Source organism: Zeus faber (assembly GCF_960531495.2).
Source record: "Zeus faber genome assembly, chromosome: 20".
Classification (NCBI taxonomy): domain Eukaryota; kingdom Metazoa; phylum Chordata; class Actinopteri; order Zeiformes; family Zeidae; genus Zeus; species Zeus faber.
Genome location: NC_137207.1, coordinates 5949132 through 6093310, shown reverse-complemented (window position 1 = coordinate 6093310; position 144179 = coordinate 5949132). Strand labels below are relative to the sequence as shown.

Below are 144179 nucleotides of genomic sequence, written 5' to 3'. Positions count from 1 at the left end.
TGCCGTTATTTGTGTTTGACTCCGCCTCCCTCCAGTGGATTCTATTGCCGATGTGTACACGGTGAACCAGCTGAGGCTGAAGGCCCAGGACTGTCCAGAGGTCTTCTTTTGCATCACTTACAGCTTCATCTCCAAGCTGGACCTGGTCTCTTCCATCTCCAAACTAATTAGAACCAGATGGTAAAGGGCACCGATCAGTGCACTCATTCCATCGTATGGCAGTGTTTAGGGGTTCTATTTGAATATTATGCAGTCATTCACCAGTCAGCTCTGGAAGCGGAGTCAACACATGAGGAAAGGTCTTCTGACAGCAAAGTAAACCTTGCTTAAAGAATCGTCTGTGACCACTGTTTATTACCCGACATCCGGGTTTACTCTCATCTTCATCATTTTGTTTTTGAAAGTGTGCTTCACATTCTTTACATTCTTGCCGGGAAATGCGGACCCCGCCACCAATGATGGAAACAGCATGTAGAGGTGCACGTGCTTAGTGCAAATACATGGCTGTTTCCTCTTAAGTGCCGACTAAAAAAACATGAGATCAATATTAAGTATGGCATATTTTATTGGGAATCTTTCTTTTAGACAAAACTAGTAAATGCAAATAGTCAGGTTATATCAATATGACTTGTGAATAGAGAATTAATGGGAAGTGATGGGAGAATAGCAAATTAATGTCATGTTATATTAGGTAATTGGGGAACCGGACAAACAGAAAGTAAAAAACATAAAACGCAGTTTGTTAAACTACCCACCTTTTCGGGGTAGATTCTGTCGTGATCAATCCCTTTCTCTTTTGCTTCCTCAGTGCAAAGTGCAGTTACCAGGTGAACGATGATCTGCAGTGTTGCCCTAACCCGCTCTGCACGGGCCAGGGCCAGGCCCTGTCGGTGACCAAGGGACTTGACTTGCTGGTGGACATCACAGACCACACCGGCACGCTGCACACCTGCGCCCTGAAGAGCCCCATTGCCGAAAACACCCTTGGTTGCACCGTCAGTACACCAGGAGATGCCTCATTCCCTAAACGCTAGCTGACATCAAGGCAAAGTTGTCAGTCGAGTAGCAGAAAAATAGTTGTGATTGTGATGATCCAGTACAGTGGCTGTGATGGGTTATTTATTTATTTGAAAATCCAGTATATACAATAACAAAACATACATTATATTAAACATATACATATTATGGTTCTGCTCATTTGTAATGAGACCTTGGCTAGAATACCAATGTCTGGGCTTCTTGGTTTGTTAGGAAAGTACAAAAAGGGGGTCTGCATTTCAGCTTTTAGAAGTAGACCAGTAATGTTATTTAACAAGATACATTGTCATATCAAATACATTAACCTTGAAACAATTCTAAAGATTAGGAACTGTAATTATATTAAGATATGCAATACATGTCTAGTGAGCAAACGTTCTTTGCATATTTTCATCATTTAGGGTATGATAAAGTTTACATGATGCACACAAGCACATCATTTCCATGCCATCATTTGCAGATAGACAAGTTTGTATCTTTTACGGACGATGAGCGCACTTCACTGAAGTGGGAGTTTCTTTTGGAGAGATGCAAAATCTATTTGAAGGTAGGTGAATAAAAACCTGACCAGCATGGTAAACTATTCTTTACTGCAAGGTATTATTAGATTAGATAAATGGGTTTCTGAAAATGCCATTTATGATTGATGTAAAAGTCAATTTGAATTCCCAGGTTCTCCCTTGCACCAAGATGAGGACAGTGGTCAGAGGGACAGTGCTTGGCTGCGTTCTGACGGAGGCACTAGAAGGGAAACAACACATGCCTGGTCTGTAAATGCAGGAGGATATGAGAAAAAGCAGGACAGATGTACCTACAGATGCTCTCTTCATCTGCTGCCATGGGGAGACCTCCCCAGGGCTGTTTAAAAGGCTCTTATTGTTGTTGTGTTTATGATAACGTGTTCATTTATGTGTGTTACTTATGACCATTGGAGGTGAGTTATTTGGGTATTTGAGGACATATTTAGATTGGGTTATATTGTTCGCATGGCCTCCCCTGATAATTTAACTTAAATTGATAATAAAATAAAACTTAAAAAATAATTTGTTTCATTTTTTTACAAATTTATTATCATAGATAATGTTATTTTTATAAGTACCGTTTTTACTGTTTAATCCAATAAACCCATCAGTCCAGAAAAATGCTATAACAAAGTAAGACCGCTAGGTGGCGGTAGTGTGCCATTTATTGTAGCGGAACGAATGACAGCCGTGTTGCAGTGGGGACGTATTACAGAAGCGCACCACCTATTTGTCGTCAACAAGCTTGCAGGTAGCGCTGTTTAAAACTTTCTTTGTAACCTTCTGCTTGTTCTCTAAGTCAACTCTTATGTAAAATCGAATTTATTGTTATGTATAGTTCATTCTACTTGCCATGCCTACTTGTGATTTGCATGTTGACTTCAACTGCTAGCCAGTTAGCTTATTAGCACTAGCTATATTGATATAACCTTGTTGACATAAGTCACCCTATCCTTGTGACGATACAATCTATACAATTCATTTTAATACAAGACAGTATTTGATAGTAAATGCAACTACAGTCTGTGATAGTAAATACAACTACAGTCTGCACATTTACCATCACATTATATCATCAGTGTATTTTCTCAATCTGTCCAGTGAAGCCAGCAGGAAACATGAATGTGAATCAGGGCACAGTGGGAAGTGACCCTGTCATCCTTGCCACGGCTGGATATGACCACACGGTTCGCTTCTGGCAGGCCCACAGTGGGATCTGCACCAGGACCGTCCAGCACCAGGACTCTGTATCCTCTTTGCTTCCATACCCACTGGATGCACCCAATGAGTTACTTTTGTCTCTATGCATGTTAAGTGGACTCGTATCTCAAGCCTATTGTAAAAGCAGCGAGTTCATACACTGTATTCATTGAGATGATTGAGGAGTTATCCATCAAAACTCTTCTGTAATATAGTCTTGAAAGGCTCCTTCCTTAACAACATGTTTCAGCAAGTTAACTCGCTTGAGGTGACACCTGACAGGAGCATGATCGCAGCTGCAGGTGGGTGGATGACATTTTCGTCTCCAAACTCTTTTTCTGATAATGGTTTCTGGTATTATTCTGCTATTACTGTGTTCTCTTGAAAATGCTTCAATACGTGAACCCAATGCCAATCTAACGAGCTAAAACTTCAAATATGTGTATATGTATTGGCGGGGTTAATCCAAGTGAAATTCAAGATTCAAGATTTTTATTCGTCACTTACATATACATACTTTCATACATATATGCAGTGAAATGTAATGCAACACACCCGGTGATAACACACAATATGTCCTAGGAAAAATTTATTTCTATTAGCCAAACTAACTGACTCCTAAAACGTAATACAGTAGTCGAATACTTATAGAATAAAATAAAAATATATAGAATAAAATAAAATACAATAAAAATAAAATGGAATAGATAGAGGGAATATGAAATCCCCAAGAGTGAATAATTCAGTGCTTGTACTCCATCCAAAAAAAAAGGGTATCGGTCCATCCCTGCCTATAACATTAATCTGTTACAACGAACCCGTTCTTGCTTGTGTTTCAGGCTACCAGCACATTCGTATGTACGACCTGAACTCAAACAACCCCAACCCGGTGATCACTTACGATGGCGTCAGCAAAAACATCACATCTGTGGGCTTCCACGAAGACGGCCGCTGGATGTACACAGGAGGTGAAGACTGCATGGCTCGCATCTGGGACCTAAGGTACATCAAATCCAGCGATTAATCTACCGGCCACTTATTCCCGTTCGTAGTGAAAATTATTTCATTAATTAATGTCTATCTACACAAGTTAACATGAAGTAGCACTATGCTAACTAGTAGCGCTGGCTAACTAGTGAGTCCAATGTGGGCAAGTGTCAGTTGGTCTACAGTAAGTAAAATATATTGTAATGCGGCATTACTAAATAAAGTGAAATCCAGTATTAACAACAGTCAAAGAGTGGCATACAATGATAATAGTAGTCCATAGTAACAGACGTAATAAGAGTAAAAGTACTAATGATTCTAACATAACAGCAGTCCTAATAAATAACAATGGTCTTAATGCTAATACTCACATTGTGAAAAAGAGAATACAGAGTTACAGTCACAGCTGAACTGAATAATCTGTAGCTCCCAAATTGTTAGTCATTTTGTCAATGACATGCAATTTGAGCGGCTTATAACACAGATGAAGCTGATGAATTCTTTACACAAGATGCAGCTGTAAGAGAGTGTGCCGAGAGAGTCCCCATTACGCACAGTGCTCGGAGCCCGGTGGGAGCCATGGGGGTTCTCTGCTGCGGTCCCCACACTCAAAACATTTTGTGGTCCCGCATGCGGGGGGAAAAAAGTCAATAACTTCTTTTGAAGATTTTGATTTTGGATTCTAAATCGGATATGAAATGATCGAAGGCTACCCGGATATTCCTGTCTATTTACGGGGCAACATTCAGAACTTCAACGCGAGTCGCATAGAGCCGGTAAAGAGGCGAAAATTAGCACGTCTACCTGAGTGTCATGTCATGTCATGTTTCCATCACTGCTGATCAGAGCTCGAGCTGATAAATACCCATGCCTTTTGCAGAGTCATTTGTCCCAGGAATGAAACCCGGGTGTAACTTTTCCCACTATTGGCAAATGCCAGATGTTAGCGAGGGTTACCAGGTTTCTGGTGCAGTTGAAAAGGGTCATCATTGACAAAATAATTTTCAATCGTTTCAATTATTTTAAAGGAGACATGCTCATAATTACTGCAGTGAAACTGACTACTTGAAAGGTCTTGCACTAAGGACTTGTAAATCTCTGTCATGTTTTTTTGGACTATCCCCGTACCAACAACAATTCTCGCACCTCCCCTTCCCGCAAGTGTTAAATTTTGGGGTAATCACTGGTATCGACAAAAACATGTCTCTTTTAATGTATAGGGTCCTCGATATACATTTTTGTATTGGGGATATTCTCTTATATAGTGACCTTATTTTGGCCTGGTATTAAACAATATCTTGTATCTGTATCAGTCCAACCTGATTTTCTGTCTGCTCTCTCTTGTTTGCTTTAAATCAATTCCTCACTCTCTGGTGGAATCTCTCTGACATATGTTTGGAATTTAGAACTTTCATTTGGGTTCTGTTCTCCCACCTCCAGGTCGAGAAATCTGCAGTGTCAGAGGATCTTCCAGGTCAATGCTCCCATCAACTGCGTCTGTCTGCACCCCAACCAGGTCAGGCCGTCGCTCACTAACTTAACTCTAGTGTCTGATTCTGCCCAGGCGTCTGCTTTTATTGATGTCTTGTCTATTTTCCTTCAGGCCGAGCTGATTGTGGGCGACCAGAGCGGGGTGATTCACATCTGGGATCTGAAGACGGACCACAATGAGCAGCTGATTCCGGAGCCGGAGGTCTCCATCAACTCGGTCCACATTGATCCAGACGCCAGCTACATGGCGGCAGTTAACAGCTCGGTCAGTCCAAGGCGTGAATGGAGATGCTCTAAACTTGTTGCAGTTCTTTCCATTCCTCGTTTCCTGTGAATTTGATCCTTTGTTCAAATGCGCGTATGACCGGCGGGGCTTTTCAGGCTTCCCCGCCTCCTCAGAAATCACAGGAGACGGATAAAGGTGGAGAGGTGTGTCAGTGGGAGTCGGGTGGCCCTCCGTCCCTTCCGGTTTGAGTATATATTACACATCTTTGGCCCAACTCGCAGCCTTTACAGTATCTCAGTGATGCTCGTAAACACACCTGGCAGGAAGAAAATAAAGAAACTTTAACAGAGAGGAAGATGGAAGCAATTTTGTGGATTACCATGTTTCACTTTCACACAGTCCAGGATTGAAAGTCAGCAGATTTTGTCTGACTTATTGAAGTTGATGTGTTGGAAGAAGGAAAAATGGTCAAGCGTAAGGATCTAAGCGACTTTGACAAGGGACGAATTGTGATGGCTAGACTGGGTCAGAGCATCTCCAAAACTACAGGTCTTGTGGATTGTTCCCAGTATGTAGTGGTTAGTACCTACTAAAGTGATCCAGGGAAGAAAAACCAATGACAGGGTCATGGGCCCCTAAGGCTCATTGATGTGCGTGGGGAGCACAGTCTAGCCCGTCTGGTCCGATCCCACAGAAGAGCTACTGTAGCACAAATTGCTGAAAAAGTTAATGCTGGTTATGATGGAAAGGTGTCAGAACACACAGTGCATCACAATTTGCTGTGTATGGGGCTGTGTAGCTGCAGACCGGTCAGAGTGTCCATGCTGAATTTCAGATCCTTACGCTTTCCCATTTTTCCTGCTTCCAACACATCAACTTCAACAACTGATTGTTCATTCGCTGCCTATTATATCCCACCCCTTGACAGGTGCCATTGGATCCAGATGAGCAATGTTATTCACTTCACCTGTGGTTTTAATTTTGTGGTTGATCAGTGTATATATATAATGGATATACAAACATAAATAATAGACAGCGAGACTAATATAATATTTTAATTAACTAGTGCTGTCCCAGTTCAAAACATGGCTGTTTGTGAAAGTCGCAGTGACTCGCGGTGAAAAACACCGGGGAAATGCACTCTTTCTCACGGGAAAAAACACACACAAGTCGCGTTTTTGGATAAACTTGCCTTTCGCTTGTTTATTTAAAGTTTATTAATACTACACGTGTCGCGTGTCCACAACAAACATGCCTGTTCGGAACGGGGCAATTGCTTTCACGGGAAGACCCCCCCCCCCCCCCCCCCCCCTTGGCTGTTGATTGAAAGTTTATTACTATTACACATGTTGCAGGTCCAAATTGCACCAAATCCCCAGCAAAACACCCGCCAAGTGTGAAGTAGATTGGATGAACAGTTGTCGAGATAATAAGGGACATAAATACATCCAGAGATTCCTTCCTTTAGAGTGAGATAAAGATCACATTGTAAATTGATTATATTTGTGTGGCGTGAAGTCCTTGAAAATGGAAAAAATATAGTACTTAAACATGTACTCAAAAGGTCTTGAATTTCATTTTGTAATCCTAGAATGAACCCTGTATAAAAATAAACTTGACTTGCCAAGAACAAAAGAAAAAAAAAAAAAGAACCCGTTTTTGGGGGCGTCGCTTGTTTGCTCACTTGAAATAAAGGTTGAGTAAGTACTGAACCTGCCTTCTGTTTCCCCCCCAGGGGAACTGTTACGTGTGGAACCTGGCTGGAGGCATTGGAGACGAGGTGACGCAGCTCATCCCCAAGACCAAAATCCCCGCCCACAAACGCTACTCTTTGCGCTGCAAGTTCAGCCCCGATTCTACGTGAGCGACCCCCTAAACACACATACACACACAAACACACACACACAAACACACACACTAGGGCTGCTCCGACGAAAGATTTTCCTCGTCGACTATTAGTCGTCAGTTCAAGCTATGGATGTTAGGGATGTTAGCTAGGGATCGACTTTCAATTAATTGCAAAATAATTTAATCGATCAAGATTTTGACGATTATGTTATCGATAACAACGAAAAAATCTGCGGTCTTGTTGTTATTGTGTCAACTGGAGCCTTTTTGGTGCACTGGGTGTTTCGAGAATAGAAATACCCAGCCAGGAAGTAGTCGTACTCACCGAAATGACAAGGGGCAGTGGAGAAAAAAATTCCCAATGGAGCAAGAAGTAGAAGTAGACGGAGGCTTCCGGAAGAACGACGAACAACAAATATGGCTGCATGCATCTATGCCGAGGAGGAAACTATGTTTATTGTTGCTCAACAACTAATGCTGTGTTAAAATGGAACACGGTAGACGGGAACGGGATAACAGCACTTTCTGAACAGTAAGGGGGAGGAAAAAAAGACCATGAGCGAGGGAGAGGTACCAGTCGGTAAAACCAAACAAGGGATATGTTGCTATGGCGATGACTCCAATAAAATATATTAAACTACATTAATAACAATATCAATAACAAGTTGGACTGGACCAGAAACACAGAGGCAGTCTACAAAAAGGGCCAAAGCCGACTATTTCCTACGGAGGCTGAGATCCTTTAACATCTGCCGGACGATGCTGAGGATGTTCTATGAGTCTGTTGTGGCCAGTACGATCTTCTTCGTGTCACATGCTGGGGCAGTGGGCTGAGGGTCGCAGACAACAACAGACTAAACAAACTAATCAGGAGGGCCGGTGATGTCGTAGGAGAGGATCTGGACACCCTGACGACTGTGGCAGAGAGGAGGATGCTGTCCAGGCTTCAGTCCATCTTGGACAATGTCTCACACCCTCTCTACGACACACTGGCCCAGCAGAGGAGCACCTTCAGCAGAAGACTCCTCTTACCCAGATGCACCACAGAGCACCACAGGAAATCATTCCTGCCTGTGGTCATCAATCTCTACAACGCCTCCCTCAGAGAGTCAGACACCCCCCCCTCTGTAACCTGACCTCAAAACACGGACTTCCACTTCTGCACCTTCTTCTTTTTGCATTTTTAACTGTACATTTTACACTTTATATAGATATGTTCATAACATATAGATATGTTTATATATATATATATGTTTCTTAATAATTATTATGTGTTGTATGTAAATATGTTGTATGTAGATTTGGAGCTGTAACAAAAGTAATTTCCCCCTGGGATTATTAAAGTATTTAAGATTCTGATTCTGATTATTTCTTGTCTGTTTATGTACAAGAATTTTAGGAATGTTTAATACTTTTATTAGCATCTGGTTGTCCATATCTGTACCAGACTCTTCTTGTGGACAATTTGGGGGCAGCTACACACACACATACACACAAGCACACACACACACACACACACACACACACACACACACACACACACACACACACACACACACACACACACACACACACACACACACACACACACACACACCTTCTTTCTGTACTGTGACTCCTAATCTGTGAGTCATTTGTTCAATACTTTATTTGTTCACTTTTAACCGTGTGTCACAGAGCAGCTTCACCTTTTTTTTGTTAATTATTCTGATGAGGCTGTGTTTGATTGAGCGTTGTTTGTTTCTTTGTTTCTTTGTTAGCCTCCTGGCCACCTGCTCCGCGGACCAGACCTGCAAGATCTGGAGAACGTCAAACTTCTCTCTGATGACGGAGCTGAGCATCAAGAGCAACAACCCTGGGGAGACCTCTAGAGGCTGGATGTGGGACTGTGCCTTCTCCGGAGACTCCCAGTACATCGTGACCGGTCAGTGTGGTGTTCTGATAATATGCAAAGTCACTCTCCTTCTATGTTTTAATCGGTGAAATGGTCTGAACAGCCGTTTGAGCAAGCAGGCTTGTGGCTGGAATGTTCCCATTTGTATCCTTGACAGCTTCCGGGAAACTCTGGGAGGCTCCCGTGGGTTAAAAGCTAAAGTGCCCTTGAGCAAGACAAAAAAAGCAAAGTTGCCTGATTCATTGAACCGTGGTTACTCGCTGCATTTATTTTTGTAAAAATGAGTTTCAAATTATAAGCCCATTAGCGTTTCATACACCGGTCTAGTCATATATGTTTTAAGGTTCATTTTGACAAGGCGCAGCTCCCGAATGGAGTTTTTCGACGACCGCCTACCGGTTGAGACCAGGGGGTCCAACCTCAGAGACCTCAGAAGATGTGATACTATTGTCGTTTTTGTCTAAATTGGTTCTGTTTTCATGGGAGAGAGAGCAATGTTTTTACAACATATAGTCATGGATTCTGTGACAATGTCCTTTTAAACTAACATTGAACCAGTATTTGACTATTATTAAAAATATGCCTCAAATTGCCCCCCCCCCGTAATCTCTATGCCCCCTGATTCATCCTAAAACCCAATTATGTGGTCGCTAAAATTGAATAAACCATGCTCTCGGTGAGTTGGTTCGTCAATCAATGATTTGATGAGACGTAACCCTGCTTGTCCCTTCTGTGCCCCCAGCCTCCTCTGACAACCTGGCCCGCCTGTGGTGCGTAGAGACCGGGGAGATCAAGCGGGAATACAGTGGCCATCAAAAGGCCGTCGTGTGCCTGGCCTTCAATGACAGCGTGCTGGGCTGAGGAGGAGGTGGAAGTGGAGCGCTGAAACGAAGGCAAGAAAAAGAAGAAGGACAGAGAGGAGTTCACACAGGACAAAAGGAGTAAGGAGGAAAAAAAAGTGACTTGAGTCAGAACCTGAATCTGAACTCCCGAAAAGGAACGCGTCTGGCGTCTCTTTTCTTCTTTATCGCTCAGTGGTTAGTACTTGGACTTTTGGCTCTTTATTGAGTCATAGTGAGCACGTTCAGGGATCACCATGGGGGTATGGTGGTGATGATGATGATGATGATGATGATGATGATGATGATGATGATGCTGGGCCTTATTACTGTTTGGTCATTGATCCTGTTCGTGGGCGTCACGTCTGGATAATTGTCTCTATCATAGTTTAACAGCTCTCAGGCGGAAAGTTTGAGTCCCAGAATCGGTGCATGAGAGTCTCGCATGGAGCATTCAGTGACTAAGTTGTAAATGTTTAACTGTCCCTGTCAGGTACGAGGGGGTTTCTCGGACACAAAGGGAGATTGATTAAAGCTTTTGTGTATAAACCAACACCACAATTATCAAAAAAGACCACCTTATTGGATCTGGGATGATGTAGCTTGTATGTGCCATGAGATTATTTCTTGGGATCTACACGTGTTGCTGTTCATTTCAAAGGGCCATGCAGAAATCCATTCCTCCCCAGATAAAGACTCCTTTCTGATACAGTTGCGAAAATTCAACCCAAATCTACAGAGTGCCACAGTCAAAACAGCCACACACAATTAGACAACAATCATTTATTCAAAAGGAAAAAAAAAACAAAAAACAACCTCTGCCTAATTATTAATAATAATTATGTGTAACCATTCCTCCTATCGCAGGAGGAATGGTTACACATAATTATTCTTCAGCGATGCCACACAGGAACCACAATAAGAGTCAAATCCAAAAAAAAACACACAAAACAGGATCTTTTCTTTTCGTAATCTCCATAATTCCGCCACCAGGGAGAAGGTTATTACACATGAAGAGGGTGTTGAAGGGACTTTGGAGATAACCGTGACAGTCTGTCGCCGTCCCATTATATCTCGGAAGCCAAGAAGGAAGGGAAGTAGAGTGGAGGGGGAGCAGACGGTGGGGAGGGGGGCAGGATGTTAGCTGGTTCATTGACTAACTGGTTGGCAACAAACACTACATTGCCCCTGGGTGAACTGTCAAAGCAGACTACTGTTCCCTCTCCTCAAGGTGTGTGTGTGTGTGTGTGTGTGTGTGTGTGTGCGTGTGCGTGTGCGTGCGTGCGTGCGCGTGTGCGTGTGCGTGCACTCCCTCCCACACTCTCTCCCTCTTGAAAGGGGGTGGCAATGATGACTCTTGTTTTCCTGATGCTGGGTGAGTTGTCATGTCACTCCGGCAGGTAGTAGAAGCACACCGACACGCAGATGTTGCTGGGAAAGCAGATGTCAATGCAGAAGTACACCAGACGCTGTTGACCCGGGCCTGAGAGGAAAACGGACAGGGCAGACTTATGGATTATGTGTCCAATAATCTGCGTCTGTGATTTAGGCGCCTAAATATAGAGTTAATATGCCTTTGACTTTCAGTGCTTCCGGACGAGCTTGGATAAGAATAAGCAGAGGAGGAAGAGATCGCTACAAACAAGCTGTCAGTAAGAAATGGGTTGATTAATTAGTTCCTCTGATATATTTTCCCAGTCTTTATACCTTCTTTATCAGTTTTCTATGTTCACAGTCGACCCTGCAACAGCGTTATGCGACCAGTGCTGCTGGAGTCACCTTTTTACGGGGCTCTGGAAAGGTCACAAACTCATAGTTGGGGATTGAGTTTCGGTATCACATGTTGCTGTTTCTCAGGACTGCCTTCAGACCCTGCGTCTCACCCTGAGATGGCACTTAAAATGTGTCCACATTTTCACAGGGATTAATTAAACTGTGGTAACACAATTATTTTTTTTAAGGGCATCAGTCGTGCAATTTATGGTACGGTTTTTTGGCACTTACAGTTGCAATTAATTGCCCAAAGTAAAGTAAGCCATGTTGGTTGAAAGCTACTTAAGGATGCAGCCCACTTTGTACCGAGACATTTCCCAAATTAGGGTGGTAACATTTCTAAGAAGTGAGAGAGAAATCCAAATATTTGGAATCTAGTTTTCGATGTTGCTGTAAAGCTGATATATAAGGGCTGGGTAAACAAGGCTCATGGTGCATGTTTTCATGGGCATTAATCTTGTTCCAAAGATCGGATGCCCTTCATTTGCTTTGCTTTCGTGAATAGCTGTAATGATCACGGCAAGGAAATTAGTACATTTCTCCGAGACTTGTGGCACCCTGTAAATGGAGAGCCATTGACCCGAAAGGCTCTACTGTATATGAGGAGTCAGTCGGTTCGGCTGTGGTCTCACCTTCGGCCCTCCTGGTCCAGTGCACGGAGCTGTCCTGACACAGAGCCTGAAACGGCTCCTCTAGGGCGGACACGTTGACGCGCCTCCCTCCCAGCACCCCCAGGAACTCAGTCTGCCTCTGGGTTTCGTTCCCGGACAACTTGAACTCTCTATCCTGGGAGACAAAGAGGCGGGGAGTCATTTCTCATTCTGTGCCTTAGTTACCGTGGCATCCACCCATCCGTCCAGAAGATGCATGAAGAGTTTTGTTTGTCGTGGATCATTGTAAAAAGAGCGGAAAGTCTTTCATAAAGGGTACAATATCAGTCCAAACCGAATGGAGAGTTTGTGACTCCGTTGAAACCTAAGCTGCTATTAGCAGGATATCTCGGCCTCCTAGGTCAACAGGGTCGCGTATTTGCTCTCATTTGACACAAAGGCTTTGTGTAATTGCAGCACTTACACCGGCGATGTTCCCTGATAGGAAACCACTTAAAGTGCTGTTGTGGTTGGGCGGGTCAGGTAGCAATCTTTACTCTCAAAGACTATTGAATAACGGAGCTGGACCGCTCCAAGACTCAAAACAGACCCCCCTGCCCCCTGTCAAAGATTAAATGACAATTGATCTGTTAGTTTGAAATGCGTGGACGGATGAGTGGTCTCATCGGTGTTTGCGAAACAGTGTTCGATTGTTTCCTCTTGTCGCCATGCGGCCCAAACAGTTGAAAGGGTGGAGAAATGGACCACCCTCTGAGCTGCTCTTCGCCTCCTCGCGCCGCGCGGGTCCTGTGACGTTGAAACATGCTTGTGAGCAGCCATCCGGTCATTCGGGGGGGGGGGGGGGGGGGGACGTGAGAAATGCTCTGACCGAAAGTCCCCAGGATGAATTCAGAACTGACGGAGCCCTTGTTTTAGCTCCTGTGAAGGGCTTTATGTGAAAGCGACGTCCTCTGCCACAGCGCCGCCACGTTTACCTGCTGTCAAGCGTGCGAGCACCTTCTCTGGCCATCTCACCAGCGGGCCAGGCTGGATTTGAGTCAAACAGAGGACTCTTAAAAAGCCACAAAGCCCAGAGACAGAGTGACCATTGTGCAGGGTCCCAGGGTTTAGGACCGCCACTGTGCCCTCCTGTAAGAAGATCCAGAGACAGAGACACAGAGACACAGAGAGAGAGAGAGAGAGAGAGAGAGAGAGAGAGAGAGAGAGAGAGAGAGAGAGAGCGAGAGCGAGAGCGAGCCCTAATGGACCTGCTAGTCTTTCTCTTTACGCGGTGTGGCAGGGCGGTGAGCAAAGCCGGACGAACAGCTTTGAATTCAGCTGCCTGAGGTCATGCTTCTTTGATGAACTACGAGTTAAACTCAGAAGCTGCCAAAGCCGGTTCACGGATCAGGAGGAGCGTGACAATGGTGGACTTGGAATTAGAAAAACCCCTCAACTGCATTTTGCTGTGAGACACTGGCGTCTTCTATGTTATTTTTCCAACCGGTTGGACAACTCATCAGGTGTGGGTTGAAATGGAAATGAGGTCTTCAAAATGACATGGCTGTACTAATTCATCAGTTCCAGCCAGAAAACAGAACTATCAGTTCTACTAATAGTTCTAATAATACTACTACTAATAATTCATAGGTGTAAGCACAGTTATATGTGTTTGTTTGTGGCTGAAAAAGGAGGGATGTGTTGTGTGACGTTGTGTAACATTTATTACATGTTGTAAATGTCCAGTCGTTACCTGGTGTGTAGATTCCAGGAGAATGGAGCGCATGTGTTCGTGATCAGACTCCTCCATCTTTTGCAGGAAGCAGCTCTCCTGGCCCACGGGTTTATAACATATCAAACCCTGCGTGAAAGAAGGGCACAACGTTTTTTGTTGGGGTTTTTTTTTGGCATTTCAAGCGGCATATCCGCAACTCTGAGGATATCTGTCCTCACGTGTTTTATGTCGAAGAGCACGGTGGATGTGTGGTTGGCCGGCGAGGTGACGGAGAAGGTCACCAGGTCGTTCTTCTTGTCCACGAGGGCCGATTGGTGGATCAGAGTTCCGGTCTGATCTGGACCGGTGATGCGGACAATGTGTAAAGACTACAACATAGGTGGGAGATTATTAATATTTATGTATACGTATTCAGAAGATTGAGAAGATCACTCTCCTACCTGAGGATGGTGTTTGAGCAGCCCCAGGTTCCCGGTCAGACCCAGACTGATAAAGAGCAGGAGCAGACAGGCAGAAGCGCTGACCCAGAATGCCTTGTGGGGGAACTGGGGCGATGCAGCAGGAACCCCCTCCTGACATAAAAATATAACAAGATTTTTTTTTTATATTTTTTGAAATTCAAAGCGATGCACATGTATGTTATACTTGTATGCACCACACAGGTATACATACAGAGCAGAGGCTCTCAAACATTTTTCAACCAAGAACCCCTTCACATACAGTATGTGCCAAAAGATAATGAGATATTATTCGACATGAAATATATTTCTTATACTACCACATGTGGAAAAACATTAAAGGGAAATATATTAGACATATTTGTATTGCACCATTTCAAAATACCGAGTATAAAAACAACGTATTCAATGAACAAGTAACTGTTTTGATCAAAGAGTCTGCTATATCCCTGACTATAGTATGGACAGGTATGGACGTTTGGACTTACAATATCTAATATATCCAACAATAAAATTCCCAAATCTCAGATTGGGGTCCCGGAGACAAAATTGTATCTGTGGACCAAAAGTTCAGTCTGGTCAACACTACCAGCCACTTGGTAACTGATTAGTAACTCAAGCATCATATTGGTGTTTCATCCTAATGTCAAATCTAGTTGTCTAAGGCCTGCCGCTATCGAGAAGGGTATCAGAAGCATCATCCCTCAACGGGTCGGTATCCTGAACAAAGCAAAAATAAAGTCCCCAAATCCCCCTTGTTTCTTACCGTGCATTGTGCCTCCTCCGCACTGTGCTCTAACTGTTTCCCACACCTCACCATCCTGTGTCCCTCGATGGCTCCTTATCGGCATGGAGCTGCAGTCGTGACCAGCGCCGCCGCTGACTGAGACCCTGCGCCGCGACCTATTCCAGTTGTCTTTCTTCCTCCACGGATCCCGGACCACCCCCTCCCAACCCTCCCTCCATCAGCACCCCCGCCTCCACCCCCCCAAAAAAGAGAAATTCCCCAGATTGAGTTTGCAAATCTCGGGTCCCCTCCTCCTCACATCCCCAGTTTATTAAGTCAGCTTCTTCCCTGAACCTGCTTTTTTTTCTAAACACACACACACACACACACACACACACACACCCCAATTGGCCAACAGTGCCAGGCCACACAATGGACAAAGGGGGCGAGACAGGAGCGCCTGGGATGTCTTCTGTCATCACAAGAAGAGAGGTAATTTGAGGTTCCACCCGCTTGCCGCATCCAGCCGCTGACAACTCAAGGTGACTTCCAAACACCGGAATTAAATGGGAAAGGTGCCACGTTCGACCAAGCACTCACTTCCAAAAGAGAGCACGGGTGGATTTACGTAAAAGAATTAGATTTTATTTTGGTTTTATACGTTCAACCAGAGATTTCAGATCACAAAAAGTGGCAGGCTTGTGTCATCCAAACAGTGGATGATAGATATGACATTCAATAATCTTAGCATTGTGTGCGTTATAAATTCTGAAATAATAGTTGGTGTTACACAAAACATATACAACATAAGTACATATTAACCACCAATTCATACAACCAAATATAACAGAGATTCATATCAGGATTTCCCGTGTGATAAGCTTGATTGTTTGCCAGAGGCCACAGAGGTGCTCACAGAGCAATCAGGTATAATCTCACTCTGTCTTTCCAGAATGTCGACACATACAAAAAGAAAGAAACGCAACCCTGAGCCACAGCATACATTGAGAAATCGCCACCGCTTTTGTATCTTATCACTTCCTCTGTGTTGGGAGACCATCCATTGCTTAAGGAGAACAGTAACGGTCCGATCACGGGGTAAGAATAAGGGCACGGAGAACGCCCAAACCTTCCCTCTTTCATTTAAAATGACACGTACACTCAAACTAAAGTAAATCTGTAACACACTGTGAATCACGCCTACGTATAACAAATACCGCACACTATTGTTCTCGCGTCGGACAGTAAATCGTTAACTCAATACTGACACAATAATGGTTTATTGACACAATGACGAGACCGTTTGTTTTCTGAGCTCTGCAACTGATGTAAAATCTAAGGTTAAATGACAAAGTCGAGGATCAGGATGGACTAGGGTCCCTTAAAATTCAAAGTGACTGTACTGCATCAGACTGCTGGGGTGAGGGGGACAAAGACAGCACTGATGTACAGAAGTGACAATGGTAAAAAATATTAATTTAATTTTGTTAAATAACCCCTTCTGAAGGGGATTGTCCCCCATTGGGGGTTCAGCCGCGCCTCCCTCGTTTCGTGGCGGAGCCGATCCCCCCCCGTTTCCACCGACGCTCATCCCTGCAGAGCCGGCAGCAGGTCGGCGATGCTCTCCACGTAGTAGTCGGGAACCATCTTCTTCCGGTCCGGACAGCCGCTCCTCTCGTGGGCCTCGGCATCCGCCACCTTGTTGACCCCGGTGAGCGCCAGAAGGGTTTTCAGGCCGCAGTTGGAGCCGAGCAGGATGTCCGTGTCCAGGCGGTCGCCGACCATCAAGCAGCGCGTGCGGTCCAGGCCGAACTGGGACGCCACACAGTCATACATGAAGTGGTTGGGCTTGCCGACCTTCTCCGCTTGCCGATGGGCGGCGATCTCCACCGCCCTCACCAGACAGCCGGTACCTTGGGGGTGGGAGAGAAAACACAGGAATGTCGGAGAGAGGCCGCATAGACCAGGGGGTCATCGTCCATCCCATGGGGGTGGGGGTCACCAGGCCTTGGCATATGTTTTGTAATAGTCAAACATTGGTTCCAAAATCCAGTGAAATGTAGTGTACCAAAGTCGAATGACTATGTCCTAATGTATTGTATGCCCTAAAAACCTGACTCTCTCTACCATGAAAATAGAACCAATGCAGACAAAAATGACCGCTGACTGCCAATAAATACACAAAAACAATCACATTTTAAGTAGAACGTCTGAAGATTAAATCAGGCATGATTTGCAGTAGGAGGTTTCTGAGGAACAAAGGTTGGGAACCCCTGGTATAAACTTTGATGTTGTGCCTAATAGCTATGTTCATAACTTGCAAATAAGTAATCCAGGGGTTATATCCACACGACTAAATGCATGACGAGCATTGCGACATTTGACTAGGTCATTTCGGTTGAAACCGAATATTCATCTTGTTAGTTGAAACTGAACGTTCTTGTATGAGATTCTGTCCATTAAAATGAATTTGCAAATTATATGACATTTACATGCGTGGCCGTAGAGTAACTCCTGGCCTGAGTTAAAGCATCACTTTTCTTTTCTTTCTCCAAAAAGCTTTTAAAATAACCCTTCCACGCAGGAGTCTGAACCCCAGAAGTGGTCGTGCGCACAGTCACCTTAAAGCCGAGCAAGGGGTGTGTTGCAGGGGGTCCTACCTGGGACAGCCTTGCCCCCCTCCAGAGGCAGCCTGGTGTCTGTGTTGGTTCCCACGAACAGGCAGCCCGGGTCGGTGAGGTACTGCATGGCCCTGTTCAGCTTCATGTAGCTGAAGTGCTCGTCGAAGCCCACCAGCACGGCCTTGACCTCCGGGTCCAGGGGCACGTGGGCCCAGTCGCACTGCGACCCGGAGACGTGATCGGGCCCGACGCCGGTCGCCTGGATGCCCACCGCCTCCAGCTCCTGCCTCAGCGCGTCGCTCCCGACCAGGTAGACCTTCCCCTTCAGACCGGCCACCTTCTTCAGGTACATCGCGGAGCAGTACGCGGTGCCGAAGATCTCGTCCGGTGTGACCTTAAACCCCATCCGTGCCATCTTGTCGGCGTACATCCTCCGGGTCTTGCTGCTGTTGTTGGTGACGAAGAACACCCGCTTCCCGTGTTCCTTGAGCAGGTTGACCACCTCGGGCGCCCCCGGGACGGCCTGGTCCCCGCGCCAGATCACCCCGTCGCAGTCGAACAGGACGCTGTCCACGCCGTCCAGGAGCTGTTGGATCAGAGCCCCGCTCAGCCTGGTGCACTTTGACCCGGCCATCGGCGCCGTCGCCCGGGTTGCCCTACTCCTCAAAATAGACCCCGACCCCAAAAAAAAACACCCGAGACCAGTGCACCGATCAGCGGCCAGTCGATTTGTGCGGAGGCCGGAGTGATCATAGGTTGTCCCGTCACTAAAAAACAAAAAACGCGTGACAACCGCCGCCTCGCAGAGATCCGCGTGTGTGCGGGCGTCGGATCCGAGCCGATGTGGTTCCTCTCCGGCTGAGGTGCCGCGATCGAGCGAGGCAGAGCTCGACCTTGCACGATTGCGTCAATTCAAAACACCCAACGCTACTTCCGCACCGGCTCGCGCTGCGTTCCGATCGAGTCCGAACTCGGAAAGCCCGGCGTCTCGCTTGGGAGAGGCCATTTCTAGCCGAAACACAACGTCCCCGTGCGAAAGCCAAGCGCGCACGCGTTCATTTTCGACTCGATTTGATTTGATTTGTGTCAATATTTGGTCAGAGTTTCCTTTGCGGTTGACGTTTCGTACACAGCAGGTTGACCACCTCCGCCGAGCAAGCTACGCTCCGCCTCAGCGTGTCCATGGTTACGTTTCAGCACACGGTTGCGCGTTGCATCGGAATGAAAACCAAATGAGTGATTCGCGACCCAATGCAAAGGAACGGCCACAAATCGGAATTCCACGTCGGAATTTTCGGGTGGATCGCGGTCCAAGATTGCCGAGACGACAGGCCTGACGTCACAGCAACATTACGGCACACGTGTATAATTCACATGTTTCGTCAAACAAGCACATTGGGAAGGGTTCCATTTCCGAGGTTCGACGGAACGCAGCATTAAAGGGACAGAGACATGATTTTCTGTTCACTTCCGGGCCACTAGTTGTTGTTTTTTTTTAAGAAACATTCTCTACTAGTATTGTATATATTTTCTAAACCACATATTATTCACATAAATTACTTGTTATTTCTTATTGGAACCATTTTATTAGTGATATAAACAGGTATAACATTTGGTTGTGGCCCAATAAGTATGTCATTACCACACACGCACGCGCACACACACACACACACACACACACACACACACACACACACACACACACACACACACACACACACACACTTGCACACACCTAACATTGTGTAGTCCCCCTCATGCCGCCAAAACAGCTGTGACCCGTGGAGGCATGGACTCCACAAGACCTCTGAAGGTGTCCTGTGGTATCTGGCACCAAGACGTTAGCAGCAGATCCTTTAAGTCCTCTAAGTTGTGAGGTGGGTCCCCCATGGATCAGGATTGTTGTTCCAGCACATCCCACAGATGCTGGATCAGATTGAGATCTGGGGAATGTGGAGGCCAAGTCAACACCTTGAACTCTTTGTCATGTTCCTCAAACCATTACTGAGCAATTTTTGCAGTGTGGCAGGGTGCATTATCCTGCTGATAGAGGCCACTGCCATCATGGAATACTGCTGCCATGAAGGGGTGTACTTGGTCTGCAATTTCAGCCCACAGTTTAGGTAGGTGGTACGTGTCAAAGTAACATCCACATGAAAACCAGGGCCCAAGTTTTCCCCACAGAACATTGCCCAGAGCATCACACTGCCTCTACCAGCTTGTCTTCTTCACATAATGCATCCTGGTGTCATCTCTTTCCTAGGTAAACGATACACACGCACCCGCCCATCCACATGATGTAGAATAAAATGTGGTTCATCAGACCAGGCCACCTTCTTCCATTGCTTCATGGTCCAGTTCTGATGCTCACGTGCCCATTGTAGGTGCTTTCAGAGGTGGACAGGGGTCAGCATGGACACTCTGACCAGTCTGTGGCTACACAGCTCCATACACAGCAAGCTGTGATGCACTGTGTGTTCTGACACCTTTCTATCAAAGCAGCATTAACTTTTTCAGAAATTGGTGCTACAGTAGCTCTTCTGTCGGGTCGAACCAGGCAGGCTAGACTTTGCTCCCCATGTGCATCAATGATCCATTGGCGCCCATGACCCTGCCGCCGCTAGTTCACCAGTTGTCCTTGCTTGGACCACTTTTGGTCGATCCAAGTGTCACATGACTCATTTGCAGCCTTCAGTTCTCACATCAGGTCCAGACAGCCCTTCATGCTGGAATACATTGAGATACCCCTGGACATCTGCATTCAGACACCATGAAGTTGGTAAAAATGAACTCATCAATAAAAAAACATTGTTGACACCTGCATACTTGGAACTCCCCACAAGACCTGTTGTTTTGGAGATGCTCTGACCCAGTCGTCTAACCATCACAATTAGGTCCTTGTCAAAGTGGCTCAGATCCTTAACTTGCCCATTTTTCCTGCTTCCAACACATCAACTTCAAGAACTGACTGTTCACTTGCTGCCTAATATATCCCACCCCTTGACAGGTGCCATTGGAACAAGATGAGCAATGTTATTCACTTCACCTGTCAGTGGTTTTAATGTTGTGGTTGATCCGTGTGTGTGTGTATACATACTGTGTGTGTGTGTGTGTGTGTGTATGTGTATATATATATATATATATATATATATATATTTTTTTTTTTTTTTTTTTTTTTTTTGGAACTTATGCCAGGTGGACCAAATTGATTAAATTCATCTGATATCGCTTCTGACGAAGTCATTTTAACATAAATGTAAATATATAAAAAGGAAACCTCCATTTAAAAAAAATCACCAAAATATATCTGGAGTTATGGAAACTATTTCTAATTCTAATAATAATAATAATAATAATAATAAAATAAGGCTCTTTCTGTAATATACTCCTAGCTGTTCAGTTTGTGAATTTTTTGTCTTCTGGTGAAATTGTTTTGTTGTTTTTTTTAATCTATGTCTGCCTGTAATTTCTAGGCTCTGATTTCCAATCACAATGTGTTGACAGATATAGTACAAAAAACAAGGAGCAACTGTATTTATTAAAAAAAAAAATCCAAAATTTATTCCAATCTGTAAGCCCCCAAACCGACAGTACAAAAATATAAAATAAAACCCACTCTGTATCGTTCAATTGTCCTTCTTAAGGACAGGGCGCAGCGGGAAGAAGATCTCTCCCAGGTTTCTGAACCAGCCTCTGCTGTAGAAGTGTCTTTTGGGGTGGTGTGTGGTGTCCGGGCCAGAGGGGTGGTCCGCCGCTGCCGAAGCATCGGGGTGGCAATGGCGGCAGACGTAACCCCTGCTCTTGTACCACTCGTTGGAGGTCTGGTTGACCAGCGCCAGGTAGGAATGGAAGGTGGCGTAGCCGGCCAGCAGGAAGAAGACGAAGATCAGGAAGCCCAGCATAAAGACGATCCGCGGGAAGGTCAGGAACAAATGCTGATAGGAGAGAGATAAAAAAAATATATATATATTCTCTAAATATTGAAATAAAATAAAAATATTTCTATTAGAAATACATTTTACATATGTGTATATATATATACAAATTGCAAATGCAGAAAATAGCCCAAATCTTAAATGGGTCAAGTGCTGAACAGTTCTTCCATTTGGATACAGTCTTCTTTTAAAATTTGAGGATATAAAAAATGAAAATCATCATCAGTTGTTTGAATAATCAACTTCAGGGGATTTTCACCTCTCAAATAAAATCCAGTATGGAAATCTGAGATTAATGAGTTTATTATTGGTTAATTCATAATTTCTCCATAAATTTGTATTTTATTAAAGCACCGATGAAAGAAAAAAATACACATATAGTTCATTACATGAATTATTATTTGATTGTTTTATAATTAATATTATGAAATACACCTGTGATTACCCTGCTATAAACACCTCTGTGGAAAAGTCCATTAAACAAGTTACATCAGTGGTTTATGCTAGATCGCATCATTTTATACATACATTTTTTTTTTACCAAATTATTACAATTATTATTTTAAGTGTCATTTGGGCAAATACCTTATGAAAGAAAAGAGAAAAAACGTCTTACCTGGATGACAAAAAGTGGCCCCGCCTGCTGCTGCTGACCCCGCTCGTCCATATAGCTGGCCCTCAGGAGCCCGGAGCGCAGCACAGCGTGGAGCAGCATGTCCGCCGTCAGCAGGGCCACGTCCCCCGCCATGGCGCACACGCTCACCAGGTACAGCAGGAAGTAGCGGGTGTTACGGGCACCGATGCAGTTGTTGACCCAGACGCAGTGGTGGTCGAAACGGTGAACGCACCTATCGCAGACCCCTAGGGGACAGCATACGGGGGGGGGGGTTCAGTTTGGGTGCTTAGACAAGGGAAATTTCTCATTTCCCATTGGGTGTGTTTCACTACAGACAATTATCATTAAATAAATGAAATAACAGTCTGAAAAAATGGAGAACAATAAAATAGAACAAAACATTTTATAAAGTAAAATATTTTTAATTGACAAATATAAACAAATAGCCAAAAAATACAAAAAAATCTAAATAGAAATAGCCAGATAAATAAAAAAATATATGGAATATACAAAACGAGGTACTATGCACTGGATAAATTACTGTTACGAGCGTAAATATAAAATATAGCTGCAGGCAGCAATACAATGGATCTCGTTGGGTCTTGTTAGGTAGGTATTAGCTTCTGAGTTCTCTGAAACGCAGCACGATTTTCAGAGTTTACATTGAATATGTATTAACATATGTACTAACTAGCTTATCACAGTATGTACAGTGTAATACCAGTTTTATTGCACATGGATTATTGCACAAGCTCATTTCTGAAACAAAAACCTGAGTACATTTATTTTGAAATGTCAACACCACTGCTTGCATTTTTGTGAATTTCAACACCAGAAACCATCACCATTGTTCCTGTTACTCCTAAACCCCTCACCCATACAGTGACACTTGTATTTTCACTTCAAAAAAAAGACACTCACTACAGTGTTTGGAGCGAGCCGGTTTGACCAGCTGACAGGTTGGACAGGAGACGCCAGGATGGAACAGCTTCCTGTCGTAGGGATAGATCTGCAGCTGAGCTGAGACCCTCTTCTTTGTTAATGTGCCTGCGAGAGGGAGAGGAGGTTAAAGACATGAAACTGGACTTATGATTGGTACTCAAAACAAATATTATTTGACTCAAAACACATTATTAGACCCCCCCATGATCACCAGTTCTCGAGAATAAAGTTTTGTACGGCTTTTGATCCTTACATAGTTTAAAATAGTCTATTATTGCATCCCTATATTCATCTTGCAAGAAGGGTTCATTTCACAATGGAGCCCTGAAAGACCAAGTTACACTTTACCTGTTACCAAGAACACGTGTCTTGAGTGTAATAGCAATTGGGTGAAGGGGCGTGTCCACATTGAGAGCGCATACAAAGACCCTTGTCGCCCATTCTCATTGGTTGCGGTGACAATTCCAACTTTACCCGGATCTTTCTTGATGCAGAGGTAAAAGAAGCAGGACTTGACGGCCAGCAGGACGTATGGCACGGACAGGCTGGTGAGGGCGGTGTCCATTTCTCGGCAGAAGCCAAACACCTCGTAGGTGAACTCTGCATAAACGGCAGCCTCCAGTAGCAGATGCAGGCAGATAAACATGCTATTCCTGAAACGACCCACAAAGGACACATTGATTTAGAAATGCTGTTTCTCTGTTTTTGTTTTTGTTTTGTCCTAATGTTACGTTAATGACTTGCCTTTGATGAAAAAGCGTGTGCAGGCTCCTCTGCAGGAGCCTCTGAAGCCATTGTGGCGTAAACGGTCCAGCTAACTGGGAATTAATGAAGAGAAAGGAGCTGGATCACTCTCCAGACGATGCTGTGTTAGTGCTACAGCACCACATGGTGTCACTTCATAGAAGTACACTTTGGAGAACATTCATTCTCACCCTCGATATACAGTTGAAGAGTAAACTAAAAGGTGTTTGCTGCTGGCCAGAGTATTTGCAGACCAGGGCTATGCAGGTCAGCACCACCACAACATAGATGGCGAAGAGGGTGAGGAAATCCATGGTCCATCTACCAATCTGGGATCAGAAAGAGAATCAGAATTAAATACAATATAATATACACAAAATGTGTTCTGTGTACAGGATCAATTAAATTAAAAGGCTATGACAGGGGCTGCGCTGTAGTACGGTTGCTAGTATTGGTTTTGGGTATAAATATAGATGGGATATTTCTGTACGGGTGGTGGATAAATATGTATACAATACTTTGAGCATGGGTAGCAATGGGTGAGTAGGTCTAAAGGATTACGATGTTAGTACTAAAATATTGAATTATTATTTATTAATTATTATTACAGTAACCGCAACGATCGAGAATCAACGGGTGTTAATGGTGAAAAGCCAAGTGTTTCAGATCCGACCAGATGTGATTTCCAGGATCAGGGTTGCTAACGTCAACGAACGTTAGCAAAGCAACATAAATATGTACCCTACCCGGCTTTCTTTACGGTCACTCCATTCGCCCCTGCCTTGTTTTATGGATGGATGGTAGTTCAGCTCCCCCGTCTGATCTCAAGTCAGCATAGTTGACGTTCGCGCCAGCGCGCCGGACCCGATCCTCTGCGCTCCCGTCCTGCACGGCCCACACGCCGGGAGTTTACTTCCGTAGCACACAGGTGGCTAACCGCCAAGCTAACAGCTGACCGCACGCCCGACGGCGTTGGCGGCGGAGCAGCGCTGCAGCGGGCGACACGGTGGCGCTGGTACCGTGGAATGAAAGAAAGTATGACGAAAGTATGACGAAAGTATGACGAAAGTAAGACATTAAAACGTGATCAGTCAATAAGTGTTGAATCGAATTAAAAAGGAATCCCCGCATCTATGCACAACGGCTCTTGGCGCGACTGCCGGGCGACCTGTCGGTTGTAATATAGATGTCGCGATGAGGTTATCGTGTTTTCGCGATAGGGTTGAATAGTATTATTTATGTTTTCATTATCACATCCTCTGCTCTTATAGGCTGCGTTACAGTAACGAAATACAACTTTCCGAACTTCGCGAACCGACTTCTAGCTTCCACCTGCTTAGTCATAACATCCACACGATTGTCGTTACTTTCTCCAGTAAGTAACAATTAAACATTATTAACAGTAAATATTTTTAAAACGAACAGTTTAAAAAAAATAAATAAAGGAATGACCCCTTTCCAGTAAATAATGAATAACTACTAATAATTCCAATGAACGCACAATAGTCATCCCCAAAACATTGTCAGATGATCAATGTCATGTTCCTCATCCAAAATCGTGCAGTATTCCATTTTTAACAATATCGCCCAAACGTGTGGAAGGTCTCAGGTGAAAGCCCATCACGGACCGCGTAGCGAATATTAAAATGAGTGGCGCAGCTACGGCGTATTTATGTAGGCCAGGTTGGATTTTGGATTATTGCAGAAAACAAGCTCTGTGGCGAACAAAACAAAACAAACAACAAAAAAAAAAGATATTTACACGTTTTCTTCAGCAAGACAATCTTCACGAAGTTGAAGCGTAAATGCGGCCAGAAGTAAAAAGGTGACGTTGGACTGTATGAGACACTCACACAGGCCCCACTGCCAAACTGTACTGTACGTAGCTTACTGTGCTGCATACTGTACCACTGTGCTGGGTTACTGCATTCTGTGTTGCATTGCTCTTCTGGTCGGTGTTACTGTATTGTCGTGTCGTACTGTTGTATACTGTACTGATAATCTCCATACAGAAATGAAATGAAATGAAATGGATGGATATATACCGGCTGGCAGCCGGTTGGGGGCAGCAATTGAGTGGATGGTACTGAACCAGAGTTTCCGTTAGAAAAAAAAAAAAGGTGCCGGTCAACGTTAAAATAAATGGGAGAGATTCCCTTCAAGTAATATCTGTGTTTATTGAGCTTAAAAACAATTGATAAGCAGGCTATCAAGTAAATGACATCATCAAGGCATGTATGTAGGCATGTATAATATTTTTTTATTGAATATTCAAAATAAAATAAGTCCCGTCAGTTAACGCCATTTAAAAATAAAAATAAAAATAAAAAATACAATTATTACGAAAATTGCTATTTGAAATAAAATAATTTTCATTCGTGAACATTAAGTAACAAGTGCAGCCGCTTTAATGAACATTTTGCTCAAATAAAACTTTCATTCCTGCTTCTCTTCGGTTCTGGACGCGCAACCTGTTCGCAAGGGAGGGGGCGGCGCGTAGTTCTGTGTCGACAAGCGGGATTGGTCAGAGGTGAAAGGTCAGCCTTAGATCGTCCAAACGGATTGGCTCTCCGTCGCAACCTGCCGAGCGTGGAAATGAATAGATCTGCGGATTTTTTTTTTTTATCGAAATGATCGAGTCTATTTTATTTCGACATGGAGGGGAAAACAATGGTGATGAATATCATTATACCTTTATTTCCCAGCACTAATTTAAATTGTGCTTGGAGGGAATCATTTTCACCGGACATTATGGCTGGAGAGATTTAAATTTGTCGGGCTAAAACGGATTTTCCCGGTAAATTAGCGGCAATTACCGGATAAGGGAAATGCTGTACTGTACATAGGGAGTGGGTCTCCGTCCACTGATGTTTCTACGGTAGCCGTAGCCGTAGAACGGACAAACCAAACACTGGCTCTAGAGAGGGACTTTCATGTTTTTTGCATTTTTTCCCGGCACCTGAAGGCCCCTGTAGCTTCTCCAAGGTCATTGGAAAGGGAGGGGTGAGGAGAGGTGGGGGGGGGGGGGGGGATTCAGTTTGTTGCAATCTGCAACCTCATTGCTAGATGCCACTAAAGGGTACACACGGCACCTTTAATTTTGTACGTAAAAGACCGTAATGACATGTAAATGTAAACGCAGTACACTGGGCGCGCTGTTTCGCTTATTGTATTTGAATATTCTCCACTGCACGGCAGGTTAAGTGTTTGAACATTAAATTTCAAATGCTGTTTTCTTCCCCATTTTCAGATTATGTGAAAATCCAAATGCTAAATGAATTATTGCATTTTCATTTTATTTGTAAATGAAATAACACATAAATATATGGAAAATTATAATGCTATTGTGGAATTACATTTTCATTTTAATAACGTTCCCTATAGGCTTCCATTGACTTCTGTTTTTACCTGATTGGTGTGTCAGGTTAATAAAAAAAAGAATATTTTGACCATTGACATTATTGACAGCATTTTCTTCTTCCTCAGATGATGTTCTGTACGACAACAGCAAGGCGTCACCAGACACCTGTTGGATGTGGTGGCACTCAGGTTACAGGGCACGGTGACTGAGAGAGGAGCAGGAGCTCTAGTGGGGTCCTGCGTGTCTCCGGAGGCTGTTAGGTAAGGGGCATGGAGATGATAGCATGGGACTTTTTATAACCATCTGCAAGCTGTGATCACTTTGAATATATGCTTTGTTCAACATGGCAATGAATAAAAAAAAATGGGTATTTACTATTTTAGTTGTTCTGGATTAATAACGTAATTACTTTCCATGATTTGTGATAGGTTCAAGTTAATTTCTAGTGCTACACAGATACCTGTAGGAATAAGGGCTTTAAAATATTTCTCTAATTAAGTGATGATTACAATTTTACTGAAAGCGGGTAAAGCTGCACTCCTTTCCCAAAGATTCAATTGCCTGTGAAATAGCAGTTTTCTCTTGCTCTCCCCGAGTCACTTGGTGGAATAACGAACCTGGCTAAGGTGTAAGATGAGAGTTTAACTGAAGGGAATGGTATGTTTGGAAATACAACCACTTATGCTCAATTATTCAGTTTGCGGTACCAGACCAGCTAAACATCCCGTATTGTGTGCTGTGCTGCCATAGTGTCTATTATTAAACAGAGTGGACAGATCACTCTCAAGTACTCCTATCTGAGTCCTGTTGCCCTTTAGCTGAGACTGATGCTCGGTCATTGGAATCGACTGTCCCTTTTCCCTAACGTAATAACCGTTACCTGGATTCTCTTTCATCTGATCCGTCTTTCCAATTCTACCTCCTTTCCTTGTTCTTATAAGATCGTATTGTGAATTCACAAAAGGAAGAACACTTATACTTCTCTTGTTACCTGATATGATAATTTTCCTTATGTATGATCATTGAACGGTTATAGGAATAATGTACTGAGACTCTGGGTCTGAGCCTTGCAGACATTATAAGTTGCTGTGTATCGTTGATGGTCTTTTTCTTGACTATAATGTTTTTAAACTTGCCGTTGCATTTTCACACATACTTGCCATCATCATAATGGCCTGTGTGTCCTGAACATTACACTTGTTACTCAAAATGGAGTCAGTGCACTGCTTAACAAAAACCTGGATCACCGGATTGCATCAACGTGTGTGTGCGAGTGTGGATATCCACAAGTCTCTGCGCACTCGAGTGAGGGGGGCTCTGTATCCGAGGGGCGGAGGAGATCTGAAGATTCAGCCAATAATCCTACTAATCCTATAGGCCAAAGTCTTAAACTACCCCCTGCGCCTTCTCAATGGACTAAACATTCAGGTACGTGCAAACGCACACTCTCTCACACACGCACACACACACACACACACACACACACACACACACACACACACACACACACATGTCCGGGTCAGCAGACATTCCAATTAGTCCTCATCAAGCTCCCGTGCATCGGCACTGAGTGATTCTGGGCCAGCAGCAGTCCCTTGGAGAGCCACCTTGCCGAGAGAGGAGGAGAAAAGAAAAGGAGGCGTGCGTGTATTAATAGAAAAATGAGGCCTCACAACACCCTTTTTGGAGAGAATGATTAAGGAACGAAGTGGAGCGGGTGCACGTGTCCCAGTTTTTCCTGCTTTAACACTGCTAGCGGGCCGGCCCTGGTATGAATCAAGGATGAGACACACAGACTTCACCAGCTAGTCATGCACAGTCACCCTGAGCCCATGTGCAGGCGGCGATGCTTCCTCCGCAGAGGTCTCTCAAGTGGGAAGATGGGGCTGTGTTTTGAGTCCATTTCCGCTCCAGTTTGTCCGAGTGCCCCATAGCCACTGTTCTGCGGAGCTTTCGTCCATATTTTTCCACGGCAGTATCCGAGAAGACAGATTGGATATTATCTCTGTACCTTTGATACGCACCTCTATTCAGGATGAAGAAGTTTTTGCAGAACAAAAAGTGCAGATACTCTTTTCGTCAGAGCAAGCGGGGCTCCCGGTATCCGCCGAAAGATTTTTGTGAGTCTCTTATCAGCTTTGTCCGGTTTGTGAAAAATACACTGTGTTGCCAGGGTTTAAAGACTGTGAATCTCTTCTTTAACCCATTCTGTAGCTAGACTGTAGGGTTCCTGGAAGATTAGGTTTAGCTATAGTGAAAATAACTTTAAATTCTAATTCTGCGTTTGGCAGAAGCAGCATTTATTGACCAGAAAGCTTGGAAACTGGAAACTTGGAAATTGGGGTTCATTCATTCTCACTATTTGATCATTGATAGCTTTGATTTCTGTTGCATTATATTCTAAAAACTCAGTCACTATATTTATTTGCATTTGAGACCATCTGTGTTCTCTTTAAAAGTCCTTGAGCTGTCCCACGGCGAGGGGTTTTATACAGAGTAAATTACAGACCTGAAGGAGGAACTTGTGCTCCCAGAGCTCCCAGAGCTCATCGAGATCAAGACATTCACAACGCCTAAATTTGATTGGCTGTTGTGGAGCAAGGGAACCAGGTCAGCGGCCTCAGAGGCTGTCATAGTTCAGGGTAGAGTCACCGAGCCGCAGATGACAGTGCGACTTCACACAGGAGAGGAGGCACAAGGAGATGGAGATTAAGCTTCATAGCCAGTGTATTACGTCTTCTAAAAAGAGGTTTAACTGTCCGGGTTTGACACCAGTGCCAGCAGCAGGTATGCCTTGTATGTGTGTCTGTGCTTGAATGCTTGCTTGTACTGTATGTATGTATGTAAGTGCGTATGTGTGGTGTGAGAAGGTCACTCGCTGCTGAAAAAATACCCTGTGACTCAACCAATGTTGCTTGTTCTCATTGAAGTCTTTGCTGATGAAGACTGTGGTTGTTGGCTGAACTACTGATGACAAATGTACTTATAAGTTGTAATATAAATGTATTGTAATTTGTGTGGATGTGTGCCTGTGAATATGTATTTCTATGCACTTCATCTGTTCTGGGACTCCCCAACCTTTGTCGTTGACTCATTGTGATTGTGAGCAGATGCAGATAATTAACTGTGCTTCTTCTCAGGCCATTCCTTTAATTTATTTTGTACAAATCCGGCATCCTATGTTCTCCTTCATAGTTCCAAACATGCCAACATCCAATCACGGCTGGCCCGAGGACTTTGGCTTCAAGCTTGGAGGAAGTGGCCCCAGCTACATCCTGTCCGTGGAGGAAGGCAGCAGCGCCCACCTGGCAGGATTGCAGGCTGGGGACCAGGTGCTGGAGATTGAGGGTCAGAATGTGTCGACTCTCGGCGCCCAAGCCGTCCTCGCCATCGCCCAGACCCAGAAAAACATCCCACCAAGTATCGGAGTGGTATCACGTATACAACAGGTCCGAAGCAGTGCTTGAATCCATCACTTCCAAATGCAAACGTAACATATGTTTGTATTTGAATGCAATTATCATTTATCTAGGGTGGGTTTCATTTTTGACCACTTGTTTTGTGTTTCGCCTCATAGATGGATATCATACCCGGTCCGGACGGTCGTTTTGGCTTCACCATCGTGGGAGACTGTCCCCTTCTGGTGGAGGACTGCTCGCCCTGCTCTCCGGCCGGGCGGAGCGGCCTGCGAGCGGGCGACTATGTCATGGAGGTTAACGGGATCCCCGTCCGGCAGCATGAGATGGCTGCGGCGCTCATCAAGGCCTCCCAGGGAAGGACCCTCCGCCTCGGGGTGCTGTGCCTGGGTTCCAGGCAGAAACGCAACAGCAGTATAGAGGACAGTCAGCTGGGGGGAGACGGGATGAGGCTGGACCGCAAGCACAAGGCTCTGGAGTTCAACAGGAGGGTGAGTGTACTGCAGTGCTGCCACTCTTGTGGGTCACGACCGTGACGCGGCCCTGTGGTGCGGACTGCGGCGTTGTCCCTCTCCGACTGTACCGAAGGTGCGCACGCCAGCGATGGGCTGCCCGTGATCAGTGCACCAGAACAGAGGTTGACTGTATCCAATGCTGTTTTGGTCATACTATAGACATTTTTTTTTGCTTGTGTTTAGTGAATAATACAGAAGATAAGGAACTTAACAAAAAATCGCATACTAAATCGCATTCGCAGTATTGGTCTAAAAAAAAATCTCAATTTGATTATCAAGGTCAGCGGCCCAAATTGTTCAGCCCTAGAGACCACTGATTTAAAGAACCAGGGGGATTGCCTGTATGTTTTGGCGTTTTATGTTGTGAAAATGTGCACGAGCAGCATTTTCTGTTAGACATGTAAGGAAACACAAAAATCACTTATTTTAGTTGAAAACAAACATATTTTGGGAAGGGATAGAGCTAGCAATTGATCTACACTCACTGAGCACTTCATTAGGAACTCTATTCTAATACTGGGTAGGGCCTCCCTTTGCTCTTAAAACAGCCTCAATTCTTCTTGGCATGGATTCCACAAGATGTTGGAAACAATCCTTTGAGATTCTAGTCCACAGTCCATGATTGTATCACACAGTTCCTGCAGATTTGTTAGCTGCATATTCATGCTGCGAATCTCCCGTTCTATCACACCCCAAAGGTGTTTGTTCTATTTGATTCAGATGCAGTGACTGGTGAGGCCACTGAAAAACATTGAACTCATTGTCATTTTTCATAAAACCAGGTGACATGGTGAATTATCACACTGGAAGTAGCCATTAGAAAATGGGTAAATTGTGGCCATGATGGATGCACATGGTCAGCAACAATACTCAAATAGGCTGTGGCATACAAGCAAGGATTGATTTATATTAACGGGCCCAAGGTATGCCAAAAAACATTCTCCACACAATTACACCACCACCACCAGCCTGGACTCTTGACACAAGGCAGGTTGGGTCCATGGATTCATGCTGTTGGCGCCAAATTGTGACCCTACCATCTGTGTGCCTCAGCAGAAATCAAGATTCATCAGACCAGGCTACGTTTTTCCAGTCTTCAACTGTCCAGTTTTGGTGAGCCACCGCAGTGTGTCCACCCATTCTCCATTGACCTCACTCATCATCACTCATTATCTCTGGATATTCTTTTTTAGGGGTTCCTAATAAAGTGTTCAGTGAGTGATCCTATATTGTTTTACAGCAAATGCTTTGTTTCAACCCGTTCTGCTGAGAAACCATGGGGACAGCACCGTCTACAGGCCTAAAACGTTTTACTCCAATTTCTGTAGTTGATCGACTCAAATTAAGTGATAACTGGGACAATCTTTTGCAAAGCAGATGGGCAGCTTACCAAGTGTTGGTAAATGTTCTGTGTTGGTGTTGGTTGTACTTTAAGCCATTCCAAAGCTGAATCGTTATTGCTCCGTCAGATCGAACAGATCTTGGGGGAAGAGCCGGAGGTGAGAGAGAAGCTGTTTGCTGTGCTGAAGCAGTATGCAGCAGAGAAGAAGGTCGATTGGCTGGCGTCCGTCCTCCCAGACGTCCTAACCACCGACGAGCAGAGACAGCTCATCTCCAGCATCAGGTAACACTCTCAGCATCCTGCTGTAGTTACACTTTACAAAAGTGAAGGGGAACGACATGCTTCCTGTGCCAGCTAGAAGACGAATGATGGACAGTTAAGTGAAAGTCCAGCAATCAAATTTGAAAGCCATCAACCACAAGATAAGGTGATCAAGGCCAGAAGCAACAGTTGATGCCATCCTATGGCTGTGGACTGTGTCGTACAGTCACTGTTAGCTGTTTTTATTTAGAATGTAATCCAGCTGGCCCTTTATCCTCACTTTGATGTCCCGATGAAAAGTAATGTTAATCTACAGGGATCAAATCATAAACAGGCTTTTTATTTTGCTCGTCCTGTCGGGGGACAGATTAGGGGAGAAGGGGGCTGGGTCTGACTCCATCTGCCAGCCTGGGTAAATCCCCCCCCTCCAACATACACACGTGAATGTGCATCAGTGCCAGTGAAACCTTTGGGCTTCAGAGGAAAGAAATGCATGTGAATGAGCCTAAGTCCGCTGTGCTTAGTGGTGGATCCTTGTGTCCATTAAGCTTGGCAGAATCTGCAGTCATGTGTTGGAGCTAATGATGAAGCAATTGTCATTCCATCAACCCAGGTTGTGTTGTAAATGGAAATATCTTCCAAGGCTCCCAGGAATGCAGCATTCGTCTTGATATACACTTTTTTATCAATTATTTTTTTAAGACAAATTCAATTCTGCGGCAGTCGGTCTCCTGCCGATCTAGATGACTTTTAGTAGTTTAGTAGACTTTAGTTTGCTTGGTCATCCCATTGGAACCTCATTAGAAATGACAATGAAATGAGTTTAAGAACAGCCAGTCGGTGATTGGAAATTCTCGGGCGGCGGTGGCTTCTCTTCTCCAACTGGCTGGTGTAAAAATGGTTCACAACATGGATTCCGGCTGTATTGCGGTTTCTGAGTTGATTTTTCTTTTTGAAGCTACGCTAAGCTAAATGAAGAGGAGGTTGTTACTAGTAATGGGCATGATTAGTCGACTAATCGATTCGTCGATTCGGGTAGTGACGTCGACTTCCGAGAAACTATTCACGATTAATAAGTGTAGCACACACTTTACGAGAAACTCCGCCCTTACTCTAATAATTCTACCTTACGCTTCGTGAGAAACTCCGCCCGGACTCAGTACAGTGTGCACAAAGAAAAACATGCTTGTATGAAAGAATGATGGCGTTAAGGTGCGAAGTGTGGCCTTATTTTACCCAATTTGAGAAAAAAGGAGAGTGTTCGCCGAGTGGGATGAAGCTGTCTTCTACACAGTAGAAGCTGTGTTCTACTCCCGTGATGCGGAGTCATTTGCAATTTTCAAAATTTTTGTTTTGTCATCTCTGGTAAGACTGTTTTTAGTTTGGTCACTGTAGCACTTGGCCTATTTGGAAAAATAAAAGAATCAATTTAAATAGCACCTATTGTAGTTATATTATTTATGTACTGTAACTGTTTTTTTGTGCGGCTAGTCGACTTATCGACTGAAATTTTTGTTAGTTGTCGGCCACTAAAAATATTGATAATGCCCATCCCTAGTTATTACTCTAAATGGCATGTGCTCTGTGTAATGGCACCCCTCAGGTGGGAGTAGCCGTTACGCTGAATAAATCCGAGTTTTGTTGTCACAGAGGGGCAATAAATAATTCAAACGCCGTCGATCCTCTGCTCCCAATGGTATCGTCATTGTATCATTGTGAGAGATTCTCCTGCTTGAACAAGCCTCACAGCAACTTTATGAACGCTGTTTCCCTGTGTCCTTCACTCCTCCCTTTTACAACACAATCTCTCACTCTTTGGATTCCCTCTCTAATTTGTCTCTCTCTGCATCTGCATCTGTGTGTGTGTGTGTGTGTGTGTGTGTGTGTGTGTGTGTGTGTGTGTGTGTGTGTGTGTGTGTGTGTGTGTGTGTGTGTGTGTGTGTGTGTGTGTGTGTGTGTGTGTGTGTGTGTGTGTGTGTGTGTGTGTGTTTATCCGTGAAAGATTTTCGGGTCGTTATTCCGCCGTGAGCTCTTGCAGTTCATTCCCCTGCTCTGTGTTTGGTGGCAGTGGCTTTCCCCTGACACTTGGTGAAGCCAGCCTTCCTCTAGCACAGAGCTCCCTTCGTTTCTCCCATCACCCCTCTGCGACGAGCGCAGGGGAAGGCGTGCAGAATGCTAAATATCTGGCATTCTTCACGCAGAATAGATTTTACCCAATTTTACAGCACCTCAGTTTTGATGGACGCAGGAACTCTCCCACTGAGGAGAAAGCATGAGCTGCTTGGGGTAAGTGTGGATTAAAGGCTATCCCCCTCAGTTTGTATGCAGTCTCATTTAACGGGGCGCTCGCTTTGAGAATTCCCTGGGAATTATGGTTAAAAAAGTGCGGTATCTACGTTTCCGTTGCTTAGTTTTTGAGTTGTGGTTCTAATGTTTAAACCGCAGAGTGTTGATTCATACAGAAATGACTGAGCAGACGTTGTGGAATGAGATGACCGATTGGAATAAAAGTGCAATTCAAGGATGGTGATTGTAGACTGAGAAAGTCAGTAAATGGGGAGAGTACAAACGCTTCCAGGGTTAGAGATTGGACTCCTTCAGGGTTTCTGTGGCGCGTTCAAGACACTTGCGAAAGTATCCCATTTTTGCTGGGTTTTTTTTCTAGATTCCGGCTCTAATTCTGGATGACTCTGAAATTGTGATTCATTCATTTGAACTGCATCAACATGGCAGTTAATCGATTTAACTGGATTCATTATAACTGGATGGACTTCTCACAGCAACAAAGTAAAGATTATTGTGTCCTAAATAAATGATATATTACATTTGATCAGGATGAGTGATGCACCCCTTTTCACCCTGTAGTGTGTGTGTGTGTGTGCGTGTGTGCGTGCGTGCGTGCGTGCGTGCGTGCGTGCGTGCGTGCGTGCGTGCACAACTGAACAACACAAACATCAAACCAAACTTAATTCTTCTCATATGTCATATAAATCAAGAAGTCTTCTGGCACAGAATCATTTAAAATACAACTTTCACCAGCGTTTTAATCTTGTTGTCACCCTGAACAACATAGAGTCTTGTGTATTCCAGATATTTCATCTCACAATAGAGGAAAAGTCTTTTTGTTGTGGGTTCTCTTGCTGTTGGCTGTATCACTGAAATTAGATGTGTCACTGGTTGCTGTTTTCTGATATAAAAGTTCAAATGCATCTATTCAACCATCCAAGGGTGACATTCAAAGCTGACATCACCCTCCTAGATATTTTTCCATCTTTGGATTCCATTTAATTTAGCTACATACGAATATTAAAGGCAAAGGTCGTCTTATAACTGGATGTTATGTCTCGATCTGGTCATGCTGCATATTCTTCATTTTCAACATTACTTTTCCACATAACTGCAGTCAGCCTGGGCTGATATGCGAAATCCAGCTCTATACCTGATTGTTTCTCTTGCTTTTTTTTTTTTTTCTCATTCTGACTGATCTCATTCTTAGCGATCACTCAGCGTGGCTTTTACCGACTGCATCTGACCCCATTGTGTTCACAGTGGAAGATAAGTGAGATGAGTCCGACCTTGTTTTTCACGGACACCCCGTGCAAAATGTCTGCTTTTGACCAAATCCTGGACACTGGCCAGTGACAAAGTGACCTTAAATAGCACATATTTAATCATACAGTTATTCCCTAATTCCACTGCCCTTATCCTTCAGAGTCCCACTGAGGTACTTAATATAGCTGTGTAACAGTATAATATGCATGCGTTTTACACCACTCCCAGTATGCAGTGCAAACTAGCAACCGTGTCCTACGCCCACACCTGGACAGTGAAACCGAAATGAGGTCTCCCATATATAGATTGCTGCCTGTCATTCCTCCCTTTTGAGAAATCTTATCTCTCTCTTTCTCTCTGTCTCTCTTCCCCTTCATGCTCTTACCCGCCCACAGATAAATATAGATTGCCAGTCTTTACAAATGAGGCCAAATCGGAGCACTCAAATTAGTAAGAAAACTTTATTTTGTGATGAAGCGGCAGTTCCAACAGATGGGTTTTGCCGTCGTCAAAAACAATGATGCGAGGCGTCCTTGCCCAACGCAAACGGCACATGGACACGTGTGAAGATAAAGGCCGATATCGACGGACAAGATGCGTTTTTAATAAAGTTAAATGCCGTCGAATAAGAATAGATAAAACGTGGAGCCGCAGGAGTGTTGGCTGTCTCACACACATCTCTGCAGCGAGTCCAAATTTATGCAGCTCCACCGACTTCCTTATTGAACTGAAAGGCACGGTACATTCTCTGAGTGCGCAGCATGTGCCTCCGTCCAACGCCCGCTCATCCCACTATGCATGTACATTGTGTATGTAAATCAGAGACACTCTGGGACAAGCCGGAGACAGCCGCAGCATCCAAAAATGTTGCAATGTTTTAAAAAGGTGAGGCCTGCTCTCTTAAACTAATTGGAGGCACAAAAGTTGTTGGATTGTCTTTTGTTTCTTGTTTTCATTTGCATGCATATTGCACAATTAATATGAATCTCCAGTGACGCTGAGTGTCTGCACCATGAAATTATAGCCACTTTGCTCGAGGCTGGATGCTGCTATGGTGGGGGTGGGGGTGGAGGGGGGTGGGGGTGGAATCAAATTTGTGTAAAGCACACTCTGTCATCTTTTGAAAGCACCCAGGAGTATCGTTTGCAAGAACCTCCCCGTAAAGACCACGGCACAGAGATTTGTTCTAAAACAAGAAAAAAGCTCAAGAGAGCTCATTAATTAATAATTAAGTTTAAAGCGATGTCTGGATTATTTATGTATCTTGACTTATTTTTCCTATGTGCGTGTGCCTCAGATTCATTCATTAATTTATTTATTTTTATCTCTGCCACTTACAGAAATGTTAAACTCATTTTGTCCTCGAAATTAAACTAAATTGTCAGCAAACGAGAGCAGCTGAACAGGGACTCTTGTGTAGCATCGTCAAGCGGCGCTGGATAATTAGAAGAGCATTTGTCGCACGTTGCACAGAACTTATCCTTGCTTCATAAAGTCTCCTCGTTCTCTCCACAGCTCTCAAAACCCGTTTCTCAAAATCCCTGTGTAATACCTGTCTGCTATTTAGTCTTGTTTAGTTGTCCTCCACCCCTTGTAATTTGCCTCTGACAACAGCAGTATTTTAGCAGCTTGTTTTTATTTCTCTCTCTCCTCCTTCTCCATTCTCCCGTTATTCTCTCCTTGTTGCTACCTGACCGCCGTTGCTTTTCACGCCAGGCGCTCTGGAACACTCTTGCCTCGTCTGTTGAGGGCTGATTCATCCGAATCGCCAGCAGAGCCGCTCGGAGGATGGAAACACCGACCAGTCAGAACAGACTGCTTGTGGGAGGGAACCAGAAAAAAAACAAACAAAAAACAAAACAAAAACATTCTTGAGTTTAGGTGCTGTTCACAGGTGGATATAAAACCTCTTTCTCATAATCAATGAATCTACCTAGCCTAGCTGTGCTTTAATTGGATGTTTGATTTTGTTTACACCTATGAACCGACGAAGCAACAACCTGTTGGTTTTTTGTTTTTTCAACTTTGATGAAGCGAGATGGCGGGCGGTTCTATTATTGTTTTACCAAGCTGGCCCTGTGTTCCTGTGCATACACCTTTTTTAGTTTGTTGGTGGTTTGTGTGCATATCTGCCCCCATACACTTGTTATATATGTGCGGTGTGTATCTTTCTGTGCGTGTGTACCTGCGCTTTGTACGCCTGCTTTTGAGTGGGTGTATTGTACTCTTGGCAATGGCTCTTGAATGAGGTGTTTTTTGTTTCAGTTTTTTTAAATTCTGTGTTATGAGCCATTGCATTGAGCAGCGTGGCTCGAGGGAGAGATGGCACATTATGTTTTATGCCCGCACTCACCACCGGGAGCCACAAACAGACATTTAGGAATCAAACTTCATCTCATACTTTTACCCAATTAATTTTGTTGCCGGTAATGGCAGACTTGGACATAGCGTTCTTGTATGTCATATACAGTATAACCTTGTTATACATAATTTTTCTCCATGTGGCTTGATACATTAAATATCCGATCTGCTCTCTTATCCAAACAGATGTATGACGATATGAATCAGTCGTAAGAATGAGTCTTAATGGAAATGACTCACCAATATCAACAACCTTCAATCAGTGTTTTCTCATGAATGAACTGCCATCAGATTACTATTTTAGCATTGGTTTCTGGTCTCAGTTACGAATCGCGCGTCTTTTAATGTATCTTCTCACATTTGTGGGTAATCTTATTCAAAGAGTGCCATACAGTAGTACTATGACTGCAGATAGCAGGGATACACCAAAAGACTTTCAAAAGACAGACACATTCAGACTTTTTAAGACTTGTTTTTCCATTACAGTAAAGGATTTCACGGGGAATCACACATTGTGGGATTCTAGCACTCACTGTAGGATCCAAAACTGTTTTTTTCTTTATTTATTCTTACTGTTGCTGTTGTCGGCTTCCTGTAGCGTCGTTAAAATATTTCACATTTTTAAAGGTCAAAATCGTTAAGGGCAAAAAGTACGACGACAACCTTACTTTGCGCTTTTCGGAATGATCGGAAATGACATTTACATCAAGTGAGGACGTGTGTGTGTGTGTGTGTGTGTGTGTGTGTGTGTGTGTGTGTGTGTGTGTGTGTGTGTGTGTGTGCGAGTTGGAGAGAGAGAGAGAGAGAGAGAAAGAGAAAGAGAAATGAACAGATTGACAGATAAGAGAGAAAATGAGAAAACAACAAGAGAAGGAGCGACGAGATGAGAGAGAGATCCAGGCGACAGACACAAGGAATAGAACAGACGTAAACAGATGCGGAGCAAAATGGACGCATCAGCGCAGAGATACATAGAGAGATATAAAGAATAAAATGGAGAGAGAGAGGGATGAAGGATAGCGGAGGAGCAATCCCGCTCTCGCTCTCTCACTGACTCCCACACCTTTTGCTGTTGCTGTGTTCACACACTCGCACCTCACGCTGCAGCAACCAGACTCTCCGCAGAGCAGCCAGTGCTGCCGGACCGAAGCTCCATCTCTCTCTCTCACCATCTCACCGTACAAGTTCTCTCCTTCATTTTCTTCATTTTCTCCTCCCTTTACACTTGCTGGGTGACACCTCTGTATTCCGTCGGATGCGGTTGGCTTTCAGATGAAGCCTGTCGGTTACAAATAAGGTTTTTCTTTGGGTTTTTTTTTTCCTGCATCCCGGATGTTCGATTTCGTCCACCGCTCAAGCAGGTTCCTCGGACCCTCTGACCCAAGTTCCCTTGCTGGCCGATCTCATTATCGTGTCGAGGAGCAGAATTTTCTCTGACTCAGAGACTGACAAAGAGGGGAAAAAAACGAAAACAAACACCTTTATTTCCTTCTTTCCTCCTCACATGCCGGATCCTTCTCGCCATGTTTGCCAGGATCTTCATTCCGAAAAAGCACCGGCAGCGCTTCGACCAGGCCGTCTCCCAGAATCTGATCAACCGCATCTGCCGTAGTAAGAGCATCAGCGAGCCGCAGGGCCGCCTGCGTCGCAGCCGCAGCGAGGACCACCCTGAGCGCCACCACGCCTCCAAGCGGGCCAGCTCCGTGCCCCGGGACGGCGAGGCAGGAGGCAGAGGGGAGGGCGACAGGGACAGGGACAGAGACAGAGACAGAGACAGAGGAGCCAGGAAGTCCATTTCAGGTGTCTCCCAGCATCCTGCCACCGGAGCCAATCAGAGGTGAGCAGTTAGTCAGCCTCCTGACTTGTGGTTTGTTTCAACTTTTCAGATGTTCTCTTATTTCTGTTATGTAATTCATATGGAGGGATCACTTCTACATTGCTGATATGGCTATCTCTACTTTGAGCCCTAAACTTCTAAAAATGCTTCTATGTGTCAAAAAAACAGAACGTCAAGTTGATTTTCTAAAATATGTTAGATTTTTGAATGTGAGATGAGATGAGATGAGATGTTGTTGCAGCCTGATATTTTATTGATATTCTCCTGATGTCAGTATCAGTACATCCTTGGTATCAGTCCGAGATAGTCCAGAAAGTGTAATATTTTTGCAAAAATGTTTCACTATATAGCCTTATGTTGGTTAGAAGCAACATATACAGTCATAGCCCTGCATGTGGCTTCAGTTTAAATTAATTGTCATTGCACAAGTACTGAGGCAACAATTCTCTGCATTTTACCCTTCCTAGTAATTGATGGATCTAGGAGCATTGGGCTGCCATATAGTGGCACCTGGGGAGCGGTAAGGGGGTTAAGTGTCTTACTCAAGGACACATCAGCACGCTACCAGGAGGAGCCGGGGAACAAACCGACAATCTTCCAATTTCTAGACGACCCGCTCTACCTCCTGAGCCACTGCCCCCATGACGTAGTCATTCAACAGTCTCAGAGCCACCGACCCTAAACACGTCTTTGATCCGGTTTGTCATTTTTAAAAACCGTAAGACACCCTTTTTACCATCCACTTGAAACAGACGCGACAGTGGGTTTGCACTGTCGCGTCTGTTTGTGGATCATTAACTATTCATCATGGTAATCTGGCTTTGTGCTATCGGCTGAACTGTTCAACCCCCTCTCTAATCCCCCACACACTATAACACTGATTACGTGTCGGTCCAATGAAAACTTGGAGTTGGAATCCACTCCCGCTCCGCTGAACACCCGCACTTCGACATGCGCGGTACACTCGGACAACGCCTAATCTGCCGCCTTAATCATAGTGGTCATTACATCCATTTGTGATCCAGTCCAGGTTTTCCGTGCCATCTCCTAGCCCCCACTTGCTTACTCAGTTATCCCCATTGATGCATATCTGGATCTCTAGCTGGATATGTCAAGTGTTATCCTTTTAGGTAGGTGACAGCTCATTGTACTTTAAGAGATTACCTCACTGCTACAAGTGGCCAATCATAATGAGGGGGGCTGGCAGCGCTGCCACATGGGCGCAAAAACATTGTGTAACATTGTGTTTCCTTAGTTACTGATAGGTAGGTAGATAGATCAATAGATGGATGCGTTGTGCTAATTTTCTCAAACATACAAAGGATGTCCACTTAAGGAAAGGCGTATATATTTATAGCACATTTCTGACGCAAAGGCAATTCAAGGTGCTTCACATAAGGAATAAAAGACATCATATAAAAGCGTAGACGAATAGAAATAAGAAAACATAAATGGATACGTCGTTGACGTGCCATTCAAAACAGGCCTGCACAGTTAAACATGGCAGGACCCGCACACACTTTGGTCGACTCAAACACAAGTATCAACCCAATTGGACTGTTACTTATCACCTAGGGGGGGAAAAAACCTGGATGAAAAAAACAACATAGATCAAAGAATGTGAGGATTGGATTTAAGAGTAGTAAGCAAAAACAGTATCAAATGATATTACCAACTCACATAACTATAGTGCGAGTGACGTATGAAGTCAGCTGGAAGTCGATCAGTTGACGGGAATAAATAATGAAGTCCTTTTAAGTGTGTTATCATTATTATTTACCCGATTACCAAGCAAAGTGTCCTTATTATGACCCCCCCTCCCCCACTGCCATCGCTGAGTTTCATAGCTTTGATATTTAGTGCTACTAGCCCCCCCCCCACACACACACACACACACGGCCCCCCCAACTGTGTTCAGTGCTTCTTACATAACAACCAGTAGGGCTATCAAGGAACACGTTACTTGCATGCTCCCCCCTGTTTCTGTGGCCCTCTCGTGTTTACATCTCACGCTGGCGTTCCCTTGAGTAGTTTCCATGGCAACGTCGACATGTTGAGTCTTCTCTCTCTCTCTTTCTCCCTCTCTTGGTCACTCGCTCTCTTGCCTTTGATGCGCGGTAGAAGGTTCCAGGGTGCACCCCTCCTCCAGAGAAATAGAGCAGAGCCATCGCTGTTCCCCTAAAATCTCTACGGCGCCTGGTTTTTCCAAGTTGAGGGTTTCCTCTATCTATCTATCTATCTATCTATCTATCTATCTATCTATCTATCTATCTATCTATCTATCTATCTATCTATCTATCTATCTATCTATCTATCTATCTATCTATCTATCTATCTATCTATCTATCTATCTATCTATCTATCTATCTATCTATCTATCTATCTATCTATCTATCTATCTATCTATCTATCTATCTATCTATCTATCTATCTATCTATCTATTTATTTAATCAGCCTTTTTTTGTCGATGGTTGAATACGCTTCTACATACAAGGTCCTTTCAAATTTTCTTTTTACATTTAGAAACCATGATGAAACCAGTGTACCTATAAGACGCTTGCCAAATCCTAGAATTCACTTTTGCGTATACGTAATAAAACATAGGTAAACATGCTGCATTCTTTAATTAATTCTTTAATTCTCTTGGGTTTTTTTTAATGCTGAAATACCTTTTCACTGTCGCAAAACCAAAACCAAAGACCTCTCAACATCGATTATCCCAATGACAGTAAAGCATTTTTTTTTACGTGTGTGAAATGGTGGGAGCCATTGTCTACAAATTAAAATTAAATGAATATAAATTTAGAAAAAAATATGAGGTTAATGGTAGGTAAATCGATCTTATACATATTTATTCTCCTTGTGTCTGTGTCTCTCCCCCAGGACTGTCCGTGTCTATAGGGGCAAGAAGAGCTTTGGCTTCACCCTGCGTGGCCACGCTCCTGTCTGCATCGACTCTGTCATCCCAGGTACACAACATGCACCTCTGTATACTAACTCCTCGGCCTAGACAGGGCACCTGGGTGCTCTGCACTGTGGGCGAAGCCAGTGTATTTTGGTGTGTGTGTGTGGGGGGGGGGCGTGTTTGGAAGGTGTGTTCCACGTCCACATTAGGAAGTGGATGTTAGCTGACTCATTGATTTGAAGTCGATGTCAGGACAATGCCTTAAAAACAAACAAACAAAAAACATTCTGTTGGTGAATGTGGTAAGGATGCTGTTGCATAATGACTAACTCATAAAGTGAGTTTTGTATGAAAAACGTTTTCAATGTTTTGGCGACAAACAATTCCAATTTCATGAAGGATTAAGGTTTGCAGCAATGAAGCATAGCCTCTCTATTTGTATTCTCTGTCTAGCTTTTGGTCAGAAATACCTGTTGTTCATAACTGTCCCTTGTCCCTAGTTGTCCAAAATTACTGATTGCACCTTTTTAAATATAAGGGGTGTAGGTTTAAAATAATAAAAAAACTAAATTTCATTGGAAAGATTTAATTTTTAATTTTCTAGCCCTCGTTAGAGAAATGTCACAGCAAGGTGGTTCTGTGTTGCCATGTTCTTAATTCTTATCCCTTACTTGACTTGCACTGTTATTTTGCTGCTGTGACACCTGAAATTCTCCACAGGTATTAATAAAGTTGTTTTTTTAATCTTATCTCTCCATCGGTCATCAGAGAAGTTAGCTCTGGTCATATTTTCAATGGCTTTGTCTTGTACCATGTTACACAGCAGGGCAAGATAAAAACAAAATGGGGTGTAATTGGCGACTCATATTATGGCTCAAAAATACTGACCAAGCAGTTAATTGCTACGTCTTCCACCTCAGAAAATGGTCTGAAAAAGACTTTGTCAGCAAATTTTTCCAATTGCATTTTAGATAGCAGTCAACTTCTGCCGACAGAAGTTGCCAGGGAGTTTGTCTCAGGGAGTTTGTCAGCCGGAAACGCCGGGATGAAATCATTTCTTAGTGGTGTCTCTGTAGTTGTTCTGCTTTGACCGTGGTATTACCGCCAGTGGTATAAGAATGGCACAGCTGGCAAATTGCCGCTTTAATTGACATTTTTTGTGTCACATACTCTTGACTGGTAAACCAAGCTACTGCCAAGCTGGTGACTTTAACGGAGACGGGATCTGCATCCAGCCACAGATGTATTCACTTATAATAATAAAAGTGGCGTGTGTGTAAAAGGTAGAATGAGGCAGTGAAAGAGATGAGAATTGTCGCAAAATTATGTTCTCGAAATTACTTTTCTTCGCTGAGCTTTATGAATCCTGTGACTGACGCCCTATTAACAATCAAGAGGACCCATAAATAATAGAGCCGTGAAATATTGAGCGCCGAGCTTGTCGCAGAGAACTTCCGTCAGGGGACGCACAGACGCCCCCGTTGTTTTGGTGCTGAGAGGAGGGAAATGTGATGCGAGCGTTCGCGCGTGTGTGAGGGTGTGTGTGCGAGGGTGTGTGTGCGAGGGAGTGTTTGCTGACGACGGCGTTGTGCCCACGGCCCTCCCTGTGCCATTGCGGGCCTGCGCTGACTCACCCCCGGCAGGCCGCGTGGGGCCCGATATGGAAATGATGTGGGCGTATGTCACGGTCTGCATCGTGATTCGCCCCGGCATGCTTTATTGATGAGCAGGAAGCAGGCAGTAAAGAGGTCGGTGAATGTGCCTCCACGGATCCATAGCCGCGACAATCAAACAAATAGATCGTTATACAATATCCCTGTGTCAGAAGGACGGGGGGGTGTTGAAATGTTTTTGTACTAGATGAATTCACAGGGGTTCAGGTTGTTACGTAACCTTGTGGACTTGTGGTGGAGCTCATCTCTTTTCAGTATCAGACACTCTTGGCCCATGGTCTTCGAAAATTGTCCTTTTTTCCATTCATTAGTGATGGTAGGGGTCTGAATTCAGTCAGAGGGGTATGTGTTTTTCCCCCCAATACCACTGTCAACTATATTTTATGCAATAACTATATTCTCTTTATTAGTCTTTTTAGTGTCTTTATTGTCTCTTTATTGTCCATCCAATTACTAGAAATGTACCCCTCTCAAGCTTGTTATTAAAATTACACATTCCATAGTGGAATAAAGAATTTGGGAAGTAAACATAATGCGAGTTGTATCTTCAGAAAGGAAGTTTCAACATTTAATAGTTAAAACATATTGTGTATTGGAAAACAAAATATAAAATATAGTTATATATTTAGTAAATATATTATTGTTGCCAAGAATGTGAAAGATGCATATGATGAATTCAATAGGTTTAACCAGTCCAAGCGTCTTTGTCAGCTCTCTCTCTTTATTCTTTACTTAATTCCATTTTTTTTTAATCCTTTATTTATTAATTTACAATTTTTTTTTGTGCTTGTACCATTGGAATCACAGTTTAATACTACATGACTTAAATAAAAAGGTTTTTAAAAACGCTCTCTCTCTCTCTCTCTCTCTCTCTCTCTCTCGCTCTCTCTCTCTCTCTCTCCCTCTCTTTCTCTCCCTCTCTTTCTCTCCCTCTTTCAGATAGCCCTGCTGAGGACTGTGGTCTGAAACCAGGCGATCGCATCCTCTTCCTCAATGGACTGGACATGAGGTTTGTCTGTGCCGATCCACATGTGAAACTCAATTCACAAACAGGACTTTTGTAAAGGAAAACAAGTCTGATTCATCTATTTGATGGTTATAAAAGTAGAAAATAATTCATTTTCCATAATTAATTTCCCATCCGTATGTATTTCATTTCATACATATTTTAGAATTTCCTGTTGTATGTATTTGGCATGACGTAGGTGTGAATGTGAGCGTGCATGGTTGTTTGTCTCTGTATGTCGGCCCTGTGATAGACCTGTCCAGGGTGTACCCTGCCTCTCGCCCAATGACAGCTGGGATTGGCTCCAGCCCCCCCGCGACCCCATGAGGATAAGCGGTATAGATAATGGATGGATGTACAGTATTTGGCATGTGCGCTGGGTGCGTGGGCACTGGGTGCGTGGGCACTGGGAGGGGATTGTGTTTTCACATGTGCGCACACGCTATGGTGAAGTGCATTGTGTCCACAGGAGGAGAATATAAAATATTGTTTTAGGAATCGCAAGGTGAGACCTAAAGAACTGCTTCACCTTCCAACACCGATGATGGAGAACACGTGTAGGAGGGCTGGGCAAATAATAAGTAAAAGAAATAGATGTAAAACTTTGATTAAAAAAAAAAAAATTCAATATTAGCTACCTGGGACTGGGTCAGAAGGGGGCCGATGAAGAGTCACGGAGCAGGTTATGACCGCAGGAAGACCCGCGAGGTGATCTGAAATCCAAACCCACTGTCGTGAACACCTCCCACTGACAGCAGTGGGAGGTGTTCAATGGAGAAAATGGAAAACAAACCAGGCGGTGTAGGAGCGTGGGGTTGGATATCGTACCGGCGAGTGAAGCGTCCAGCGATGAGTCACAAGCGCGGACGGGGCTCTTCGCACTTGGCCTGAGAAGACTCGGCTCCGAGTGTGAAGAGCCTGACTGTTACTAGCTACAATACCCATCAGCCCGGTTGGACTCAGGCCGGTTTCGCCCTCTGCGTTTCACAGCCTTCGCTTGTTTTGTTTCTTTATAAAGGTCTTTGTAATTCCGTGCAATCTAGAATGCACGGAATTGCTTCTGTATCCCTCTGAATGTCTCCACCTCTTCCTTGTGCGTTTCGCAGGAACTGCTCCCATGAGAAGGTGGTGTCGATGTTGCAGGGCAGCGGGGCCGTGCCTACGCTGGTGGTGGAGGATGGCCCGTCCGACTGGTCCTACTCCGACAACAGCGACCCCGAGGACTCCCCCCTGCTGGTCCCTGCCACCCTGCCGCGCTCCAGGTCCTTATTTCAGAACACCAACAGTGTCAAGTTATCAGATTGCTTGGAAATGTAGTCAGTAATTAGTGAGTATTTGTAATTCGCCCTGTAATCCATCTTGTCAAAATTCGTGATTTAATCAGGATGCTTTTGGATTGCCTAGCAATTCTAAATGTCTCAATTTACAATAAATGTGGAAATTCATATGAAAATATGACATGTAGTATAAAAGGTAATAAATATAATATTACATTAAGTAATAATGCTTATGAATAATAAATTATAATAAAAATGATGAATAATAATGTAAATGTAAATACCATAATAAATATCACCAATAAATAGTAAATCAACAAAGTAAATAAAGTAATTCTAAGCTTTAAAAATGTAACTAATCTTTTTTTTTTCTTTTTTTTTCCTAGTAATCTTGGCTAATCAGTGTTGCTTTCAAAATGGGATTTCATAATCCTGTCAACATGTAATCAGTTACTTCCCAGCTCTATAGGGGAGTAACAATAGTGTTTTCTTCAGTGAAGTCAGCCAGCATAAAGGCTGGCTTACGCCTCTCTGTCTGCAAGTGCATGGGCATCGTTCGGAGACATTTGCGTGGCTACTTGTACGATTTTGTTTATAATGTTACATGTCCACTGGGAGCAGTGTCACATTAAGTAAACCACAATCTACAGAAAATGTAGAAGAAATCAGTTTTTTTCTCCCCCAAACTTGATTTGAAAACTTTATAACTCAAAAAACACTTATATGCCAGTCGTGCTCCCTTCTGCCATATTTTCTTTTCCCTTTCAAACCCGCCTCCCGAAAGGAAGTTGGGCTATTCAACCAATCAGTGTGCTTTTTGCGCGTTGTTGAGATTTGGGAGGTGTGGCCCACCCTTGCCTATAACCAGCTTTGCTTGGCTTGTGCTTTACAATGCTTTACCCCCTGAATTCCCTGTCCAGCTCCCCGGCGCTGAGCTCCCTCCAGTGGGTGGCCGAGATCCTCCCCCCCAGCATCAAGGTCCACGGGCGCACCTTCAGCCAGCAGCTGGACCACCTGTTAACCGTGCAGGAGAGATACACTGTCTGCAAGGCCCTGGAAACCTTCTTCCAGCACAGGTAGATAGCTAGAGGAGAGAATGTGACCACAGAGCGTTGGGGTCCAGGTAGAAGATGAGGGGCCAGGAGATGGTAGATGATGGAAGATAAAGACCCTACGACAGATGGTGGAGGTCAAGGATGAGGGTTCTGTAGACGAGGTATAGCATAGATCTACTAGAGGGAACTGAAATGTATCCCTGAGACAGATGAGATAAAGGAGCTTAAAGGGGACCTTTTATGCTCATTTCCACTCTCTATATTATTGTTCTGGGACTCAGCTAGAGTGCCTTTGCATGATTAACAGTTTAAAAAATACTATATTTATCTTATACTGGCCCTTTACGCAGCCCCTAAATTCAGCTTAAATGAGCTGTTTAGCTCCTGTCTCTTTAAGGCCCCTCTCCCTAAAAGCCCCCTTTCTTCTGATTGGCCAACCTTTGGAAGCAGGCCGAGGGACGTACCTTCTGTAAACTTTCACTGATTTCACTTTATCAGTTTTCCAAAGTCTGTTTCTGAACACATTTGAGGCGATAAATAAGCAACCCAGTTGCTGAATCTTCACTCATAGTAGATCTACAATGCCTTATTTAAAAGTTTGCTCCGTCTTTCACCGCGGTGCCCGGACCAGCGGGGAGCTTGGAGCAGCATGGAATACGGCCGGGCTTGGGGCTTTTTAGTTTTATTCAATTACAGAAACTTTTTATAAATACATTTAAAATAAATACATTTACGGTTTTATTTGGAGAATCCAGCCTACAGTACCCTAACGTGGACACACACAGAACCACACAGGAAATCCTTTTCCCTTGTCTGCAGTTTTGTCACAGGGAGATGGTATTAATTCCTCTTTCTTTTAAAAGACTTGTGCAGGTCTGTTCTAGTGTGTTTCCGACTTTCGTTGCTTTTCTCCAGGTTTGTCGGAGACACGGACACAGCACCGGGACTCCAGTCACCGGCATTCTAAAACGCTGTTTTTTTTTTGTTTCATGTAAACGTTGGGAAACAAAATAAACAAGAAATAAATAAATAAAATACATCTACATATTTTTTTACATCTACATAGAAATAAATAAAAATGTGAATTTTTTATTGGTTTTGTTAAGAGAAATGCACAGTGGATCAGATGGAGCAGATGACCATAGGAAATGCCAAAAGTAGAAAAAGTCTTCAGAGCGTAGAAAACCGAGTGGTTTTCAGAGCGGTCTGAAGCCTGAGCGTTTGGTTCACAGTGTACTTTGTCATTATTTTACCTCATTATTGGATACTTTTGCCACGTCTAATATGAACATCTAACATTGTAACATTATACACCGATCAGCCATAACATTAAAACCACCTCTAATAACCACTAATATTGTGTAGCTCCCCCTCATGCCGCCAAAACAGCTGTGACCCGTGGAGGCATGGACTCCACAAGACCTCTGAAGGTGTCCTGTGGTATCTGGCACCAAGACGTTAGCAGTAGATCCTTTAAGTCCTGTAAGTTGTGAGGGGCCCCCATGGATCAGGCTTGTTGATCCAGCACATCCCACAGATGCTGGATCGGATCGGACCCCAACCCCGGCCATCCACATGATGCAGAAGAAAATGTTATTCATCAGACCAGGCCACCTTCTTCCATTGCTCCATGGTCCAGGTCTGACGCTCACGTGCCCATTGTAGGTGCTTTCAGGGGTGGACAGGGGTCAGCATGGGAACTCCTACGCAGCAAGCTGTGATGCACTGTGTGTTCTGACACCTTTCTATCATAGCCAGTGTGGGAGTCCCTGCCCACAGGTAGGGGTTTAGGGAGGGAGACGGAGTCCTTTCTTCTGTGGTTTGCCAACATGGCGAGAGTTTTTATTACATCATGAACAAAAGGCTTGCTGGCCACAAGTATAAATAATAATGATGATGATAATAATAATAATAATAATAATAATAATTTAGTGTGCAGGAGGAATGGCGTTCCAGACTCTGGCTTCTGGTCGGCTGGCGAGCCTGTGCGCCGATCCCATCTGCAAGACAGACAAACATTAAGAAAGCTCCCAGCCGAATTGGACCAATCAGCACCATACGGCGCTGATTCGGCCGATTCGAGGCAGCTTGGCGCCGCGGGAAAGTGAGCCGTGCTCTCGTCTGCAGCCAGTGCTTGACCACACCCCTTGGTCCGCCACAGCCAGCATTAACTTTTTCTGTAGCTACAGTACTAACTACAGTAGCTCTTCTGTGGGATCAGACCAGGACCAGACGGGCTAGACTTTGCTCCCCACAGGCATCAGTGAGCCTTGGGCGCCCAGGACCCTGTTGTTGGTTCACCGGTTGTCCTTCCCTGGAGCACTTTTGGTAGGTTCTCACCACTGCATACTGGTAACACCCCACAAGACCTGCCGTTTTGGAGATGCTCTGACCCAGTCATCTAACCATCATAATTTGGTCCTTTTCAAAGTCGCTTTAACGCTTGCCAATTTTTTCTGCTTCCAACACATCAACTTCAAGAACTGACTGTTCACTTGCTGCCTAATATATCCCACCCCTTGGCAGGTGCATTGGAACGAGATGAGCAATGTTATTCACTTCACCTGTCAGTGGCTTTATTGTTGTGGCTGATCGGTGAATAGATGACAGAAAATAAGAATAATGTCCCCTTTACTGAAATCGGAGAACGCGGGCTGCCTTGACTTCAGTCCAAATGTGTTGATTCTTAGAATGTGGATTAAAGCCTCAATATAATCTCAGTTACATGAGTTCCATGTTCATTGCTTCAAGCACATTCGAGAGACTCCCAAATTACATTGTTTTTTATCTTGCTGTATCCGTCTGTCTCATTAGAGATGCAGACGATTTACTTTACATCCACATCACAGTGAATGGCACTGTAATACTGAGCCGTGGAAAGAGAGGGGCACTTTACATGATGTGTGTGTGGGTCCTCACGTGTTTATAAATGTGTGTGTGTGTGTATGTGTGTGTGTGTGTGTGTGTGTGTGTGTTGCGTGCGTGCGCGCCTGTGTGGGCTTTTCCAGGAACGTGGACACGCTGATAGTGGATGTGTTTCCCGTGTTGGACACTCCAGCCAAGCAGCTCATCTGGCAATTTATCTACCAGCTCCTGACGTACGACGAACAGGAACGCTGCCGGAGTAAGATCTCTCGTTTCCTGGGTTTCAAGAGTGCGGGTGAGCCCCCTGCCCATCCCTCACCCCCCTCACCTTTCACACGGTACATTTGTGCCCTAAGGTGTTCCCGAGTTTTGATCCTGTTAAACTGTAGATGTTCTGATGAAAAAACTGTTGAATAAGGAATGCAAATAAGGCCGCCGTAAATGAAGTAGGCCCCAGTCTTTTCTTGTGGGGAAATGTTGAAGCGATGTGTTTTTTACGAACCAATTGGTGTGGAACATACCCACATCATGACCATGTAAACACTCTTGTAAGTGATCCTATAAACACCTGCACAGGAGTGGGGGGAGGGGGATGGTTGTGTGTACTAATAGAATAATTACCTTACCTATGAAGACAAATTTTATCAAAAAGATTTTTTTGCTAAACAGATTATCAGATCAGTCAAATTGGCTTCGCATTTTGGTAATTTAAATGGTATAATAAATTATCTTCGCACAGGCTCGTCAGCCGACCAGAAGCCAGAGTGTGGAACGCCATTCTTCCCTGCTCTTCGTCTGAGGTTTTAACAGTCTGATTCGTATCTTCTATGGAGCTGGGATGAAATTACTTAAAGAGGGGGGTTGCGAGTTAATGCAAACGTTTTCAGCCCTGTGACTTGCTCAACCTCCAGGCTGGCAACCGCTGCCCTATCATTGACTCCACAGAGAAGACAACAAATTTGGAAGAAGGGAAACCACTGTATAACGCAACAAACATGAATCACGTATGAGAGCCTTAAAATGGCTTTCATGCACATCTCTAAATGTGGACCGCTTTCAAAAAGCATTTTTAATAATGGCTCTTCCTCGTGTATCGATGACACAGAGTTACTCAAAGGATATGGACATGCTACTCTGTAATCTCACCAAAGTTTGTGTTTGTGTCATTGCACTTGCATTTTGTGTGTCTGATTATAGGGGCGTTTGCATGTATATGTATATATACTATGTGTATATACTGTATATACACCGATCAGCCACAACATTAAAATCACCACTAAAAACCACCAATATGTTAGCTCCCCCTCATGCCACCAAAACAGCTCTGACCCGTCAAGGAATGGACTCCACTAGACCTCAGAAGGTGTCCGGTAATATCTCGCACCAAGACGTTAGCAGCAGATCCTTTAAGTCCTGTAAGTTGTGAGGTGGGTCCTCATGTATCTGGCTTGATGTTCCAGCACATCCTACAGATGCTTGATCGGATTTAGATCTGGGGAATGTGGAGGAAGTCAACACCTTCAACTCTTTGTCATGTTTCTGAAACCATTAACTGAACAGTTTTTGCAGTGTAGTAGGGCTCAGTATCCTGCTGAAAGAGGCCATTGCCATCAAGGAATATGGTTGCCATGATGTTAGCAGCAGATCCTTTCAGTCCTGTAGGTTCCAAGGTGGGGCCCCCATGGATCAGGCTTGTTGTTCCAGCACATCCCACAGATGCTCCATCAGACCAGGCCACCTTCTTCCATTGCTCCGTGGTCCAGTTCTGACGCCCACCTTCCAATTGTAGGCGCTTTTGGCAGTGGACAGGCATCAGCATGGGCACTCTGACCGGTCTGTGGCTACACAGCTCCATACACAGCAAGCTGTGATGCACTGTGTGTTCTGACACCTTTTTATCATAACCAGCATTAACTTTTTCAGCAATTTTTGCATCAGTAGCCCTTCTATAGGATTAGACCAGACATTCTAGCCTTCGCTCCCTACACACATCGATAAGCCTTGGGCCCCTTTGACCCTGTTGCTGGTTCACTGGTTGTCCTTCCTTGGGCCACTTTTGGTAGGTACTAACCACTGCATACTGGGAACACCCCACAAGACCTGCCGTTTTGGAGATGCTCTGACCCAGTGTGTCTGTGTGTCTGTGTGTGTGTGTGTGTGTGTGTGTGTGTGTGTGTGTGTGTGTGTGTGTGTGTGTGTGTGTGTGTGTGTGTGTGTGTGTGTGTGTGTGTGTGTCGGAGCAGCACTGGAGGCTGAGGCCGGCCCGGAGTACCACCACCACCACCGGCGGAGCAGCTCCGTACGCGTTACAGGAACGTCGTACCGCGGCAGCGTGCGTGAGAGGAGCTCCGACGACTGCATCATTGGAACCCACCTGGGAATGGGTAGGAACCTGAGATATCTGAACTGGTTGTCACAGTTTGCTTTTGAAGGGTCCATCAGATTGATCCAGCGGCGACGTGATTCAAAACAACAAGAATGTTGAGAAGGAGTTTGTTGAGGCAGTGTTAATTGCCCTCCGACGCTGTAGAAGGTTGAAGTGAAGGAGCATCGCAGCAAACCGTGCTAGCGCAGACAAAGTTCTGATGGCAGGAGACGTTCATTATGCATTCTTTCCCTCGTCATGCCCAAAAAACAGCGTCTTCAAAGCTTTGTGGTTGGGTAGTGTTTAGCCAGCAAATAAAACACAGTTGTGCTTTTTTTCTTCTTTTTTTTTATTTTTTTCATTTCAGCGTGGTTACTTAGCTTTTTAAAGGCAAAGGCATTCGTCACTTTATCGAGCTTCATTTTGACAAGTGAGTGGTCCAGTGACGGGTTTTGAGAATATAGAGGGGCGTTTTCCGATATTCCGATATACACTTAATCACCCCTTTCGTGGATGGAAAAAAATAATATATAGTTTTTATATATATATATATATATATCCCTAATATATAAATAATATATTAGGGATATTAGGGCTGCAATGGTACAGTGGGCCCATGGTTTGGTATGCATCACATTTTTTGGCTACCAGTAATGGTACAGTTTCGATATCTTTATATTTAAGAAGAAAATTGAATATATATACTGTATATATATTTATATATAATTGATTTAAGATATTTGATATTTTGATGATGATATCTATAATATATTTAAGATATTTATGACAGACTACTTTAACATTCAATATGAAATAAACATTTTTTACACATATGTATACATACACACATATATACATATATATATATGTGTGTGTATGTATACATATGTGTAAAAAATGTTTATATTGTATTGTACAGTATGTTATAGTAGTCCTTCATAAATAACTAGTGTAACACTCTGTGTGCATGACTGTGGGGGGAGGGGGGAGACAGGGGTTCAAGTTCATTGGTGGTTTGTAAAATTTGGCAAAAAGAAAACAACAGCTCACTGGCGAGACTCTTCTTACCTACCCTTCGTTCCTCCAAAAGAGCCGTTCCAAAGAACCAGATCGTTCGTGAATGACCCAACACTAGTGCGCCTGGAAGCGCACCAGTGTTGGGAGAGTGTCTGAAGAGAATTCCTTACTAAAAAGGGACACAGCCATCCCAGGGGGTGATTTTCCGACTGGACACCTCAACCCCGGGGTAGTTGTAATATACTGTATGTTTGTTCTTTGAATTTAAAAAGGGTCTTAATCAATAAGCAAATCCGACAGCAGGTCTCCGGTACAATGTAGATATAAAACACATTCAAATTGATTGCACTCTTTACAAAATTATTTCTATGTAGTTTAACTTGTGTTTCTAAAAAGGTTTTGTGTGGCTGCGCGCAGTTGAAAAAAAAATAGAGCTTGCACAAAAATCGAGAAATGCCGCGCGGACGCGTGGCTGACATGGCCAGTGGAGCTCATCAGTGGATTCAATAGGAAGCGTGCACCTACAGAACACAACGCTTCCGGTGGACTTCTACCGTGATATCATAATACCGCGGTTCACATGTGCCTGTTGAACCGTAGGGGGTGTACTGAAAGGTTCGATAACATACCGTGTACCGTTGCATCCATAATATACATAAACAAAAGCTTCATCACACATGTTACGTAATTTCATAAAAAAGTTCTCTCCGTGTGGGTCCTCAAATCCCCTAAAATCAGAAGTGAATGTCATTCATTTCAACAGTGAAGCTTTTTTCAGCGGTTTCAAAGGAAACCATTTCCTGTTGGCTTTGCTAGCTCCCCTCAAATGAGCTAGCAACGCCAATGGCAACGACAATGGGTCTCGACCATTGCTTTTCGTTGCTGGTTTTTTTTCCTGCTCCATCCTCCCGTCTTCCTCGCTCTCTCTCTCTCTCTGTCTCTCTCTCTCTCCCTCTCTCTCTCTCTCGCTCTCTCTGTTGGGGGGGGGGGGGTGATGGAACAGGGAGGCTTGTGTCCACTTGTCTGCGCTCATGCCCCTGTTGTGCTTTAGGGATTCATGTCGATGCTTCGGGGAGCCCGGAGGAGCGACAGTGTGGAGATGGGACCTCGTTCCCCGAGTCCCCCGACCTGAAAAACGTGGGTATTACCTCCCAGCTGTTCACCGCCTCGCCAGCACCAAACATCCAGGGCCATGTTTTCTTATGCCGCTTACGTTCTTTCTTGTTTTCACGCCTCACAACATATTGCAGCAAGTTTCCACATGTGCTGGCTGTTTGGTGCTGATTTGCTGACAGACAATTTGAGTCAATTTTCAACTTTCAGCACAGAATTGAGGTCTACCAAAAAATGCCGTCAGCAAATCGCTGCCAAGCAGTTTGAAAGCAGTCTACATGTGGAGCTGCCAGGGGACTTCTGGCACCGCTTTGCTAACTGGCTGACCACGCCTCCACCCGTAGATGTCAGGTGTGTACACGGAGCTGGAGAACGTGTACGCAGGGAAGAGTGTATCACCGCTGAATGGTCCCTCCTCACCAGCCCCTGAGGGGCCCGGCCAGACCAAGGCCTACGGCCGCCCTCTCTCCCCCCTCACACTGCCCCCTCTCGCAGGTACTCTCTCTCTGTCTCACACACACACACTGAGGATATGAAAAAAGACAGTATGTGCAGTGGGTGCTGCTTCTTGCCATGGTGACACCGTCAAGAAAATGGGTGCAGCACGACTGAACATCACCGTGAAGCCATGAAGGTCAAAGGTCAGCCAGCCGCATCAAAGGCCGAGTTCCACTTAAGCCCCTCCTTCCTCCTTCTCCGCAGGGAGCCGCAAGACGGGCCTGTCCCTCTCCTGGAAGGAGCCCCTCCCAACCCCTGTGTATGAGATCTACCACCAGAGCAGCGTGGACTCCAATCCCTACGTGAGCCTGGAGAGCCCACCTGCTTCCCCCCGGCCACTGGATGGCGCGGCCAGTCCGCTCAGCCGCCGCAAGAAGCTCTTCACCTTCTCGCGGCCGCCACGCAGCCGGGACACGGATAAGTTCCTGGACGCACTGAGCGAGCAGCTGGGCCACCGGGTCACGCTGGTGGACGATTTTGTGCCCGGAGAGAATGACTACGAGGAGGTGAAGGAAGACCATGTTCATTATTCACCCCAATTATTCTGGTGTGGTCATGTTATCATAAGGTGTTCTAGAGGCAAACCCGTTAGATTTATTCACTTAAGTCATCCAAGTTTTTCTGCTTCATATTGATTTATTCACTTAAGTCATCCAAGTTTTTCTGCTACATAGAAATATGAAAACAAATTAGAGTTTGTTATTTGACATTTTCTTTCACATTTCTTTGAACTGGCATTGTGAAACATCAAATGAGCATCATTTTGGTTTACCTTTGCCAACCAAATACACTCCGCCTCAGGTGTACCAAGTCAAATTCAAAAAAACAATCCAACAAATTCTGCCTGGGGGGCACCAGTCGAGATACATTTTGCCTCGGAGGCAGAGTTAGAGATGAACATGTCAACATCTGGGGATATTCTTATGGCTGTGGTTAAAATTTTCCACGGAGGCCCAAGCGGACAAGCCCCTCTCGCTGGTGTGTTGTGTTTGTTGAAGCAGCGATGTAATCCTCAGCCTGTGTGTGTGTGTGTGTGTGTGTGTGTGTGTGTGTGTGTGTGTGTGTGTGTGTGTGTGTGTGTGTGTGTGTGTGTGTGTGTGTGTGTGTCGCTCTCTCCCTGCAGATGAGTTTCCAGGACGACCAGGAGCAGAGCTTCCTGCCTCGTCAGCTCAGCAGCGCCAGCAGCGAGGACCGCAGCAGCAGTGACGACGCCACCTCACTCTCATACTCCTCGGGCTCGGAGCACATCCCCCCGCCCCCCGAGCAGAGCCCCCCACCTCCGCCGCCCTTCCAGACACCCATCCCACCCCCCTTCCAGTTCACCGACCCGCTGCCCCCCGTGCGCTTCTCCCCCGAGCGCGTCCCCCGGCCGCGGGTGGCTTTCCACCCGCAGCACCCTATCATCCCCCCGCCGCCGCCCCCGCCCAGGCTGCTCCTCCTGGCGGCCCGCCCCCCGCTGCACAAGGAGGAGGGCGAGCGGGACCGCCAGCGCTACCAGAGTGGCGGCGGCCAGGCTGCTCCCTGCCTCGCCCACTCAACGGCCCCCCGCCGCTCCCCACAGCTCCCCCGCCCGGGCCACCTCCCCCGGCAAATCAGCCAGCCCCAGCCGCTCCACCCACCCCCCTTGCAGCTCCACCCATCCCCCCAGCTGCTGAGGCCCAGCCAGCTGGTTCTTCAGCGCCACCACCAGCTCCACCACCAGCACAGCTACCAGGGCCCGCTACCACCCTCCATCCAGGACCACACGCACACCCAGGGCTTGTCCCACACCTGGGGGGCCCCGGCCCCCTCCATCCTCACCCATTCTCAGAGTTCCACCCTCCCAGCTCACACCAAGACCTACGAGACCGTGCAAGTGGAGCTCCAGTCCCAAAAGGTTATCCATATATATATATATATATATATATATATATATATATATATATATATATATATATATATATATATATATATATATATATACACACCGTATATATATATATAAATATAATATATATACCTGTATATGAATATGTGTGTGTGTATGTGTATATATATATATATACACAGTATAATTTACAGTATAAGATATATTACTTAACTTATATACTGTATCTGCAATCATACTGTACTTAAGTACTCCTGTAATTGCAGGATCAGCCACAACATTAAAACCACTGACAGGTGAAGTGAATAACATTGCATATGAGGCAGCAAGTGAACAGTTCTTGAAGTCAATGTGTGGGCAAGCATAAGGATCTGAGCGACTTTGACAAGGACCTAATTTAAATGGCTAAATGGCTGGGTCAGAGTATCTCCAAAACAACAGGTCTTGTGGGGTGTTCTCGATATGCAGTAGTTAGTACCTATCAAAAGTGGTCCAAGGAAGGAAAACCGGTGAACCTTTGACAGGGTCATGGGCGCCCATTGATCCGATCCCACAGAAGAGCTATTGTAGCACATATTGCTGAAAAAGTTAATGCTGCTATGATAGAAAGGTGTCAGAACACACAGTGCGTCACAGCTTGCTGTGTATGGGGCTGCGTAGCCGCAGACCGGTCAGAGTGCCCATGCTGATGCCTGTCCACTGCCAAAAGCACCTACAATGGGAACGTGAGCGTCAGAACTGAACCATGCATGATTCTATGTTCACCGCACAACCAAAAAAGCCAGAAAATGTTGAAAATGAACAATAGATCTTTTGAGTTGAGATGAATTGACTGGCCATGGACTGTTAGTGTTGGATTGTTCAGCTGAATTGGTACTGTAGTATTGTTTAGATATTTGTTTGTTTTAATTAATTAGTTATTAGTATTGTTTCAATGAAATAAGTGAATTTTCAAGTCTACAACAGACTTTGGATGCCCTTCACTCTAATAGAAGAAACGTCATGTTTTATAAGACTGCAAGATCCTTTCTTTCACAACATAACTAAACATATTTTAAGACATCTTCTTGTCTATATTGCCTTATAATTTAGCTTGATTCAAGTATTTTATTCTTTTGACCGATACTGTGCAGGATAATGTTAAATTTAGTTGAGTTCATTTAGGTAAAAACAAACAAATATTTATTTTTTCATTTACTTTCCAAGGTACCCCCACCTCCGCCTCCACCCTTGCCCCCACCCTGTGAGCCTCCGCCGCTGCCCAAGCCCAGTCCTAGTGCCTCAGATACAAGCCACATGAGTGTTAAGAGGCTGCGCTGGGAGCAAGTGGAGAACTCTGAAGGAACCATATGGGGACAGGTGCGTACGGCGGTCGAGCTGTCATGTCATAGAGCTCAGGTTCAACACCTGGGGCTGATTTGCGAAAAAAATCATCATCAGGTTTCAAGTTTAAAAATTGTTTTGCTCAAATGCTCTACAGCAGGGTTAGGGTTAGGTGGTTCTCAACCACCGGGCAGCAGAACATATGGTACCAGGCTGCGAGGATGACGAAAGAAAGTTCAAAATGACCAGGTCAAAATTATCTACCTGCATTTAAAAATGCTAAATATATTTATTTATATATATACTGAGTATACTTTATATATACAAAATATGTTGGCATACCTTGCATCACAGCATGAACCCTTATGGCACAATACAATTAAATACATTTATGTGGGAAAAGGCTGACTCGCATAAATAAGTAGAGCCCAATAATGCAGTCCAGGAGGTAGCACATTTCCTCATGTCTGGGTACTTTTGCTCTGTGAGTGAGTTCCAAAACTGTCCATGAGCCCTGGACCTCAGCTGAATGTCAGCCTGTAGTGTCAACATCTCATCCTCCACTGCAGACTAGTTCAGGTGAAAGAGTGTTGCAATTTCTGATGCATGTGAATCAACCTCAACATCTCCCCTAAATGGGTAGCACATAAATGTAGCGATTGGCTCAAGTAGAGCAAAGTCTTGAAACAGTCTGGCAGACAATTTTCAATCTGCTCTGTGTAGCGCACACTGTCAAGTTGCACACACGCCTTCCCTTGGGTCTCCAGCTCTGATGCGAGGTTTTGAAAGTTCCCCAAATCATGCGCTGCAGCTTTGAGGACAGAAGTTACCTTTTTCGTTCAAAAGCATTAACTGATCATGTTGACCACAGTTTTGTCTTTTCCTTGCAGCTCTAAATTAAGCTCGTTCAACATGTTGGTCAGACCTGTTTTTTGTTTTTTTTGAATGGTGCGTGATCTACCCACACTACCTTTGCGATCTACTGGTTGATTGCGATCGATGTATTGGGCACCCCTGCTTTGGATAGTGGGCATCTGTGTTTGCACGTCACAACTTTTTGATGGAAACAAGGTTCCACTCATTATCTGTTCCACCAGTTGTGTTCCATCATGGGTAATGGCTGCAGCCCACACTCTGGTTCAGGTGGATTACAAACTCCCAAGTTTGTATCAGGTCAAAAGGCAGCAGGAAATGCTACTGTGTTCCATAGGAACTCAGAAAACGTAATTAGAGTCGGTAGTCCCCATGTTAACATGACATAAAACAATTAGTTCAAAAGAATGTTATAGGTGTTTTTAAATATAAATCATTGCGCAGGTGTACAGCCACTCTGATCCTGGGCCCCAATTACCTAGACCCAGGACAGGTATGGCTGCTCAAACCATACCATCCCCACACCACACGTGTGTGTGTGTGTGTGTGTGTGTGTGTGTGTGTGTGTGTGTGTGTGTGTGTGTGTGTGTGTGTGTGTGTGTGTGTGAATATATATATGTGTGTGTATATATATGTATATACTGTATATGTACTGTATATGTACTGTATATATGGTATGTAAGTAATATTTATTAAATTATAAATATATTAGGGATGTCACGATTCTCCAAATCCTCGATTCAATTTGACTTTCGATTTGAAGGTCACAATTCACTTTTCACTTTAAACATATGTATTTTTTTCCAGCACTGACGGCTATGCCACTTTTTGTCTATCGAGTCTACACTCATTTCTCAAGTAACTTTAATTTGAATATTAAAAAATTATAAATAATAACAAAGATATGACAATATTTAAACAACCTAAACAGTTAAGAGCTTTGGCAAAACTAGACTTTAGAATAATACACAATAAGTTACTTACTACGCTGCTTTTAAATTACTCACCAAAATAAGTGCAGAAAAACAGATGCTATTTTTGCCAGAGGGGAACGCTGGTAGTAAAAGGAAAATTACAACCTGCAGCTCCGATCAGAGCAATATTTTCTCCAAACAAAGCAAATAAAAACTCTACATGTATTTAATTTACTCTGTTTCCTGCTGCTGCTCTGTTGTGGAGCAGATCGCAAATCCCTCCTGAAAAAATCACGGCAAATACCCCGCAGCCCGGCCACGACTCTCCAAACTCGTCGGTTCTTCAAAGTCGGTTTGAAACTGGGACTCCAGTCGACTCCACAGACTGCTACACACTGCATTTCCCTATATACCGACTATGTCGGACAGTTTCACCCACAAAAATGCAGTGAGAATTGTGAACCTGATTGTGATTTTTCAGTTGGAAATCAAACACTCATTTCGATCGGAATCGTAACACCCCTAAAATATACAGTATATATATGTATATATATATAGTATATTGTAAATATAAGTATAATTTAGTCCTATTTACAACTAAAACCACCTAAACTCTGCACATACAATTTTCACCTTTATTTTTTTTTTATTTTAATTCAAGAAAACCAAAATATTATAGGTGTTACAGATTAAAGCGTTTTTTAAAGTTGGTCCGATGACTCACTTTTGTCATTGTAGAGAGACTTGTGAAGAATTTACATATTTACAATCACAACCGGTACAATCCAATCGCTTTCTCACAGAATCAGTCTTCACGCACCACGGACGCACTAAAGTTAAAACCAGAAATAGCAACAGTTTTAAAAACCGAATGAATATCTGTTACACACTATGTGTAGAATGCCGTAAGAATCAATGGATGCAAGGGTTTTGATCATTGTATACTTAAATGGTTTCTGTACCCATTTTACAAGCCACCATAGCTCCACATGGATTGTTTTAATTTGACAAAAACAATGTTGTGTTTACAGCTCGGAGAAGAATCTGATTATGACAAGTTGAGCGACATGGTGAAGTACCTGGACCTGGAGCTGCATTTCGGAACCCAGCGCAGATCGAGTATGTATTTTCTTTTACAAATTTTTCAATCACACATCAAAAAATCACACATCAATCATCACCTCCACGTGTTAACTGTCACCTGTTCAAAATGGTCCGTCTCATATCTGATACTGTTTGAAGTACTGTAAATTGCATGCATTTTTTGGCTGACTCCTTTCTGTTTTGTGCATCCAGAGTTTACAGTCACCGTGTTCACCATTAACCAGCCTCGGAAACTCCCCATTACGCTCCTCTTCATATCCATTCTCCAAAAGGCACCACCTCTTCCCTGCTCTCTTATCCTCCTCTGGGTCACTAAATGCAGTAGCTCTGTCACTGAGGAAAAGGGCAATTTGCCTCCACTTTTTCTTCCTGTAGAATTTGATACAGATGCATTTTCATTGACGCAGCTTTAATAGTGAGATTTTTATGTTCCATTATCAGCCCATTAATCCTCCATTACCCTCTGTGTGTGTGTGTGTGTGTGTGTGTGTGTGTGTGTGTGTGTGTGTGTGTGTGTGTGTGTGTGTGTGTGTGTGTGTGTGTGTGTGTGTGTGTGTGTGTGTGTGTGTGTGTGTGTGTGTGTGTGTGTGTTTAGTGCCCACTCCCGGTGCCTGGAGAACATGTCCTTACACTGTTATTGAACGTTCAGTCTCTCCTCCAGAGCCCACCTTCCTACCCGAAAACTTTAAAAAGAAAGACGTGGTGGAGATCCTGTCTCACAAGAAGGCCTACAACGCTTGTGAGTATGAGTCTGACCCTCATCTGAAAGCGAAGATGAGGTTAATGCTGGATGTTGGAAAAAGAACTTCTGAAGGATGACTCCTGGATTGACTTTAAACCAATCTTTATTTACTTTTGCATTGTGTTAGTTTGGCATCTGGGCTCTACTACCCATCACTCCCGGCGGGGTGTACAGCAAGCATAGGCATACATGGTGAGCTAGAAATTTGGGAGGGATGAGCTCGAGTCCCCCCATGGATAGGTGGATGCAGGGGAGGTGAAAACAAGCAGGCAGCAAAGCAGGTAGGGAGGAGGCATTGGCTGCCTAAATAGGCCGTCCCATTATGGGCATGGAAGCATGTGGCGCCGTCAGGTTGTCTGACAGAACTAGCTCCACAAGCTTCGCATCATTTGGAGTTTTGAATGGAAATCTGAGACCTGGGACTTGTAGTGTAATCTCCCCCTAACACATTTTATCGATTAGTCACTACAAATCAAAATCCTTTTCTTTGAAGTAATTAACCCCAGATTCATGCCTTAATTCATGCATTCAAAGTGAGGTTTACATATTTTCACTTTTTTTCCACGTACTGGCACAAACGTGGATTGTGCCAAAGTACAACATACACCTCAGCATCAAAGAAATGATGTGGGCGCAAAGTGTGAAAGACACTTCCTGTGACGGTTCCTTTTTCCCGTCCAACCCCTCTACCCCCTCCCCCACCCGCCCAGCCATCCTGATCGCCCACCTGAAGCTCTCCCCGGGCGAGCTGCGACAGGTGCTGATGAACATGACGACCGAGCGCCTGGAGCCGGCTCACATCAAGCAGCTGCTGCTCTACGCCCCCGATGAGGAGGAGGTCAAGCAGTACGAGCGGTTCGACCTGGACCCGGCCAAACTCAGCGAGCCCGACCAGTTCATCTTCCAGGTGCATACCGCAAAGCGGAAATCGCTTGAATGAGGGAAATTTCAGAAATTCCGGCCCTTCAGGAAGTCAGCCGGTAGAAAGACGGCGTTTTCTTTTTGTCTTTTACCGGCAGATGTTGACGGTGCCCGAATACAAAACGCGGCTGCGGAGCCTCCATTTCAAGACCACACTGCCAGAGAGGATGGAGGAGATGAAGGTGGCGTACGAGTACATCTATAAGGCCTCTGCCGACCTGAGGAGCAGCAAGAAGCTGGCCAAGATCCTCGAGGTAGGATCCCGAGCGGGGAAGCAATCACAGGGAAGTAGTTATACGAAACGGACAGTCCTATAAATGTAGCGTTTGGGATGTTCACGTGAGTACTTAAAGGCAGGTTCTCCCACATATTGAGAACATTTTCGTTGTGAATACTCCGCCGGGGGAGAACAGATCAAGGTCTGTTATTCTTTCAAAGTTGTGGATCTGTCCACAGTTTGTGCTGGCGATGGGGAATTACCTGAACAACGGCCAGCCCAAGAACAACAGAACCACCGGGTTCAAGATCAACTTCCTGACGGAGGTAGGGATGTCTGTCATTACAAAATACTTTACTGTCAAAATCATAGCAGCGGACACGTACTCAAATCACTGATGTTGGGTAGGTGAACCGTTTTGTTTCAGTATTTAATCACACCTGAGGAAGGGAGTTTAATAGTTTCACTTTCTCTACGCACAAAAAGGCCGGCGTCTCAGCGCCAACTGTGGTTATACTGTATATTATATACAGAACATACAGATACTGTATGTAATACTTGTTTTTTTCTTACACCACATTTTATCCGTCCCCTCCCCCCCTGCCTGCCTGACAGCTGAGCACGACCAAGACGGTGGACGGGAAATCAACCTTCCTCCACATTCTGGCCAAGTCCTTATGCCAACATTTCCCAGAGCTGCTCAACTTTGCCAGAGACCTGACGATGGTGCCGCTGGCAGCCAAGGGTAATACTAATATAATACAATACAATACAATTCCATCCTCAGAGATGGGTGTGGTCCCCTGTGAGAAATGTTTGTGAAATGATTTGCGTCACACCCGGGTTTGGGACTTTCACCAGTGGGTTAGAGGTTAGGGTTTAGGGTTTGTTTTGGGGTTTAGGCATTACAGATTAGGGTTATAGAAGGTAGGGGTCAGGGTTAAGGGTTAGGGGTTAGGCCTTACAGGTAAGGGTTTAGGTGTTACAGATTAAGGTTAGGGTTAAGGGTTAGGGGTCAGGCCTTACAGGTTAGGGGTTAGGGTTAGGGGTTAGGCATTACAGATTAGGGTTATGGAAGGTAGGCGTTAGGGTTAAGGGTTAGGGGTTAGGCATTTCAAGTTAGGGTTAAGTGTTAGGAGTAGGGTAGGCTACAATATTTCAAAGTTCTTACCCTGCCTTTGTATTGGGTTAAACTCAATAACTGGTTTGGGTAATTAAACCTTGTTCCATCCAGTGAACCAGAGGGTCATTACCTCGGAGCTGAGTGACCTTCACTCCACCATCCAGGACATCAGGACGGCCTGTCTGAAGATCCCCGCCACCTCGGAGGACCACTTCGCCTCTGTCATGAGCGTATCCTTCCACCTGAAAGTAGTACCCGTTAAAGCAGACACTTTGATAAAACCAAAATGCTATAAAGATTCTCTGTGGCCGCAGCATGATCTGAGGGTCCGACCCTTGACCTTTAGCGCCACAGAGCTTCCTGGAGAACAGCCACCCTGCCATCCAGTCTCTGGAGTCTCTGCAGGGCAGGGCCATGGAAGAGTTCTCCAAGGTGGCCTCCTATTTCGGTGAGGACATCAAGGCCACCAGCACAGAGGCTTTCTTTGGCATCTTTGCAGAGTTCATGTCCAAGTTTGAGGTGAGGTGGTCTAGTGCCTAGTACCTCATCCGTCCTTAGAAATGACCATATTTAACAAAATATTGGGCCTTAACAGTGTGGGGACGCATATAACGCATGGAGAGGGGGCGATCCAGGAGAGTCACAGTTCCCACGCACAGTTTCGTTCCATACTTTTTCATATGCACCTATCTCGTTCCATAAGGAGACGTAAAATAAAATAACCTCCATCTAAAATAAAAACTAAAATAACCTCCATCTAAAATAAAAACTAAAATAACCTACATCTAAAATAAAAACGATTGGCACGCCAGTCGTGGGCACCCCATCGCTGGCGTGCGTCGTCGGAACCAGACAGGCGCACAAAATGCGCCGCAATCGTTTCTCCAAACAAAACAAATAGAAATTGTGTGTTTTTATTTTAGATTATTATTTTTTTAATTCCGTTTCCTAATTGAAAGAAAATAAATAAAACATGTGTCCCGTGCCGCTTTGCGTATGGCAGCTTTAACGCTTAATGTTAACCTCTATGGAATAACTAATTATAAATCTAATCTACAATCATACTTGAGTCTGATCAGACAAATTGTTTTGTGTTTTCCAGAGAGCCCTCAGCGAAACCCAGGCGTCTGACAACCCCAGGAGTCCCCGGCTGTCTTCCCCCCTGGTTTGGTAGCCTGGAAGCAGCCCCCCCCCCCCCCGGTCGTCGGCCTGCTTTCCCTTTCACTTTGCTCTCCTCAACCCAAAGTGCCAACAGTACACTTCAGAGAGACACTTCAAACTTCCAGGGACGGAGCCGGAAACACCAGCCATTCAGAAGGTCCACGGTTAAAATGTGGAAAACGTCCTTCTGTTGCTGGATGGGGCCTCGTTGAGAAACATTTAGAAGCTACAGTACACGGTGCTACTACAGTACACGGTGCTGCTACAGTACACGGTGCTGCTACAGTACACGGTGCTGCATCGTATCACTAGAGACAAATAGTGTTGGCAACAACTGGTCAGATTATCAATTACCTTGTTTAGGGTTTGACTATATAAAGTATATATATATATATATATATATATATATATATATATATATATATATATATATATATATATATATATATATATTCTATCTCACCATATTTGACAGCTGTAAAGACTGAGTGTAGATACAGACTGATGCCTGGTGATTGTACTCGTTGCTACGAGGGCAAGACGCACTGATTGCCACAAATGTATTTGAAGTCAAGAAGTGTCAGTTCACTGAGAAATATTTGGGGTTTTCCTCCCTTCGGTGCATTTAGTTTCACAATATAGCACATTCACAGCTTCCCATAGACAATTACTTGACAATACAATATATCATAATGATCCATAACATCTGTGTGTATGTTTATATATATATATATCTGTGTGTGTGTGTGTGTGTGTGTGTGTGTGTGTGTGTGTGTGTGTGTGTGTGTGTGTGTGCGTGTGTGTGTGTGTGTGTATGTGTTTATGTGTGTGTGTGTATGTATGTATATATATATATATATATACCATCTTTAAACACAAGAGCCCGAGTGTGAATGTCTGAGAACACCGCCGAGTTAACCACTACAGGATTATTAGTTTGAAAATAAATAACTAGGTTGCTGATGAATGAAACATGTGAAAACTGTGCAGGAGGAGCTTATCAAAAAAAACAACAAGTGCTACCACTGTAAATTTTATTTTATTTTTTATTTTTTGACTTTGTGAATAATTCACACTGTAGCCGTAGCTATGCTGTGTTTTATTTTGATGTCGGTCAGACTGAACATTCCCTGTTTCGCTATGCACTTTTCAATGTTGTTGTTTTGTTGTTTTTGTTTTTGGGTCGTTTCTCCTGTCAACCTGTTTTTTGGGACTTTCAAAGGAATGCGAGTTAAAGTATTTTGTTTGTGCACAGCTACAGTATAATCAGGCTTTAGAGGTAACTGTGATCTTGTTCATTCTGGCTGCTACTGGCTGTGCAGTAGAGTGTTTTTTTTTTTTTTGTTTTCTTTGCATTTAGTTTTTTGTCGAATCATTTGCATGTCGGCGTAGGTGATGCGTTGTATTTAATGTTCACGAAACGCAGATCTGCTTTTGTTTCGTTTCATCGGATAGTATGGGTTTTAAATTGAAAAAGCAGTCTCTCAAGCTTTCCTTTGTTTGTTGCCTGAAAAAAAAAATCCTTTTATAACTGTTTTATATGTTCCCATTGAAAGCTGTTTGTTTTATTGATTCTATGTATGTGTTTAGTTGACGTGTTTGATCAAATGCTTTCAACTGAAATCTGTTTTTAAAAACATGCTTGACAATAAAACTGCCCGAAAAACCATTGCCTCCTCTCTGATACAGGATGCAGTTACCATAGCAACCATAAGAAAGTGGCTACCAGTGGTGGAAAGTAATAATGTACTTTCCACCACTGAATTCATTTGTTACTTAAGTACATTTTTCATCTACCTTACTTAAGTACGTTGATTTGGAGACTCTTACTTCATTACATTTCAAAGCAAACATATACGTTTTACTCTACCACCTTTTAACACAGTCGTGTTACTTTAGTTAAAAAAAAAAATCTGGAGAGACGAGTTGAGGGGAACAGACATTTATTTGACAGTGATTTGGCAGGACTCCGTGATGCTGCGGGGTTTGCACAGAGATGATTATAAATATACGAACGGCGGCGGCATCTCAGAGGGCCGCTGGAGAGATCCCCACCCTGCTGTTGCTGACATCCTGGTGGATCCAACGAGGCTGCTACTGGGTGGAGAAGGGGTGGAGGTGGGACGAGAGAGACAGGGAGGGGAAAGCAGCTGTACAAATACTGGCGGGGAGCCCGGTGATTGGTTCCCCGGGGGGGTGTGGCTGTCTCTGGTTGATTGGCTGCGTGACGGAGCCGATGAACGCCACCCGGTGTAGATCAGTAACCTTCCTGACTGAATTTGTGCTAAAAAAAACCAACCTTGTAGGCATCAAAAGCAACAACCTCAAGTGTTATTTTGTTCTGTTACTTGGGTAAAACGTGATCTCAAGGAGATCCTCCAAACATGCAACATGTCCAGTGGGCGCTACAGCCCCGTCAGCCATCTCCCAAGGAATTCCTTCCAATTTTACATTTTCATTCAACTCTCTAACTCAAAATAACTACTGTTTCGACAAGTTTTTTTAATTTTTACATTTATTTCAGAATTATAATTCGTAAGAGCGGTGGTGCAGTGCGGCATTTACGCTCCGCTGCGTGTGTGTTTCTATTATTTATGACGTATTTGTTTTACTGCTTTTCATCATGGAACGGAATAAAACAGAGAAAGACCTTCGTATCCCGCGTCAGCCTCCGTGGAGCCATTGACACGTGGGGCACGTTCACACTTCACACAGCCAATCAGAGTGGAGTAGTCACAACGTAATCGTAACTGTCAGCCTCTGCCGCGCCCACCTCAGTCTGCCACGCCCACTCCACAAAGCTGCAGTGAGTTCCCATCCCTTGCTACTGTTCATCTAGTTTTATTGGACTTTTGCCTGTTTGATTCAACGGAAGAATGCAACACAGGACTATTTATTTGAGAATATTTGTTGGAAAAACATCCTTATAAATGTGGTCGCAGCTATTTTTATGCACTGGGTACAGCGTAGCAAGTGGCACTTTTGTTTTGCATGGCTTAAAATGTGCCTTTGTTTTATCTCATTGGTTTATTTTGCAGTGTGTTAACCCTATGCCACTTAAGGTGTCTCCCAGTTCCACAGTTGGCTACACACACACACATTAAAACTTGACATATGTATGTTATTTGAAATAACATTGCTCATCTCTGCCTAAAATAAGGGGTGGGGTATATTAGGCAGCAAGTGAACAGTCAGTTCTTGAAGTTGATGTGTTGGAAGCAGGAAAAATGGGCAAGCGTAAGGATCTGAGCCACTTTGACAAGGACCCAATTGTGATGGTTAGACGACTGGGTCAGAGCATCTCCAAAACGGCAGGGCTTGTGGGGTGTTCCCGATATGCAGGTGTCAACAATTTTTTTTTTATTGATAAGTACATTTTTACCAACTTACTTCATGGTGTCTGAATGCAGATGTCCAGGGGTATCGTAGTGTATTCCAACATGAAGGGGTGTCCGGACCTGATGTGAGAACTGAAGGCTGCAACTGAGTCACGTGACACTTGGATCGACCAAAAGTTGTCCAAGGAAGGACAACTGGTGAACCGGCGGCAGGGTCATGGGCGCCAATGGGCTCATTGATGCTCTTGGGAAACGAAGTCTAGCCCGTCTGGTCCGATCCCGCAGAAGAGCTAATGCTGCCATGATAGAAAGTTGTCAGAACACACAGTGCATCACAACTTGCTGTGTATGGAGCTGTGTAGCCACAGACAGGTCAGAGTGCCCATGTTCAAGATTCAAGGGGTTTATTCGTCACATACACATACATACTTTCATACATATATGCAGTGAAATGTCAACCCTAACCCCTGTCCACCGCTGAAAGTACCAACAATGGGCACGTGAGCATCAGAACTGGACCATGGTCTGATGAATCACGTTTTCTTCTACATCATGTGGATGGCTGAGTGCGTGTGCATCATTTGGAGAAGAGATGACACCTGGATGCACTATGTGAAGATGTGTGTTGTGTGTGATGCTCTGGGAAATGTTCTGCTGGGAAACCTTGGGTCCTGGCTTTCATGTGGATGTTACTTTGACACGTACCACCTACCTAAACATTGTTGCAGACCAAGTACACCTCTTCATGGTAACAGTATTCCCTGATGGCAGTGGCCTCTATCAGCAGGATAATGCACCCTGCCACACTGCAAGGATTGTTCAGTAATAGTTTGAGGAACATGACAAAGAGTTCAAGGTGTTGACTTGGCCTCCACATTCCCCAGATCTCAATCTGATCCAGCATCTGTGGGATGTGCTGGAACAACAAGCCTGATCCATGAGGGCCCCACCTCACAACTTACAGGACTTAAAGGATCTGCTGCTAACGTCTTGGTGCCAGATACCACAGGACACCTTTCAGAGGTCTTGTGGAGCCCATGCCTCCACGGGTCACAGCTGTTTTGGCGGCATGAGGGGAAGCCACACAATGTTAGGCAGGGGTTTTAATGTTGTGGTTGATCTGTGTGTGTGTATATATATATATACATACACACACACATACATATACATACATAAAGTGGGGCAAAAAAGTATTTAGTCAGCCACCAATTCTGCAAGTTCTCCTACTTAAAAAGATGAGAGAGGTCTGTTATTTTCATGATAGGTAAACCTCAACTATGAGAGACAAAATGAGAAAAAAAAAATCCAGAAAATCACATTGTCTGATTTTTAAAGAATTTATTTGCAAATTATGGTGGAAAATAAGTATTTGGTCAATAACAAAAGTTCATCTCAATACTTTGTTATATACCCTTTGTTTGCAATGACAGAGGTCAAACGTTTTCTGTAAGTCTTCACAAGGTTTTCACACACTGTTGCTGGTATTTTGGCCCATTCCTCCATGCAGATCTCCTCTAGAGCAGTGATGTTTTGGGGCTGTCGCTGGGCAACACGGACTTTCAACTCCCTCCAAAGATTTTCTATGGGGTTGAGATCTGGAGACTGGATAGGCCACTCCAGGACCTTGAAATGCTTCTTACGAAGCCACTCCTTCGTTGCCCAGGCGGTGTGTTTGGGATCATTGTCATGCTGAAAGACCCAGCCACGTTTCATCTTCAATGCCCTTGCTGATGGAAGGAGGTTTTCACTCAAAATCTCACGATACATGGCCCCATTCATTCTTTCCTTTACACGGATCAGTCGTCCTGGTCCCTTTGCAGAAAACCAGCCCCAAAGCATGATGTTTCCACCCCCATGCTTCACAGTAGGTATGGTGTTCTTTGGATGCAACTCAGCTTTCTTTCTCCTCCAAACACGACAAGTTGAGTTTTTACCAAAAGTTCTATTTTGGTTTCATCTGACCATATGACATTCTCCCAATCCTCTTCTGGATCATCCAAATGCTCTGTAGCAAACTTCAGACGGGCCTGGACATGTACTGGCTTAAGCAGGGGGACACGTCTGGCACTGCAGGATTTGAGTCCCTGGCGGCGTAGTGTGTTACTGATGGTAGCCTTTGTTACTTTGGTCCCAGCTCTCTGCAGGTCATTCACTAGGTCCCCCCGTGTGTTTCTAGGATGTTTGCTCACAGTTCTTGTGATCATTTTGACCCCACGGGGTGAGATCTTGCGTGGAGCCCCAGATGGAGGGAGATTATCAGTGGTCTTGTATGTCTTCCATTTTCTAATAATTGCTCCCACAGTTGATTTCTTCACAACAAGCTGCTTACCTATTGCAGATTCAGTCTTCCCAGCCTGGTGCAGGTCTACAATTTTGTTTCTGGTGTCCTTTGACAGCTCTTTGGTCTTGGCCATAGTGGAGTTTGGAGTGTGACTGTTTGAGGTTGTGGACAGGTGTCTTTTATACTGATAACGAGTTCAAACAGATGCCATTAATACAGGTAATGAGTGGAGGACAGAGGAGCCTCTTAAAGAAAAAGTTACAGGTCTGTGAAAGCCAGAAATCTTGCTTGTTTGTAGGTGACTAAATACTTATTTTACTGAGGAATTTACCAATTAATTCATTAAAAATCCTACAATGTGATTTCCTGGATTCTTTCCCCCCATTCTGTCTCTCATAGTCGAAGTGTAGCTATGATGAAAATTACAGGCCTCTCTCATCTTTTTAAGTGGGAGAACTTGCACAATTGGTGGCTGACTAAATACTTTTTTGCCCCACTGTATATATACAGAATATACATATATACACATATACACATATATATATACACACACACACACATATATATATATATATACACACACACAATATATATATAGACACACATATATATACATATATATACAGACACACACACACACACTTTTTTTCCCCCTATTAGCCGGGGGACAGCGCACACTCACACAAATCCACGAGCGGCAGTTACGTTTTCATATACTTTATTTTTCTTTGGAAATGGACTATAACCAAGCATTCATATGACATAAGGTTTATTTTATGTTTAAGCTCACCAGGTAGCATACATACATACATACATCATACATACATACATACAAAAACAAACAAAAAAAAGAAACAAAGAAAAGAGAACAATGCAGCATCGCCATTCCTAGTTTAATGGCATGGGTTCATTGGGGGGGTAAGGCAGCGAGGTGCGGGGGCGAAGGGAGGGAGGGAGACTCAGTCCCAGAGTTCTCAAGGACATCTTCCCCCCCACTCCCCCCCGCCCGGTACCATAATGGCTTCAGTTCTTTGGGAACCGAATCCGTAATCATATTCAAGGCAAAGAAAATAAAGCAGAAACATAAAATAATAGTAAAAAATAGCTGGACCGTGTGGAGTCTTGACACCACCTCACTACCGAGTCGCGTGTGAACTCAGCTCAGCGGGGAAAAGACCGAACAGGTCGTCCTTCTCCGTCTCTCGCAGATTTCCAGGTTCACTGGAAAGCAGTTTGGGGGGACGGGGACGCACTTGAGGGCAATGTAATATCGTCCGTTTAAAGTGATTCGACTGCTCAGGATAAGGAAGTAATAATGACAAAGCGCTTGGAAAGTGTCCTTTTCCCGTACATTCATTTTATTTCATTTTTTTTCGGGCGAGGTGGGCGGGGCTGCTGCCTGGAATGGCCCCAGAAACGCCAGCGTACAGAGAGAAACCAGATAACAGAAAAGGCAGAATACTGATTGCGTTATGCGTTGCCCCCTGTGCACAGATTTGGTCAGAACTGGCAACTGTAAATGCAGTAATCCATTAAGGAGCCAATTCCACTCTCCAAAAAAAACAAAAACAAACAAAAACAACCGCCCCCCGCCCAACCACCCAACGAGACACTTGAGGAGATATTTGTTAAGGCATGACGCCGGGCATCACAGGGAATGTGGCATTTTTTACTTCTTAAATAAATACGACAGAGAAAGCAAAAAAAAAAAAAGGGGGGGGGGTTTACACTCACAAACAAACAAACAAACAGGTAAACCAAGTGTCTCTGACCACCGGACGCCCGCAGTCCCCAGGTACAATTTCGATTTCAGCAACAGTTTTGGTTTTAGAAATACTTGGATTCTTCCTCTCGTTCTTGATCTAAAGGCCCATTTAAAATTTTTTTTTTTATTAAATTTTTTTAAACGACATACCTGTAACAAAAATGCAAAACAGCCCACGTCAAATAATCAAAAGTACGTGTGTCAACCCTTCAAGTGTGACCCCCGGCGCGCCCCCCCCCCCCCCCCCCCGAACGCTTCCAAGCGTGGTATTGCTGCTGTGGAACAGATGAAAGCTCACGATGAAGATGCAGCTAAGTTGTGATATTTATAGTGCGTCGGCGAGTTAATGAAAGCCGCGTATTGTAGCGGTTATTGGTCGGCCCAAGCGGTGGACGAGGTGGAGTATTGATGATGCAAATATGGACACACCCTTCATCCTCCTTCCACCCTCCTCCTCCTCTTCATAGGACCGTGCTCTCCGAGTCCAGGTCGGAGTCTTTGAGGAGGAGGAGGGGGGCGGCGGCGGAGGACGAGGCCTGGTGCTGCTCCGCGGCCAGCTCGGGCACCAGCGCTCGACTTAACCCTTTGAAAGACATGGCCGGGTCTGGAAGAGGACAAACAGGGCCGTGAGATGGACAGAATACCAGCCAGAAAACAAGAGAAGGTATTATTTAGCAGATTTAAAAAAATAACACACACATATATATACACACACATTTTTACGACTAAAATAATTAATCACAATTAATCGTAAGATATTTTTCTGGTTAATCGTGATTACTATTATTTATTACTTATTTACGTATTACTTATTATTTACTCAAATTTGACCCTCAATAAAGATTTTTTCTCCCCTCTCTTTATATATATCTTTCTGTGTATATATATATATTAGGGCTGTCAAGTGATTAACCGCAATTAACCGCATATTTGTGGGGACGGGAGATTTGAAATTTTCACTCAAATTTTCCCCTTACAAAAGGTTTTTCTACTTCAAAAAGAAGTGCCATGAACGAGAGGTCATTGTTCTCCTATTTGTTTGCACCGAACCAGTTGCTGAGACAGACAACCCTGTTTGCACAGAAAAAAACACAACCTAACTATTATGAAACAAAAATAATTTTGCTGCAATTCTTGGGGGGGGGGCCACAGGGAGTGTGGCCGCGGACCCTGAACACATGTGCGTTTTGACAGCCCTAATAATTATCTTCATGAAACAATATATGTTGTTGGGTCGATTGTGATAATTACTAAAAGTTACACTTAATTCCTATCGACAAGTAAGGTCATTAGTATTAGATACATATAAACATGCACACAGACACAAAGCCAAGATGCTTTTATAATAATAATAACTGGTTAGTAGAAACAGCTCAATGTGCTCTCATGCATGTGGGGTTCAGTGATGACAACAAGACATGCCACACATAAAAATGAAAAATAACTTTTATTCATAGAAGGATGAAATATTTTAAAATGTCCCATCCAAAGCATACGGCATAATAAACTTCTGTCCAGGCGGTAAGGCCCCGAGCGTGCACTTTTTGGACAGTAGATGGGGGTGTTTGGCCACAGCAAAGAGTGATGGCTTGCAGTTGAGCGGAGAGAGCGAATGAAAAATGAAAGTGATAAACGGGATGAAGGGCTGAATTGGAAATAAGCGAGTCCAAGGAGAAAGGGGATCGATGCTCATGAAACACACGGCCGGCCGCCTTGCTCAAACACTGAGAAGGAAAATAATGTCTCACTAAATTATTAAAAGGAAAAACATACACAGTTAGTGGAAGAACAATTTTTACGATGATAATCAAAAGAGGCCTACAATTGAACAAACACAAACCTATAACCTAAACCAGTGTTTCTGGACCCTTTGTCTGCCACAGCACACTTTTGAAAATGAAATAGTCCCACAACACACCACTGTCTTGTTAACCATTCAAAGACCATCGCAAACACACAGAACTGTGCTTATTATTATGGCCTACTAATAGTTGGCGTTGCAAGACTCGCAAACGATTTGTGCGTGAGCGAACAACTTTTTGAAATGACTGCTCACTCCAACAAAGCTCATCACCCCGAGAAAAGAGTGGGCCGGGGACGCAATCTTCAACTCAAACTCAACTCCCCTTCGCGCTCATGGTGCGTTAACCGAGCGAGTCAAATGTGCAAAAAAATTCGAATAACTCGTTTTACCGAGTGACTCCTCAAGAACCGACTCTCAAAAAAAAGAGTCAAACCTTTCGTCGCTGCAAATGGTCGTTCCTTTCAGGGTGAAGGAAAAAGGAAAGGATGAGCTGCTATTCCGGTTGGGACTGATGAATTAGTGCAGCTCTGCAATTTTGATATTGCAACACACAAGCTAATTTCCATAACTTCCATCGTGCCGCGGCACAGCGGTTGAAAAACACGGACCTACACTAGAACATACCGGACCCAGCTCATTCACATGACGCTCGATATTAGGGAACCGGTCAAGTTTCATAATATTAAACCTACTACAAGGATGTGAAAATGACACTGTGACTACTGTGCGTCAATTCTCCAAATTCTCCAGAAATCAGTTATGTTTGCATTTGGTTCCTCACCAAAATATCTGCTTCAATTAAAAAAAACCCCGCCCACTCATTCTGAAAGTGCTTCTACAGACTTTGACCTTGAATACCACATAAACTCACTTTAACATTTAAGACACAGAAAGTTAGTCATCAAGATCCAGGGTCAAGGCAGCTTCAAACCCTGACGCAAATGTTAACGATGGGGGATCCTTGATGGAGGTTAATGATTTTACGATCGGTGACTGCAGCAAAAACGAAACGGTCGCGGCGATAAAGGTGGTGTGGCGAAAAAGGAAGGGAAAAAAATAAAAACAATAAGAACGGCCGGGGCTGCAAATGGAAAGGGAGGGAGTTTGGATTCAGCTTCAACAAACCTCTCGCAAGCTTGGTCTTCAACCTGCGGGGGCACGGCAACGCCACACCGTTAGAGGGGGTGCAAAGATCACGCTTTCGGTTTGAAGGGTTCTGTACCATGTCGGGTGTTTATCAGATATATATATATATATATATATTATAATGACATTACTACTATCAGTTCTATACTGCTATCTCACTACTATCATACTATCAATGTATCCCTGAGAACAAAACAAAGGTGAAATGATAAACAATCAAGCTATGTATCTATCTATATAGTATAAACATATACATTTTAGAAATATGATACCAGATTATTATTATAATTATTATTATCATCATCATTATTATTATTATTAATAATAATAAAAACAATAATAATACTTAATAATAATTAGTAACTTAATAATACTTGTTATTATCATTATTACTTATATTATTGCTACGTACCATTACTATATACTTACGTGACATACTTGTCAGCTATATAAGTGCTACTTCCTGTTCTTTCTTTATACATTCAACATGTATTTGATTTCATTTTTTATTTCACTTTTTTGACTTGGGCAGCTCTGTCAACTTCCGCTGCTGTAACACCTGAATCCCCCCCCCCCCCCCCCGGGGATTAATGAAGTTGTTTATCTTATTTTGAAAAACGCCACAGTATCGTTTGAAACTTTATCATGGAAGCAATTCACTACACACCACAGTCAATATCCTAAAATCAGGTTATCTGAGAGGAGGTGATGCTTACCCATGATCTTGTAGGCGGAGGCACAGATCCCGTTGGCGTCACCGGTGGGCGCGGGCGGCTGCGGCGGAGGGGGGATGCTGGGCCTGTTTCGGGGGCGGGGGACAGGCCGCGGGCGGGGCAGGGAGCCGGACTGGAAGGGGGTTGGGGAGTGCGGGGGATGAGGCGGGGCGGCACCAGGGCTGTCCTGGGGCTGAGCGGCGGAGGCGGCTGAGGGGGGAGGCGTGTCGGGCGGGGAGGGGGTGCCCGGGGGCGAGAGCTGCTGCTCCCCGCCCGGCCGCTCCAGCGACCGGGGCTGGCTGGGCGGGCTGACCTGAGTGGGGGGCTGCGGGGGCGGGTGGCTGGGCGCCTGGATGAGCGCCTGATTGCTGGAGTGGCGGCGGGGCGTGGCGCACGGCAGCGGGGTGGGGGAGGAGGGCGAGGTGGAGGTGGAGGTGGAGGACAGGGGTCTGCCCGTGGGGCTGAGCGACTGGGACGAGGGCTGGTGGTTCCCGGGATGGGGGTTGGCAGGTTTGGGAGGGGCAGGAGCCGGCTTCTTGGTTGCTGAAAGGGGGCAAAGATGTATTATAGTGATAAGATAACTCATAATGAATAAAACCGACTCATTTAAGGACCGGCTCTCTATTTCTCAACCCAAATTGTTGGTTCCCATCAGTTACTATTGTGAAACTTTACTATCAAGAAGAAATAAACTGCTCTGCAGGAGCTTCTCACTCAGGTCCTCACTGCTTAAATGCAGTCCAATGGGGCACACGTTTAAGCCAAAAGAAAAAGAAAAAGGATGCAAACCCTCTATCAGATTTTATTCAGACTCTTTTGCCCTTCCGCAAATCAGCTCTTTTGGCTGAATCCGTACTAAAATAAGCGACTACAACCGGGAAGTTGTGCGGCCTCATACTGGCAACCTACTGTAGGCAAGAACTTACTGCAACTTAAAGCCTGTTTAAAAATACACTAAGACGTGGGACAATAATGTGAGTTTCCCGTTTTCAAAAAGGAGATCGAAGGTTGTTTTTGATTAAGGTTTAAACGTTTGCCCCATTGGACTGCATTGAACCACAGTGCGAAGCTGCGGCAGAGTGGTAAGTTTAGCAATACTTACAGTGAACAGTTATAAATGATGGGAACCAACATGTAACTGTCCTTGTACAAAACTCGACAGCGATCTTAATCATTTCATGAGTAGGTTTTATATATATATATATATATTTTTTTTTTAATGTTTTGAAACTAAAAAAAGCTGTAAACAAAGCCTGACCTCTGCGCATCATGTGCGGACTGGGCCCCGTGGGTCCGGCCCCGGGGTTTCCCATGCTCAGCTGCGCCACCCCACCGGCATGGCCCCCACTGGAGCCGTTCCTCTGGTGCAGCGTGGTGGGGTTGGAGGCGGTGTCCCGGAGCTTCGGGTTGCTGGGTGGAGAGGAACGGCCCGTTAAGAATGGATTTCCACCACAGTCCAACGTGGAGCTTAAAAACAAAAGCATATCTTGATCCACCTCACTGACAGCATGTGGGATCAATAGAATGCCGAATCTAATTATCTGTCTGGAATCAGCGGCGGCTATGAATGCCGTCCTTTCAAGCACTGTCTCAAGTCCTGACATAAGGCAGGCCGGCGTGAGTGGTCGCTTTTAGGAGGGTTTTTTTTTTTTTAACAGAGGCGAACGCGGAGGCCCCCAGAGGTGAGAATGTGAGCAAGACAGCGGACATTGTTGTGCCGTCTCGGTGGGCTGCATTGCAGCGATAGCTCAAATTGTTTCAGAGAACGGTGTGACTTTACTGGGAGAAGCGGGAATTCAATGACGCCCGCTGCCACATGGAGAGGTTTTTTCTGATGAATTTCATGCTAGTAGCTACGCTTCCTGTAAGAGACATTAGATTTTCTAACATTTTTATTGTGTTATTTATATTTTTTAATCACAATTTTATTTCTTATCCTCATCTTGACTTGCACTGTTTTTTGCTGCTGTGAAATGTGAATTTCCCCACAGGGATAAATAATGTCGTTTTTTTTACTTATCCTCATTATGTATAAAATATCAATATATCTTGGGTAGAATCAATAATGTGTTGAATCCTCCCATAATGTACAGCGGTGTCCCATCCCTACCGGCAGAGGGCAGTGTGTGTGTGGGGGGGAGAGGGGGGGCGCTCTTACCCGAAGTATTTTTTAAATTTTGTATCTTCTATCTTAATCCTCATTATGTATAAAATGTCAATATTCGTATTGGGAGCCATCTCGGGTAGAATCAATATTGGGTTGAATCATTGAATCGTGTGTGTGTGCACCAGAGAGACTTTCTGTGTCCCGTCCCTGAGGGTGGTGTGGGGGGGCGGGGCAGCCCTACCTGATGTCCTCGGTGGTCTGGGCTAGAAGCTGCTGTGCCGCTGCTAGAGCAGCCATGCCCTGTGCCAAGCTGGGCTGGCAGGGCTCGGGCCCCGAGACCCCCGAGACCCCCACCGGAGCTTGCGTTTGGGGCTGAGGCTGGGGCTCGGGGTGGGGAGCCTGCCCTCCCACGTGCCCCTGCCCCGGAGCCTCCACAGGGGGCAAGGGAGGCTGGAAGGCGGGCGAAGCGTGCTGCTTTCTACCTAACGTGTTGCTGCCTCTACGGAGCGTGTGGTCCAAGTGCTTGTTAGCAGAGCTACGGAGGGAGGGTGGGAGGCGGCGGAGAGAACAGGACACCACAGCTTGAGACAAAACACCCACAGATTTAGCCCAGAATCACCAAAAGCAAACACAGACAGATGGTTATTTCATAACCGCAACAGGGATTGTTAAGAGATTCTAGGAAATGTCAAATAAATGTAAAAAAAACAAACAAACGAAAAAAAACCACCATGAAAGAGGAAACGTAAATTCCCCAAATCAGTTGTATGAGTCACATAGAAAATGTAAATGAAAGGTATCATTCTAAAATACGAGACATTGGCTGAGGAAGTGTGTATATGTATGTGTCTAAGAAAGTTTTCTTCAAACTGTGGGTTGAGCTCAATTTAAGACAATTTTTGTACCAAAAAAACGTGCTTTGGAATGTATTTTTCATTAGAAACCAATTTAAAAGCCTTAAAAATAGAATTCCGGGATCTAATTAGACGTTTTAACCCCCTTCATCTTCAGCCAACTGACTACTTTTGCCAGGGAAAGGCCTTTTGGTCTTACATTTTTAGAATGACACCCTTTTGAAAGTATTGATTTGGTTAGAATAATTTTTTTTTTCTTCAAACCCACAATCACACATGAAGAAATGCCAAAAGAGTGAGGAACATGGAGGGCGGGACTACTGCACGCTAACCTGTCTTTGCGGGAGGCGTCGTTCTCCGGTCCCACCATGCTGCCTGGCCTCTTCCGCTCCAAGGTGCCGCAGTCGTAGTCCAGGTGGTTGTTGTGGTTGGAGGCGGGCACGGGCATCACAAACATGCCCGACACGTTGAACTCCACGTCTGCAAAAATAGAGAGAGATACGAGAGGCAGGAGTCGGTAAAACCCAACGACACAAGGTAAATACACAGTGGGGCTACGAATGACATGCATATATGAAAGCACAAACTATAGGATTCAGTCACAGGTTACACCTGATACAGATGCACTGGGTGAAACAATCACAGGGGTCTTTAAAGTGGTAATCTGTCAGTTCTGAACAACCAAAAACTGTGCTCTTGTCATCCTGCAGGTCGTCCACAGAACAGAGTTATTGCAGCAGTTCTTAATGATTTAAGAATAAATAAAGAGTTGCATTGCAGGTTGAGAACTTGAACTCCACTTGCAGACTAACTCTGTCCTAGATGCAATGGAATACAAATACTCGGTGTTGTATGCCCAGCATGCTGACAGCACAGGTTAAAAAAAATATATATATATATATATATTTTTTTTTAATATATAAGTAGTAATCCATCTAATTATTTTCTAAAAAAGATTCCCATATTTTAGTTTTACTTAGCTGGCACTCTATCAGAAACAGCAATTCCCTGTATTTGCGCTATGCATGTCCATCTGACATATATACATATATATATATATATATATACTGTACACACACACACGCACGCACGCACACGCACACACACACACACACACACACACACACACACACACACACACACACACACACGTACCTCGACTTATGACTGTAATTCGTTCTATAAGAACAGTCGTATGTTAAAACAGTCGTCTGTTAAAGCCATTTTTCCCATATGAATTATGAAATCATGAATGGTGAAAATAAACAAAATACACAGCACAAACACAGTAAATATGAAAAAAATATCGATAAGCCACGAACTACGTCCACACACGATGTAGGTCGCCCACTGACTTACTGCTGACTGACTGACTGCTGACTGACTGACTGCTGACTGACTGGCTGCTGACTGACTGCTGACTGACTGCTGACTGACTGACTGCTGACTGACTGCTGACTGACTGCTGACTGACTGACTGCTGACTGGCTGCCGACGCGCCAACTAGAAATTTCCACGGTCGTATCTTGGAGCAGTCGGTCGCAAGTCGATACAAATTTTCGTAACTATCGCTACTTGTATCTTGGATTAGTCGTAAGTAGATGCAGTCGTAAGTCGAGGTACCACTGTGTGTGTGTGTGTGTGTGTGTGTGTGTATACACACACACACACACACACACACACACACATATATATATAAACACACACACATACACGTTAAAATAATTAGTTACAAAAACCAACAATATAGCATATATATATATAAATATATGCTATATTGTTGGTTTTTGTAACAAATTATTTTAACACACACACACACACACACACACACACACACACACACACACACACCACTTTTTTTTTTTTTTTTTTTAACTGAAGTTACTATTTTAGGAGGTAAGTATATATAACAAACAAATGAAGGCTTGTACACAACCTACACTCCACACAATGTCCCCTGAATCAGCATGAGGTTTTATTTTTTGCCAAGCAGTCAGACCCTTCTGACCTCCAGGTCGCCCTGCACAGTATGACACAGAAGCAACAAAACAAGGGCGTACCCTCCGGGAAGAACCAGTCGGCGTGCTGAATGACGGGCTCTATGATGGTGACCACGTGCACAGAGGTAGCTGCAGCCATCTCCGCCAGGCTCCTGGGGGGGGCAACAAAAATGAATAATCAGATGGTTTTCTAACATAAAGAGGCACACAGGAATTTTTATAGATAGATAGGCGGATAGATGGATGGATGGATGGATGGATGGATGGATGGATGGATGGATAGATTTCAGAGTTTGATTTTAAGTTGAATGTTGATTTTATCTCATGTTTTCTACCCATAAAGCATCCTAATAAAAGAGCTATACAAAATAAATGTATTATTATTATTATTATTATTATTATTATTATACATTGCATTGAAACAGCAGCTCCCGTAAAAAATAGGCAATAATTATAAAGCAATAGAATAATAAGAATAGCAAAAAAGAAAATGGCAATATACAAATAACCCCAAAGTTAACTAGATTGAAAAATGTGAAAATAATAAACCTACAAATGAATAATGGACAACAAAAAATATGAAAATATATAAAACAACTAATAAGGCTAAAGAAAGATATATAATATAGCCTTTTTTTATAAACCTCAAATTTTGACAAGAAAGAAATACCTTTAATCTTCTAGTTAACCGAGAAGCTACTAGAAGATATATACCAATTATGTACAATAAACCGAGCCATACCAATAAACCAGAAAGATAACCCTGAAAAGAATCAGTGAATAATAAGGATTTGGCAACATGGAATGATGAGGATATATAATAACAAATAAAAATAAGCCAAGAAATTAACAGTGAACAATAATAATAAACAATAGACAAGAAAATGACAAAAATCAACAGTTAACATAAGCCGCTATATTACACACGCCAGGCTTCTTTATTTCATTTTACTGTAACCCCCTCTCACCCTTCGGTCTTGGCCCACAGCAGATTTGGTCCCAGCACGATGGCGATGTTGCTCGCCGTCATCTTGTTGACGTCGCTGTCCTGGGCCAGCTTGGCAAGGAACTTCACCAGATACCTGGAGAAATGTCATAGAAAAATAATTAAAAGACAAAGTCACTTATCAAAAGAGCTCCTTTTTAATTCCTGTAGCTTATTTCATATGACTTACAAAGTCATATGAGAGCATGTAAACATAATGAATTTTTTTTAAGAATTTATTTAACAGATTAACAGACAGTTAGGCAACTAACTTTCACTATTTGCCTGTGTACATGTCTAAAAGTAAGTCGCTTGCATTTGAAAAAAGTATTCTGAATTATTAATTAAACCCTCATGGTTCTGTCTCTATTTTCTTCTTGCGACTTTTTCTGTCATTCATTTCCTCTCAGTAAACCAGGAGAAAATTCTGCCTTTCCGGCACACTGATTTAAAAGCAATGTTTTTTCATTGTCCCCCAATATTTTCCACTTGAAATGTCTAACTAACTCATGTAAAGCCCTCTGAACAGAGCGCTAGGTTTTCAAATAATCAGCATTTCCAAAATTTTCACTTGAACACAGAGCGCCAGGTTTGTAAATTATCAGTGCAATCTTGTTGCGACAAACTAAACAACTTTATTTATTGTTAGAGGCCGTTATTTCCAGGTGTGTTTCCAGGAATTTGACATTTTACCCCCTTTGCAATGGGTTTTCCATGACTGTCTCTGTTAATGTCTTTGTTAAATTCCTAGGTTTTCCAGGACGCATGGCAACCCTGATAGTACACAGTACATGCAACGCACTATCTCACAGCAGGAGAATTTCAGCGACAGCTTACCGCAGGTTGGCTTTGTTGTTCTTTGGTAGTTGATCACACACCACCCAGAGGGCCTGAAGACGCTTGTCTGGATCTGAAACGCTAGAGAGAGAGAGAGAGGGGAAGGAAAGTTGAATATTTAGAGCCGATTGGGCGAGTGAAGTCATGGTAAAAGAGACCTTTAATTTTCTGTTACAGTATACATAGAGGGCTGACATATAATAGACTCTCATATACTCATCGTATTTGATATCCTACTCACTTTCGCATTTCACTGAAACTACACTGTATATCTGTGGGCAGTTTATTATTATGTTTTTACTTATTTTATCTTACTTTGTATAACTGTATACTTATTTTCTTTATATTTGAATGTATATATTGTAAATTCATTTTTAAATTTTTTGCTTATCTTCTCACGCTGTACCTCATGTTCCCCATTGAGAGCTGCTGCAACAGCTGAATTTTCCCAGCGGTGGATCAATAAAGTACTATTTTATCTTACCTTGACTTATAAGGGTGTCTGGAGGAGTCAGAAAGTTCAATTCAATATTTTTTGAGACTTTTTTTTATTTTTTATTTACGACAGACTCCTCTCCCTCTCTTATTCCTAAAATTATAGGCCGTATTTCCTCAAATATAAAGTGGTAGTCAAATAAAAACCGGGCCTCTAATAAGTGCCACGGGCGTGGTCCATACGAACAAATAAAAGCCTGCCTCAAATAGAGACTGGGGGAAAAACTAATCGGAGATGTGCTCCCAAACCAAGCAAATAAAAACAGTGTGTTTTTATTGTAGATGGATTTCATTTACTTTATTTTCTACTGCTGCGTAGCAGATCACAGCTCGCTTCTTGGCCCGCTCTGAGCACTCTCCGGCACTCTAAGTAGGAAGCGGTGCACTCAAGGGGAACTTGGAAAACTGTAATTCCCCTTTCGGCTACCACAAGTCTGACTTTTAGGGTAGCTACTAGCTCTCTCTTTTTTCACCATACATGTGTTCGCATGGCATGGCACCCAGACAGAACTTTGATTTAAAATTCATACTAAAATCTGATCAAATATACTTATTAAACTGAGGGAAATTAATATAAAAGCTTTCCTCTAATAAAAGCCTGCTTCCAATAAAGGCCTGGTACCCTCTGCAGTGGAGGTAAATAAAAGCCGTGGTCACTACTTAAGGAAATATGGTATATGGAATGAATATATGGATTAAAAAAAAAAATTAAATCTGATCAAATATGTTAGGACTATTTAATGACTCTCAAGGCCTAATATTTGTAAAAACTGAATTTAAGACTTTTTAAAAAGGACCTTCAGATACCACAGGATCCCAAAGAGATCAATGTTTATTTTCTCCATTCTGTTTATTATTATTATTATTATTATTATTATTCATCAATCATTGTCATACATTTTACTCCCACTGTATTTAATAAATAATTAAAAAAAAACTGCTCGATTATCTTTTGGGAGTGGGAAGAATGACATTTTACCTGGAAGCCTGAATCCACTCATCATAGAGCTGGTAGGTCATCAGAGGTTCCGGAAGCTCCCTCAGGTAGGACTTCAACGCTCCTGTTAAAAATATTTGCAAAAAAAGTTAGAATTAGGTAAAACGTCTGAGACGTCCCTGTTCTAACGAGACTTCAACCATGTCCATAGGTTCAGCGGTTGTTGTGGGCCAGACACTTTTAGCCCATAAAATGGCAAGGAGAAAAAAATATATATATATATTATTAATAATAATAATAATAATAATAATAACATTATTAATAATAATAATAATAATAACATTAATAATAATAGCTCAAAGTTTATCAAATTTGATCATTTTGCAGTGCTATTTACTTCAGAGTTAAAAACATTCAAAGTGGCATACGAGTTTAGCAATGCAGCAGCTGATTGGCTTGGAGATAAATTCATATTGAGCCGTGTTGTTTTGTAAAATTCTGGGTTCAATAGTGAGAAAACTGGTAAACTTTGAGACAAACCATCAATTAATTACAGAAAAAAAATAAGAACTCTCTACACTGTTTACATATACACAGTATTAGCGGCACTTGGTGGTGATATAAGATTGGATGAAATTTGCTCTTGAATATGCATTGTTGAATGAGACAGATGCTGATCTATCCAATCATATTTATGAAGATCTGAATCAATTAAAGCCGTTTTACGGCGTGCATTTCCTGTCAAGAGGCACTTGCATTTTATGTCATTTTTCAAGACAAATTAGAGAGTCAATTGATGGTGTCAAAGGGAATGTACCCGCTACGGCATGGGGGTCAGAGTAGAACTCCTCCAGTTGAGAAGTGGAGCAGTCCAATGCAGCCTTGAGCTTCTTCAATTTGGAAGCGCCTGCAGCGATCCGGAACAAACCCTGAAACACACACGCACGTTAAGCTACTAAATAAACTAACAAACGAGGACATTCAGTGTACACACTGAAGGCTCTCACAAACACACACTTTGCTTTCTCTAGTGACACTTCCTCATGGCCGGACTGAGTTAAATACAGTGGATTCACTCTTAACATCCCCCTGCTGAACACACACACACACACACACACACACACACACACACACACACACACACACACACACACACACACACACACACACTGAAACCTTAAAAGCTACATCGACTTGGAAACAAAACACACCCAGCGCTCACAGCACAAGCGAGCCCTTTTCCACAGCAAAACAAAAGCTGGTTCTCACACCACACTAACAGGGAATGAAGGGCAAATAACGTGGAGTAAATCTCACACACACACACACACACACACACACACACACACACACACACACACACACACACACACACACACACACACACACACACACACACACACACACACACACACACACACACGCGTCTGATTTATAGACACACACACACATGTGATTTATAGACACACACACACACATCTGATTTATAGACAGGAGACACTTAGATTCCATTGTACTCTATATTTGTTGCAAGGGTGGGGACATCACATAAACGTGCCATAAATTGTCAAGATGGCACAAGTTTCTTTGAATAAAGAAAGAAGGATTTTCCTCTGTTGAGCGTAAATGCTACAGTCACACCACTGGCGACGGGGCGCTGCAACGCCACAGGGTGCAATGCAATGCAATGATGACTGGTGCTTACAGCTTCACGGCAACAAGGAAAGTTTGAGCAGGTTTCAACTTTATGCAAACGAGCAGCGCAGAGTGCCAACAGCCAACAGGAAGGAAGATTTCAATGACGCTGAGCCTTGATAAATGGACGCTCAGACCACTGCCTATTGTTGCCATTTTTTTTTTTTTTATGAAAAACATCCCTTAAACTATCAATAAAATAAGGAACATGACATTTTATGTTTCTCCCAACAAGGACAATTCTTTATTTTAAGAGACGGATGGCAAGATTATTTACGTAATTTTTTCAGGAAGTCATTTAATTTGCGAAGTAAACAGCTACACCATTTTGATAAAACAAACGCCAGGGGCACAGAAGCCCCGTCGCCCGGCGGTGTGACCGTACAGCCTCGAGAGCTGCTCGGCTTCACGCTGCAGCCTCTTCGCCCGGCGGTGTGAGCCGACCATAAACGTAAGGGTAACCGCAGAATATACTGACAGCATTGTACTTTTTTTGTCAAGTTCTTTCTTCTCCTTCCCTCACCTCTTCCTTCATGCCAGTCTCCAGCAGCATCATGACACAGGCCTCAAGGGGCAGGGCGATCTCCCTGCCGCTCCTTTTCAGGTGCTCGTCCAGCCCGGTGCCGAAGGCCGGCTTCTCTGTCCAAGAGTCTGACGGACAAATTCAAGTGTTAGAAGTAAAACAGGGAGCGATCAATCCCCATCGGCGAAAGTCAGCTTTGTGGCAACGAGTGCGAGGAGCGCACGGTAAGGGATATACACTAATTAGCCAGGACTATTTGGACATCCCTTCTAATTAATGGGTTTAGCTATTTCAGCCACACCCAGTACTAACAGTCGCATAAAATTCAGCGTACTCTCCTTAGACAAACATTGGTCAACCGTAAGTTCTGTTATTGTGAAGCGTTAACGTCTAGGAGCAACAGTAGCTCAACCTCGAAGTGGTACGCCGCACAGAACGGGACCGCAGAGTGCCGACGCGTGTTGTGCCGAAAAATGGTCCGTCCTCGGTTACAACACTGACTGCCTCTGGAAGCGACATCAGCGGGAGAGCTGTTGGTCATGAGCTTCATGAACTGGGTTTCTATGACCGAGCAGCTGCACACAAGCCTAAGATCACCAAGTGCAAAGGCTAGCGTCAGCTGGGGTGGTTTCAAGCATGCAGAGAGTATACAGTATACATACACTGAGAATTGCAGTATTTTGTTATAATATCCATTCCGTAATATTGTGATTTATTGTGAATTAAATGTTGTGTCTTAGGCTTTCTGACCTTGGGTACCGTAGCTGTATTAATCAACACCTCTAGCTGTGTAGTCATAATATCCCCACTACTACTAATTCTTTCTTAAATGTTTCCTGTGTGTGTATATATATATATACACACACACGCACGCGCACACGCACACGCGCGCACACACACACACACACACACACACACACACACACACACACACACACACACACACACACACACACACACACACACACACACACACACACACACACACACACACACACACACAGTGGGGCAAAAAAGTATTTAGTCAGCCACCAATTGTGCAAGTTCTCCCACTTAAAAAGATGATGAACTTGCACAATTGGTGGCTGACTAAATACTTTTTTGCCCCACTGTATATACACACACACACATACATATATATATACACACACATATACATACATATACATACACACACACACACACACACACGCACACACACACACACACGTACATGTATATACACCGATATGCGCATCACCAAAGGCAGTAAATGAGTGATTAATTTACCGCACGTTGTCTCATTAGTTCCCTAAAAGACGCTAATAGATCTCTGTATTGTTGCCTGGAGGCTTTCTATATTTTAGACTTGAAAGTCAGGGCCGGGTCTCTCCCCCCCACTCTCCCCCTCTCTCTCACCCTCTCCCTCCCTCCCTCTCTCCATCTCTCTCTCCCTCTCTCTCTCTCCCTCCCTCACTCACTCCCCCTTCCTCTCGGGAGCGACAGGACCAGTTCTCCAGAGAGTGAGAGAGACCCAGGTGGGTGCGATGATGATAGAGTGGAGAGTGTGAGTCATCGCTGCATGCTGGGAGGCCGGGCGCGTCTGGTTGAGAACATGTGTTTGCCGCAGAAGTAAGGAGTGAAAAAAAAAATATATTTTTTTCTTTTTTTTAAAGAACTCCGGAAATGGGGCATGGCTTTATAGCCGCAGAGAGAGTGAGAGAGAGAGTGAGTTGAGTTCCACCATACTTGTGAGGACCGGTGTCCCAATTGACACATTTTTGGTTTAGAGGTGCACCAGAAACATGGGTCCTGTGTGTATGCGTGTACCTTGCTGGGCTTGGATGGCTGGTAAGACACTCTCCAGCACGGTGAGAGATTTTCTATGGTAATCAGCCTGAGCCTCTAAGAGCTGGGAACACAACAAAATGCAGACATGTGAGGTACTTTCAGATTCCAGTGGCACAAGCACAAAGAACTGGAAGACAATTCAACAAAAAAAAAGCAATAAAGAAATAAAGAAATACATATTAGTAATAATAATATAGTAATTATAATAGTTATAAAAATAAAAAATAAGAAAGTAAATAAATAAAAACATAACCATTACAAGAAAAAAAAAAAACACCCATAAGTGTAGAGAGAGAGAGAGAAATAGAGAGATTTAAAAAAAGACAGACGTTTAAAAAAGACAGGCAAGAAAGACATGGCAAGTAAACAAAAGTAAAGAGAGCTTGCCATTTCTCGGTTAACTCAACAGCTGGGACCGATCCCGCAAAAAAAAACAGAAACCCAATCAGGTGCACAGAAGGAGCTTGTGGAGTTCATTGTGGAAAAAAAACAAAACACCAAAATACACTCACCATTACATAGTAGCGGGCATAGTCCCCTTCTCGAGAGAAGAAATTGTACATGTCTGCGGCTAGTTGGTCCTGCGGAGAGAAATACCAGAAGACGATCGGAGGAGGGTCAAAGGGGATTTTCATCAAAACGAAAAGCTTCACATTCCATTTAACGGGCAACATAATTCAAAATTCATCATTTTGAGTGGGTATTGATGGTAGCCGCGCGACAGCTAAGTATACTTTGCGACAGCTAAGCCCTGGACTTACTGGACACCAGACCCTGGCATCACACACACACACACACACACACACACACACACACACACACACACACACACACACACACACACACACACACACACACACACACACACACACACACACACACACACACACACACACACACAACTGATGGGTTATTTTGAGCCGATCAAAAGTGTCATCCAGGTGAACCGCATGGTGGGGGTAGGGGCCAGGCTTTGACCAGGCTTCCCCTCTTTGCTGAGATCAAACCCATTTCCACTCCTCCGGCCTTGAAGCTCTCACCAATAAAAGGGTCACTAGATGCTCTTCTGAGTCACGCCAGGTGCCGCTGTGATTGTGTGTGTGTGTGTGTGTGTGTGTGTGTGTTGCAGTGGTTCCCCCAAATAAAAGAGAACCAGGTAAATAATAAGTCCTTATAATCTATAATCCGTTTGAAACAACATTTCCATAGACGGCAGGGCAAAAAAGAAAATGAAAAACCTGATATATTTTCAGTTTTTTTTGTTTTTTTCCTAAAACAAGGAGATCATTATACAACATAATGACTCACAGCATGACCTCACAGGAATGGAGGACCTCCAGTTACCTTGCACAACTCCACTTTGTTCATCGCCTCGTCCACCTCCTCCTTAAGCAGGTCGGCTTTGGCCGTCAGTGCTTGAGTGTTAGTTCCTGAGATTATCGACTTGGTTGCCTGCAACCACCTGAGGTATCGGAGAGAGGTTTAGGTCAAATGATCACATTTAAAAGCAGAGAGTAGAAGTGAAAGTGAAATTAAATGAAAGAAAGTTACATTTTAAATAAATTATATACAAAGAAGTAGAGAAAATATAGACCTACAGTGGTAATCAAATTTTTCTAACAACCACTACAGAAATCGAGCTTAAATTTCACCCAAACCAGTCAAACTGTATCTTTGACTTTGTTATTAGACTGTTGTCGATATTTTGCGTTTCTGTGTCCTAATTGCTGTGGAGAATCCATTCGACTAAGACTAAGACACCTTAGCACTGTACGACCATACACCCATCAGCAACATTAAAACAATGACAGGTGAAGTGAATAACATTGCTCATCTCGTTCCAATGGCACCTGTCACAGGGTGGGATATATTAGGCAGCAAGCGAACAGTCAGTTCTTGAAGTTGATGTGTTGGAAGCAGGAAAAATGGGCAAGCGTAAGGATCTGAGTAACCTTGACAAGGGCCAAATTGTGATGGTTAGACCACTGAGTCAGAGCATCTCCAAAACAACAGGTCTTGTGGGGTGTTACCAGTATGCAGTAGTTAGAACCTACCAAAATTGGTCCAAGGAAGGACAACCAGTGAACCAGCAACAGGGTCATGGGCGCCCAAGGCTCATTGATACGTGGGCAGCAAATCTAGCTCGTCTGGTCCGATCCCAGAGAGGAGCTACTGTTGCACAAATTGCTGAAAAACGTAATGATGGCTATGATAGAAAGGTGTCAAAACACACAGTGCATCACAGCTTGCTGCGTATGGGATGCACATGCTGACTCCTGTACACTGCCGAAGCACCTACAATGGTCATGTGAGTGGCAGAACTGGACCATGAAGCAATGGAAGAAGGAGGCCTGGTCTGATGAATAACATTTTCTTCCACATCATGTGGATGGCCGGGGTTAGGGTTCGACCCAATCGAGCATTTGTTGAACGTGCTGGAACAACAAGCCCGATCCATGGAGGCCCAAGGATCTGCTGCTAACGTCTTGGTGCCAGATACCACAGGACACCTTCAGGTGTCACGGGTCAGCGGCACAAGGGGGAGCTACAAAATATTAGTGGTTATTAGTGGTGGTTTTAATGTTGTGGCTGATCGGTGTACAATGTCATACATGTAGACTTTTAGGTGTGCCTCCCCAAGAGTCCCCCCATTGAACATTTTCAGCAGGTACCGCTGTAGGTGAGAGTAGTGACATTCTTGGTTGGAAACCGAAAACTGTGGTGTGTATGAAGGCCGCACCTCGCTCGGGCAGAATCATAGTCCAGCACCAGTTTGGCAAGCTGCTTCCTCTGCTTCAGAATGTTGGGGATATCAACCTGAAAGGACCAGTCATAACACACACACACACACACACACACACACTGCCTTTAGTTATTGCACTGACATCGCCTGACAGACAAAACGCTTCCATCGCCTTTTCTGCACGACTACGTCCCAAGACGCTATTTGAATCATCGTGAAACCTTGGCAGGAAGAGGGAGAGGAGCAGGTGAGTCATGCAACAGTGTGCACCTGGGCCCATTTAACCTGCACTATTCTGCCCCAGGAAAGAGCAAAAGGGTTTCTAGAACCGAAAATCTGGGGTTCATACAGTTGAACGTTCCATCAAAGCCTAATTTAAAGTGAAGCCGGATCCATTTCCTGACCTCCGCCAGCTGGTTGAGGGGGTCCAGGACGTCCTTCTCCAGCTGTAGCTCATGTAGCATCAGCTCCGACGCCAGACGGTTCTCCGCCTCCCCGCACACCTCCATCATCTTCCTGCAGCGTTACCGACGCACGGGGAAAAGCGCACCGTCACATGTATCGTAATACATCCAACGGATGTCTTACAAACGCCAACGTCCTGACACAGTGTCAGATTATCTGTGGGACCAATACCGGGTCGCTGCCGTGCAAACCGAGATGATCCCGAGGCAAGACTCCTGCCTGTTGGCATTCAAAGGGTTCCATTCAACAACTTTCAATCTGTTAAATTTTGCAATATTTGAGACTAGCTCTTGTGTTGCAGACCAAAATTGCAAGGTTGTGTCATTTCATCTAATTCATCAGTTCCAGCCAGAATAGCATCTCTTTTGTTCATCAGAACAAACTTCGGTTTCACACTGAAAGTGAGAAGTATTAGTAGTGGTGAAAGGGTCGACTCTTTTTGAGATCCAATAATTAAAGAGTAACTCAGTAAAATATGAATCATCCAATCATTACATTTTCTGACTTCGTTTGTTTTTAATGCAATTGGTGGGAGGACTTCCTGAACGATCATGAGATTCAGAAAAGTGGGTTGGGAAACACTGATCCAGTGTGACATCACGTCACAAAGAGCCACATGTCACATGTGACCTTTTGCCTAGTTCGGAACCGACTTCTCAGAAGGGGGTATCCAACTAACTCTTCGTTTCGCTTCAAATTCACAAAGAATGGATTGCGGCCAATTCACAAAAGATATTGCGCTAGCGATATGATACCGCAAATATGGCTAGAACATTTTGCTGCTTAGTGCAATTTGCGCTTGTTTTGCGTCTGATCGCAATTATCCAAAGTAAGGCAAAGTAAGTGATCCTGCGTCAGCGGGTTGGGGGGGGGCTCGTAACGGGGTCTCCACGCATGCAGGGTTGACACGTGCTTAACGGGGGGGACCATGGGGTAACGCCGGACGACCCATTATTTTCAAATCCCAATTACAAGTATCTGATTGTGCAGGCACTGCACCGCTCTACGGCTGCGGAGCTGTCCATGGTCCTATACCACAAGGTTCGATGCCATCTGTGGTTCAATGCCAATTTTGTCCGGTAAATTGCTATTCCCTAAAACTTTTAGTTGTTTTTTCCTTTATAAAACAAAAAGCAAGGTTTTTGCAAGGTTTTTTGTGAAGTGTGAAGTGTGTGTAAGTGTGAAGTTGCTGTTGGAGTGCGTTTTGAAAACGACGACGGATTGCCCACGTTCAAGGCATCGCTGCCTCCGGACGCCGTGACAATACTGACGACGTGAAAATATTATTTACAGATCACTGGAAAGTCTGGGTCTGACACCCCTTATGAATGTGCTCCAGTATAACCAGTTCTCTCAAGACGATCGTGCAGTGCTGCCTTTTAAAACATATACAATTAGTGGTCTCTGCACAGTTACCACCAGCTCTCTGCAGACGCTAATAATTCCACGTTAATGTGGCTTTTAGCGTTGGTGTTGCGAATTGGAATTGGACACCTTTTGCAACCAGGCTCATTTGCATAGAAAGGGGACAATTGTGCACCAAATGTATGAATAATACCTCATTTAAATACAGGCAAATAGCACTGCCGCACCAAGACGCTATTTGCGTGGCAGCGCAGTAAGTGGTGGCTTGCACCCTTTGTGGGTGCTTCGCGAATTAGATACTTGCTTTTTCTTTTATTTGCGCCGGTTTAGCGGCCGCAAAAGCTGCGGAATCCCATTATGAATTTGCCCCCCCAGTGTTTTCCAGATGTTTATTAAAATGTCCAGCGTATTTCTGACCTTGAAACCAAGCCCATCACCAACTTTTAAGATGACAAACAGTGCATTTCGAAAACCTCTTGTCGTTGTACGTTGACTCCCATTCTGCTGCCAAACTCACTGGGGTACTTTCTCTTCCTCATCGTGTCGAGACAGACGCACCGCTACTCATTCACTTTCTAGATCCTCATCTACTTCTGCTCTGGTCATTGACCTTGTTGATGTGGCCCCGGTTCTTCATTGTGAATCGCTTCTCTTACACTGTCAATGTTGTTTTGAAGTGCAACCCAAGTTTTACCTTTCTCTGGTAATTATTATTGTAAATCTCAATAAACACACTAGTGTGCTCTCCCGGCACACTCAAATTCTACTTTAAAAAAATGAACAATGAAAACGTGTTGCAAGATCAAAATTGCCAGGCTGTACAAATTCATATAATTCATCAGTTCCAGCTCCGTGTTCATCAGAACAAGCTCAAGCTCCTCACTGAAAGTGACGACTACTCTGCGTTTGATGAGCAAGGGAGGACTTCCCGATTGATGAACGAGGGGAAGAAGAGTCGGTTCTGCACCGAGTTGTGAATAGAATTCTCCCATGAATTGTTTAATTCTGTCAAAATTATTTATTTCAGTGGGAGGAAAACTGTAATTCAATATGAATTGCGCCAAATGCCGAGAGGTTTTTTTTCGCTGGACTTTACATTCGTCCTCAGTGATTATTTTCAGGTTGTAAGTGGAAGATTCACTCGCCCACTCTTTTGGCGAAGTGACAGTCATTTCAAATATTTCTTAGCGGCGAACAAATCGTTCGCGAGTCTTATCTCACCACTCACTAATAGCAGGCCACAATAATAACCATAATTATGTATTTAGCAGTTAACAGGACAGCAGTATAGTGCCGTGGGAATATTTCATTGTAAAAAGTGTGCCGTGGCAGAGAAAAAGTTTGGGAAACACTGCTCTGAACACTGTCTACAGGAAAAGCGGGGCAGGTTCGTTCGCCCTGAAGACGCTGGCCTCAAATTGCACATTTCTCTGGGGTACATCTGCTCCATATAGTAAGGCTTGCCTATGAGACGCGAGTCAATCTCTCGCACGCTCACCCTATCAGCGAGTCCTCTCCCAGCTGGTTCCCGCCGTCCACCATGGCCTGGGACAACGCCGTGAGCGGAAGCTTTTTCTGTGGAGAGAGAGAGAGAGAGAGAGAGAGAGAGAGAGAGAGAGAGAGAGAGAGAGAGAGACGCATTTTGGGGAGTCTGATGAAGACATTTTACCATACTTTGCTCCTTTGCTAAAGGCGTTGGAAATAGAAAAATAGAATTGAAAAAGGACTTTCCATTTGTGTGCAATAAATGGAAAGTACATAAAGTAGAGAGCATTCGAGAGAATAGAAAAGTGAAAGTGGATTTAGATGTTAAGATGGAGCATGAGACGAGGGCACTAGGGGGGCACGCCACCGTTCACTCTACAGTACAGTACCAACAGCTCGGACTCTAGGAACGACCCTGAAAGCAGCACGGCGGAGGCCCAAAAGCTGGAGAACCATGCTCTGCCCGACCTCTAGTGAAGCGAGTGGGAAACTGAGAAGGTGGAGGTGAGGACCAGAGAGGTGGAATAAATAGGATGTGTTTTTAGTTTAATTTGTTTTTTTACCTGACCATTTCCTGTATACAGGCGCGGTACGGACTGGGGGGGCATGATGGGAGGTGCAGGGTAGAAAAAACATGACATGACATTAAAAAAACGTTAAAAATATTAGCCTACTGTAGTTATTTCTGATGAGGGAGGCAAAGATAGCTGCGTTTCGTTTAATTGTTTTTTTTTTACGTTTTTGTAACTCAGCGAAAGTCTAATTTTGGGGAACAAAACAGCAGAACAAATCTTCAAGATCAGTGTTATTGTTATTGTTTTATGAGCAAGTACTTAACACCACCAGTGCCGGTACATCCCTATTTGCTATGCAATGATAATGGGACTCGTCCACAGGTTACTGTGGAGAACTTCATAAAACAATTAATAATTAATCACAAATCTTGGAGCAGCTGATTATTTATGCGTTGCTAAAAAATAATATCAATTATAACAAGAAGTTTCTTACATGTCTTTTCTCTGCCTCTGCACCGATGTGTCCCTGAAGGCACGTGACCATCCTCTTGTGCGTGTTGTGGGACACCACACGTACCGTCTCCATGCGTCGCTCGATCTGTGCACGGGAATGACACACACACACACACACACACACACGCACACACACACACACGCACGCACGCACGCACGCACGCACACACGCACACAATGGAAAGAAATAAACACCCAAAAAAACAACCTTAAACAGGAAGCGTTTTGGAGTTCAACGTAGGACAGCAACCCGATAGTTGCTTTTAGTTAAATAGTGTGCTTCGTACTTGTTGTTCTTTGTTGGGTTTTTTTACGTCAGTAATACTCAGTTGATTTGATTATTCTGGTCCAGCAGATAAGTTTCTCTTCTTACCATATCTCATGATATCCTTATCAATTTGTTTAGTTTAGACTCCCCCAATACTCATCGAAGCTTGCCACGGACTGTGATACAATCAAATATATTTGCATACACACACACACACACACACACACAGTTATTGTCGCAGCTGATTGGCGAACTTGTGATTGTCTTAAACGATGCTCTCGGCTCGCCACATCAGCCCGTTGACAGCAAATGAGGATCAGTGATTTTGTCATTTGTTTGTAGCCGCCTGGAGGGGGCCCGAGAGGTTGAAGTTCAAACATGATTGATGGAAGGGTTGTCCCAGCGGGACGACGGCGGAATGTCCTCTTTGAAACACATGACTCATCGGAAGCGTCTCCATGGAAACCACCGCCAGGCTCTGATCAACTGTGAAGGGTTGTGTGGATTTTTAAAATGGCTGGGTTTTTTTTCCTTCATTGGACAAGCTTTCCCCTGTACCCTGGCCCGGCTACAGAGATCCACTTTGTGCTTTTGGCCCGAACGGCCAGAATGCTATCTTTGAGGGGCCAGTCAGTGATTGGGCGTCACAGCTTTACTGCCTAGGGTGGGTGGGGTGGGCGGCATAGAGGCTGATTGACGCTGCGCAGCAATGGCTATTCGGCCACCAGGTGCCTGCTTAGGAGTTAAGTCTCTGCGATAGGGCCCCGTGTCACTCGCCCATGAATAGACCTCGATCGCTGCTGGCAGTGGTTCAAATCTCCTTACGTGTCTGACGCGTCAGCCGGAGCAAGAGTCTGATGATGCAGAGGCTTGTTCGACTTGGCAAAGCCTGTGAGAAAGCCCCAGGCAGGTTCACAGTTTGTTTATGCCCCGGTCGCAAACAGAGCAGAAGAAGGGGTGTGTCTGCATTCCCAAAATGGCACAGCAGGAAAGGAAAGAAAGAAGCTCAGAGGCTTTATAGACGAAGCATGTTCGGGTGGGGGCAACATGAATCGGGAACAGTGAGGGTCAGAGGGCGCATTGACTAGGAGGAACTGTCGGAGTTAGGAATGCCGCGGGGGCGACAGGCAGGACACCAGACTGTCGTTCTGTTCTGAAAACAGAAAGCAGGCAGAACTCAGGAATTCGAAAAGGGCTCCAGAGGTGATATCCGTCTCCGCACACAACAACACTGCAAAACACACTCCGCTACACCGCAGCGTCTCCCTCTCTCTCTCTCTCTCTCTCTCTCTCTCTCTCTCTCTCTCTCTCTCTCTCTCTCTCTCTCTCTCTCTCTCTCTCTCTCTCTCTCTCTCTCTCTCTCTCTCTCTCTCTCTCTCTCTCTCTCTCTCTCTCTCTCTCTCTCTCTCTCTCTCTCTCTCTCTCTCTCTCTCGTCATTCCCAAATCCCAACCCACAGTGGCCCCCAACATTCCTAAAACAGCTGGGTTGAATGCTAACACAAGTGGGACACACAAACACACACACTCCTGTGCCTCCTCAACAAGCTGCAGGCTCGGGGAAGCCATTTGGACTCTGGTCCTGTCGGTACCTGGCACAGGAACGAGAGGGGAATCCCCTCCCTCGCCTTCTTTAGGAAAAAAAACATTGTGTGTGTGTGTGTGTCCATGCAGCCATGGTTATAAAACACAAACTCACACACACACATACACACATACACACTGACACACACATGCCTGCACACGCAGTAGGGAAAAAATTGACAATCCCAGGCCAAAAGGCGCTGGAAAGTCTTTGTGGTCCGCCGTGTGATGTGGCCAACTCTGTCAATACCATGACGCATCACGGACCAGGGAATCCCAGCACTGACAGAGAGGGGGAGAGAAGGCCAGACATACAGACAGAGCGAGCGAGAGACACCAATAGAGACTGAGGAAGGGACAGATTGATAGGGAGATACCGCAGGGTGGAGCGCCTCACGTTGCATTGAGTGTGAGAGAGTTTGTTTCTTAAATGTGATTGTGAACATGCCTGGGCAAGTTTAGGGAGGGAGGGGGGAAAAATAATAACTTAAAACAAACAGAGTGGCCTTCGCAATGTCCTCACAGTAGCGCGAGTGGTTTAGTTGCAAACAGAAATGATCCAGTTGCACAGTTTGACGGTATAATTTAATTTCTACAATCTGTGAAGTTCATGAATAAAATATTGGACCTCTGGCACACCCTTAGCGGGCAGACAAAAGACAGTATCCATAGGGTGGGGATAGAGATGAAGATGGAGGATGGAGGAGGGGGGTGGGGATCTCTGCGCAGGATGTTTGTCCATTCCACTTTGGAAGCATGGCGTCACTGGATTTCGGGAATTCTGTGCTGTGCCCTCTTCTGAAAGGTGCAGCACAGAAAACAGGGATCGAACAGGGATCGCTCAGTGTCCTCCACCATGGGAGGACCACTGGCCAGGGGAATGACACTAGATCCCCTGCCCCCCCACCCCACCCTCAACAGAGAGGATCAAACCAAGGACTAAGTCAGTGGTATCAGGTAGCAGCGGGCTCCTGCTCACCAGCTGGCCTTCGTGGAGATGGGCGGATGCTTCGAAAATAAGCTTTTGGGACAAAGCTGTGGCCAGTGCAATCTCACTTCACCAACTCAACTACTCCAGTGGTTTAAGTGCAATGTATTGAGAAACACCAGTTTATTTTGTCTGTCCTTGTCCATCCTGTCTGTCTTCTGCCCTTCTCTGAGTTGCGCTGTCTTCCAGTGGAGACAGCACAACCAGCTGACTGAGAAGGAGCCACCCTGGCTTTTTACAAGAAAGCACAGGTCAAAAGCCAGACGCCAGAAAAAAGGCTCCTCGCTTTACTGGCTACTTCCCTGGGCAGGAAGCCCCTGCTGCTCACTCGCTCCATCGGGTCGTTTCCATTACCACACCTAATGCTGGCTTCGAAACAAGCGCTAGCTGTCACACGGGAGCACCCGCTTACTCGTCGCCAGTTCCGCGCTGACTGCCGTTTTCCATCGATCAGCCTAAATGTCAAGTGCTGGGACAATGACAACTAGACAAAACACACGCGAGGAGAGAGGTCTTGAATGAGGGCGGGGAGCAAAACAAAAGGTAAAGAGTCAGCCAGAAAATGATGATGAGTGATGGTGAGAATGTTCCCAAGGAGTGGCACACAAGTCTTGTTTTTAAATCTTCACAGACGCCTGCCATCCACACAGAACAGACATTCCCCTAGTGATAGGGCTGAAGCTGGAATGTCTTCGCCAGGCAGCCGGTCATTCTCAGCAGACTCCACCTGCTGTCTGCCTCAGACGCTACGGTGGGCTGAGGAGAGACGTTTCCCCTGGGAAAGCCCTGCCCTGGAGGGTTACACGCCGCCAGACATGCATAGACACACATACACACACATACACACACACATACACAACACACACTACAAACATACTCAAGAGAGCCAGTTTGGTTGACTCATTCATGCTTTTATTTCTTCACCTCTTGGTTATTTGTCACTATTTTCCAGCCTCAGTGACTCAGCAGTATCTCTTGTGCTCAAACGGTCCAAAACACAGCATCACCAACGTCACCATCCAGGAAAGATCGCCCTGTTGGCTCTGTACTGGCATATTTTCACTGGTTTCCAGTAGGGTTCAGTATATAGTTCATGATCCTCCTTTTGCCGAGTTCAGACTACGTGATTCCGGCCTGATTTTCCACTCGCCGATAGGTTTTTGGAGATCGCAGAGCAAAGCCCCAGATCGGAGGGAAATCAATCAAAATCTGCACTCCCGTGAGCGACGAGTGTGTGGAGTGAATTGCTCTCAATGCCATCCGACTGCTCAACAAGCGCTCACCGATGATGGCGAGATATCTAGCAGGCTTAATATGTAATCGTGTCTGGGTCGACTCGGGAGTAAGACATCGAGCTACAGCCAACAAGAGCAGACATGGGGTGAGGGGTGGGACACGGAGCAGCAGCCAGAAATACACAACATACTTATTTTACATTTCTTCTAGTTAATATACTTCATATTTAAATTCTGCTTTTATTATTTTTTTTACAGTGATCAAAAATATAATTAGAAATAAATAATCCTGTCCTACGCATTGGTGTTGCATCATTTCCAGTGTAATTTTTTTGTGTGTTTTTTTGTGACAAAACATAGTTTAGAGACCCAACAGTCGTCTGGGATTCCTCCTGGTGAAAGATCTCGTAATGTGTGACCCCCTGTCCTCAATCAGTCATGTACTGTAATGTGTGACCCCCTGTCCTCAATCAGTCATGTACTGTAGTGCGCAACGATTCCCGATCACAAGACAGAAAGTCGTGTAGTGTGAACAGTACAGTTGAACTGACGACTTTAAAAGTCCTGTAGTGTGGCCATGGCATTCGAAAAACCCAAAGTACTGTCTCCATATGAAACCTCAATGACGGTGCTCGCGGGTCCTCCGACCAGGGGGCCCTAGCCGTCCATCGTGACAACTGGAAAACCTAAAGGTGACTGCAGTTTTACTGTTTTGGCCCTAACCTTCTGGAACCATCTGCCTTCTGACAGTGGATCTGCCCAGCACACTTTAAGAAGCTCTTCACATTTTCATTGCAAATCTTGAAAAAACTGCAAAATTAAACTGGCTTTTTTTTGTTTCTTTCTTAATCTCCTGAATTGTATTCTTTGCTAGTAGTGCCTGTTAAGAAAGCTGCTGTATTAATAAAGACTCACTTATCTACTGTGACTCCTGTACAGCCTGGTAAGCCTTGATTCATTCTCTAGGCCAGAAATGATCGTGCTTTTGTCAGTGCTTCGACTGAACTCCTCTGATAAGAACGACCAAGTCTGAAGTCGTCAGCACTGACGCAGCGTTATCGCAAGAGATTTGGATGCATCTTGATAACAACAATGACAAATTATTGAGGTGTTGCCTCAAGACTCCACAGAACCAGTACGTTGCTCCTTTAATTAATAGGGATATTGTCAAAGGGTGTTATATTCATTGCATTGTACTTCTTGAATTATGCACGCATTTACTGTATATTGCCTGTATTCAAGTATCTACAAAGGTCATCAGGTTGGCCTATTTTAGGTTCACAACATGAAACCCTCAGTCCAAAGTGTGTGTGTGTGTGTGTGTGTGTGTGTGTGTGTGTGTGTGTGTGTGTGTGTGTGTGTGTGTGTGTGTGTGTGTGTGTGTGTCTGTGTCCAGTTAATTTAACCCGACAGGGATTTATTCCTGTGCCAACGCTCGATACGGCGACCGCCACCTCTTAGTTTAACTGTACTCACCGACCGGCTCTGAGTGGCGGATTAATCATTTACCTGTAAGAGGTCATCACTGAGGACTTCGGTTTTCTCTGCCCTGTAGATGAGAGAGCACAGCATAGAAAAGACGAATTAGTATTGACGAGGGACACGATTAGCCTTCACAAGTCACACGGTTTCCTACTGCATTGTGCAATGTTCCATGTGATGGATGAGACAGACAAGATTCCACAGAGTTGTTTTTTAGTTGTTTTTTTTACAAGAGTGGATTTTCATTGTTTACATTGTCATTTCAGGGGAAGTCGATACACTGTAGTTTGTTGCCATTGCAAACTGACTTGTCAGGCCTTGGCACGGCTTGGTTTTTAGCAGAAAATCCGCAAATGCAAATACTGATACCTTGAAACTGGTTCCTAAACTAGAAAAAAAAAAAAATCCTTTAAACAAAACCTGTCATGACAGATCCAATCTTACCATGCCACCATATCAAACTTTGAATACCAGAGAATGTTTCCATACTCGATACTATCAATGCAGCTCCATATACCATTTATTTCCATGCCAAGTTGCCAAACCCTCAGCTGCAGGGGAAAAAAAGGCTATAAACAACTAATTATATTTTCAGAACTAGAATTGGTTTTATTTTGTCAGGACATTTGTATATACAAGGAACGTCTTGTGGTGAGGTTTGGTGCCCTCCAGTAGTAGTAGAACATAGCATTAAAAAATAAAAAAGCTTAACAGTGTGAAAAAAAGGAGAATAAAAATAAAATAAGACACAATAAAAAAATATGGTTAAAAGTAAATGTCAGATATATACAAATAGCCAAAACAGAAAAGTCAGATATACAAGTGCGATGCAATACCATACTATGCACAGGATAAGTTACTGTTATGGTATATAGCTAGAAAATTCTTAATTATAACATGAGTTATTACTAAGTGCTAACTTTTAGTTACAGTATGTACAATGTAACATCAGTATTATTGCACGTACATTTTATTTAATCAGCTTTCGTTGTTCACCTTTCACCTTGACAACCGAGGAAGCTGCTTAATATAACCCAGGCCAACTGTGGGTTGCACTCACATTACACCCATAATGTCACACCAAATACTCTTACTCTCGACTCTCAAATCGAAACCATAGCCTCGATGACATGCTTTTCCTTTTAAAGTTAGGTGGTTTGAATTTTAACTAGTCTGGGTGGCAGCTGCTCGCAGGACCAGTCTCCACTAGCCACCCCAACACACTGGCAGGTGGCTGGCTGTGTATGGAGTCTTCTGAAGAACTCTTTGCATACCTGGACCCATAGGTCATACAGATAGGGCAGGAGGACGCATTTTATAGGCAAAGTTTTAGAGCAACGCATATAAGGACAATGATCCGTGGATGAAAATGTAGAAATATAAAGTGAAGAACAAAAAATAAATGAATCAATTGATCGGAGGAGGGCATACTTTTGAGAAAATAATTTTCAGGCAAAGGTAAACCCAGACATTTTTAATTCTTGGACTTTCTGGGACTTTTGTGTAATCCACCCAACAAAGTCTTAAGGATTGAAGAAACCAATGTCGCATAAGAGATCTTGAATTGTTTCTCACAATTTGCATTGCCAACTCAAAACTCTTCCTCTACTCATGAACAGTCATTGAACAACCCTGTAAACGGCACTTAGAAAACATGTTCACTTCACAAGCAATGCTGGTTATCAATATGGCAGCCTTCAACAAATAAAGTTAGGTTAAAATCGGTGCTACGCCGTGAGAAACACTTTCACTGTGGCTATGAATCTCCAAGTCTGGGCTGTGAATTCTCGCACTGCTCCGCAGACACCCTGCAGTGATCTCATACTGTTCAGACACAGCCTTCCCGGGAACACACACCATGAACTGAAAACCATTTGCATTGGTGGTCTTCTGAATTCGGCAAGTATGTGGCGCTGGCAGGCCTCACCGTGTCTTGCACAGGCCTGCCATGTCACCCTCCCCAAGCAGGAGCCTATTAATAGTAAACTAATAGTTGGCCTCGGTGACATCAGGCAGATTAGATTCACTTCAAGGGAGACGGCTGGGAAAACGTCGGCTCAGCCCATACTGCTTTATAAACAAGTAGCGAGCGCACTTCTGCTCCGTCTGCTGCCACTGCAGCTAGTGAATATGCGCCGCACTACAAGCGCAGTAAAGGTGACTTCTCGTTGGTTGGGGACCCATAGGATTTGAGAGGACCAGCCCAGGGAGGTGGATTAGCAGAATCTGTGTCATCTTTTTAATGGCACCTTTCTGCAAACAGTCTCGAAGAGTCCTGAAGTTAGAGTCGCTCTTGGGTCTGGATGATTTGAAGGTTTTAAGTGCTGTTGTTTTTCACCTGTTTCTCTCCATGAAAACACATTGAGAGAACCTGATTAAATAAAAGCTATAGTATTAACTATTAAAGCTATTACTATGATGTATATATATATATATATAATATAATGATAGAAGTGCTCCTATGAGCTGGCTTTAATTCTAGCTTAGTTAAACCATCACAGTTCAAGCTAAACTACCATACACTGTGCTATGTCTTGCCTTTCCTTTCAAATTCTACTTTCTGGTATACAATTTGAATGTTTCCTTTATGTTTGCGATTGTATTTGTTTATTCACATGAGTTCATTATGAATTCATTATTTAATAAAAACACTTATATTCTAGTGTCAGGTATACTGTGATCATAATATTCTACACACAAGGATAGACTGGCCTATCAGTCAGAAAAAGGAGGACACAGCCCTCCATTTGACTGTGAACGCTTTCTGTTCCTATTAGCGATATAAAATGCCTCTGTTGAGGTCTGTGGATTTCTGTGTGATGACTGGTTCACACCCTTGTTACAATTACAACGCGTTGTTGTCTGTAATACCCCTGTGGTCATAGTTGCTGTAACAATGTGTTTAAGTGAGAATGCGAACATCTGTGACACACACACACACACACACACACACACACACACACACACACACACACACACACACACACACACACACACACACACACACACACACACACACACACACACACACACACACACACACACAGACACCTTTTGGGAATACTTGATATGTCCACAACTGTCCGGACCTGCTGGATCACAGTTTCAGACAGTCACGCTTGGGCTTTTTGTTTTTCGGGGGGTTTTACACCACAGATCAACCAACATACAGGCAGAGAAAACAACAGACTGACTGACTGACAGACAGATCAACGGACCCTTCAATAACACAATGATACAGTTATTACCGCCAACACAAAATGCTCTCACACACAGTGCATTAGGACAAATTCACTCTGCACCACTGACAATCAATAGCTAAACCAATCTGCGGTTCGTTGGCAATCCACAGCACTTAACTGTTCAGCCATATCCTGCCAGCTGCGAGTAGAGGGTTATATTAGCATTTATCATTTATGTTGGGCACAGTTTCTGGAAAGTTCTAATGGAAAGCCTCATCACGGCCTTCATCTCTGTACCCAGGGTGGATAATTACTATCAGCCAGCATTTCAATCTGATAATCTATCAACCGCTATTGAGAACTTCAGGACTTTTCCCAAAAATGTAGTTGGATGGAAAAAGTAGTAGTGGCTCCCATATTTCTTTAAATGCAGAGGCCTCAGACTACTGGAAAATTGCAGCAACCCACGAAGAAAAAAAATAAAATGAATGGCCTAGCACACAGCGTTGCCAACGAAAGAACAATTGTGATTTCAGCAAGACTCTCTGTACATTATGATATCCAGGAGAGAGACATATTTTCATTCCACATCTTGGAACCAACTGCTCGAGCCAAACTGAGCCTCAGACCCTAAATTACCGCAACATCAACAAACAATCCTTAGGACAAACAAAACTTGTGAATTTAACCATTCTAAACAACAAAATCCTAAATATAGTTTTTCACCATGTACCCGAGCGGTGTTTGAAAACACCCTGTATCTAAGTCCTGATTAGTCTAAATAATTTTAAGGGGTCCTGGGAGACAACCATTTTGCTCAAACAACTCTTTGCCAAAACATACATCATCTTTTATATAGGCCTAATGTGGCAGTATTCTGCAAGCTAGACACAAAACAAAAACATTTACTACACTAAACTTTCATGCTCTTTTCTTAATTCCTCTGTCTTTTGCTTCTCACTGGACCTGTCTGTAGGTGTATCGTTCCTAACTCGTAATGCACCCGTCTGTCTTTCTCTTGCAAAGTTAACCTGAGTTACACAAGCCAGGCCAGGTTGAAAGCCGCCAACCTACTTTTCCAGTTCCTTCCCTCACTAGACAAAATCCTCAACTGTACTATACGGTCTACTTAAATATGTATCATTTGTAGACCAACCTCAGGCCATTGTTTTTGCCCATGTGATTTTTATTTTATTTTATTAAAACGTCTTAATTACCCACACAGAAACAAAGGAGTCTGCAGGATGAAGACACGACATCGGACGACATTGACAACGTTTCATGTTTGAGAAATCAATAAACGCTCAAGGATGTTTCAGATATTTTCGAGAAAAGCTACCCTGGAGTGGTATAATTGACTTTATTCTAGCAAAAAAATTTAGAGACCAAGCCTGTGTGAACTATAGTAACCTCGTGACAGTGGTGGACAGCTGCTTTCAATTACAACACAGTCACTGGGAACAGAGGGAAACAGAAAGACGGACTGACACAGAGACAGAGAGACAACGAGAGAGAGAGAGATCAGTGGTTGGCTGGCTAAAGGAAGAGAGAAACATGAACAGACATGGGTGGGGGTCCTGATAAGTGTGCTAAACCCTAGAAATGTTGTGCCCAAAGTACACCAGGCGCGTTGGCGCAGCGTAGAGGCACGGCACACGGCGTGGTTTTTCACTGGCTTCCCCGGCTACGTGGTGAAGCGTCCCAGACACGTCGATGTTGTTGTAGAGAGAGGTGTATTGAAAACAACAGCAATTTAAATGTTTTTTAACAAAGTTTGATTTATTTATTAGTTATAGATATTATATATATATTATAGGTATTATAACAAGTTATTACTTGTTTAAAAATTACATTACAACATGTTGATCTTGTTTAGACTGTCTCACAATATGTGCTATGATCTCTGCAGACACTTTAAGTTAAACAAAGTCTTGCAGTTATCCAGTTAAAAGGTAAAAAAAAATGTTTTTATAGTAGCCTGCCATAAATAACTTTGAATATAACTGAAATTAGAGCAACAACTGTTATTGTTGAAGTTGGTCAGTAGGACAATACAGTTTGTATTATTGTATATTATTTTTATGTATTACATATACACCAAGAAGCCACAACATTTAAACCACTGACAGGTGAAGATATTAACATTCCTCATCTTGTTCCAATGGCACCTGTCAAGTGGTGGGATATATTAGGCAGCAAGTGAACAATTAGTTCTTGAAGTTGATGTGTTGGAAGAAGGAAAAATGGGCAAGCGTAATGATCTGAGCCACTTTGACAAGGACTTAATTGTGATAGCTAGAGGACTGGGTCAGAGCATCTCCAAAACAACAGGTCTTGTGGGGTGTTCCCAGTATGCAGTGGTTAGTACCTACTAAAAGTGGTCCAAGGAAGGACAACCAGTGAACTGGCGACAGGGTCATGGGTGCCCAAGGTTTATTGATGCGCACAGGTCTAACCCGTCTGGTCCGATCCCACAGAAGATGTCAAAACACACAGCACATCGCAGCTTGCTGTGTATAGGGCTGTGTAGCTGCAGACTGGTCAGTGCCCATGGTGACCTCTGTCCACCACCGAAAGCGCCTACAATAGACACGCTCTCGTGCCCATTGTAGGCACAATGGAAGAAGGTGGCCTGTTCTGATGAATCATGTTTTCTTCCATATGAAGTGGATGGTCGGGGTTAGGGTCCAATCCGATCGAGCATCTGTGGGATGTGCCGGAACAACAAGCCTGATCCATGGAGGCCCCACTGCCACTAATGTATTGGTGCCAGATACCACAGGACACCTTCAGAGGTCTTGTGGAGTCCACGCCTCGACAGGTCAGAGCTATTTTGGCAGCACAAGGGGGAGCTACACAATATTAGTGGTTATTAATGGTAGTTTTAATGTTGTGGCTGATCGTGAATGTTTGCTCTTTGTATTTAAAACGGGTTTTGATCAATAAGCAAATCCAACAACAGCTCTAGGTCTCTGGAACAATGTAGGCTCAGATAAAATACATTTACAATACCCCCGGAGCTAACTTCCGGGTGCCCCGCGCTGAGCACACTCTGCTACGTGGATGGGCGCTTGACGCTTGCGCGGGGTGGGGCATCTGGTCGGCTGCAGTGGGGCGAGCCTCGCCGGGCATGGGGGTCCCGCCAGCTTGCCTGCGGGGCGGGCGGTTAAGGCTGTCAGTCTGTCGGTGCGGGGCCTGGATCGGGGCCTGGATCGGGGCCTGCGGTCCATGCCCCGGCGCACGCCACCCGGATTCAGTGCCTGCGGCTGTGTCTTGTGCCTGCACTTGGCAATGGGTTGCATGTGTGCACCCCTGGGGTGTGGGGTATCATCATGCTCCCTGGGACTGGGTTATGCTCCTTGGGGCCGGGCATGGGGGTTGCTCCGCGGGCCTCCAACTTCTCTGAGTGCCCAGGCGTCTTCTGTGGCTGCAGAGCGGGGAGCTTTCCTGCAGCAGTGGGGTGTCTACGCAACTGCGGAGCTTGGGGGGGGCTTCGGGGCCCTTTCCGCTGCTTGGAGGTCCCACAACATAATAGTGACCTTATACACCAGAACCAATTGGGATCAGTCCTGTACACTCACCAGTGGGACACATTACACACACCCACACGCACACACCACCACCACCACACCTGTTCGGGTGCACCCCAGCACCATCCTGGTTGCATTCCTCTCCTTTCCTAGCTCAATTGCTGCCAAAACTATGACAGGAAAAGGCCACGTGCCCAATTCTAGATCCAGTTTCCCTGGACCCGATTTAACTCTGTTTTTCAATACATGTTGTCCTCCAATGTGTATGTTTTTGTGTAAATGATGGTTGGTTCAATGTTTAATTATCTCACCCGTGGTGAATCTCCCCTCTTGGAGTAGTGATCAGTTGTTTATAGACCCAAACATGGTAAATAGTTCTCCAAAGAGGGGGGTTGGCGGTGGTTCTGTATAACCAAAAACTGTTGTCTTGTCATCTTAAAGGTCGTCCACAGGACAGCGTTATTGCAGTAGTTCTTGAGGATTTAAGAATTAATAAAGAGTTGAATTGCAGGTTGAGAACTTGAACTCCACTTGCAGATGAACTCTGTACTAGATGCAGTGATATACAAATACTGTGTTGTAAGCCCAGCATGCTGACAGCACAGATAATACATAATACAAAAAATAATACATTTAAATTGATTGCACTCTTTACAAAAACATTTCTGTGTAGTTTTATCTCTTATTTTTATGAAAAAAAGCTCGCCCAGCTGGGAAAAAATAAATAAATAGGCCCCTCGCGCAAAAATAGAGAAACGCTGCGTGACTGACGTAGTAGTCAATGGAGTTTCAACAGTGGATTAACATGGATTTAATAGGAAGCGTGCACTTACCGCACCTACATAACGCGCCCGATGTACTTCTACCATCAGAGTAGCGACTGAATGTTTATCTCGGGGCGACAAAGCCGGTACGGTGAAGCCCGCCGCGTTGAAGTTGTGGATCTCCAACCCCCCTCCAACTGAACCTCAGAGACCTAAGGATCAGGCCCCTGCGTAAATCTGAGCAGCATATACCCACCACTCACAAACACATGCAGAAATATTTATAAGGCCACAGTATGGAATGCATGCTCTGGTCTGGTGTCAATGTTCATGTATAGCTTAGCTTTTCATGCAGTCCCATAAAAGGATCGATCATCAATCAACTGGGCCAAGCTGTTTGGTGGGAACTGGATTTTCACATCACAGAGACTACCAGAGCAGCTTCCAATCATGTTAGGAGACGATAATGAAGGCCACATTTGTGTTAACAAAACCTCAAACAAGGCCGCCAAGTGGCAAAAAATAAGAACCCCTGCCTGCAGGCTGAGTTCTAGGTTAGAGAGGGTGGGGTGTGTGTGTGGGGTTGAGAGGACAAACAACAAACAAAACAACAATTGTTTTTCACCGGCGTCAGCTGACCTAGAGTGAAAGGAGTTGACCTCGTACTGAAGCAGCAGCAAAACAAAACTAAGCAAAAAATAAAAATAAAAGGTGCAAAAAATGAAAATAAAAGGTGGTCAGTGCTGCCCTACATGTGACTTATTAACGGCAAGGGCTCCCCCAACGGCACAGCCTAGGCCAGTGGCTCCAAACGGTAACTATGGCAACCTCCTATCAAAGAACAACGCGGAGTAAGTGAAACCTGCAGCCACCGACACAATGGTGCGCCTGTCGATGCCCGCTCGCTCAACACAATCAGCCGAAGGGGGCCGATAGAGGAGGGCGGGGCATTCCGTTGGGTTCTTAACAGTTGGCAGCTTAAGGCACATAAGGTAATGGATACTGGGCACAGATGAAAGGCTCTGGGGAGAATAACTGAGTGAGTCAGCCACCTAACTGGTATACAGAAGCCTAATGTTACCGACTGCATCAGGGTTATTTGGCTTGCATTAGGGAGGGGCTAAAGCACTCTGATGGAACTGACGGAGGGTTACTGAGTGTTCTAGTTAGTGGCAATCAAAACACAAAGGCCTGGCAATGTCTGTATAATGCGGCAATTATGTACACAGTTATAGCCTAGAAGAATCAACAGGGGCAAACACTGGAAGCTTTGTCATCATCATATAGGCCTTGGAACGTGATGAAACTCAAGTCGATGGAAATTAACAAGCTGGACAGCTACAAACGTTAACACAGCCCAACAGCGCCAAATGCCTCGCAGCGTCCATCGAGGCACTTGCATTGCCGCATACGCGTCTCGAATTGCATTCGACTTGCACCCCTTGAGGTGCGAGCTGGGCGAGAGCCAGGGAAACACCCCGCGGGTGGCTTGCCGAGTGGGATTAGCAGCTGTATCCATGTATCTATGATCGGCGTGATGGAAACTAGGCGTTTGCATTCTTTTGCCGTCCGTTCACCTGCGCAGGGTTCCGCTCTAGCTTGTTAACCCCTTCCTCTACCTACCTCAAAAACTGCTGCTAAGGCACTCAAAGAGTGCTCAACAGGGTAGCAGCTGCAGTTTAACTAGGCTACTACTGTGCGTAAATGGCCGGAACTGTTTGACAGCAAGGCACAGTGTTACTGGCACATAAATACTCCCTTAGACCAATTCTAAACGGATTCCTCCAACAGCTCCTCTCGTGATCAGTTGGGTCCATATGAACTCTTCACTTAATCAGCAGACTTCACAATTCTGTTGTCTCATCATATAACTGGAGGGCCCTCATCTCTACATTTAGCTGTATCTTAGTTACTTTTAGCTAGCTTTATTTTGAAGGTGTATTGACAACCTATAACTGTCTCACAGAAGGACACGGCCAGAAAGGTGTTATTTCAACACACGTGTCAATGCCTGGGAGCAGAGAGTTCAAAGATTAATTACAGAAACATTCCTCAACCAAGAAAGAAGAATCATATCCTTCTTCCCATTCTTTCCAGTGGGCTGTTTTTTCCCCTGTCTCCCTCCCTCCACCGTAGTTTGTCTACCTCTCTCTCCCTCTCCCTCTCCACATCAATCTTTGTAGCCCTCTCCCTCTTTCGCACAAAAGCGCTAGCACTTCTGTGAAGGCCAGTTTCCTGTTTGTAGAAGAAGGGGAGATTTCCTCCGAGTGACGGAGTACTGGACACGGTGTTCTGCCCTTGCACAATCACAGGAACCCGGGGGGCAGCTGGAAATGGTCCGGCCAATCATAACCTCTATAGACATAACTTTAAAAGGTGGGCACATGTTTTGTGGGGATTAGTCAGTCTGATTCCTCGCCCTAGTCCAAGCACCGTGACTTCTTTTTTAGAAAGGCTAGTGTACTTGTGCACGCGCATAGGGATGCTCGCGCACGTCTGCTTTCCGCATCACCCCGCGCACACACGGAACACAAGCGCTCTCTTTTTACCGACACATACTGATTTAGTGTCAATAAAATACAGTTGGAGGGATGATGAGTATTCCAGCGATCCCCGTTTTTCTGCTGATCTCGAGCGTGGCTGAGGGAGTGCTATTGCTGATTCACACTGTGGACTCTACAGATAGGGTTACACTCAGAGAAACGCAGAAATACTTGCACGGGGACGAAGGCTGCATCTCTGGCAATGAGGGTGTTGTGGCTGGCCAGCCGAAATGAGGAAAAAAGGGAAAGTCTGCGATTAAGAACCGGGCTCATTTGTTGTTAAGAAGTCAACCTACATTTGAGCTTGCATGACATTATCTCTGGCTCAGTCCCTTTGTTTCCTTCTTGTTCCTTCCTTATGTTGCTGCAGTTACTGTCAATTGACTCCCTCCACCCTCAAACACTCATATGACAATGACAAACAGCCAAATTGAGAGATAATCCCTGAATGTTCTCAGACATTCAGGGATCAACGCTGTTGTGGCTGTCCTAACCAGGGGTGGGCTAATTAACACATTCTCCCGCTGAGCTGCTAAATGCGTTCACTAACTCACTCTCACACAATCACATTCTGGCATGATGCGACGACAACTCCCACTTAAATTTCACTGGTCTTCATTTTATGTCCACATATGCCAGGGCTGATCAGTTCACTCCCCTTGGAAGTCCAGTTTACAGGGACGGGCCTTGTGTAAACCCACATCCCCATGACAACATCGCTCGATAGACTTGGCCAGAAACCCCCTGTTTCTCATTGTTTTGACCGGAGGATTGTTAAGTCTGAGCAGACCGGGATCTTCTGCGTCATTGCATGAAGTCCCGATCCCAAAACAGTGCTGTTTTTAGAAGAAGAAGTTGCTCCTCCTCTGAATGAGAGGCGGGACCATACATCATTCTGAGACTCTCACGTTGCACCGAGGTGATCTATAGGGAGTGCAACGTAAGAGCACTGGTCATGCCAAGAAAGCAAATTTGAATTTGAGTGACTCAGTTGAAATTAAATTATGCAGTGTGACTTAAGAGCAGTGGTTATCGAGCTTTTTATTGGGATCCTAAATTTTAAACACATCGGGCATCGGACCCATTTGAGCATTTTGTCTCTGGAAGCCCACTCTCAGAAGAGATAGATAGATAGATAGATAGATAGATAGATAGATAGATAGATAAAAGTGAAACTAGGATCAAAACAGTCCTTATGCCCCATGAGCTAATGGTCTAATCTTGTTAATAAAAAATAGAGGTGGAGATTAACTATAAATAACTTTGGTGGGAGCCCCTGGGAATCTCTAGAAGGATCCCCTGGATATTATATTATTATATTGTAGTCTTGTTCCATTCGTCCCACGTCAGGCCACCTGAACACTTCTTGCCTACAATGATATTACAGCCATGGCACGTATCAAAAGAAGGACCAGGCGGAAGGAATGTGTTTTGGTCACCAGCAACCGGTGCTTTCCAGAACTGACCAGACACTTTGACCAGCTCCGTGCTCATTCATTTGCTCATTCATTGTGATGATCGCATAACTGATTGGGCTCCCTTGTGTTTGCGCCCAAGTCACAAAGAAAACACGCCAATCGTGCCCGGGCGTGGGCTGCGTCGACGTCGATCGTCACAGCAGCGACGCTGTGGATACATCTAGAGCAGCACCGAGTCCTGGACGTGCGCGCTGCGTTCGATGATCCGCGTTCTTTTCTGACGTTATCGCGTGAAAAACAAATAGCAACTAAGCAAGAAGGTGGCGTTAATAGTCACGGCAGACTGAGATAAAAAAAAAAATATGTATATATGTGTGTATATATCGGGGAGATGGCGGTTTTAAAAGTGAGCTGTACTTGCCTGCCAACTGTTTGATTGGCGAGTTGTTTCATGCGGTTGAACTGTTTCTTCATCTTCAGTCCCTTTATGGCGGAGTCGGCTTTCAGAGCTGGACCCTTTGGCTTGACATGAAACTCCCGGATTTTCGCTATTGTCGCAATGTTTATGTCCTTTTCCACGACTTCGCTACGACACAAAAAAGGCAGCCGAGGGCCATTGAGCTTCAAAGCCAATTAAAAAAAAAACAAAACCCCCAAACTAGTTCTCTAGCTTTTGGGCTAACCTTTCGACACTTGGGAGGAGAGTTGTGTTTCGGGATAGCGGCATGATCCTCGGACGTTCCTCCAAAAAGGTTCCCACGCATTCACTGTTTCCGGCGGCAGCTCTCCATAGCGGCGGCTGCTGTTAGCTTGTTAGCTGGTTAGCTTGTGCTCCAGGCTGGTTAATCCGCACAGCAGAGCACCTCTGTCGGCTTCGTACTGCCATCCAGCACCACCTCCCACTGGACATACTGCTGACTGGGCTAACTCACTCCCCCCCCCACCACCACCACCTCTCTCTCCCTCTCTCCCTCACACACACTCACACACACACACGCACACACTGCAATGTTTGCGTTCAGAGTGTGTGTGTGTGTGTGTGTTCATATATATATATATCCAAAACATCCAAAAGATATATATACACACACATTTCTTATTTGCAAGGTAATCGTTTGGGATGTTTCCGACGCCAATATAGCCCTTTATATTTCACTGTATTTTATTGTATTTAATTGAGCGAGAGGGAGAGAAATATTTGTAGATATTTGTCTTTTTTTGGCGAATATACTACCATATGCACTTGATACGTTTTTGAGTGACGTTTTTTATTATTTATTTATTTATGTGTGTATTTATTGATTTGATTTGATTGTATTTTATTTATATTTTAACCAACGCTTTATTGTTTTTATTCAACTGAGTTGCCTGGTAGGTTTTCCTTCCACTGTCCGTTCGACGCTTCGCCTAATTGAAAACCCCGCACCCCAAGCGACACCTGGTGGTTTGCAGGGGGTATAGCAGCCGCTCCATCCGGAGACTGCGGCGGGAAGTCATCGGTTTCATCAATGATCGGGTTGTTTCACTAATGTTCGCGTTCAGTTACAAAAGTGCTGCAATAAACGCAGATGTTGTAATCTTTGTTGGCATGTTTCTTGTCCCGTGAATACGTGTTGATTTATTTGTTTCATTAAAAGCAAGCAGTGTAAGCCAGAATCGGTCGAATCATAGCAAGGTAAGGCAAGGCAAGTTTATCTACATAGCACAACGAGCCAATTTAAAGTGCTTTCCATAAAAAATATAAAGCAAGACAAAGTGCAAAAGAAACACTTTATAAAAGGACATAGAATACATAAAGTTAAAAATATAATACATAGAATGTATAAGAGTAAGAGTGCAGTGCAAGGAATTAATATTTGCTTTAGTAAAAAGCAGCGGCAGGCACAAAAGTCTTCAGCCTTGATTTAAAAGAGGTGAGAGTTGCAGCAGACCTGCAGTTTTCTGGGAGTTTGTTCCAGATTTGTGACGCGTAAAAACTGAGTGCTACTTCTCCATGTTTAGTTTTGACTCTGGGGACAGAAAGCAGACCTGTCCCAGACGACCTGAGACGTCTGGATGGATCATAACGTAGCAGAAGATCAGAAATGTATTCTGGCCCTAAACCATTCTGTGCTTTATAAGCCAACAGTAGTATTTTCAAATCAATTCTTTGATGGACAGTGAAGCCAGTGTAAAGTTCTGAGAACTGGAGTAATATGATCTACTTTCTTAGTCTCAGTCAGGACTCGAGCAGCAGCGTTCTGAATCAACTGCAGCTGTCTGATCCATCTTTTAGGGAGACCTGTAAAGACACCGTTACAGTAGTCTAGTCTACTAAAGATGAATGAATGGACAAGTTTTTCCAAATTCTGCTAAGACATAAGTCCTTTAATCATTGATATATTCTAAAGGTGACCGTAGGCTGACTTTGTAATTGTTTTAATGGGGCTGTTGAAATTTCGGTCAGAGTCCATGACTACACCAAGATTCCTGGCTTGGTTTGTGCTTTTTAACAGTACCGATTGAAGCTGAGCGCTGGCTTTGAGTCGTTCTTCCTTGGCTCCAAAAACAATTACTTTAGTTTTCTATTTGTTTAATTGGAGTAAATTCTGGCACATCCTATCATTGATTTGTTCAATGCACTTGCTCTATGATTGTATTGGACCATAGTCCCCTGGTGATATGGTTATGTCAATTTATGTGTTGTCTGTGTAATTATGGTAACATATTTTGTTGCTTTCCATAAAATCTGAGCCAGTGGGAGCGTGTAGATGTTAGACAGAAGAGGCCCCAGAATGGAGCCTTGGGGAACTCTGCATGTCATTTTTGTCTGCTCAGATGTGTAATTACCTGTAGACACAAAGTAGTCCCTGTCCTTTAAGTAGGATTCAAACCAGTTTACTACCGTGCCAGAAAGTCCCACCCAGTTTTCCAGTCGGTCTAGTAATATGTTGTGGTCGACCGTGTCAAATGCAGCACTGAGATCCAGTAATACTAAGACTGAAATTCTGCCACTGTCTGTGTTTAGACCTTAACAAGAGCAGCCTCGGTGCTGTGGTGTGGTCGAAATCCTGACTGGAAGACAGCAAAACAGCTGTGTAGTGCCAAGAAATTGTACAGCTGTTGAAAAAAAGGCTTTTTCATTGATTTTACTTAAAAACGGGAGGTTTGATATCGGCGTGTAATTATTCATTAGTGAGGTGTCTAGATTGTTCTTTTTTAAGCGTGGTTTGATGACGGCTGTTTTTTTAGGGCCTGTGGGAAGAAACCGGAGATAGCATATAATGACGGCTTCCATGTAGGCCCTTTAACACTCCAGGTTTGTGCAGAAAATTATTATTTTTTAGCATCAGTGTTGTGTAGATGTAAATGTCAAACGGGGCAAGGACAAAACCGATCATTGATTTGTGCAACGGGAGAAGAGTGGTTGTCTACATTTTTTTGTTCATTTGTCGATATGAACGGATGTGATTTTAATATTTGCATTCACAGCACAATAAATGCAAGTGTCTGCGTTTCAATTCTAATGTCCATCTGACAAAAGCTCGGAAAATGTGTAATTCTCAACGTTTTAGGGAAGGTTTTTTTTGTTGTTGTTTTTTAGATGTAAACCCCTCGACGACAGGCGGCGCACCACACAAACACAAAGCGGCGCGGGGGGAAACGTCCGGTACAAACGGAAGAGGCGCGGCCAAGTGACGGCGCCCTGCGCGTGCGCGGTGCGACTGGTGCCGCTCAGCCGCAGCGGCGTGTTCGCGCGTTGCGTCATTTAACGCAACCGGCGCTTTACGTGGATCCGCCGCGGTTAAGTAAAAACCACCAGCGACCTCAATACCTGAGCGAATGTGCCGCGTCGTGTGCGTGTGCCTTTAGGTAACCGGCGGGCGAAGCGGCCCGGCCGCCAGCAGGCGCACGCCACGGACCGCGCAAGGCTCCGTGATGGCAGCTCGGCCGCCCTTCGCGGCCACGGACGCCGCCGACGAAGCGGTGAGGGCGACCTGCGACGACGCAACGACGTGCAAAAGGTAAACGCATCACGAGGTCCGCCCGACGGGAGCGAACGACGAGGGCACGCTGCCTTTCAGAGAGGCCGAGCGGTCCGGCCCAACGCGACACACCGGTACCCGTCAGTTGAGTCTCGGACGTCAAGTCGAACGTGCTGTGTGTCTGTCCGATCGCAATTTCCATACGCGTAGGCAAGCTTGCGCGTTGTGCCATTTATTTCAGTGCGGATTGTTGATACGGAGGTTGATTGTATATTTTTTAACGTTGATTGTGTATTGCTCTTTTTTTTTTTTACATTTTCATTACTCATTACTTCATTATAATGACCTATTGTTTTGATGTGAATGATCTTATCCATCTGTCGACCTACATGTCCAACACATATCTAAAGCAGTGATTCTCAGCCTTCTTCATGTCAAGGACCCTCAATTTCATACGCATTTGCCCACGGACCCCCTTTCGATAAGATCTTGTCTTTGGGACCACAATCTGAGTATGATTCAAGATTCAAGAGGTTTATTCGTCACATACATACAAATATATACTTTCATACATATATGCAGTGAAATGTCAATGCAACACACTCGATTACACACTCGTTAACATGTTCTAGACTGAACACAATGGCTACCTATGTATTTCTACTTGACTAACTAACTGATTCCTAAAACATAATGCAGTAAGTTGAATACTATAGAATAAAATAAAATATATAGCATAAAATAAGAAGTCAAGGGTAATGCATTGTGGGGGTACAAAATAGATAAAGGGAATGTATATGGGATAGGCTATTTATGTATATACAAATATGTGCATTAAAGTGCCATGTGAATAAAGTGAGGTAGTATTTGTGAGATATACAGCACAGTATACAACAGGACGGCGCAGCAATATGGTAACACCGAACAACCCGATACAGTATGCAGTACAGTAAGCTACGTACTGTACAGTAAGGTAGTGGAGCCTATGTGTGTGTCTCAGTGAGGACCCCTGGTGAGTTCAGCATTGACAGTTGTTATGGCTTGCGGGAAGAAACTCCGTCTCAGTCTCTCTGTTCTCGCTGTGTGACTGCGGAGGCGCTTGCCTGACCACAGCCGCTGGAACAGTCCGTTGTCGGGGTGATGAGGGTCCTTCATGATCCTGCGGGCTGTGCTACTACACCTCCTGGTGCATAAGTCCTGCAGGGAGGGGAGGGTAGTTCTAGTGGTACGTTCAGCTGAGCGCACCACCCTCTGCAGGGCCTGTGCTGAGCAGTACAGTTCCCAAACCAGGCAGTGATGTTGCCAGTCAGGATGCTCTCCACTGCTCCAGAGTAGAAGGACTTGAGGATCCTCACCGAGACCTGGAATTTCCTCAGATGCCTGAGGTTTTAAAGATGCTGCCTCGCCTTTCTCACCAGAGTGTCTGTTTGTAAAGTCGATGTTAAATGCTCTGTGATGTGGACTCCCAGGTACTTGAAGCCTCTCACCCTGTCGACAGAAGTCCCGTTAATCACCAAGGGCGTGTGCGTCCTTGGTTGTACTCCCCTCCTAAAGTCCACAATCAGCTCCTTAGTTTTGCTGACATTCAGGTGGAGGCTGTTGTCCTGGCCCCAGAGTGACAGGGCCGTCACCTCCTCGTGGTAGGCCTTCTCATTGTCGTCGGTGATCAGGCCCACGACAACGGTGTCGTCAGCAAACTTGATGATGGAGTTGGTGCTGGACCTGGCCACACAGTCATGTGTGTACAGGGAGTACAGTAGGGGGCATACAGCGGAGTATTCAGTCCGAGCTCCTTCAGCTTGACAGCCAGTCTGGTGGGGACTGTGGTATTGAAAGCTGAACTATAATCTCACATAGGCCCCCTTCCAGCCATCCAGGTGCGTGAGCGTGGTGTGCAGTCCCTGGGAGACCGCGTCATCCGTGGATCTGTTCTGCTGGTATGCAAACTGCAACGGGTCCAAGGTGTGGGGGAGGGAGGCGCAGATATAATCCTTAATCAGCCTCTCGAAACACTTCATGACCACCGAGGTGAGGGCCACCGAACGGTAGTCATTCAAGCAGGCAGGAGAGGCCACCTTCGGCACAGGACTGATGGTGGACCTCTTGAAGCAGGACAGGACCACGGATTCAGCCAGGGAGATGTTGAATATTGTATTGAGCACCGGGGCTAGCTGGTTAGCACAGGTTTTCAGTACTTGCCCAGATATGCCATCTGGGCCCGCAGCTTTCCTGGTGTTCACCTGCATCAGAGCCCTCCTGACATCATGCTCTGACACTGAGAGTGCGTACTCATCCCCAGCGGTGTAACTCCAATTAGTTTGTGAGCTAGCAGTGCTCTTGCCAGACTCAAACCGCGCATAAAAGGAGTTCAGTTCGTTGGCTAGGGAGGCGTCGACACTTGTGGCTGGGGAGTAGCTAGTTTGTGATAGTCTGCAGCCCCTGCCACAAGCATCTGGTGTCCCGTTGCGCCATCTGAAGCTCCACAGTCTCTCTGTACGTCTGTTTAGCATCCTTCATTGCCTTCCGCAGATTGTATGATGCCGCTTTGTAATTGTCCATATTTCCAGAGTAGATTTGTGTATTGTTAAATATGATTTTGTCCAAACTTCCATACCTGTCTGAAACAAAGATCAAAACAGTCTTGTATATTATCTGCCTTCTGTAAGTGAAATAATGGACCCCCCGTAACCTCTTCAAGGACTCCCAGGTTCCCGGATCTTGCCTTGGGAACCACTAATTATAATGTATCCTCTCCGTGTTGTCTGTAGTTTTTTTAGTCTGAACAGATTAAAAAAAAATCATTAATTAAAAAAAAAACAAGAAAAGGACAGGACCACCATTTATCCTTATGACAGAACAGTCCCATTTCATTGGAACCAACATAATCTGTATGTCATTGTGCATTTTATAGGTTTGCAACCAGTAAAGGCTACTGGAAAGACTCTTATGTGCAGTACTTTGTGAGGTCAGTTGGGGAACGAAAGGCTCCTGAGATCAACAGAGGCAAGTGATGGTGTTTGTGATTTTGAATTTCCCGTAGTCTTAAAGAAGAATACCACCGATTTTCTGCATTACATTGCCAAACTATTAATAGCCACCAGAGCAATCAGACTATACATAGCCTGCAACATGTCTACATAAGGTGCACTGTGTTCAAATAGGACTAGAAATGTGTATGTTTGTTTGTCTATGAACACTTTACAACAGGTGTCTTGCCATATAAAGTTGTACTGTTTCCAATTAATTATTTACTTAATGACTATAATGTGTATTTTGTTCTATTTTCACCTTTTGTGTGGACCTATGCAAAATTGTGTGCTGTTGAAAAGAAAATGTCCCCATCAAAGATTACATTTTAACAATCAGCACTTTATTCTTTTGAGAAAGGTTTCTTAATCTCAGTGAGACCTATTGGACTTGTTTTTGTTATGTTTTTTGTTTTTAATACAGTCTCTGCATCGTTGCCCTGACATGCTGATGTGGACGTGTGTTTCCTCTGCTAAATGACGTCTTGTTTCTTCACCTCTCGCAGGTTATTATGCCCGTGTCCGAGGAGTGAACCACCTCCTCGATGCCTTCATCAGGAGGACAGAGTGCAACTGTCAGATTATCAACCTGGGCGCTGGGCTGGACACTACATTTTGGAGACTAAAGGTACAAGTGGTGAGGCAGAGGTGCCGTGATGTTGACGTAGAAGATAATTGGCTCACACCACGGCTCTCCTTAGGCTATGGCAGGAAAAAGTGGCCAAAATCTGATAATTTTGTTCATATGTGACTCAGATCTGTTTTTTTTCAGAACAGTGTGAACAGTATAGGGTTGGGCAATATGTCAAAATATTCCTACCTGCCATCGTCAGCCAAACAACTGGCAATTGCATATTATATTCGCGTGTTTTGCGAACCATTCTCACTGCTCGGGCTTGGATCGATCTCCTGCGCCTCATCACCTCTGTCTGCAAAAATGACACACTAGGATTTAAATACAGGTTAATTATTGGCCAAGTTGAATTCTCAAGGAGACAGACCATTCAATTAGAAAAATAAAAGGAAAGAAATTGCGCAAGAAAACTCGTTAAAAACAAACATGGAAGACAGCTGCAATGGAGGTAGTCAGTGGAGGGACAGGCACCGATCCTGCAGGTGTTTCCAGCCATTCGTCTGCTCTGAAATACCGTGTCCTTCTACCCACGCAGCCTTGAGGCGGACACTCATTTGTCCTAATCTTCCCTATTTCATACTTTATGTAATGATATATAATAAATAAAAAAATAGGCTCTGTGTACGTATAGATTCTCTTAAGACTTGTGGTCAAACAAATTACTGGCTGAAAGTGGTGTCAAATATCTCGTATTTTATTGGTTAAATAAACGTAACCAAATTATCAATGTGGCTTCTTGACATCACGTCATGGCACACACAGAGCCAGTCGACCCGTAGCGGTAGGAGTGGCATCGTTAGGGGTGGGCATCTGGGTCTTCAGCACCAAATGTTTTATGAATAGCACTGGCTCAAAAAGCCAATGCTATTCATAATTCTTACTGTATTTTCAAGGCAACATACACCAGAAGTCACATATGTTAACATTTAGTTAATTCGTGCAACTTCTAGGATGAAAACCTCATGCCGAGAAAGTATTTTGAAGTCGACTTTCCAACGGTTGTGGCCAGGAAAATACACAATATCAAGTAAGGCAAACCCGCTCTTGGCATGTGTTCCTGTTTCCATTGGTTCAGCGCTGTAATGTAGGCCCGCGACCTGTGCGGGGAGACAGAAACCAATCAATCAATGGAAACTACTTTTTGAAGTCCTATTTAGGATAAATTGTTTAAATGCTTTTTCACAGTCCAAACTCGAATACCATGTTATAACATTTTATTGACAAGTAATATATGAATATGAGGGTCTCATATCTGGAATTAAACAGGATGTATAAAAAAAACAAAAAAACAGTATCCATAGAAACCATGCAGAGGCCCTGATGATTATCTTATATACATTTCCAAGCTTGGTGTTGGCGTACGGTTTTATGTGAAATTCTAATAATGGTATCATCTGCCCGTGTTAGGACGAAGCCACCTCTGTCTAAAGCACTGATCGAGACCCACACCACAGATTCATTATTACTAGGTATTAGAGAAACGACATGCTTATTATTGCTTTTCCAGCAAACAATTTTAGTTTTAGCTATCAAAAAAACAACAACTAAATATTTCCTTATACCGCTGTTGTTTCTTTAAACCCCCTCCATTCAGATGCTCAAAGCCTGGACTCGGACCGCTTCTGCATCATCAGCGCGGACCTCAGAGACAGCTCGAGCTTGGATGAGAAGCTCAAGAAGTTCCAGCTCAACACAGAGTAAGTGGAACAAAAACAGCCATTGTAGGACTTAGATATAGTGCATGAAGATATCATTATTCAAGGTTGAGGTGCTTGGAGTGCTTGAATTTCATCCTCAGAAATGTTAGTACTGGAATGCCTTGAAAATAGCTTATTTTGTGCTGAAGTGCTTGAAAAGTCCTTGAAAACCTGATCATTAAAAGCTTGTGATATTCCCTGGTTTTGTAATTCAAATCATGGCATTATAAACATTTTTTGAGAATTGATTTTACGACATAGATTATGTCAAGGAAATGTAAATTGAATCCATCACTGTCGGAAATAGACTTTTAGTAGATGAGAATGAGATTAATTATAGTTATATTTTTTCTAAATAACAGAAAATGTGACTAACATATTATATTTTAATAAATAAAGATGACATCGAAAATTGATTACATTTGTTTTGTGTGAAGCCCTTCAAAAAATGATAGAATAGTTCTTAAAAAAAGTACTTGAAAGTCCTAGAATTTCATTTTGTAATGTCGGAATGAACCCTGTTTAATGGGAAAGCAAGTCTATCCAGCAGCATTTTCACAACCACTGAAATTATTCCCCTTAATTGGAGGGTAAAAGACGCCTCTTTTGTTTATCACTTCAGTGCCATGAAATAAAACGAAAGTAAGAGTTAATGAGCTAGGTTCGATTTTGGCCCAAGGCCATTTGCTGCATGTCATCCCATCTCTATCTGTTCCCTTTCTCCCTGCACTGTCACTATCGAATAAAGCATGAAAATGCCCCCCAAAAAAAAAACTCTTTAGAGACTTAATGAGCCAGGGTTTTTTGTTAAGAGATTTTTTTGCACCAATTTTAAACGTAATTCGATTAAAAGGAAAAATAATTGAGTCAGAAATCCTGAATTTCCCCTGGGATCAATTAAGTGATTTTCCACTATTGGCACTGGTGCTTACTCCTGAAGGTTTTAGGAGTGCCAGCACTAAATTTAGGAGCACCACTGAAATCGACATGCAACACATTCATACTTCTTCCAGCTTAACTGTATTACTATAAATGGTTCAGTAATAAATAGACAATTTACAGAAATAGCATTTTTAAAGGAAAGTCACACAATTAAGTAGTGCTTTCGTGAAGAAAAAAGTCATGAAGTTAAATAGTGTTGTTTTTTTTTGTTTGTTTTTTTAACATACACCAAATAATAAATGAACAAATGAAAACATAAGGTATGTGGACAGAACCTTACCTTCATTAACAACCATGACAAGCTCTCCATCTCTCTCTATCTCGGAAGGACACTGTAGATGGTCTTCATGTCCAGTGTCCAGTCCACATGCTCCCAGCCTCGATCATTTGACAGCCTCTAGGGCTGTCAAATGATCGTTCGATATTCGAAGGAAAAAAAGACGTTTGTATCTGAAAATGAAAGGGGACCTATTACACAAAACTCACTTTTTCAGTGCTTGTGGACATACATTTTGGTCTCTGATGGGCCTACTAACACACAAACTGTGAAATAAGACAACCCTGTCAGTTTCTTGTGAGCTGTCTGTATCCGAAAACATGTCCTAGAATGAGCCGCTCAGCTATGTGTCTCAGTACTATGTAGCATTGAGACACTATTAGAATTAGTGTCCCATCTGAGTAACTCCACCCACGGCTGGAGTGAGACTGTACCCGCTAGCATCGAAGCTAAGAGCTTAATATGGGAAGTGCTCTGTTGGCTGCAGAGACCAGCACAAATATTTTAAAATAAAGAGGAAGTAATATCAATAACGGTCTGTGACAAAATTGCAGATGAGGGAAATGTAGGTATTGAAACATTAGTTCTGCTGTGTTTCTTTTTGTGTGTGGCGACATGATCAATCACAAGATTGATCATGTGCATTTTTTCTCTCACAGTGTCCACGTTAGGTTGTCTGTACTGTAGGCTGCGGCGCATGATCCAGTCTGCGTTCCTTCAAACAAATCCGTAGTTGTATCGATTTTATTTTCCGTCATTTCCGTAATGGAATGAAGCAAAAAAGCCCCAATTCCCCACCGTATCCCACACTGCTCCAAGCTCTGTGTGTTTTCAGCAAAAAAACTGTTGTGCGTATACGTTCACATACTGTATATCCTTTTTGTGTGCACAAGTGAATGAGCTTTCTTCTTCTTTCGGCTGCTCCCGTTAGGGGTCGCCACAGCGGATCATCTGCCTCCAATACCTTCTGTTCTGCCCATCTTCCTCCCTTACACCAACCGCCTGCATGTCCTCCCTCACCACATCCATAAACCTTCTCTTTGGCCTTCCTCTTTTCCTCTTGCCTGGCAGCTCCATCCTCAGCATCCCTCTCCCAATGTAACGCTCATCTCTCCTACACACGTGTCCAAACCATCTCAATCTCGCCTCTCTCACTTTTTCACCAAACTGTCCAACCTGAGCTGTCCCTCTAATGTACTCATTCTTAATCCTGTCCGTCCTTGTCACTCCCAATGAAAATCTCAACATCCTCAACTCTGCCACCTCCAGTTCAGCCACCTGCCTTTTTGTCAGTGCCACTGCCTCTAAACCGTACGACATAGCTGGTCTCACTACTGTCCTGTAGACCTTCCCCTTCACTCTTGCTGGAACCCTTCTGTCACAGATCACTCCAGACACTCTTCTCCACCCACTCCACCCTGCCTGTTCTCTCTTCCTCACATCTCTCCCGCGCTCTCCGCTGCTTTGGATGGTCGACCCCAAGTACTTTGAACTCATTCGCCTTCTCAACCTCCACTCCTTGCATTCTCAGCTTTTCGCCGTCCTCCCTCCCATTCAGGCACATGTATTCTGTCTTGCTCCTGCTGACTTTCATTCCTCTTCTCTCTAAAACCTGCCTCCACTTCTCCAGGCTCTCCTCAACCTGCTCCCTACTCTCGCTACAGATCACAATGTCATCCCTGAACATCATAGTCCACCTAGTCTCCTGCCTGATTTCATCAAGTTAACCTGTCCATCACCATTGCAAATAAGAAAGGGCTCAGAGCTGATCCTTGATGCGATCCCACCTCCACTTTGAATGCTTTCATCACGCCTACTGCACACCTTACTACTGTCTGACTGCCCTCATCCATATCCTGTACCAGTGCTTCATCCGTACATCCCCCGACTGCCTCATGCAATATTACACTTCCTCTCTCGGCACCCTATCATATGCTTTCTCTAGATTCACAAAGACACAGTGCAACTCCCTCTGTCCTTCCCTGTTCTTTTCCATCAGCATTCTTAAATCAAAACTTGCATCTGTAGTACTCTTTCCTGGCATGAAACCATACTGCTGCTCGCTGATCCCACCTCTCCTCTTAACCTAGCCTCCACTACCCTTTCCCACAGCTTCATGCTGTGGCTGATCAACTTTATTCCCCTGTAGTTACAACAGCTCTGTACGTCTCCCTTATTCTTGAAGATGGGTACTAGTGCACTTCTTCTCCACTTCTCTGGCATCCTCTCCCTTTCCAGGATGGTGTTAAACAGTCTTGTTTATCACCCAGCGAGACTCAGTGCCCTTCCTTCCTACAAAAGAGCCGTTCAAAAGGTTTGGATCGTTCGTGAACGACCCAACACTACAGTAGAACCAGCATTGAATATCCATGCCCGCACCAGCAGCCCGATGACCCAAGAAAATCCTGTGTCTATTGCAGGGTGATTTTACATGGGACTGAAACCCGGGCATTACCTTTCCCACTAATGACAAATGCTGGATGTTAGCGGGTGTTACGGTTTTTTTGCTGCAGTGAGAGAGGGGTATAAATGGTCGCAGTCTGGATCTCTGTCTCCAGTACCTTTTCATGCATCTCTTCTTATATAACATTTTGGAACGTGGACATATACCTACTATATCTCTGCGTTGTGACTAATGTAACAAATTGGTGATCAGAAAATTTCACCGTTGTTGAAATACCTTTTTTCAGCTGTATCAAGAAAAATTGTTTCTCTTTTTATCTTTTGTATCTCGCTTTTGTCCTGCCTATTGTTATCTGCTGTATCGGTCATCCAAACATTTTTTACTGTGTATTATGCAGTTCCACTTTTTGTCCTAGTCAAATACAGCATCACTTTTTAACCCTACTTTTTCAACCCTATCCCTTGAAAAGGCAGCCTAACACTTGAAGACAATATGATGCAGAATAGTGACAGTATAAACCAAATGGAAACACAAGGAAGTCGAACAGTTACTGCTGTGCCGGTGTATTCCAAGATTTTATCAAACGAAGCTCTGAAGCCATGTAAACTGTGGTGTCACCTCGAGACAAAACACCAAGCCGCTTGAATTTTTCGATGATAAACTCAAGGAGTATGAGGGCAAGAAGAAAGTCATCCAAACATCGTGTATGGGCACCGAGAACACCAAGGCAGTGGAAGCGTCCTATCTGGTCACCCGACTCATAGCCAAGGCTGGTAAGCTGCATACAATTGGGGAGAATTTAATGGCAATACAAAATACAGGAATAAACTGAATGTTAAGCCAGATCTTCACTTGAGACTGTCGTCCCTTAAGCCAGACATCAAGCTTTTGGTGTCTGCCATGCAACATCAACACTCATTTTGTGAGTTAATATTAATGTGCTCCCGTTATTGTTAGTTTGACATTACGAATGTTACGCGAAAGTTCTATAGATATAAGTTTATTTTTAATCCACCTCTTTTTTTTTTTTGTTTGTTTTTTTGGTTCTCCTGTATTACTTCTGGCCGGATGTTGGCCGCGAACACTTTTGAGATTTTCAAGTGGGCTGCGAGCCCGAAAAGGTTGGAAACTGCTGGGTTAGAGAAAACAAATCAGTGGACAAATTGAGACTTACTTAGTAGACTATTCAGAAAGAAACAAATGTAGGCAAACATCAAAGTTTGGAGATGATTATGTCAATACCGTAGAGAAATTGCTGTGGAACCAAGTCCAGTTTAGACGTTCATCTCTTGAGGCCTTTTGGAGTAGTTTGCAGCAGCCACCGGGTGTTTGGTGCAGTAGACTGTTCTGCATGGCAGGAACATTTGAGCTGGCGGTGCTCTCTCTCTCTCTCTCTCTCTCTCTCTCTCTCTAAACCCAGGAACTTGCAGCTCAGGGAGGTTTGTAAGTTGCGCTTCCTTCAGTTCCTTGTTGTGATAACCATTGTGCCCCCGGAAAAGTCTTTTCCTTTTTCCGCTCCCTTCCGCCTTCCCCACTTTCTGCGTCAAAGAGCTCCATTCTCTTGGAAAAAAAAAAAAGTGGCCCTTTCACCTGTCGAACTCCATCTGAATCTCATCGTCGGTGGTTTCCTCATTGTTCAGGCCTTATTCCAGTTGGCATTGTGTTCAGTGACTTTATTGTTTCTTCAGGAAGGACTACCCACCGTAGGAAATTACCGCCATCCACATGCAGCTGAAGTTACTTTGTTTGGGCACATTTTGCCACCCGTCGTCTACAATCTCTTATCTGTTTAAGAAACCAGTGGGGCTGACATCGTCAAAGCTATGGTCAATGCCCCAAAGAAACAAACTCGTTCAACAAACTTAAATTTGTTGAATTAAGTATTAGTCTGCCCCTCAGCATCATGTGGATATTTCTGGGGTTATTGCAGAACAATGTTATTGAATTTGAAGCTGCTTTCACTAAAGAAATTATAATACGCCTTGTTTTTTATGTTATTTTGTTGAAAAATCATTGCAGGAACTTAAAATTGCAATTCATCAGCAAAAACGCTTCTTCTTGAGCTACAGCATTAATGAGTCATTCATTTGGTTTAGTAATCTAATGCATAGATGGTAAAAATAATGGCTTAATGACCAAATATTGTCTCCAGATTTCCAATGACTTGATTGGCGCATCGTATGCAAACATTTATTTTAGCCATATTGTTGAAGTATGTAGAAAATATTGATTGGTTGAGTTTGTGCTCAATGTCTGATACCAGAATCCCCACGTTGCTCCTGTCTGAGTGCGTACTGGTCTACATGACTCCCGGCCAGTCCTCCAATCTGCTTCACTGGGCTGCAGAAACCTTCCACACGGCCATGTTCATCAACTATGAGCAGGTAGGCAACCACAGACTTCACTTTAGGAACCGATGTCCCGTTCAGGGGTTTTGATTGATTAATGGAAGGATATCTCAGGATGGGCTATAAACCAGTCACCTGCCTCGTGTTCCCAGGTGAACATGATGGACCGTTTCGGCCAGGTGATGGTGGAGAACCTGCAGCATCGCCAGTGCAATCTGGCCGGAGTGGAGGCCTGCAAGTCTCTGGACACACAGGTAACCAGGCGTAAAACCACCACCAACAATCTCCAATCTCCTGCAACGTTTTCCATCCCCCAACCTGATATCTGTAGCTCTGGGAACTGTCAAAGTTCTCATTCTAACATTGGTTTTACGGCTCTGAAGTCATAAACGTGTGTGTGTGTGTGTGTGTGTGTGTGTGTGTGTGTGTGTGTGTGTGTGTGTGTGTGTGTGCGTGTGCGTGTGCGTGCGTGCGTGCGTGCGTGCGTGCGTGTTCAGAAAGAGCGTTTTTTGCGGACAGGCTGGGAGCATGCGGACGCTCTGGACATGATGACCGTCTACAGTGTCCTTCCACAGGACGACGTGGCGAGGTAATGCCCATTTTATTAGATGTTTGGCACTCTTGCGTTTCTTCTCCTCTGTTTCTACTCCATTTTCTCAGCTCACTTCAGGTTGCGAGGAGTGCTTCCTTTTCTCCGTTGCGTAATCTCTGCGGCTCTGACCTTTGCGGTCTTACCATTTGTTGATTGTGGCATATAGGCAATCATGTCGTTTAAAGCTGCACAGTGTAACTTAATTTATTTAAGCGATAGCACATTCTTTCCAAACTTTCGATTGCACATACTGTAAGCAAAAGGTATGATGGCTGTATGCTTCTCTCTAGGGTTTTATTTCCTTCAGCAATCGCTTCCTCTCGTATCTAACTTTGCAAAGTTACATCATGCATATTCAAGCTCATTTTGAGTTTAAAAGTAAATAATCGGTGCGCCAGCAGGAGCCCGCTACAGGCAGACACAGGCCCCGTGCACATGGGACACACGGGCATTTTTTGTTTCGTTCAATTAGGAAAAAGTAAATACATCTAAAATAATAAAAACACACTACTTTTATTTGTTTCATTTGGGGAGGTGGAGCGGAGATGCGTATCAGAGTCTCCATTTACGCATTTACATCAACGCTCTACACTTGCCTATTTTACAAATTATTAGTCTTAAATAAATTTTAAATTGTCGCACAGTAATTATTTTCATTTAAAGTGTTTAATGAAAATGTCAAATTGTGAGGAGATCCTTGGGGATGCTGCGCCGGGGGGCTGTTTTATTTTTAATTTTTATTTTTTTCTTGCAAAAAAAACCTGCAGGTGTAATTATCTGACCTTCTTTTTTGGGATAAATTATTTTTATTTGGTGCCATTCTTTATTTTTTTATTAAATTGTATTTTTATATATATAGCATTAAGAAGACTTAATTAATGTGAAGAAAGTCCTGTTTTGATTCAAAAATGTGTACATTTGAGTTTATTTATAGGTTTCTAAAATACATTGTTATTGTGAAGGCATTTTTCTGTTGTTTTACAAAGTGCAATAAATAAATCCAAAATGGACTCAATATCGTGATCACAATATTGAGCAAAATAATTATGATTATCATTTTAGCCATAATCGTGTAGCCCTGGGTTCATGTATATCCAGTTTAACAGATGTTAAGGGCTTTGAGTTCCATTCAAGCATGCATGGAACATCCAAATCACGACTCCTATTTCGCCCCCTCCAGAATTGAGCGTCTGGAGTTCCTGGATGAGAAGGAGCTGCTGCAGCAACTCCTGCAGCACTACTGCATCTGCTGGGCCACCAGGGACAAACTCAAACTTGGTACGAGAATTGTTTTTGGGTTTTTTTACCAACTTAGGGGACTGAAATGAAAAAAACACTTGGAAAAATAAACAAAGGTAGTTTAGCAACGTTAATATTCTTCAAATGATCTTTATCAATGTACCAAAGAAGCTTCAAGTGATACTCCAGGGAAATGACACAGGAGCTTGGCTAGGTGAGTCCCACTGCTGCCCCGCATTGTGCTAACACGTTAACATGCAGTCTGGAAAAAAAATAAAAATAAATAAAGCAAATTTCCCCCCAAAAATGAATCAATACATTTAAGAATAATATTCTCTCTATGTGTAATATTCTTGAAATGCACTCTGCTACTACAGAATGGTCAACAATACTCAAACCCAATACCAACGTAATGTAACGTAGTCGACGCTCAAAAAAGAGAGCGAAAGGAAAAAAAAAAAATGTCGCTGTTTGGAGGTACTTCGGGGTAAACTAAGAATATTAGATAAATTATTTATCTATCATCTGACAATATTCTAACATTGTGCAGACTGCGTTTCTACAGCTGTCACTACAATGAAGCGTCTGCTCTGGTTGTTCCTAATGCTCAACTCCACTCCCGATGAAAGGTTCTACTGTTATTTGAGACTGTTCTTGACGAGTCACTCGATAAAACAAGTCGTTCAATTTGATTCACTAGGTTTAATGCACGGTGAGTGAAGGAGGACGTATTTTGGAATGGCAAGTACCATAGACATTTAATAGAAGATAAGGTATATTTGCACTTAAAAGTTAAAATGGAAATTTGAAGTCTGAACTGGACATTTCCATGTTAGTTATATGTTGCGTTCTACTAAAACTTAGTGAGAGGTACAGGTTGAATTTTACTGAAACTTGGTGACAGGCTCACGTTCTATTTTACTGGAACTCAGTGATAGAACATGGAACTATTATTGTTCCATAGTGAATAATGTACAATAATAAACACACAGCGTCAAAATCAGCAATCTCACTGTTGTGGTAACTGAAAATTGCAGCAAATGTTCAGCTGGCCTGTCAAGCGAGCGTGATCAGATCACATGATATATTGTCATTGACGTACAGCAGATATGCCAACGAGACCAAATGATTTTGAGTCTGTGCCGGTCAAATTTACACACCCCATAATGTGTTCATGTACTCATTAAAATGCTCCGATACTCAAACCCCATTACCAACAGAATGTAACATAGTTGACACTCAAAAAAGAAAGCAAAAGAAGATAAATGTCAGCTGTTTGGAGGTACTTCAAGGTAAATTAAGATTAGGTTAGTTGTCCATCGCCTGACAATATGACAAAATTGTGCAGAATGCCTAGCTATCACTGCCACTACATGAAGCGTCTGCTCTTGTTCCTAGTGCATGAGCTTCACTCCTGATGAAAGGTTCGACTCTTCTTTGAGACTGTTCTTGACGAGTCACTCAGTAAAACGAGTCGTTCAATTTGATTCAGTTGGTTTAACAAGAGTGAGAAGAGTTGGCCCTTTTATTTATTTATTTTGCAATGATTGCAATTTGATTTGGAATGGCAAGTACCATATAAATAAAATATAAATGTATATTTGCACTGAGTGGAAGAGATTTTGATTTGAAGTTTGAACTGGACATGTCCATGTTTAGTTATATGTTGTGTTCTACTAAAACTCAGTGAGAGGTACAGGTTGAATTTCTCCTGAAACTTGGTGACAGGCTCACGTTTCTCTTTTATTGGAACTCAGTGACAGTTTCATGGTCTATTATTGTTCCATCGTGAATAATGTACAATAATAAACACACAATATCAAAATCAGCAATCTCACTATTGTGGTAACTCTGGTCGGAATTGAAAGGTCAGACTTAAAAATTCAGAATATAGAAAGGCAAGGAAAATTACATCTCTAGCTGTTAAACATGTTTGGTAACTCTATGAGATGATACATTTCAAGGGGCATGTCCTAATGAGATGAGTTTGTATACTGTATATATGGTTAGTCGTAGTAGCTCGCATACGATGTGATGATCCTCGTTACGAGACGGCTACGGTGTGAATTACTGATGGAGTCATTTAGCTGCAGTACCTCAAACACCACAGAGACTCCCTGTTACACTGTTGTGGTCCTAAAAATATTTTCCCAAGGTTGGCAGGTGTGTAGTTGGTAATCATAAACAAAAACATATATTTAAATAATTCAATTAATATTATAAATGTCTTGAATAACGATCAGCAGCAGAGCTGTCCAACGCTTTTTTCTTTTTTTCCTTTTTTATGTTTTCCAGGTCTGTCCCAACTGGCGTTTTGACCTCCGCCACCGTCGGAGACGAGCTCGGGAGTGTTTTTTGTGCGTCCCAGGAGAAGACGAGGAAGTGCGTATACGCTCCTTCCAGCCCTCGTCTGGAAGCAGTAAAAAGCTTGGGAAACGCTCGGCATCAGCGAAAAAGCCTGTTTTCTTTGTGCCCCCGCAGTGCTCAAAGCATTAATCTGTGGTCAGGAATATGACGCCTGATGGAGAAGGGGGTCCGCTACATCCTGAGAGCGGGAATCAGGCAGGTTTTATCCATTGGCTTACGGATATGTTGAGATGATTGCACAATCAGTCACAGCTCCACGCAACAACCTGCCGCTTGGAAGACTGAAGATGTTTGTCTCGTAGCTGTTGCTGTCCGCCATTTTCTTGTAATGTGCCAATCCACATTCATTGAGGTGAATTGTACACTCCTTGACAGAAACGTGTTCTTTCTTGTCAATGTGGATGTTTTGATTAAAGTGTAGAGTTTGATGATTTGAATCATGCTGATTGATTGTTTGCCTGCAACACCCTGAAAAGCATCCAAGAAAAAAAATATCTCTCTGGACCTGTCCATTAAACATGGCATAAGCTATGTTTAATAGCATGATGCATCCTGCACTGTTGAATAAAGATGTTTTATTTATTTTTTTGTTGTTTTTTTGAGAAAATCCCTCTTTTGTCTTTAATTTAACTTGTCTGTTTCGAATCCATAAAGGTACAGTTGAAAGCAATATTTGTTTTAAATTAGCCCTTGTATTCATGCGGTTTAAGTACAGTTGCGATATACACTGTGCACACAATTATGAGGCAAGTGAGTATTTTACAACTCCAAGCTGTATAAACTTGAATGCTTATTGGCTTCTAAGGAGATCAACACCCTATATCAAGGTGTGCATACTGTAATTATTAGGCATCTTCTCCTCAAGAAAAATTGGCCGAAAAAGACTTAACTGACAAAATTGTAAAAAGTCTTTCAGAGGGATGCAGTACTCTTGAAATTGCTAAGATATTGGAGCGTGATCACAGAACCATCAAACGTTTTGTTGCAAATGGTCAACAGCGTCGCAAGAAACATGCCGAGGGAAAAAAGACGCAAGTTAACTGCCAAAGATTTAAGGAGAATCTAAGGTGAAGCTACCAGGAACCCATTATCCTCCAGTTCTGTCATATTCCAGAACTGCAATCTACCTGGAGAGCCCAGAAGTACAGGGTGTTCAGTGCGCAGAGAAATGGCCAAGGTAAGGAAGCCTGAAACTCGACCACGACAGAACAAGACACATAAGTTGAAACGTCAAGACTGTGCCAAGAAATATCAGATTTTTCAAAGGTTATCTGGACTGATGCGAGTGACTCGACAGACCAGATGGATGGCCCCTTGGCTGGATCAGTAACGGGCACAGAGCTCCACTTCGACTCAGATGCCAGCAAGGTGGAGGTGGGGTACTGGTATGGGCTGGTAGTATTAAAGATGAGCTAGTTGAACCTTTTCGGGTTGAAGATGGACTCAAAATCAACTCTCAAGCCTACTGCCAGTTTTTTTTAAAACAATTTCTTCAAGCAGTGGGACAGGAAAAACTCTGCATCTTTCAAGAAGACCACGGTTTTTATGCAGGACAATGCTCCATCGCATGCATCGAATACTCCACTGCGTGGCTAGCCAGTAAAGGCCGTAAAGATGAAAGAATAATGACATGGCCTCCTTCCTCACCTGACCTAAACCCTATTGAGAACTTGTGGGCCCTTCTTAAACGGGAGATTTACAGTGAAGGAAAACAGTACACCTCTCTGAACGGTCTCTGGGAGGCTGTGGTTGCTGCTGCACAAAAAGTTGATCGTCAACAGATCAAGAAACTGACAGACTCCATGAATGGAAGGCTTATGACTGTTATTGAAAATAAGGGTGGCTATATTGGTCACTGTTTTTTTTTTCCCTTTTAAAAGTCAGAAATGTTTTTTTGTAAATTTTGAGTTGTTTGTTTATTATTCTCACTTCACCAGATGAAAATAAACAAGTGAGATGGGAAAATCATCTTTAATTTAGTTGCATAATAATTCTGCACACTTATAGTTGCCCAATAATTGTGCACACATAGATATTCTCCTAAGAAAACCAAAGCCTCACTTTTACTTTCTTAAATATTCAGGTTTGAGGTTTATAAACATTTTGGTTGACCGAGAGCACCGTAGTTGTTTAATAATAAAATTAATCCTCAGAAATACAACTTGCCTCATAATTGTGCACACAGTGTAGAAGCATGCACCAGTAATTAAAGGAAGGCTGTGATGATGCGAGACACCCCTCATCCTTATCTGTGCATCAATTTTCTCTAGTCAATAAAACCAAGTGCTAAGCAGTTTTATGGACAGGCCTTTTCCTGGCTTATTGCCAGTGTGTCCTAAGACCATAAACAAATGTCGAAAGGGAGCGCATCAGGGGAAGGAAAAAAAAACATGATGTGCGCAAGCTCTTTATCCATCAGAAAACACTCCCACCACTCAGATGTAAAACCACCCAGAAATGAATACATATCACAGTTATCAGAGCCGGGACTAGTGACAAACAGAGAGCTGAACACCCCCTCCCCACACACACACACACACACACACACACACACACATACACACACACACACACATCAAGGTGACTACAAGTCGAGATGTCTGTTGCAGAGCCCAAGACCGAGGTCTTCACCGTGACCGGGGTTGACATGGAGGAGACGCAGAGGGAGGGAGACCAAAGGACCAAGAGCAGAAGAAAGCCCGTCACCATTTTTGAACGTTACATCCAGCCGTGTCTGGCGGAGCATATCGGGACCACCCTGTTTGTGTTTGTTGGGTGCGCCTCGGTGATTGGGAACATGAGAGAGTTGGGCACCATCCAGCCCGCCGTGGCACACGGCCTGGCACTGGGAGTGCTCATCATGGTGTTTGGGGAGATCAGGTAAGAATGTTTCGAGATTGTTGTTTTTTTAGGTAAAGCCTATAAGTGTGGTTTGGTCTTGACGCCGTTTGGACAAAGCAACAAATCTAAATCTAGTCTCTTGCTTGGAAAAACTGATTTTGTAAAAGGCAGCTATCAAGTATCTGTTATCTGTTTGTGTAATAACGTCCTATTGTTATGACATACCATAATGAATTAATAAAGTATAAAAAAAAAGTAAGAAATGACACTTCCCACTGGTGCATGGAGCTACCTTATCCAAATGGTATAAATGTTTTTTCAAATGTACCTTTCTATCAAAGGTGGCAAACTCCACTTGTCTGCTATCATTGGGGGTTTAGGGAATTGCTGAAAGCCTTGGACAACGTATACCTTTATGAATTGCACTCACCGATGTGCATGTCATGATTTGTCATTACCATTTCAGTGGGGGTCACTTCAACCCTGCGGTGTCCCTGAGTGTGTACCTGTGTGGAGGGATGGAGCTGAGCCTGCTGGGACCCTACATCCTGGCCCAGCTGTCTGGAGGAATGACTGGTGCTGCTCTGGCTATGGTATGAAGAAACACAATATACAGTATATTGTGTTGCTTGCTTAATTGATTTTTGACAATGACTTGAAACATTGAATTGATCCACATAGGTTATATATTATACTGTGTGTGTGTGTGTGTGTGAGTGTGTGTGTGTGTGTGTGTGTGTGTGTGTGTGTGTGTGTGTGTGTGTGTGTGTGTGTGTGTGTGTGTGTGTGTGTGTGTGTGTGTGTGTGTGGAGAGAGAGAATAGGATTGGATTACTCAGGAGGGGGTGGGTCCTGTCCTACCAATGGATGTACCTTTGATACTAAACTGAAAGGCGATTATATTGTAGGACAAATAACTGTAATAATCATATAGCTATAAAAAATTTATTATAATATTAAAAAGCCTCCTCCACACCACAGGTTATAAATATTATGATACGCAATCTCTTACTCACCTTGCACAAGAATTGACCAAGGATTTATTTTTGGGGTTTACCGGAACTAGATAAAGAATTATTTAAGTTTGGTAGGGCCCTTGAGAGGTTACCTTGTGCTGGGTCACACAAACTCTACTGCAACAAGGAGAAACAGATTCATAAAATGCGGTTTCTAGCGTTATCTACCCATTAATGTCTCCTCTGTCCTCTCCACCTCCAGGCGGTTTATCCCTCTGATTTGTTCATCGCTTCCTCCGGTGGGGCCTTCAACGTAGTGAGATCCCTTGACTCCGCGGCCAGGGCCACGATAGCGGAGATGGTCATGACCCTGTTCCTGACCACAGTGGTGTGCATGGGGGCCGTCAACAGCCGCACCCGCTCCCTGCTGGTCCCCCTCTGCATCGGCGTCACTGTGATGGCCTGCATCCTGGCTGGGTGAGGACATCACAAAGAAAGGTGGTGGAGATGCCACAAGTTAATCATTGGCCTGATACATTTTGAATTCAAATGTCAAAGTCTATCCAAATGGAATAATGAGACTGTCTCTGTTTATTGCTGAAAGTCACTGATCTACAGTGCTCTTAGAAACGGGTTTAAATATTCATTATAGCTTCTGATAATATTAGGGCTGGGTCAAGGTAGGATATATTTAAAGGTTTTTAAATAGGAAATACTGAGTTAAAGTTCATGCTTTTAAATAAATACAGCTGTCTTGAAAGCTTACTTACATAAGCTTGACACAATACTTGACACAGTTACAAACCTTTATTTTCACTTTTGGCTCACAAACATTGAAGATATTTACTACTCAGGTCTTTTTGGTAGTAATTTGGTACTAAAAGCCATAGAAGGTTTCCGAACTGGATACCTCTTTATGCAAATTGGTTGGTACCATGAAATTGTACCACTACTACTGCTGCAACTACGATTATTATTAATCACAACAACACAAAAACTTGCTTGCTTTTTAAAATACATTTCTCACACACCTCATTAAACAAATCTTAAATAACAGCAATTTAAACATATAGAAAGTGAAAAAAGTGATGACAAAATAAACAAGATTACATTACATTACACCATTTAGCGTGCAATCGGTTGTCCAGAAGTTATTGAGGGGGCAAAGGTGAGATGGAGTTGAGTGTCATCTGCCAAGCAGTGATAGGAGAAGCCATGGGAGGAGATAACACCACCAAGGGATTTAGTGTACAAGGAGAACAGCAGGGGCCCCAGAAGAGAGCCCTGTGGGACACCAGCGTTTAGAGTACCAGATTGCACACATGACATTTGGTATGAGTGATTGGCCAAGTATGATGCAACTCAGGATTGCGCCGATCCCGCAATTCCAAGCTCAGAAAGAGCAGAAAGAAGAAATATGGTTATCGTGTCGAAGATAAATTACTTGAGACCAAGGATTTAGAAACGTTCTTGTATATTTACATTCTGCATTTTGAGTATTACAGTGCTTGTGTTTGAGAGTAGGCAATGCGGTGTTAAGAGTTGTCTCTCTTTCAGAGGGCCCGTGTCTGGGGCCTGTATGAACCCAGCGCGTGCCTTCGGTCCTGCAGTAACAGCCAACTACTGGGACCATCACTGGATCTATTGGGTGGGACCCACCAGCGGCGCTTTGCTCACCGTCTCCTTTGTCAGGTGTGTTATCATGGTTGGATGTCCTCAGGCTCCACATGCAGACTTTGGTTTCTCCTAGAGGGACAAAGCGGAAACATATTGGGCCATAAGAGGTTAGCGTATGTACATTGTCCCCCACATAATGTGGTTATTGTTATATAAGCTTTTACACAGTACTAAATGTTAAAAGGTCAGTTTATCACACGCATGAACACTGCAGTGTCTCACAGCTTGCATTCTGACTGGCTGCAGTGTTTGCCTCATCATACAAACAACTACATCTTAGCCTTGATTTTGGTGTAGAGTCACTTAAATCGCTTTGTGATTGGGACTTTTTGGTCCCAACGGTAGGGAATGGCAATGCCTCTGCTGTACTCACTATACAATTTGCTGTGATCTGATACTTGTATGGAATTACTCTACTTACTCCAGGGGTGTGGCATTATTGCCTTCCTCGGGAGAAAACAAACCAAATTTAAAAAAAACCTTTCTCTTAGGAGATTTCAGTACTGAACAGGAAAAAACATTTAATCTATTGTCCAACTGTTTTTGAGAGCAAAATCCAATGTCATTTCTTACATTAGTTTTGCTAAACTTGCATGCATTATCTTCTCATGCTTCATCAACTTATTTATGGTCAAGACAAGTCAAATGTATTTATGTTGCATGATATATGATGATCAGAGATGCTCATAGTATTATTTTCTTTCCCCTGCAGGTTATTGTTTGGGGACAGGGAGACTCGGATCATACTGAAATGAAACATCCAAACCGTCAAACCTTCAACATGGACGCCTCGTCCATTTTTCTCGTACATTCAGTATTACAGCTGTTCTCAATGTGGTTCCCAGGGACCTCTACACCCTTCAAAATGTTCCAGCAAAGTGATTAGTTCAACTTTACCATTATTTCATTTACAAGACTTAAGCACCATTAGAGAACAATAATGTACAATAATTATTGTTTTAATTGTAGTTTCAGTGTTATATCTGTAACTGTATAGTATAGACAGGTATGGAAGTTTGGGCAAAATCCTATCTAACGATAAAATTCTTCTCAGATTGTGATCCCAGAGACAAAATGTTATCAAATGTGTGGCCTAATGTGTGTCAAATTTAGGGTCCTTGATATTAAAGAGGTTGAAAATCACTGCTGTATGATAGTTTCTAGCTTCATAGTAATGCATTTTAAACCCCATTTATTTGTGCCACAATGTATGCTAACATGATGCTTCTGAGTGAAGGAGTTCGGAATTATGCATCTCAAGTAATAAAGTTTATTTATTCTTATAATATTTTAATCGACACTGAGGCCTTTGCATATATGCACTGTAAACCAACGGGAATAAAAGTTGATGAAGAAATGTACACTCTAAAATGTGCATGCTTTGAAACAAATGATCATGCTCAGTGTTTTCTGTTATCCATTTACAATGTTTTTATAATCAGTGTTTGGATCAAAGTCCTCTGATGGAGAATACGCTGCCGTAGATATATCACTTGAAAGGTGATGCAAGGCGGGGGCATTGAACTTTTAAATGACAGCTAGATACAGCTAGATTACAATCGTAAAAGTGGTGATCTTGGCCAAAATTTGCACAAAGCTCCCATTTTTCAGTCACAATCACTTATTCAAAGAGGTATGCTCCAAAAACGCACCTGGGCACCCTTGCAAACCGATGATGACGATGAAGGTGAACATGAATGAACGCTGCAGATGTTTTAAGACCATGTTCCCCTTTTGCAGCAACTTCAGATTGTGTTTGGTATGCATCAGCAATAAGTGTCAATTTAATGAAATACCTAATATTGAAGGAAAATTTGCACAGGCTCCTAAAAGTGACTGCAAATACATAATCCAAGTCGTTAGTTGACATTGACATTCTCTGACAAGTCTTTAATATATTGCTCAAATGCATACTTAAATATGAGTGATGAAATTTTGGTATATCAAGTTGGTTTGTAGATTCCAAAATAGTTATCTAAATCTGAATTTAGTTTATTTCTATGAACATGTATATGTATCCTGACAAAGTGTTTGATGAGGGTGAGAAGGAACACACCATGGTTATTTCAATGTCAGTGGCCTGGTTGACTTCTTTGTCCTACCTTACGGCTTTGGGACCTTGATCTGCACCTGTGCGAGCTCACATTTATTAGCCTCATATTTATTCCTTATCAACCAAGACAAAGGGGTCACCTCAGTGTATACGCTGTTTAAGGAGGGCAGCAGAACAAACCAGACTATGTAGACAATCCTGGACATAACTGGATAAAATAGCTCTTTGAGGTCAAGGTACTGGATCATGAGTGCATCAATATCGTGATTTTTCCAATGCCTTTGATGTTTTATGGCCTGTGGGGCAATATCTATACAGCCTGCCAGAATCACACAATGATTATAAAAGACGGGAGCACCTCTGTGTGCCCTTCACTTGGTCTGCAGACTGAGTCAAGCGGAGCAGAGGTGGGGCTCTATAGGCGTACAGTAAAGGCTCCCGAAGAATCTTCCATTTCCATTTCCGTGGTAAAGCAATCTAAGAACGCAGGGAACAGCTCTCAAATCACACCAGAGGGATTAATACAAGAGCACGATGGGAGTCGAGAAAATGGAAATGGAGGACACAGACTCTACGCTCATGCAGAAGGGCAAGAAGGAGCCCCTTGCCCGGCCACCCAACAAGTACGAGAGGCTGGTCCAGCCCTGCCTGGCTGAGGTGCTGGGGACCATGTTCTTCGTGTTCATTGGCTGCGTGTCTGTCATCGAGAACGTCCCTGCGGCAGGCAGGGTGCAGCCCGCCCTGGTACACGGGCTAGCGGTGGCCGTGATGATAGCAGTCATGGATAACATCAGGTAAACACTATGAGGATAGGATTCAATGTAAAATAATTGGACATAAGTAGACTATATTAGGTTTGTCCTATTGTCCTGTCCATTGAAGTTAAGTCTAAGGTTGCAGAGTTACATGCAACAGTGAACATTGGGCTTTACCTGCTGTAGCCCACCTCTCTTCAATCTTCTCTCAGCTGTATCTCACTCTTTCCAGTGGTTCCCACTTCAACCCCCCCTTCACCATTGCCATCTACCTGTGTGGAGGCATGGAGCTGATGATGGTCGGACCGTACCTTATCAGCCAGCTGATTGGAGGGGTTCTGGGAGCTGGGATGGCAAAGGTCATTATTTCAAAAGCTAGCTCTGCAAATTCACCAAAATAAATGCAAAGCCTTTTCCATCCATTCATACTGAATGTTAAGTCAATTAAATTGTCATTTCATCGTAGACATAACGTGTTTGAAGACAGACTGTTTTGCTGGATAGTTGTTAGTGTTAGTGTTGTGTTGATGTTGACTTGGAGGGCAGTTGCAGTAGTAATCGCCACCACCTCCCCGCAGATCATGACACCTGCAGACCGCTACTTCAACGCTACTGGGGCCGCCTTTGACATCCTCAAGACGGAGAAGCAGATTCCGGGCGCTATCTTCGGCGAGCTGGCCATGACCTGCCTGGTCACCATGGTGGTGCTGCTGGTTGCGGTAAACACCAAGACCAAAACGCCCTTGGCTCCTTTCCTGGTGGGCTGCACCGTGATTATCAACATCCTCGCTGGGTGAGATCATCCACAGTCTACAGCCAAAGTCTTTTTGGGTGGAGGTGGAATTGTGGAGTTGTGTTATCTGCCCCACCCAAAACTCATCATGCACCCCAAGCTAAGAATTTAGTGACTAACAGAGAATACTTCTCCTTTGCTTCCTGCTCCAGGGGTGATGTGTCGGGGACATGTCTTAACCCCGCCAGGGCTTTTGGCCCGGCTGTGATGACCAACTACTGGACTTACCACTGGGTGTACTGGGTGGGGCCAATCGGAGGAGGACTGATTGCTGCTGTACTTCTCAGGTAAGCAGAAGCTGATGGAATTGCTTTAACCCTTTTCATCCTCTCAGAGATCTGAGAGGATCAAAACAGTTGTTTCAATAAAGGGGTTGGCAGAGCGTTATGACACATGGGGCCATATCACTTGAATGTGGATCTTGGACCCATCGATCACCTAACCACCACCGGAAAGAAACGTTATGGAAATGGTGGTGAAGCAGCAGCTTATATTAACACTGTCCCCGTTGTTCTTTCAGAGTCATCCTTGGCGATGAAAAGATAAGACTTATTATGAAATGAGAGCCAAGCGTCCACTTCAAGTGACAGCAATTCCCTCATTACAACACCATCGCCAGTTGGAGCTGCACAGAGACCCCACTCAGGCTGTTTTCTACAAACTACTACAAATGCACGTTGCTTTTCATTTCATACCATGGCTTCCTATGCTAACGTTAACCCTGTGATTTTGTCTGTTAATAGTTTTCTTATGTCACTGACCTCAAACTGTTTTATCTGTGATGGGATTGTTTTTTTTCTTCTATTAAACAAAAACAAGATTTGGACTCAAAGACAATCTTCGGTTATGGCAGTTTCGCCTACCACGCCTGCCACCCAAGGGGCGTTTCCAGGCATCTCCGGCACAGAGACACAGATGATGGGGTTTCACACACACATTTATTGGAGAGAGTGGGCTAGGTCGAATCAGCCCAGGAGCAGATGGACAGCATGTCATGACAAGGGCTCCTCTCCTGAGTGTGTGTGGGGATGAGGTTTTTACCTGTTGCTCATTAGACCAACCAACGAGCAACAAGTATACAGCCACACTGATCCTGGGCCCCAATTGCCTGGACCCAGGACAGGTGTGGCTGCTCAAACCACACCATGCCCACACCACATCGGTCTCATCTGTTAAACCTAAATATAAAAAGCAAGGAGTTGGTTGCCGTGTGCCAAACGGTACAGCAAGCATCACATAAGCAATGGAATGCTAACTCCTTCTAGTATCAGTAATAAAATAGTAACCAGGGTGTAAAATAGTGTAACAGAGGGGTTGGATACATGGTGGTTGGACTCACTCTGTTGTAAACACGGCACTGGATGGAGATGGATAAC

At 43.9% G+C, this 144179-nt stretch overlaps 10 protein-coding genes across 12 annotated transcripts in view; 6 read left to right on the top strand and 4 right to left on the bottom strand.

The window, feature by feature from the left end:
• meiob (meiosis specific with OB-fold) overlaps positions 1-1812 on the top strand; it is a gene marked incomplete at both ends in the record, with an annotated part of 9123 nt that extends 7311 nt beyond the window's left edge. Inside the window, 4 exons of the mRNA XM_080021959.1 lie at positions 36-180; positions 809-995; positions 1499-1585; positions 1711-1812. Of these exons, the coding sequence (XP_079878085.1) occupies positions 36-180; positions 809-995; positions 1499-1585; positions 1711-1812 (521 nt within the window). The remainder of the gene's footprint in view (positions 1-35; positions 181-808; positions 996-1498; positions 1586-1710) is intronic.
• Positions 1813-2240: 428 nt separating this feature from the next.
• On the top strand, positions 2241-10599 carry mlst8 (MTOR associated protein, LST8 homolog; the record flags this gene model as incomplete). The annotated part of the gene is made up of 9 exons (XM_080021657.1): positions 2241-2310; positions 2661-2806; positions 3010-3061; positions 3599-3761; positions 5187-5262; positions 5350-5502; positions 7199-7323; positions 9072-9235; positions 9948-10599. The coding sequence occupies 9 exons, from the start codon at positions 2241-2243 to the stop codon at positions 10064-10066; spliced, it is 1068 nt and encodes a 355-aa protein (XP_079877783.1). The 3' UTR covers positions 10067-10599.
• Positions 10600-11432: 833 nt separating this feature from the next.
• On the bottom strand, positions 11433-15420 carry bricd5 (BRICHOS domain containing 5; the record flags this gene model as incomplete). Its single annotated transcript, XM_080021958.1, has 6 exons — positions 11433-11527; positions 12450-12603; positions 14161-14268; positions 14361-14510; positions 14583-14714; positions 15367-15420. 6 exons carry the CDS (start codon positions 15418-15420, stop codon positions 11433-11435), a joined length of 693 nt encoding a protein of 230 aa, XP_079878084.1.
• A 530-nt stretch (positions 15421-15950) lies between these two features.
• pgp (phosphoglycolate phosphatase) lies at positions 15951-18800 on the bottom strand. Its single transcript, XM_080021887.1, has 2 exons — positions 17988-18800; positions 15951-17240 (listed from the first exon to the last, which is right to left on the bottom strand). Exons 1-2 carry the CDS (start codon positions 18580-18582, stop codon positions 16915-16917), a joined length of 921 nt encoding a protein of 306 aa, XP_079878013.1. The 5' UTR covers positions 18583-18800; the 3' UTR covers positions 15951-16914.
• Positions 18801-21529: 2729 nt separating this feature from the next.
• Positions 21530-25071, bottom strand: zdhhc4 (zDHHC palmitoyltransferase 4). Its single transcript, XM_080021380.1, has 7 exons — positions 24932-25071; positions 24377-24514; positions 24186-24259; positions 23916-24094; positions 23421-23546; positions 22500-22744; positions 21530-21883 (listed from the first exon to the last, which is right to left on the bottom strand). The coding sequence occupies exons 2-7, from the start codon at positions 24497-24499 to the stop codon at positions 21575-21577; spliced, it is 1056 nt and encodes a 351-aa protein (XP_079877506.1). The 5' UTR covers positions 24500-24514; positions 24932-25071; the 3' UTR covers positions 21530-21574.
• A 4510-nt stretch (positions 25072-29581) lies between these two features.
• On the top strand, positions 29582-66863 carry grid2ipb (glutamate receptor, ionotropic, delta 2 (Grid2) interacting protein, b; the record flags this gene model as incomplete). Its single annotated transcript, XM_080021870.1, has 25 exons — positions 29582-29666; positions 30742-30995; positions 31124-31453; positions 32947-33101; positions 40528-40830; positions 43715-43800; positions 46349-46418; positions 47522-47677; positions 48613-48768; positions 51756-51907; positions 53856-53996; positions 56046-56131; positions 56452-56602; positions 56810-57111; positions 57729-58481; positions 59679-59831; positions 62614-62701; positions 63348-63425; positions 64139-64335; positions 64448-64603; positions 64806-64892; positions 65182-65311; positions 65801-65919; positions 66044-66208; positions 66792-66863. 25 exons carry the CDS (start codon positions 29582-29584, stop codon positions 66861-66863), a joined length of 4425 nt encoding a protein of 1474 aa, XP_079877996.1.
• A 7692-nt stretch (positions 66864-74555) lies between these two features.
• On the bottom strand, positions 74556-115052 carry arhgap17a (Rho GTPase activating protein 17a). Of its 2 annotated transcripts, XM_080021913.1 has the most exons (21): positions 114660-115052; positions 102829-102868; positions 97227-97331; positions 96782-96814; positions 96232-96308; positions 93308-93419; positions 92901-92977; positions 91505-91622; positions 90673-90741; positions 90140-90221; positions 88331-88458; positions 86930-87041; positions 86155-86236; positions 84681-84761; positions 83827-83940; positions 82919-83010; positions 81191-81338; positions 80246-80539; positions 79156-79307; positions 77901-78440; positions 74556-74838 (listed from the first exon to the last, which is right to left on the bottom strand). In XM_080021913.1, the coding sequence occupies exons 1-21, from the start codon at positions 114710-114712 to the stop codon at positions 74696-74698; spliced, it is 2652 nt and encodes an 883-aa protein (XP_079878039.1). In that variant the 5' UTR covers positions 114713-115052; the 3' UTR covers positions 74556-74695. The 2 variants fall into 2 exon arrangements, with proteins under 2 accessions (XP_079878039.1, XP_079878040.1); XM_080021914.1 differs by lacking the exon at positions 96782-96814.
• Positions 115053-117940: 2888 nt separating this feature from the next.
• On the top strand, positions 117941-134311 carry lcmt1 (leucine carboxyl methyltransferase 1). Of its 2 annotated transcripts, XR_013844683.1 has the most exons (12): positions 117941-118242; positions 121115-121206; positions 121736-121857; positions 122814-122890; positions 123271-123332; positions 123458-123560; positions 129447-129567; positions 129684-129785; positions 130029-130120; positions 131304-131401; positions 133658-133744; positions 133844-134311. XR_013844683.1 is itself a non-coding variant. In XM_080021358.1 (11 exons), the coding sequence occupies exons 1-11, from the start codon at positions 118157-118159 to the stop codon at positions 133678-133680; spliced, it is 978 nt and encodes a 325-aa protein (XP_079877484.1). In that variant the 5' UTR covers positions 117941-118156; the 3' UTR covers positions 133681-134311. The 2 variants fall into 2 exon arrangements, 1 of the variants encoding a protein (XP_079877484.1); XM_080021358.1 differs by having other exon boundaries at positions 133658-134311.
• Positions 134312-136325: 2014 nt separating this feature from the next.
• LOC307246145 (aquaporin-8-like) lies at positions 136326-140502 on the top strand (the record flags this gene model as incomplete). Its single annotated transcript, XM_080021957.1, has 5 exons — positions 136326-136609; positions 137037-137163; positions 137788-138002; positions 139083-139217; positions 139915-140502. The coding sequence occupies 5 exons, from the start codon at positions 136326-136328 to the stop codon at positions 139955-139957; spliced, it is 804 nt and encodes a 267-aa protein (XP_079878083.1). The 3' UTR covers positions 139958-140502.
• Positions 140503-141789: 1287 nt separating this feature from the next.
• LOC307246028 (aquaporin-8-like) lies at positions 141790-143366 on the top strand (the record flags this gene model as incomplete). Its single annotated transcript, XM_080021808.1, has 5 exons — positions 141790-142049; positions 142243-142369; positions 142589-142803; positions 142956-143090; positions 143324-143366. 5 exons carry the CDS (start codon positions 141790-141792, stop codon positions 143364-143366), a joined length of 780 nt encoding a protein of 259 aa, XP_079877934.1.
• Between the last annotated feature and the right edge of the window lie 813 nt (positions 143367-144179).

Bases quoted from the DNA above. Each gene is read 5' to 3' on its own strand.
- pgp (XM_080021887.1), bottom strand. From the start codon at position 18,582: ATGGCCGGGTCAAAGTGCACCAGGCTGAGCGGGGCTCTGATCCAACAG. The intron at 17,241-17,987 runs GTAGGACCCCCT...CCCACCCCCAAG, and splicing joins GGGGGGCAAGGCTGTCCCAG to GTACCGGCTGTCTGGTGAGG.
- zdhhc4 (XM_080021380.1), bottom strand. From the start codon at position 24,499: ATGGATTTCCTCACCCTCTTCGCCATCTATGTTGTGGTGGTGCTGACC. The intron at 23,547-23,915 runs GTAAAGTTGGAA...TCCCTCTCGCAG, and splicing joins CTGCATCAAGAAAGATCCGG to GCACATTAACAAAGAAGAGG. The intron at 22,745-23,420 runs GTGAGTGTCTTT...GCTGTCCCCTAG, and splicing joins GGCTCGCTCCAAACACTGTA to GGGTCTGCGATAGGTGCGTT.
- arhgap17a (XM_080021913.1), bottom strand. From the start codon at position 114,712: ATGAAGAAACAGTTCAACCGCATGAAACAACTCGCCAATCAAACAGTT. The intron at 90,222-90,672 runs GTGAGTGTATTT...TTGTGTTCCCAG, and splicing joins ATGCCCGCTACTATGTAATG to CTCTTAGAGGCTCAGGCTGA. The intron at 84,762-86,154 runs GTAAAATGTCAT...CTCTCTCTCTAG, and splicing joins GAGTGGATTCAGGCTTCCAG to CGTTTCAGATCCAGACAAGC.
- lcmt1 (XM_080021358.1), top strand. From the start codon at position 118,157: ATGGCAGCTCGGCCGCCCTTCGCGGCCACGGACGCCGCCGACGAAGCG. The intron at 121,207-121,735 runs GCAAGTGATGGT...CACCTCTCGCAG, and splicing joins GGCTCCTGAGATCAACAGAG to GTTATTATGCCCGTGTCCGA. The intron at 129,568-129,683 runs GTAGGCAACCAC...TCGTGTTCCCAG, and splicing joins TGTTCATCAACTATGAGCAG to GTGAACATGATGGACCGTTT.